General features: G+C 40.2%; 1 protein-coding gene across 2 annotated transcripts; it reads left to right on the forward strand.

The window, feature by feature from the left end:
• Positions 1–44,258: 44,258 nt before the first annotated feature.
• LOC132816771 (probable ribonuclease ZC3H12C) lies at positions 44,259–121,464 on the forward strand. Of its 2 annotated transcripts, none has more exons than XM_060826701.1 (6): positions 44,259–44,654; positions 94,507–95,261; positions 98,429–98,568; positions 103,692–103,926; positions 116,081–116,187; positions 119,911–121,464. In XM_060826701.1, the coding sequence occupies exons 2-6, from the start codon at positions 94,576–94,578 to the stop codon at positions 121,272–121,274; spliced, it is 2,532 nt and encodes an 843-aa protein (XP_060682684.1). In that variant the 5' UTR covers positions 44,259–44,654; positions 94,507–94,575; the 3' UTR covers positions 121,275–121,464. The 2 variants fall into 2 exon arrangements, with proteins under 2 accessions (XP_060682684.1, XP_060682685.1); XM_060826702.1 differs by lacking the exon at positions 44,259–44,654 and adding an exon at positions 90,094–90,133.
• The last annotated feature ends 432 nt before the right edge of the window (positions 121,465–121,896 follow it).

The following is a 121,896-nucleotide window of genomic DNA, read 5'->3' on the forward strand; positions in this document are numbered from 1 at the left end:
TAGGCTCAGAATTGTGAGAGGGCGTAGAATTGCAGCAGCAATTCTCACAAGGCTGCTTGACTGGAACAATGTGAGCATCTAAATTCAGTTGCCAATGTGGAGACAGCAAAATGCTTTTAAAATTATATAAATTATTTCACTATAGATTCAACCTTTCCAACAGCCCCATAGCAGAAGATGTTTGTAAAGGGATTTGCAAGCTTATTGAAGAAACAATGTTTGGTGTAACTCCTTATGCAAGTGCCAGGAGAGGTGTGGTGCTGAGCAATTGACAACTTCTAGGTTGATTTGCTCGAAAACACAACAAAATAATATGGCTGGGCTTGTGCAGATGAAGTGTCCTCTTGGTGACCCTGCAAACTTTGGCACCATTACTACCCAACGCTATTCTGGTTCAACAATTTTAAACAGGAGGAATTCTTCAAAACAACTAGTGCTTTATTGTTTTGTTGTGTGTGGAAAGACTGCCCTCTAGCAACATTTTAGTACATGATTCGAATTGGCCTAAAGAAATTAAATAACATTATGGTTATTTAATTATAGCTAATACAATTAGCAATCTATTTTAGCTCAAAGGATTATCAGACACTCTGATCTAAATTATTTTAGAGACCTTATATTGACTCACATAGGCTTGAAAGGAAAAAGTTTTTCTGTGGAACTACTAAGTAGTGAGCTGATAGAGGTCTTTAAGATAACAAGAGTATTTAGTATTGAAGGCTTAAAGAAATGTTTCCATTTGCACGGATAGCCAGAACTCAGGGTGGTGATGGCATAGTAGTGTTAGCATTGGACTCAGCGACTCAGGTAATGGCCTGGGGATTCAGGCTCAAATCCTGCTTTGGCAGATGGTAGAATTTGAATACAATGTAAATTAAGAGACTAATGATGACCATGAATCAATTGTCAGGGGGAAAGAAGCCATCATAAAGGCACTCTCTCCAAATGGATATACTATCGCTTCAAAGACCTCCAGCAGCTTTAATCTTTTCCTGATAGGTCTCAAATGCATAAATTGTGTTTTGGATAGCCCACTAGTAAAAATTAGATCTAACATCATACAAACAATCAGGCAATTGTCATTGTATTCTATTTTCTTCTTCAAAGCATTATTCATCTATTGATGATTTATACATGACATTAACACACACTTTCAGATGTTTTTCAATAATCACACCATAGAATTTGTTAACAGGAGGGGTCTTGAGGGAAATTTATACCCAGGGTATTCAATTATAAATTCATTGACATACTGAAAAAAATGTCAATTCCATTATTACATAACTTTTGAACAATGCAGAAATGGCAAGTTAAAATAGGCATTTTGAAAAGGCAAATTACCAATGACCAGTAGGCTTTGCTAATGTTGCCCAGGTCAGTGATGTAAGAACTGCTGCATATATTTGTGCTAAAATGATCTGATCTTAAGCCATGTGAAGGCAGCTTGTTTACAGAATCTCACAGCACTTCAGATATAGAACAAATGATGCACTGTTAGTATAGGCTTGGCGGGCGGGGAAGAATGTTGTAGATTATAGAATTTAGTAGCTCATCAGGAACTGCTACATGTCCTTAAGGTCATCCTGGTGAATAAATAGCTTGGGCAATGTATAAATCTTGTAATGAACCTTGTTTAAAGTTGCTGCTACAGAGGGTCTAGGAGGAGGAACCTGAGGCTAGTTCATGGCCTGTTCTTCATTTTTTAAAAATCCTTCATGGGATGAAGGTGTCACTGGTTAGGCCAGTGCAGTGATGCCTATTGGCATTACAAATCATTATTACAGTTAAGTGTAATAATTAAATGTGAACATTGTAACATTGGAATTCCCACGGAAATTATTCCCATCGTAAGTTTCATTGATACAGTAAGTGTAACAGAGGTTGGTTATCAGCGTGTGCACTTTCACATGAGCTAACTTGCCTGCTGGTGGCACGTATCAACAACAAAATGAATGGGAGTAAACCTATAGCAGTGTGTGTCCAATGCTCTACCAAGCAGACAAAACCAACCAGCAGTACAAAATTACAAAATTACTTTCTAGAGAGCGTTCTGAATATGTTAAACTAAGTGTTATCTGTATTAAGATGATGAATTACATTATGACTTCTGTTATTCTGTGACTTATGAATTTCAATTAAGAATAAGTTATTTATCATTTTCATCTGCTGCCATTCTACCTATGATGTAATGAATTGAACAATGAGTCATACAATGTGAAACTTGAAATGTATTTACTGACCACCCTACAAAAGAACTAATTAAAAAATCAATTAATTTTATTCTACACTTGAGTTTAGTAATTCAGTTAACATATTAATGGCACAGTCATAAAAGTTACACAAGTGGGCATGACTTATTAAAGTCTTTCCAAATTTAACAGCATCAACTCTGGGAATTTCAGCATCAATGATGTCCACTCTGTACCTCTGAAATGTACATTTTTAAACATATATATTACTTATTACAAGCCAACCAATTAATTTATGTTTGATGTTATTATATTAGATAATCATAGATCAATTTTACAAGAAATAAAATAAACAACAAAATGGGAAATTTGTGTATTATGTTGAAACCTGCTATCTATGAAAATGGGAGTTGGTTAGTTCAGTTGGCTGGACTGCTGGTTTGTGATGTAGAGTGACAACAATAGCATGGGTTCAAGTCCCATACCAACTGAGGTTACCATGAAGCACTCTCCTTCTCAACTTCTCCCCTCACCTGGGGTGGGGTGGTTCTCAAGACAAACAACCACCATTTGTGTGTCTCTTTAATGAGACAACAGTCCTAGAAAATTATAGCACAGGAACAGGCCCTTCAGCTTTCCAAGCCTGCACTGATGCAGATCCTCTATCTAAACCTGCCACGTATTTTCTAACAATCTGTATCCCTTTGCTCCCTGTCCATTCATATATCTGTCCAGATATATCTTAAATAACGCTATTGATCCCGCCTCTACCATCTCCACAGGTAACACATTCCAGGCACCCACCACCCTCTGTGTAAAGAACTTTCCATGTATATCTCCCTTAAACATTTCCTCTCTTACTTTGAACTCATGACCCCTAGTAATTGAATTCCCCACTCTGGGGAAAAAGCCTCTTGCTATCCACCCTGTCTATACCTCTCATGATTTTGTAGACCTTAATCAGATCCCCCCTCAAGCTGTCTTTCTAATGAAAATAATCCTAATCTATTCAACCTCACTTCATAGTTAGTGCCCTCCATCCCAGGCAATGTCCTGGTGAACCTCCTCTGCACCTTCTCCAAAGCATCCATATCCTTTTGGTAATGTGACGACCAGAACAGTACACAGTATTCCAAATGTAGCCGAACCAAATTCCTATACAACTGTAACATGACATGCCAACTCTTGTACTCAATACTCCGTCGGATGAAGGAAAGTATGCTGTATGCCTTCTTGACCACTCTACTGACCTGTGTTGCCACCTTCAGGGAACATTGGACTTGAACACTCAGATCTTTCCCCAGGACTTTTCCATTTACTGTATAGTTCGCTCTTGAATTGGATCTTCCAAAATGCATCACATTGCATTTGCCCAGACTGAATTCCATCTGCCATTTCTCTGCCCATCTCTCCAATCTATCTACATTCTGCTATATTATCTGACAGTCCCCTTCGCTATCTACAATCCACCAATCTCTGTGTCATCTGCAAACTTGCTAATCAGGCAACCGATACCATACTCCAAATCATTTATATATATCACTAGCAACAATGGACCCAGCATGGATCCCTGTGGAACACCACGGGTCACAGGTCTCTATTTTGAGAAACTCCCTTCCACTACTACTCTTTGTCTCCTGTTGCACAGCCAGTTCTCTATCCATCTAGTTAGAACACCCTGGACCCCATGCAACTTCACCTTCTCCATCAGCCTGCCATGTGAAACCTTATCAAAGGCCTTATGAAAGTCCATGTTTATATGACATCTACAGCTCTTCCCCAACTTTGTCACTTCCTCACAGAAATTCTATTAGGTTTGTAAGACATGACCTTCTCTGCACAAAACCATGCTGCCCATTACTGATAAGACCATTTTCTTCTTCCTATCCCTCAATATCTTCTCCAGAAGCTTCCCTACCACTGATGTCAGACTTACTGGTCTATAATTGCCTAGGGTATCCCTGCTACCCTTCTTAAACAAGGGGACAACATTAGCAATTCTCCAGTCCTCCGGGACTTCATCCATGTTCAAGGATGCTACAAAGATAAAGCCCCAGCTATTTCCTCTCTCGCTTCCCTCAGTCGCATGGGGTACATCCCGTCCGGACCTGGGGACGTGTCTACCTTAATGCCTTTTTGAATACCCAAAACTTCCTTCCTCCTTATGCTGACTTGACCTAGAGTACTCAAAGATCTATCCCATACCTCATCATCCATCATGTCCCTCTCCTTGGTGAATACCGAGTCAAAGTACTCATTTAGAATCTCACCCATTTTCTCTGACTCCACACATAACTTTCCTCCTTTGTCCTTGAGTGGGCCAACCCTTTCCCTAGTTACCCTCTTGCTCCTTATATATGAAAAAAAGGTTTTGGGATTTTCCTTAACCCTGTTTGCTAAAGATATTTCATGATCCCTTTTAGCCCTCTTAATTCCTCATTTCAGATTGATCCTACATTCCCAATATTCTTCCAAAGCTTTGTCTGTCTTCAGTAGCCTAGACCTTACGTACTCATTCTTTTTCCTCTTAGCAAGTCTCACAATTTCACCTGTCATCCATGATTTCCTAACTTTGCCATTTCGATCCCTCATTTTCACAAGAACATACCTCTGCTGAACTCTAATCATCCTCTCTTTAAAAACCTCCCACACATTGAATGTGGATTTACAATTGCTCCCAATCTACATTCCCCAGCTCCTGCCGAATTTTGGTATGATTGGCTTCCCCCAATTTAGCACTCTTCCTTTAGGACCACTCTTGTCTTTGTCCATGAGCATTCTAAAACTTATGGAATTGTGATCACTATCCCCAAAGTAATCCACGATTGAAACATCAACCACCTGACTGGACTCATTTCCCAACACCAGGTCCAGTATGGTTCCTTCCGAAGTTGGGTAAAAAATGAGGTCTGCAGATGCTGGAGATCACAGTTGAAAATGTGTTGCTGGTTAAAGCACAGCAGGTTAGGCAGCATCCAAGGAATAGGAAATTCGACGTTTCGGGCATAAGCCCTTCATCAGGAAAGATGTTTCCTGATGAAGGGCTTATGCCCGAAACGTCGAATTTCCTATTCCTTGGATGCTGCCTAACCTGCTGTGCTTTAACCAGCAACACATTTTCAACTCCTTCCAAAGTTGGACTACTTACATACTGCTCAAGAAAATTCTCCTGGATGCTGCTTACAAATTCTGCTTCATACAGACTTCTAACACTAAGTGAATCCCAGTCAATGTTGGAAAAATTAAAATCTCTCATCACCACCACCCTGTTTCTCCTACATCTTTCCATGATCTGTTTACATATTTGCACCTCTATCTCACATTCGCTGTTGGGAGGCCTGTAGTACAGCCCAAATATTGATACCACACTCTTCCTAATTCTGAGCTCTACCCATATTGCCTCACTACTCGAAAGTCCTCCATTGTGCCCTCCTTTAGCACAGCTGTAATATCCTCTTTGACCAGTAATGCAACTCCTCTACCCCTTTTACCTCCCACTCTATCCCGCCTGAAGCATCAATATCCTGGGATGTTTAGTTGCCAGTCATGCCCTTCCCTCAACCAAGTCTCAGTAATAGCAATAACACCATGCTCCCAGGTAGTAATCCAAGTCCTAAGTTCATCCGTCTTACCTTCTATACTTCTTGCATTAAAACAAATGCACCTCAGACCACCAGTCCTTATGCATTCATCATCTGCTCCCTGCCTCCTCTTCCCCTTGGTCATACTGACTTCATTATCTAGTTCCTTATAGGCTTTAGTTACTGCTTTTGTACTGGCCTCTGTGCTCATTTGGTTCCCAAGCCTCTGCCACATTAGTTTAAACCCTCCCCAACAGTATTAGTAAGAGCGCCCCCAACATCATTGGTTCCAGTCTGGCCTAGGTGGAGTCCGTCCAATTTGTAATAGTCCTACCTCCCCCAGAACCAGGCCCAATGTACCAAAAATCTGAACCCACTCCCTCCTGCACCATCTCTCAAGCTAGACATTCATCCTGCTTATTCTATCATTCCTACTCTGACTAGCATGTAGCACTGTCTGCAATCCTGAGATTATCCCTCTGAGGTCCTACTTTTTAACTTCGCTCCAACTCCCTACATTCTGCTTGAAGGACCTCATCCCATTTTTTACCTATATTATTGGTGCCTATATGCACCATGACAACTGGCTGTTCACCCTCCCCCTTGAGAATGTTCTGCAGCTGATCCAAAACATCCCTGACTCATGCACCTGGGAGGCAACATACCATTCAGGAGTCTCATTTTTGGCCACAGAACTGCCTATCTACTCCCCTTACAATTGAATCCCCTCTGACTATAGCCCTTCCATTCTTTTTCCCGCCCTTCTATTCAGTAGAGCCAGCCATGGTGCCATGAACCTGGCTACTGCTGCTGTGAAGTGATTCATTTTGAAAGGTCAGGATTCCTGATGAAGGGCTTCTGCCCAAAACGTTGATTCTCCTGCTTCTCAGATGCAACCTGACCTGCTGTGCTTTTCTAGCACCACACGCTCGACTGAGATGTCTCGTACCTCCCATCCATGACATTCATTCCAGTAAATCCCAGGATTAACTGTGCTCCACCCCTGACTGACTTGGACAAACAGTCCAAGCAATGTCTGACCATTCTTGTTTCTCAGATAACATAATCATTGCTTTTAAATATTTTACTTATGGTAGCCATGAAGGAAATGAAGAACGAACTTAGGAGAACTAGAAGGGGTATGAAAAAATATTGGCTGTCAGGATGAAGGAAAGTCCCAGGGCATTCTACACTTATGTGAGGAACAAGAGAATGGCCAGATTGAGGATAGGGATAGTGGAGGGAACTTGTGCCTGGAGTCAGAGGTAGTAGGAGAGGTCCTTAATGAATACTTCGCTTCAGTGTTCACTAGCAAGAGGGACCTTGTCGTTTGTGAGGACAATGTGAAACAGCTGATATGCTCAAACATGTTAGGAAGGAGGATGTGTTGGAAATTTTGAAAAACATGAGGGCAGATAAGTTGCCTGAGCCAAATGGGACAAACCCAAGGTTACTACGGGAAGCAAGAAAGAGATTGCTGTGTCTTTGGTGATAATCTTTGCATCCTCACTGTCCACTGGAGTAGTGCCAGATGATTGGAGGCAAATATTATTCCCTTGTTCAAGAAAGGGAATAGGGGTAATCCTGAGAATTACAGACCAGTCAGTTTTACATTGGTGGTGAGCAAATTATTGGAGAGGATTCTGTGAGACAGGATCTATGATTATTTGGAAAAGCATAGCTTGAATAGTCAGCATAGCTTTGTGAGGGGCAGGTCATGCCTCACAAGCCATATTGTATTCTTTGAGGTTGTGATAAAACATATGAATGAAGGTAGAGCGGTGATGTATATGAATTTTAGCAAGGCGTTTGATAAGGTTTCCTATGGTAGGCTCATTCGGAAAGTAAGGAGTCATGGGATACAGGGAGATTTGCCTGTCTGGATACAGAATTGGCTGGCCCATAGAGGACAGAGGGTGGTAGTAGATTCAGCCTAGAGCTCGATGACCAGTGGTGTTCCGCTGGGGTCTGTTCTGGGACCTCCGCTCTTTGTGATTTTTATAAATGACTTGCAAGTGGAAAGTTGGGTTAATAAGTTTGCCGATGACACTAAGGTTGGTGGAGTTGTGGATAATGTGGAGGGCTGTTGCAATGGGACATTGACAGGATGCAGAGTTGGGCTGAAAAGTGGCACATGGAGTTCAACCTGGAAAAGTGTGAAGTGATGTATTTTGGAAGTGATTAAATTTGAATGCAGATTACAGGGTTAAAGGCAGGAATCTTGGCAGTGTGGAGGAACAGAGGGATCTTGGAGTCCACATCCAAAGATCCTTCAAAGTTGCAACCTAAGTTGATTGAATTGTTAAGAAGGCATATGGTGTGTTGGCTTTCAGTAGCAGGTGGGGTTGGGTTTAAGAGCTGCGAGGTTATGCTGCAGCTCTATAAATGTCTGGTTAGACCACACTTGGAATATGGTGTTCAGTTCTGGTCACCTCATTATTAGGAAGCATATGGAAGCATTAGAAAGGATGCAGAGGAGATTTATTAGGATGCTGCCTAGACTGGAGGGCATGTCTTATGAAGAAAGGTTGAGGGAGATAAGGCTTTTCTCACTGGAGCAAAGAAGGATGAGAAGTGGCTTAATAGAGGTGAACAAGATGATGACAGGGCATAGATAGAGTGGATAGCCAGAGACCTTTTTTCCCAGGGTAGAAATGGTCATCATGAGGGGTCAGAATTTTAAGGTGATTGGAGGAGGGTTTAGGGGAGATGTCAGAGGTTGATTCTTTACACAAAGAGTGGTGGGTGCATGTAATGCACTGCTAGCAGTATTAGTAGAGTCAGAGACATTAGAGATATCTCAGCGAATCTTGGATAGGCACATAGATGATAGTAAAATGAAGGGTGTATAGGTTAGTTTGATCTTAGAGTAGGATAAAAGGTCGGCACAACATCGAGGACTGAAGGGCCTGTACTGTGCTGTACTGTTCTATGTTCTTAAACTTACTTCTGCCATAGTCTCTGACAGTGCATTCCAAACCTTAAGCACTCACATCACTTTTTCTTCTTTTCCCGTTATTTTAAATCAATGCCCTTCCATTCTCGATCACTTCATGAACAGTTTCTCTCTATCTACTATATCCAGACCCTACATGATTCTGTATCCTTCTATCAAATCTCCTTTCACCCTCTTTCCTCCAAAGAAAACATTCCCAACTTCTTCTGACTTCTTTCATTACTAGTTCCAAATGAGGAAATTCATTAGTTTCTGCATTCACTCCAATACCTCATATCCCCCCTAAAGCATAGCATCTAGAATTGGATGTCATATTCAAGTTGACCCTAGAATAGTGTTTTATACAAGATCAACATAACCTCCTTAATCCTGATTTGGAGATGTCAGTGTTGGACTGGGGTGTACAAAGTTACAAATCACACATTTAATTGGAAGCACTAGCTTTCACAACCAACTGATGAAGGAGCAGCGCTCCAAAAGCTAGTGCTTCCAATTAAACCTGTTGGACTATAACCTGGTGTTGTGTGATTTGTAACTTTGTAAATGTATTCTATACTCCATTGCCAAATTATTAGAATACTATATGCTTTATTACTTGGTTTCTCAACTTGTTCTGCCACCTTTAATGGCTTGTGACAGAAGTAATCATCCATATTGGCACAAACGACACAGGTAGGAAGTGTGACAAGGTCCTCCAATTACAATATGGAGAGTTAAGTAGTAAACTAAAAAAGCAGGACTTCTAAGGTAGTAATCTCAGGATTATTCTCTGTGCCACATGCTACTGAGGCTAGGTACAGAGATATAGTACAGTTGAAAATGTGGTTAAACAGCTGGTATGGTGGGGCGGGCTTCAGATATTTGGATCATTGGGATATCTTCCAGGGAAGGTCAGACCTGTATAGGAAGGATGGGAGTCTTTTAAAAACCAGTTGATTAGGGTGCAGGACAGGCACATTTCTGTGAAAATGAGGGATAGAAATGTCAGGATTTGGGAACTTTAGGTGACAAGGGAAATTATCTACCTAGTCCAAAACAAAAGTTGTATATTTAAGGTCTAGGTAACTAAATACAGATGAAGGCTGAAGAATATAGACAAAGTAGAATGGAACTCAAATGGGGCATTAGGATGGCTAAAAGGGGACACGAAATGTCCTTGGCCAACAGGGTTATGGAGAATCCCAAGGCATTTTATACATATATTAGGAGCAAGAGGGTGGCTCGGGAAAGAGTAGGCCCACTCAAGGAGAGCTAAGGGAGGTGTTTGTGAAGCCAGAGGGAGAGTGTGAGATCTTTAATGAATACTTTCCATTGATATTCACAAAAGAGAGGGACATAAGGGGTGTGGAGGTGAAGTAATTAAAGGTCAGTGAGCCTGACATCAGTGGAGGGGATGCTATTGGAGAAGATACCAAGAGACAGGATTTATTCACATTTGGAAGGGAATGGACTTGTTAGTGATAGGCAGCATGGGTTTGTGCAGGTAAGGTCATGTCTCACCAACGTAATTGAGTTTTTTGAGGAGGTGATGAGAATGATTGAGGGAAGGGCAGTGGATGTTGAGTACATTGATTTTTGTAAGGCATTTGATAAAGTACAGTAAGGTTGGTACAAAATGTAGAGTGTCATGGGATCCAAGGCTAGATGGATACACAACAGGCTTGGTCATAAAAGACAATAGCCGGGGAAGGGTACTTTTAAGAATGGAGATCACTAACTAGTGGTATTCCACAGGGATCAGTGCCAGGACCTTTATTGTTTGTAATATATATAAATAATCTGGAGGAAAATGTAGGTGGTCTGATTAGCAATTTTGCAGATGCGACCAAAATTGGCAGTGTTGCAGGTCGTGAGGAGAATAAAGGATACAGAAGGATGTAGATAGATTACAAATTTGAGCAGAGAAACGGCAGATGGAGTTTAATCCAAACAAATACGAGGTGACACATTTGAAGATCAAATTCAAGGGTGAATTATACAATTAATGACAGAACCCTTTGGAGCATTGACATAGAGGGATCTGGGTGTGCAGGTTCACAGATCTCTGAAAGTGGCAATACAGATGAATAAGGTGGTCAAGAAGGCATATAGCATGCTTGCCTTCATTGGCTGGAGCATTGAACATAAAGTTAGCAAGTTATGTTACAGCTGAATAAAACTTTAGTTAGGCCATATTTGGAATATAGCATGTGATTCTGCTCACCACACTACCAGAAGGATGTGGATGCTTTGGAAAAGGTGCAAAAGTTTACCAGGATATCTGGAGGATTTTAGTTATGAGGAGAATTTAAATAAACTCTGATAGTTTTCACTGGAAGGACAGAGACTGAGGGACAACCTGACTGAGGTTTACAAAATTATGAGAGGCATACATAGGGTGGATAGTCAGAGGTTTTTTCCCGAGGGTGGAAAGGTCAACTACAAGAGAGCACAGATTCAAAAGGGAGGAAGTTTAGGGCAGAAGTGCAGGGAAAACATTTCACATAGAGGGTGGTGGATGTCTGTAATGCACTGCCTGTGGAGATGGTGGAAGTAGGCACATTAGCACTGTTTAAGGTGTTTCTTGATAGACACATGAACATAAGACAAACAGAAAGACAGAAACCACGTATGGACAATTAATAGCAGGCCTAATTAAGGATTAGGAATTGGGGCAGGCTTGGTGGGATAAAGAGCCTGTTCCTGTGCTGTATTATACTATGCACATGTATACCTCCGTCCCTCTACTCCTGCACACCCTTTAGGGTTGGAGTACCCTTTATTTTATATAATCTGCCCCTATGATTCTTACTAAAATAAATAATTTCACACTTATCCATACTGAACTTCATCTGCCACTTGTCTACTTGACTTGTCAGTATCTTTTTGAAGTTCAATATCATTCTTCTCATGGTACACAATGCTTCTATCTTTTGTATCCTCTACAACTTTGAAATTGCATTTTGCACATCAAGGCCTAGATTATTGATCAGTGATATATCAGGAAAAGCTGCTTCATAGGGGACAATGAGATACTTTTAATCCACATGTTCAGACATATTATGACTTGTGTGGAGCAAGTGGGGCTTGAAGCTGGACCTCCTGGTCCAAATGCAGGGACACTATCTGCGGACTATAGAGGCCCCTGGGGGATTTTGCAAGGCAACAAGAACATCCATCTTTTGCCACTTTAGCATCAATCTTCTCACCATCACAAAGTCAGAAGTGGGAATGTTTTTTGATGTCAGCATTATGTTCAGTATAATTCATGGTTCCTCAGATGCTGAAGCTGTCTATATCCAAATGCAGGAAAACTTGGACAGTGTTCAGGTTTGGGCTGACAAGTGGCAAGTAACATTCATGCTACATACATACCAAGCCATGGCCATCTCCAGTAAGAGAGAATCTAACCATCATCCTTTAACATTCAATGGTATTACCCTTACTAATCCTTCATTATCAACATCCTGAGGGTTACCATTGATCAGAAACTGAGCAGTGGTTCAAGAAGGCATCACACCTTCTCAAAGGCAATTAGGGATTGTTAGTGACACCCACATCCCATTAAGGATAAATAAGCAACACAAACAGGACAGAAATTTTTTTTAAATGGCTAACTCTTGATACAAATACCAACGTAACATCAAAAGTAACACTGTACTAGGTGAAAGGATAAATCAAAGCTGTGTAGTTCTACTTGTTCACCAATAGGTGCTACTATTGCTCTTTGATTTAAAATTTACAGACAGATTTCATTAACATTTTCAGGGTTACACACATTCTCCTTTCCAATTAACAGTGAAACTTGACATACAAGAGAACAGCAGCTTAGGAACCCAACCTAACTTTTCAGCGATCACTTGCCTTTACAGTAACAACTCCGATTGCACCAATTATTACAGTTTAAAATGTGAAAGTTAAAGCAACTATCCCATAAAAGGGACAGAGGACTTGCTGTGTATGTGGAAAAACTCACATATGGAATTGCTAATTAGCAGATTCAGCAAGAATACCTAATGTAGACAATTAGTTTGCATTTAGTAGGCCCGAGATTAAGTATTGCTGAAAAAAGACACATTTAGTTGAAGCTTTTCATCTTGTAGTTATCAGGACAATTCACAATAAATACCAAAGGGGAAACAACATTTATACTGTATGTAAGGAGAGTGTTGGTTAGTTGCTAAGAGGACTCTTATTAATATGTGTTCCTTGCATACTTCCAATCATATTAAGAAATGCAATGACTGAAATTAGGCAAGAATGCATAAACTATTAAAAATGATTTTTAATATTTTAAGTGAGCTGCTGTAAATGCGGCCCTCCCACATTGAACTTGCCCAGGTCAAGCCATCCTATTTTGACCAACACCATGAAGCAGTCAAGAAAGATCAAGAGTGGGGTGTGATTGTGGGGTCACATCCCATTACTGTTTTGAAGCGATATTCGCTGCACGTGAAACAAATCTAAATGGGAATGTATGTTGTGAGCAAAATGTAAAGCAACTTCAGGAAGACTTGGACAGGGTTAGTGAATGGGCAAGAACATGGCAGATGGAATATAATGTGAAAAATGTGTGGTTATCCATTTTGGTGGAATAGAGCTGAAAAGTATTTCTTAAATGCTAACAAGTTAAAAAGTGTAGATTAACAAAGGGAGCGGGTTTTGAGATTTGTAGCTCAGTTTGATGTTCTGAATGTAGGTTAGTTCACCAAGCTGGAAGGTTTGGTTTCAGATATTTTGTCACCATACTAGGTAACATCATCAGTGAGCCTCTGGATGAAGCACTGGTGGTATGGCCAGCTTTTTATTTATGTGTTTAGGTTTCCTTGGATTGGTGTTGCCATTTCCTGTGATGATGTCATTTCCTGTTCTTTTCTTCAGATGATGGTAAATAGGATCCAAATCAATGTGTTTGTTGATAGAGTTCCTGTTGGAATGCCATGCTTCTAGGAATTCTTGCACATATCTCTGTTTAGCTTGTCTTAGGATGGATGTGTTGTCCCAGTAAAAGTGGTATCCTTCCTCATCTGTATGTAAAGATTCCAGTGAAAGTGGGTTGTGTCTTTTTGTGTCTAACTGATGTACATGTATCCTGGTGGCTAGTTTTCTGCCTGTTTGTCCAATATAGTGTCGTTACAGTTCTTGCAAGGTATTTTCTAAATGACATTAGGTTTGCTTGTTGTCTGCGTAGGGTCCTTCAAGTTCATGAGCTGCTGTTTTAGTCTGTTGATGGGTTTGTGGGCTACCATGATGCCAAGGGGTCTGAGTAGTCTGGCAGTCATTTCTGAGATGTCTTTGAGTTAAGAGAGAGTGGCTAAGGTTTCTGGACATGTTTTGTCTACATGTTTGGGTTTGTTGCTGAGAAATCGGCGGACTGTGTTCGTTGGGTACCTATTCTTTTTGAGTACACTGTATACGTGATTTTCCTCTGCTCTTCGTATTTCCTCTATGCTGCAGTGTGTGGTGGCTCATTGAAATAATTTTCTAATGCAGCTTTATTTGTGGATGTTGGGATGATTGCTTCTGTATTTTAATATTTGGTCCGTATGTGTAGTTTTCCTGTAGACACTGAATTGAAGTTTCCCAATGGTTGTTCGCTCTACTGCGACACCTAGGAATGGCAGTTTGTTGTTGTCTTCCTCCTCTTTAGTGAATTTTATGCCAGTAAGGGGATTATTGGTGGTCTTAAAGGATTCCTCTAATTTGTTTTGTTTAGTGATGACAAAGGTGTCACGCACATAATGGACCAAGAGTTTGAGTTGGATGGTTGGCAGAGCTGTTTGTTCGATTCTCTGCATTACTGTCTCTGCTAAGAACCTTGATATCGGAGATCCCATGGGTGTTCCATTGGTTTGTCAGTAGGTTTTATTGTTGAAGGTGAAGTGGGTGGTAAGTCATAGGTCCATGTGCTTGATGATACTGTCCTTGTTCATGAAATTAGTCGTGTTTGGTGCATGTGTCTTTGGATCTTCTAATAGTGTAGCCAGTATTTCCTTGGCCAGATTGATGTTGATGTGAACAGGGCTGTTACATCAAAGGAGACCATTATTTCATCCTCTTCTATCTTCATGTCTTTGATAATCTTCAGGAATTCATGGGGAGAGTGGATGGAGTGGCGTGAATCTTCTATTAAGTGTTTTAGTCTTTGGTATCGCTCCTTGGCCAATCTGTAAGTTGGTTTCCAGGTAGCAAGACTATGGGTTTGAGGGAGGCTCCTGGTTTGTGAATTTTGGGTAATCCGTGGAAGCTTGATGTGTTGGATCCGACTGGTTTCATTTTTATTTGTTTCTCCAGATTTCTGAAGTTTTTTTGAGTAGGGATGTAATTAACAAAGGGATCCAGATGTCCATGTCAATAAGGCCCTAAAGGCCAACATACAGATGCAGCAAGATATTAGGAAGGCTAATTGAATGTTTATTGTAAGAAGAGTTGAGTACAGGATTAATGAAGTTTTTCTTTAATTTTATTAGAGCTTGGTTATACTTCACCTGGAGTACTATGTACGATTTTGGTTGCTTTACCTCAAGAAAAATGCTATTGAATTAGAGGGAGTGCAATGAAAGGACACGAGCCATGTTTCTGGGATGGCAGGACTGTCCTAGGAAAGGATTGGGAAATTTGGCGTGTATTCTCCTGAGCCTTGAAGAATGAAAGGCGGCCTCATTGAAATTTACAAAATATTTAACAGGGTAGAAAAGGTTGATGCAGATATTTTCCTTGCTTGGGGAATGTAGAACAATTTAAAAATAAGGGATGCCACTTAGGTCTAACATGAGGAGTTTTTTTTTTCACTAAGAAGTTCTTTTAGGCAAATATCTGCTGAGAGGCAAGTTGTTGTGGGAACAGATTGCAGTAAACTGGAGTTAGAATTGAAAATGAGGGATATCATTGGAGCAGAGTAGATAATTAATCAGCATGTTTGGTAAGATACTTCTCTATGTACTTCTGTTCTTTTTTACTCATGCACGGGATGTGGATGTCACTAGCCAGGTCAGTACTACTTGTGCACCCCTGGTTACCCAGACGGCAACTGAGAGTCAACCACATATCTGTGCGTCTCCAGTTACAATTAGGCCAAACTAGGTAAGAATGGCAGATTTCCTTCCCACAAAAACAGTAGTGAACAAGAGGATTTTTCTTTCTGAAAATTGACAACAGTTCCATGGTTATCATTAGACTCTTAATCCCATTTTTAAAAAATTATTGAATTTCACCATCTGCCATGTCAGGATTTGAACCTGGATCCCCAGAACATAACCTGTATCTCTTGATTAATAGTCCAGTGTATAATACACTAGGCAATCATCTTCCCTACAACTCATTTCTAACGCTGCATTCTGGTGTTTCTCCCTGTCAAACTAACGTTATTCTTCTCCATCAGCCTCTTCAGCTAGAAGTGACAAGTGCATGATCCATCGCAGCCTCCTCCAGTAGTCCCCAGCATTACCTATACCAGTCTTCAGTCAATTCAACTCACTCCACATGATATAAAGGAAAGTTTCAAAGCACTGAACACTGCAAAAGCTATGGGTCCTGACAACATTCCAGCAATAGAACATAAAACAAATAACATTACAGCACAGTACAGGCCCTTCGGTCCTCCAAGTTGCGCCGACCTGTGGAACCAATCTGAAGCCCATCTAACCTACACTATTCCATTCTCATCCATATGCCTATATAATGACCATTTAAATGCCCTTAAGGTGGCAAGTCTGCTACTAAAGAAACTAGCTCTGACATTTGTCCTATTTCTATCACCCCTCAATTTACAGCTATGTCCCCTCGTGCTAGCCACCACCATCTGAGGGAAAAAACTCTCACTGTCCAACCCTATCTAACCCTCTGATTATTTTATATATCTCAATTAAGTCACTTCTCAACCTTCTTCTCTCTAACGAAAACAGCCTCAAATCCCTCAGCCTTTCCTTGTAAGACCTTCCCTCCAACCAGGCAACATCCAAATAAATCTCCTCCAAACCCTTTCCAAATCTTCCACATCTTTCCTATAATACGGTGACCAGAACTATACACAATATTCCAAATGTGGTCGCCCCAGAGTTTAGTACAACTGCAGCATGACATCATGGTTCCGAAACTCAATCCCTCTACCAATAAAAGCTAACACACTGTATGCCTTCTAAACAACCCTATCAACCTAGGTGGCAAATTTCAAGGACCTATGTACCTGGACAAGGAGATTTCTTTGCTCATCGACATGACCAAGAATCTTACCATTTGCCCAGTGCTCTGCATTCCCATTGCTCCTTCCAAAGTGAATCATCTCACACTTTTCTGCATTAAATTCCATTTGCCACCTTTCCTCCAGCTCTGCTGCTTATCTATGACTCTCTGTAACCTGCAACATTCCTCATCACTTTCCACAACTCTACCAACCTTAGAGTCATCTGCAAGTTTATTGACCCATCCTTCTATGCCCTCATCCAGGTCATTTATATAAATGACAAATAACAGTGGACCCCAAAACAGATCTTTGCGGTAAACCACTAGTAACAGTGATGTTGAAGACTTGTGTTCCAGAATCTGCCGCTATCCTAGCCAATCTTTTCCATACAGTTACAATACTGGCATCTATCCGTGTTATGGACCAGGCCAAACCCCCTCAAAGCACTTCAAGTAGCTCAGACCCTAACTTTGCTCGTTGTTTTAAGAAGTGTAGAGCGGAAATTCCAGAAGCAATGCAGCTGGGCCTACCACTGAGTTTTAAACAAATCAACTTATTTGCAAGATTACTGAATGAAATACCAACAAAAGAGAACGAATATGAAATAACTTAATCTCTGAAAACCCAGTAGACTATCCCAACTTAATGATGCTGTTTGAAATTCTTGCAACAATCCCCATAAATGCCCCTTGCCAAAAAGGGTAAAAATCAAACACAGGGTTTTACATAAGAGAGAGATGGCAGAGATGTTCAGCATGGAACACCTTCTTCCATGTAGCTGTTTCTTTTAGATTCCCAGCTAACAACTAACCAGCAGCTCTGAACATCCAGACTTCTAAAAACTGAACTACCCGAAGAAAAGCTGAGCTGGGACAACTGGCCACTCCCCTTTCATTGGGCAAGTTTTGTTTAAATCTTGAAAGATAGACTCAAATGTCTTGGCAATTCTGCCTTGTACACCACTTTTGAAAAACAACTAAGGACAACACAACTCTGTTAAAGGGGTAGCACCGTCACATCCGATAATGTGGAAAATAGCCCAGGCATGTCCTGTTTACGAATGCAGGTCAAATCCAACCCAGTCAATTCCCACCCCTTCGGAATACTCTCAATCATCAGTAAAGTGATGGAACTGTTATCGGCAGTGCTATCAAGCAGCACCTGCTCAGCAATAACCTGCTTAGTGATACCCAGTTTGGGTTCTGCCAGGGCCACTCAGCTCCTAGTCTCATTGTAACCTTGGGTCAAACATGATCAAAAGAGCTGAATTCCAGAGGAGAAGTAAAAGTGACAGCCTTCGACATCAATGCCACATTTGACCGAGTGTGGCCTCAAGGAGCCCAAGTAAAATTGGAATCATTGGCAATTGGGGATTAAACTCTCCAGTCATAGGAAGATAGTGTGGTTTTTGGAGGTCAGTCATCTCTGCTCCAGTATATCTCTGCAGGAGTTCTTCAAGGTAATGTCTGAGACCCAACCATCTTCAACTGCTTTACTAATGACCTTCCCTTCATCATAAGATCAGAAGTGGGATGTTGGCCAATGTTCTGCACCATTTGTGACTCTGCAAATACTGAAGTAGTCCATGTTCAAATGCAACAAGATCTGGACAGTATCCGGGCTTAGGCTGAAAGTGGCAAGTATCATTTGCACCACACAAATGCCAGGCAATGACCATCACCAATAATAGACAATCCAAATGACACCTTGACAGTCAATGGTATTACCATCACTGAAATTTGACTATCAACATCCTGGAGGTTACCATTGATCAGAAACTCAACTGGATTCACCAGATAAACACATTGGCTGCAAGGGCAGGTCAGAGGCTAGGAGTACTGCAGCAAAAGCCTCACCTCCTGACTCCCAAAAGCCTGTCCATCGTCTACTAGGCATAAGTCAGGAGTGTGATGGAATACTCACCACTTGCCTGAACGTGTGCAGCTCCAACAGCACTCAAGAAGCTTGACTCTATCCAGGATAAAGCAGTCCTCTTGATTGACACCACATTGACCATCTACACCACAGCAGTGTGTACCATCTATAAGATGACCTGCAGATATTGTTAGACAACACCAATCAAACTCACAACCACTTCCATTTGGAAGGACATGGATAGACATGAACAACACAGAAACACTGCCACCTGTAAATTGCCCTCCAAGCCACTCACCTTCCTCACTTGGAATTATGTTGTGGTACCTTCAAACTCCTGGAATTCCCTCCCTAAGAGTACTATGGATCTACCTATAGTACATGGACTGCAGTGATTCAAAATGGCAGCTTGCCCACCATCTTTGCAAGTGCAATTAGGGACAGGTAATAAATGTTGCCCATATCTCATGAATGAATTAAAAAAAAACTAGTTAACTACATGGAGTTCAGTCAAACTCCTGTCAAGGTGAAACTGGCCCATCTTATACAGGTCCTTCACAATGCCTCCAGAATCTGGAGTCCTCTCTCCTCAACATTTCTCCAGCCACACATCAGCCTGTTTTATTATTCTATTTGGTTGCACATTGGACTAGTTGTAATTCAGAGATTATTACCATTGAGGTACTGGCTTTTAACTTTCTTCCTACCTTGTGAAATTCTGTCAGTGGGTAAGGGTTCAGCACCTGTGTAACAAATGCCAAAATGGACCTTATCTTTTGGATTTTCCCTTTAGCCATACAAATGTTTAGTATTTGTTCAGATATTCATTTAACTTGCCCTCTCTCTCTCAGTGGACAGGTACTTAACCTCCATCTAACAAAATGCAAACAGTATACCAGAATTTCCTTATTTGGCACTGATAGATGGCATTCTGGCAAGATTAAAGTAGTAGAAATTAATTAATTACAAGCTTCTCAATATCCCAAAGGCATGAAGATAAAATTCTGATCCAGTATAATTCACTGGAATGTAATTATGCTAAATAATGCTAAGCATCAAAAGTAAAGCATTCAGTGGTTAGAGGCAGAAATATTGCCGGGAATTATTTAAAGACAGTGGATAAAAGGCATGTAAATTATTTGAATTCCATTTATTCTTACTCATCATTGTCAAATAATTTTGACCCACATCCCCAGATGTAACAATTTGGAACACACATGTTTACATCAGGTTCTGTTTATCATTTAACATTTTTAATTTTTATTTAATGTTTGTATTTCCAATTTTCCATCATTATTTCTATGTTCCAACTCTTTGTTTCATGGCCTCCAACTGTTGGTGAATTCAGACAATTTGTGAACCAGCTGTTCTTTGCAGAATATGCTACAGGTTATTCTGCTATAACACAACAGTTGTGTTCCTCTGCAACCTCATGCTATAGAAAATATGAAAAACCACTTAAGAAAATCACACCTTAGAAGATCGTTATAGAACATTGCTATACCTGATCAGTAAAACGTTTGCGCTATCCAAAGTGTCCATAATTCGTCATTCGTGTCATAGCCAATTCACAGTGATGAAACATGTGTTATTATGAGAACAACCTGTAGTCATTAACAAATCCAATTGGACTGTCACTTAGACTGTTTAAAGCAGATAAAATTGATGTATTTGGGGAAGACATAGTGCATTCATGGAGAAATAAAGAATGCACAAAATTCCTATTTGATGCTACATCTTTCAGTTTCATTATATCGAATGAAGAGACTGGCATGTGTACGCAGCATTGGGACTTCTGCTTTAGTGTTGTTTTGTGCTGGGGCTATGTAGCATGACCTGGTTAGCACCATCTTAGAATAAAAGTGAGTAGAAACCACTTCTTGCACTCAAAGCAAAAAGTCATAAAAAAATCTCTGCAGTACAGTTATGCATCAAGAATATCTAGGCCAATGGTATTTTTTTTCTTTACCCCTTCATGAGATGTGGGCTTCACTGGCAAGGCCAGTATTTGTTTTCCATTGCTAATTGTCCTAATTGAATAGCTTGTTAGGCCATTTCAGACGGTAGTCAAAAGATAACCGCATTGCTACAGAACCAAGGTTTAATGGATACATAAATGAGCCTCTGAGATAAGCTGTTGTTTAAATCATCTCAGTAGTTACGTGTTATCTGTGAGCAGGTTGGAGCATGTACAGTACCATCACTTACAATCTACTAATCAATTGTAAAATGACCTAGACATTTGGCCAAAGGACTCATGCTGGAACAATTACTGTAGATCCAGAGCCACATGTAGGCCAAAACAGGTGGAATGGCAGATTTCCTAAAGGATATTAGTGAACCAGTTATGGACCAGACCAATCCCCCTCAAAATATATTAAGAAGATAGCCTAGACTCTAATTTTTCTTATTTTAAAGACAATTGTGAAGTGTTGAGTTCCAGTTATAATTCAATTGGTCAAACTACCAGTCTTGAAGCACAACACACTTTATTCATACACTATAGTTAAAAGACAACAAAAGAAAGAAGAAATTGGCATAACTTAACTCTACTGTAAAACTTAACAAAACAATAGATTAGTTAACCACTGAACAGTAACTGTTCCAATATAGTAGCATCCCATGCATACACCCTTGGCAAATGCATATTTTAAAAAATAGATTGTCTCACGTGCAATTCTCCAGTCCAGGAGAAAAACATAATGAGAAAACTCAGTGAGAGAGAGAGAGACCATAGTAGGAAGAGGTGTCCTGAGGCTTCCAAACTAAGTTTCAAGACTCCAGCAACTGCTACTGAAAAACTAAAGGCACTGCAGTAGCTTGACCCCACCCACTCAGGCTGCTTCTATTGTTCCAACTTTTAGAGAAAAAAACCAAGGCCTTACAAACTGCTTATTGGTTTCAAATAGACAGCTCTTAACCTGTCTTAAAACTTCTTTTCAAAAAAGAACCAAGACAAACTACACATCTTAAAGCCATATTATCATCACAGTGGTTTCAACACTAAGCTGTGGTGGTTTCATGGTATCATTACTGAGACTAGCTTTTCATTGCAGATTTATAAATTCCATCAACTGTGCTCATAAGACATGAACCCACATCTCTGGAGTATTAGCCTGAGCCTCTCCAGTGACATTACAACTATCCCACAAAAATCCCCAAATCTTTTTTAGATTAGATTAGATTAGATTAGACTTACAGTGTGGAAACAGGCCCTTCGGCCCAACAAGTCCACACCGACCCGCCGAAGCGCAACCCACCCATACCCCTACATTTACCCCTTACCTAACACTACGGGCAATTTAGCTTGGCCAATTCACCTGACCCGCACATCTTTGGACTGTGGGAGGAAACCGGAGCACCCGGAGGAAACCCACGCAGACACGGGGAGAACGTGCAAACTCCACACAGTCAGTCGCCTGAGTCGGGAATTGAACCCGGGTCTACAGGCGCTGTGAGGCAGCAGTGCTAACCACTGTGCCACCGTGCCGCCCATCTTGGCAGCCAACACCTTCCCATGGACTGCCTCTTTCCCATTCACTGCCCATCTCCCTTCTGCTCTCTACCACTTGTCATTTTTCTTCCTCCGTCTGTTCGCTAACCCTCTAACTTGCCACTTCATTCCTTCCCATTCTCCGACCAGCCTACACCCAATCCTGTCCACACTTGCCATCTTTCCAGTTCATGTCTTCCCTCGCATCATTCCAATTTGGAGCCCTTCTCACTTCCTTATTCACATTCTCACTCTTGTGTCCTAATGTTGAGCCCTCACTCAGGGACAGTTCAAAAAAGGGAAGCAGCAAGTGAAAGAGTGAGTGCAAAATGGAAGTGGTCAGTAAGAGAGGCATTGAGTATGCGCACTGGGGAGAGAAATGAGTGAGTAGCACAGGTACACAGTAAAGAGTAGGGAAGTGAGGAGGAATAGGTTAGCAAGTGGATGGGCAAGCAACAGGATTGGCTAACAGGTAGGTTGGCCAATAGGAGGGTCAAAGAGAGGGATGGTCGGAGATGGCAGGAGTGAATGGGAGAGATGGGAAGGAAATTGACAAGCAGGAAGGCCAGGGAGGTTGGTGGTGAGTGGGAGGCTCTACGAGGGAGCTAGCAAGTGGGGATTATCAGGGAGCAGTACAAGCAAGTTTATGAGAGTTAGTTTTTAAAAATATTTTTAATTCTTTTTGTTTTAAAAGTTACTCATTTTAAGAATATAGGAATTGAAGAAGATTGTACAGCATTTCAATTTACTGCATATAATGTTTTAATGTTTCTTTCCAACGAGAAAGGTCATAACCTACCTATGGATTTTACAACAGCTATAATGGGAAAATCTGATTTGCTCAATTTTGTTTTGTTTAAAGCTGTGGTTTTGAGAAATGTAACAAACAAATTCAAGCAAGGAATGCTGTATGGCGTCAGATTGGGAGAAAATAAGAGCAATGGAAGGAGGTTTTGCTGAGTTGGACCAAATGGGCTGATTCTGTGCTATGTGTTGTATAGTTATAAGTAATCATAAAAATTATAAAATTCTGTAACAGTCATGTCATCCTCTCTCCCTACATTTATTTTGTGTGCAGCATCCAGCCATTCTCTATGGCCCATGCATTAAAAGAAAATTCTGCCATTTTGCTGCCACCCTAAATTTCAGAATCTGCTGGAGCTGCAAGGATCAGAGACACCTAATACTTTCCTAAATGCGGCCAGTTTCCAGACTAAAGATGCTGACACAACAATATTGTGGGTTTTATTGCTTTAAATATTCAAACGCCTTACTCAAGTCCTATGGTCCAGTTACTAGGGAGTCAGAGAGGCTTTGGGGTTTTGTTACCCCACTTGTGACATTGTCAAGATCTTTTCCATTTCTCTTCAATAATGTATCAAGAATTGATAAATTTTCATTGAGAAATTGAAGATGCAAATCCACAAACTATTACACGACATGATTTATTGTGTGAACTTTTTAAAAATGTAGTTATTATTATCCTAGAATTCAATGGCAAAGTACATTGGAGTATCATTCAACAACACAATTCTGTTGTCTGATATTGAAACAATATTAATGAGAACAAATGCATGTGTAATTCCCAAAAAGGAATGGGTTTGGGTCTGATGGAAAGCAGAAATGCAAAATTTCTAAATCAGTAGAATTCAAAGGCAAGCAAGGTGGAATGTAAATTTTGCAAGATCTATGTACTGTAACTTTGGACGTCAAGTAACTTTTGTGATAGAGGAAGCCAGCTGCTGTCTTTGTTTTAGTGGGGGAGGGGATTGTGATCAGGTTACAAAATGCAGACAGTTTATAATTTGTAACAATTTTCAGATGGGTTTTTGAGCTTTAAGAAGCGTCAGTTTAAATATAATATGTTACTGAATTAAACAATAAAACATCTACAACATTTTCTATTATAACCTTGTTGAGTTCAATGTTTCCAGAAATAAGAAGTTTATGTTCTTGAAAGGAATGAAAACTCACTTTCAAATAGAGGTGCACAAGGGAACAATGATTATCCAACGTTATGAGTAGCTGTCCCATAGTTGTTGGCCAAAAGGATTCAGACAATTGATTGATACAGCATAAGTTACCATCCCTAGAAATGGGGGACACTAACACATGTTTCCTCATTCTCTCTTGCAGGCAGCAGTGCGTGTCAGAGAGCTGTCTTCTCCAGATGGAAGATGGACCAGAAGAGAAGGAGGATGATCCAGGGAAGATTCCCCGAACACTTCACCTGGAAAGCAGGATGCTGCTTTCACAACTTTAATGAAAATGATACATACCACACCAACATCCTGTGTGTCATCTCATATCAGTGAGCCATCCTCAACTAGTGCAGTTATATATCTTCTTTCTCTAATTAACAAACATAATTTCAAAGCTTCTGTTTTTGACAAACTCAATAAACTAGTTTTAAAAAACTATACATTATTGACTGCCTGTATTCGGTAACTATGATCACAAACCCCCAAAATGGACAATGGTATCAGGAGTGGAATATCACGGAACATAGAACATAGACAAGTACAGATCAGAACAGGCCCTTTGGCCCACGATGTTGTGCTGAGATTTAATCCTAATGTAAAATATAGTAACTTAACTTATGCACCCCTCAATTCACTGCTATCCATGTGCATGTCCAGCAGCTGCTTAAATATCCCCAATGACTCTGCTTCCACCACCACAGCTGGCAACGCATTCCATGCATTCATGACTCTACGTAAAGAACCTACCTCTGAAGTTGAGGTTCAAATGGTTTTAAATTTGAGAAGCTGGGAAGCAGACATCTTAGATTGTAGTTAGACACATGTTGAGTAAACCAAGAAGTCACAATGGAATATTTTAATATGTGACTGATGGCTTAATGGGACAGTTAGGATCATCCATAGCAGGAGCTGTACTGGAAATTGTAGAAATATGTGATGGTAATTACATGTGTCCCTGACAGACTTACAAAATAGGTCATGAAATGAACAATAGAGTTAACCTGTGTGCAGATCTGTGTGCTTGACAGCTGGATAAGAAAAATAAGGAGCTGTAAGAGTTGCTATAAAAAGTTTCAGGATAAAACTGGCACCAGGAAAGCAATGTCTCACACATTGCAATGCATAGCACAAGGAAAAGGCTGTGGGTAGATCCAATGCTATGACTGGATTAATTGGCTATTGATTTGGAGACAGATCGTGAAAAGGACTTCTCCCCTGATTTAGCCAAAATCAAAACACGTCAAGCAGAAAACTGTGAACAGGCAAAGACTGCAATCTCGCAAAACAAGGCAGGTAATCTTCAAAACTTAGTTGAGAACATTTCCTTCATTTCTCTATGCTGTGAGACAAAGAACACCATGCAATATGACCCAGGACATGGAATACAGCAGGGACAAAGTATCAGACAGGATAGACAATATACAATAGACAATAGATGCAGGAGTAGGTCATTCTGCTCTTCGAGCCTACACCACCATTCATTATGATCATGGCTGATCATCCTCAATCAGTATCCTCTTCCTGCCTTATCTCCATAACCCTTGATTTCACTATCCTTGAGAGCTCTATCCAACTCTTTCTTAAACGAATCCAGAGACTGGGCCTCCACTGCCCTCTGGGGCAGAGCATTCCACTCAGCCACCACACTCTGGGTGAAGAAGTTTCTCCTCATCTCTGTCCTAAATGGTCTACCCTGTATTTTTAAGCTGTGTCCTCTGTTCAGGACTCACCTATCAGCGAAAACATGTTTCCTGCCTCCAGAGTGTCCAATCCTTTAATAATCTTATATGTCTCAATCAGATCCCCTCTCTGTCTTCTAAACTCAAGGATATACAAGCCCAGTTGATCCAATCTTTCGACATAAGGTAGTCCCGCCATTCCAGGAATTGACCTCGTGAACCTACGCTGCACTCCCTCAATAGCCAGAATGTCTTTCCTCAAATTTGGAGACCAGAACTGCACACAATATTCCAGTTGCAGTCTCACCAGGGCTCTGTACAGCTGCAGAAGAACCTCTTTGCTTCTATACTCAATCCCTCTTGTTATGAAGGCCAGCATGCTATTAGCTTTCTTCACTACCTGCTGTACCTGCATGCTTACCTTCATTGACTGGTGTACAAGAACACCCAGATCTCTTTGTACTTGCCCCTTTACCTAAATTGACTCCATTTAGGTAGAAATCTGCCTTCCTGTTCTTGCCACCAAAGTGGATAACCATACATTTATCCACATTAAACTGCATTTGCCATGCATTGTCCACTCACCTAAACTGTCCAAGTCACCCTGTAACCTCCTAACATCCTCCTCACATTTCACCCTACCACCCAGCTTAGTATCATCAGCAAATTTGCTAATGTTACTATTAATACCATATTCTATATCATTAATATATATTGTAAAAAGCTGCGGTCCCAGCACTGATCCCTGCGGTACCCCACTGGTCACTGCCTGCCATTCCGAAAGGGAGCCGTTTATCACTACTCTTTGTTTCCTGTCAGCCAACGAATTTTCAGTCCAAGTCAGTACTTTGCCCCCAATACCATGCACCCTAATTTTGCTCACTAACCTCCTATGTGGGACTTTATCAAAGGCTTTTTCAAAGTCCAGGTACACTACATCCACTTGATCTCCCTTGTCCATCTTCAGAGTTACATCCTCAAAAAATTCCAGAAGATTAGTCAAGCATGATTTTCCCTTCATAAATCCATGCTGACTCTGACCTATCCTGTTATTGCTATCCAGATGTGTCGTAATTTCATCCTTTATAATTGACTCCAGCATCTTTCCCACCACTGAGGTCAGACTAACTGGTCTATTATTTCCTGCTTTCTCTCTTGCTCCTTTCTTAAACAGTGGTACAACATTAGCCACTCTCCAATCCACAGGAATTGATCCCGAAACTATCGAACTCTGGAAAATGATCACCAACACATCCACGATTTCTGGAGCCACCTCCTTCAGTACCCTGGGATGTAGACCATCAGGCCCCGGGGACTTATCAACCTTCAGACCTAACAGTCTCTCCAACATCAATTCCTGGCAAATATAAATTCCCTTCAGTTCAGGTCCTTCAGCCACTGTTACCTCAGGGAGATTGCTTGTGTCTTCCCCAGTGAACACAGATCTGAAGTACCAATTCAATTCTTCTGCCAATTCTTTGTTCACCGTAATATATTCCCCTGTTTCTGTCTTCAAGGGCCCAATTTTAGTCTTAACCATTTTTTTGCCTTTCACATACCTAAAACAGCTTTTACTATCCTCCATTATATTTTTGGCCAGTTTACCTTCGTACCTTATTTTTTTGTCTGCATATTTCCTTCTTAGTAATCCTCTGTTGTTCTTTAAAAGTTTCCCAGTCCTCCGTTTTCCCACTCATCTTTGCCATGTTATACTTTTTCTCTTTTGATTTTATATGTTTCTTAACTTCCCTCGTCAGTCACGGCCACCCCTGCCTCCTCATAGGATGCTGTTTAGTCAGTCCAAGACTTCAATTAAACATGAAGTTAACCTGCATATCTGATTCCTCCTGTGTTTTGTGTTGGAGAGAAAACCGTAACACAACCATTTATAAGGTGGAAGTTTGTTCAGTGCTTGCAACTAGCCAAGAACCCAACCAGCAGAACCTAGCTACGTAATACGGAATGATTCTTACATACCCTTTTCCCCAACCCTGTTATTAAGACAAAGCAAATATGAGTAGACTAAAAATATCTTTCACTCTTTAAAAGCAAAATAAGAGAAAAATCATAGCCCACTCTCTTTAATACTAAATTTAAAAGGATAATGCAAATATTTTGAAAATTTCTGCCGACAGTGAAGTAATTTGGAATTTACATTTTTTTTCATCATTTAAGAAAGTATTAATAGAAAGTAGAATGTCGTACATGAAGACAGGAAGAGGATTGTACAGACCAACTCTTAGCAAATTAATTCTAAAAATAATCTGCATGAACAAGCTGTCAAATTCATTGAGATCTCTTTATTTGTATGTAATAATCCATCAGGTAGTAACTTGTACTAATTTGGAACATATTTGAATAAACAACAGAAGGAATTGCATTGCCTTAGCATTTTTTTCCAAACTGCCCAAATCACATCACAATAATTTACACTCACTTAACAAGTTTCACTTGAGACAGAATAATGCACTAGGAATGCTAAATGACAAAGCATGTGTTTTCCTTGCATATATCACATTAGTTTCAAAACTGTCTGCAATCTACTCATCAAAATTCTGTGCAGAAATGGTATACAATATACTTCAATTTGTAAATATATCTGAATCTATATAAGACTAGAGGGTTGACTTTTCAATTTCTGGAGTAGGTCAGCAGCATATATTCAGAAATATATGCATGATATTAGCATCAGTACCACCACAGGTCCTGCTGGTGCCCAAAATAGCATCCCTGGTTCACTTGCACATGCATTTGCTTTTAAGGGAGTGATTTACTAAGGTGGTAGATAGGGTGCCTATCAAGAGGACTGCTTTGTCCTGGATGATGTTGAGCTTCTTGAGTTTTGTTGGAGCAACGCTCATTCAGGTAAGCGAAGACTATCCCTAATTTGTGTCATGAGTGCAAAACTCTTACTGACCACCTACTTTAAACCGACAGGACTATAATTGCCAGGTTTATCCTTTCCCTTTATTTCAGTAAGGATGTAAATTGTTTTCAGATATCTTTCCAAAAATAATGACTTGGGTATGGAAGCACTAATATGCAATGCTTCTTAATTCAGCCTTGTGATAACGCACTTTTTTTTAGCAAGCTTTAAAAGACTGCTTCATCTTTCAATAAGATCTGGCTGGTCTCCTGTCTTAGTTCCATCTTCCCACCCTTTCTCAATATCTCTAAATTCCTTCTGTGTCATAAAATCTATTGCTCGCTAAATTGAATGTAGTCTAACACAGAGTATCTACTATTCCCTCAAGTGAATAATTCTGAAGATTCACAACTCTTTCAATGAAGTAATTTCTCTTAATCTTAGCCAATTCTTAACCAAGGCCAGTACACTCCTCTGAATCTCATGAGCCCTCATTATGTGTAAAAGCCTCTTGTGTGGAACTTCAGCAATGTTTTTTTTTGAGAATGCAAATATATTACATTCAAGATTTCTCTCTTAATTGCCCTGTTGGGTATGAACTCAGAAGAGATCTTTCAAGTACAATTTTTGTTTAGTATATTTGAATTCCCCTTTATAGTCATATGATTTTTTCACTACCCTGTATCATAGATTCTAGCATCATTGCTAAGGATGGTGATGCTGGACCAACAAACCTACCAGTCATCCGAATAACTGAAGGTCTCTAAAATGGAACTTCCTCTCAAGACAGGGCCAGCAGTTTGGTTTGATTTGATTTGATTTATTGCAGTCACATGTACCTAGGTACAGCAAAAAGCTTTGTTTTTTGAACAGTACTGGCAGATCATAGCAAACAGATCATGGCTTTTAGACTGAGGCATACAAGCTTACAGATGCACAAGAGACACACAAAATAAGATCAAAATTATTTGAAATTAGGTCCATTTGGCAATTTAATTACAGCACAGAAGAAGCTATTCTTGAACCTGTTGGTGCATGTGCTCAAGCCTCTATATCTTCTGTGTGGCAAAATAGATGAAGAAAGAATTACTTTTGCTGATGTTGGCTGCCTTTCCAAGGCAACGAGAAGTGTAAATGGAGTCCATGGATAGGAAGTTGGTTTCCGTGATGGTCTGGGCTGTGCACACAACTTTTTGTAGTTTCTTACGGTCCTAGGCAGAGCAGTTGCTGTACCAGGCCACTAAGCACCCGGATAGTATGCTTTCTGTGGTGCTTCTGTAAATCTTGGTGAAGGTCCTTATGAACATGCTAAATTTCCTAAGCTTCCTGAGGAAGAAGAGGTGTTGTTGTGCCTTCCTGACAATGACATCTACATGGGAGGTTCAGGATAGATTGTTGGCTATTGTCTCTCTGAGGAACTTGACACTCTCGACCCCCTCCACACCAGCTCCACCTCACCAACAAGGTGACGCTGTCAGCAAACTTGTAGATGGCATTCATACAGAATTTGGCTACACAGTCATGGGTGTACAGGGAGTCCAGTGGGGTGCTGAGAACACAACCTTGCAGGTGTTGAGGATCATTGTGGAAGAGATGCTGTTATCTATCTTCACTAATTGTGGTCTGTGGGTTAGGAAATTGTTGCAGAGGATCCAGTTGCAGAGGACGGAGCTGAAACCTAGGTCTTGGAGTTTTGAGATTAGTCTGGTAGGGATTATATTATTGAAGGCGGAATTGTACTTAATGAGTAGGAACCTAGCGTAGCTGCTCTTGTTATCCAGATGTTCCAGGGTTCATGTAGGGTGTCCACTGTGGATATGTTTTGCCAGTCAGTAAATTGTAGGGGGTCGAGGCAGGCTGGGAGACTTGGGTTGATGTGGGCTATGACCAGCCTCTCGAAGCACTTCAAGATTAGAAGTCAGAACCACTCGGCAGTAGCTGTTAAGGCACATTGCATGTGTTTTCTTTGGTACTGGGATGATGGTGGCCTTCTTGAATCAAGAGGGGACTTCGGATTGTAGCAAGGAGAGCAAGTATCTCTGCAGAGCCGGGGACTATATCATGTTGGAGAGAAGCATCTGATTTCTGTCATTGAGACTATGTGTAAGCCTACCCCAATCTTCACCAACACGCAGAAGGAGAAGTCACATACAGAAAGAGACAGTGGGAAAGGAAATTCAATGATGAGAGAAAAGACAAAGAAAATGTAAGACATTTTAAAATGTTAATTTTTAGGAAGTTCTATCTACAATTTGCCATCAGTAAGAATGATGCTGTTATTTCAGCTTTTCCCATTCTGTGCTGGAAAGGTTCAGTAGTATTACAGGAAAATAAATTTCATTTTTAATAAGGACTTAATACCGTTAAGAACCAACCCTATCTTTCTGCAGCAAGTAATTAATATAGGCATTCAATAATTACTCAAAATTCACAAGCAAGTTGAGGGTGAGCTGCCATTTTGATTGAGTTACTTGCAGAATAGTGCAAATTATTCAGCAATTTATGTTGATTTGCATTGATGTACAAATGTCTCCTTTGTCACACTTTAAATGATTTACATACTGATTGCAATATACATGTTAAACTAGCTATTATTTTGCCAGCAACTTTTGACACATTGCTTTCATGTTGTTCTACAATGTTCACACTGAAGTGAAATGAAAAGAAGGAATACATTAAGTATATTTTATTTTTCCATGACACCCTTGTTTTACCTTGCAATTTAAAGGTATGTGCTCCCCAAGTGATAACAGTCTGTGATGTCAGATTATTGTTGAATTTTATTATTTGATTGGTTTTGCAATTGCTTCAATCCTTTCAGTAGGAAACTATAAAATATCCTAGTAACAATGGAAGCCGTACCTAAAAATAAAATACTTACTCGTTTCTGCCCCCTCTGGCATTTGAAAAGATGTAACTGGAATTGGTTGATTTCTGATTCTTTTTAGAATAGCAGGTTTATCTAGCACTTCCCCTGGGATGCATCCCACTAATTTGCTTGAGACCAGTCTGTATCATCTTCCTGATGTGATTAGGTTTGCTTTCATTATTCTTTCTAAGCAATCACTCAATTTGTCAACCACAATGCCAACAAACTCATGCAATGAATAATGTCAATGGCAACATTCATAGTGAAAGAAGGCCGTACAGTACGTCTTATAGGAATGTTGCCAATGATTTGTTACTTAAATGGGGAACCTTTGGCACTGACCAAATTACACACAATGTACTAATTCTGTTTCTCCTTTCAGCCCCTCTAACAGAACAATTGAGAGCAGCTCTGGTGTGAGTTGTTGGTTCGTTTGATTTTGTGAACTGGAGCCAACCAGCTTTCAGGCTAGATTTCCTGTGGATAGGCAGCTAGTCAAAGGGAGGGGTAGCACTTTACTGAAAATTTGACCATGGTGACCTTATCTGTGATATATGATGGTATAAGTGGCAATTGCAAATTTAATGTGGTGATTCTTAATTGCCCTCTGAAATGGCTTAAGATAATCAATTCAAGGGCAATTAGGAATGGGAAATAAATTCTGGACTTAGCAGTGACACCCACATCCCAAGAATTAAAAAAAGTTAAATTTGTGATTACAGTATGTAACTGATTCACCTTCATTACTCAAGTCATCCAGATATTGATGCATAGCAGTTTTATGATGTTATTTTAATTGTAGAGTCATAGAGATGTACAGCATGGAAACAGACTCTTCAGTCCAACCCGTCCATGCCGACCAGATATCCCAATCCAATCTAGTCCCACCTGCCAGCACCCGACCCATATCCCTCCAAACCCTTCCTATTCATATACCCATCTGAATGCCTCTTAAATGTTGCAAATGTACCAGCCTCCACCACTTCCTCTGGCAGCTCATTCCATACATGTACCACCCTCTGTGTGAAAAAGTTGCCCTGTAGATCTCTTTTATATCTTTCCCCTTTCAGCCTAAACCTATGGCCTCTTGTTCTGGATCCCCCGACCCCAGGGAAAAGACTTTGCCTATTTACCCTATCCATGCCCCTCATAATTTTGTAAATCTCTATAAGGTCACCTCTCAGCCTCCAACACTCCAGGGAAAACAGCCCCAGCTTGTTCAGATTCTCCCTGTAGCTCAAATCCTCCAACCCTGGCAACATCCTTGTAAATCTTTTCTGAACCCTTTCAAGTTTCACAACATCTTTCCGATAGGAAGGAGACCAGAATTGCATGCAATATTTCAACAGTGGCCTGACCAATGTCCTGTACAGCCACAACATGACCTCCCGACTCCTGTACTCAATACTCTGACCAATAAAGAAAAGCATACCAAATGCCTTCTTCACTATCCTATCTACCTGCGACTCCATTTTCAAGGAGCTATGAACCTGCACTCTAAGGTCTCTTTGTTCAGCAACACTCCCTAGGACCTTACCATTAAGTGTATAAGCCCTGCTAAGATTTGCTTTCCCAAAATGCAACACCTCACATTTATCGGAATTAATTACTTATTCTTAATACAGATTGATGATAAAACAATGTTGTAAGTAACCTATGATAGATAATAAATGGATTGAAACTTTATATAATACACAAATGATGCTCAACCATGTTATACATCTCATTTATTGGAGGTATTAATTGTTCCATTACATTTCCTACACAGCTGCTGATGTATATGCAAATTGTTTGAAGTTACTTTACAAATGGTTGTATTTTTGTAAAATATTTATAAATATAGAAATTATGAAGACATCTGCAGTATCAAGATATGGTATAATCCAGTGCAACCAGAAACAACTGCTGTTTTCTAGTTATTATGCTGTACTGTAGTATACATTTATAGATATGGTCCCATACTCCTTTTTATTCTACATTCTGGGTGATGATCCTCCAGAATGAGTGAAATAAACTAAATCACTTAAATTATCACTAATATTTGTGATGCACAATACCAGAAGAACAAGTTAGACACTTTGTTACCAGTGCATACTTGAATTCTGAAACGTTGAGCATTTATCCTTCAAGCAATCATTTCAATTCATTTAGCATATGGCATATACTTTGTGCATAGAGATTAATAATTAAAGATATGCTGCAGAAAGTAGACAATAACTACATTTCTATCTCTAAAATATGCCATTATTTTGTTGCAAAATCTGTCACTTCATAGAAGGCAATGGTCACAACGGCACCTTGGAATACATGTCAGGACCAAGACCAATCCATTTAAAGAACCATAAAATTCAGACTAGAAAGAAAGGACTTCTCTAAGCCAAGCATTCACACAGACGTCCAGGTCACTGTCAGAGAGATGTTCAGCACGGAAGCAGACCTTTTGGTCCAACTCATCCATGTCAACTAGATATCTCAACCCAATCTAGTCCCATCTGCCAGCACCCGGCCCATAGCCCTCCAAACCTTTCCTATTCATATACCCATCCAGATGCCGTTTAAATATTGCAATTGTGCCAGCCTCCACCACTTCCTCTGGCAGCTCATTCCACACATGCACCATCTGCGTGAAAACATTGCCCCTTAGATATCTTTTACATCTTTCCCCTCTCGCCCTAAATCTATGCCCTCCAGTTCTGGACTTGTCCACCCCAGCAAAAAGACCTTGTCTTTTTATCCTATCCATGCCCCTCATGATTTTATAAACTTCTATAAGGTCAACCCTCAGCCTCCGATGCTCCAGGGAAAACAGCCCTAACCTATTCAACCTTTCCCTTTCGCTCAAATCCTCCAACCCTGGCAAATGCTTCTAAATCTTTTCTGAAGCCTTTCAAGTTTCACAACATCCTTCCGATAGGAAGGAGACCATAATTGCATGCAATATTCCAAAAGTGGCCTAACCAACGTCATGTACGGCTGCAACATGACCTCCCAACTCCTGAACTCAATGCTCTGACCAATGAAAGCATACCAAACATCTCCTTCACTATCCTACCTATCTGCGGCTCTACATTCAAGGAGCTATGAACCTGCACTCCAAGGTCTCTTTGTTCAGCAACACTCCCTAGAACCTTACCATTACGTGTATAAGACCTGATAAGATTTGCTTTCCAAAAATGCAGCACCTCATATTTATCTAAATTAAACTCCATTTGCCACTTCTCAGCACATTGGTCCATCTGGTCAAGATCCTGTTGTAATCTGAGGTAATCTTCTTCGCTGTCCACTGCACCTCCAATTTTGGTGTCATCTGCAAACTTACTAACTGTACCTCTTATGCTCACATCCAAATCATTTATATAAATTACAAGAAGTAGTGGACCCACCACTGATCCTTGTGGCACACCACTGGTCACAAGCCTCCAGCATGAAAAACAACCCTCCACCACCATCCTCTGTCTTCTGTGTTTGTGCCAGTTCTGTATCCAAATGGCTATTCTCCTTGTATTCCGTGAGATCAAACTTTGCTAACCAGTCCACCATGGGGATCCTTGTTGAACACCTTACTGAGGTCCATATAGATCACATCTACCACTCTGCCCTCAATCCTCTTTGCTAGGGAGAATTGCTAGCGCTGCTCGCGCAGATTGAAACTAGTAAGGTGGTGGGGGTGGGGGGGTCATTGGGATCTACAGATATAATGAGGAAAGAGATCAATTGGAGACTGCTACAGTGTGAAAAGAAGTGGGTCAAACAGGGCAGGCAGGAACAAAGCAGAGAACAAGGAAGGACTGATAAATTAAACTATATTTATTTCAATGCAAGTTCCAGGATACAAATGCTACAGGAGGGACAGAAAGGGAGACAAGCAAAGAGTGGGAGTGGCATTTTTGATAAGGGATAGCTTTACAGCTGTACGGAGGGAGGATATTCCCAGAAATACATCCAGAGAAGTTAGTTGGGTGGAACTGAGAAATAAAAAAAGGGATGATCACCTTATTGGGATTGTATTATAGATCCCCTAACAGTCAGAGGCAAATTGAAGAATAAATTTGTCAGGAGATCTCAGTTATCTGTAAGAATAATAGGATGGTTATGATAGGGGATTTTAACCTTCCAAACATAGATTGGGACTGCCATACTGTTAAGTGTTTAGATGGAAAGGAATTTGTTAAGTATGTACAAGAAAATTTTCTGATTCAGTATGTGGATGTATCTTCTAGAGAAGGTACAAAACTTGTCCTACACTTGGGAAATAAGGCAGAACAAGTAACTGGGGGGCAAGTCAGTGGGAGAGCACTTTGGGACAAGCTACCATATTTCTATTGGTTTTAAAATAGTGATGGAAAAGGATAGACCCTGTCTTGAAGCAGAATGCCAACTTGCCTCTCTTAGCACATCATTTGGAATTGCATAGCATGCTAAAGGCACTTGCTGTCTTGCAGCATTTGAAATGGGGTTTAAATATGGCACCCATAGTATGACTGCCAGAAGGTCATGGTACTGGCAAGCACTTCTGCCTGTGTTGGTTGTATGATTGCATCTAGTGGTGCCATGGACACTAGATGCATCATTAATGAAGTGAGCAGTTAAGAACAGTGTGAGAGAAGTTGTCATGGAGGGAAACCCCCCATGAAACTCTCTGAAATTGACACAGCCAAAATAGGGGAACATTCAACCCCAAGTCTTCTCATTCCATTTAATTAAATGGTAATCTTCATAGTTCATCTGCTGTTCTTTGGGACTTTGTTTGTACTTAGTCAATAACTGAATCATACCTCTCAAGTCTTAAGCTGAACTGCTAGATTCTGGGAGGTAAGTCAACAATTCTTTTTGTGTTCAGGATAATGACCAATGGCTTATGGTCAGTTTCAATTTGGAAAGATAATCCCCATCACATAATTTGAATTTTTCACACATTGATGTAACTGCTAAAGTTCATTTTTCAATTACAGCAAAATATTATTTTGTCTCTTGGTGATCTGAAGTTATAGTAGACTTGTCTACAATTTCTGTCTTTCTGCACTTGATAAACACAGCATTAAATCCTGTAGACAACGCATGCATCAGTCAGTAAAGTTGAGGCATAGTTCCTTAACATTTCTGAAGAGATAAGGAGTTATTTGAAATCTTGTCATGCATAAGCATGATGTTTCAACACCATGGCTGGGTCTGTCTTAAAAGTTGTCACAAAAGCTCTTTAACCTCTGCCAAATTCAATAGAAACTTACTCACTTGATTGGCCGTACTAAGGAATCTTTGACATTCTATGACATTCTTAGGCCATTGAAATGATCATATAACTTTCATTTTTGTGGATTATTTGTGATTCCAGTGGCTTAAATGATACATCCAATAAATTGGGATCATACATTTTGCAAGTTCACACTTCTCACTTTGCTTCTTATTAAATGGTAGACTTGCATTCTTTGGAAGCCAGCACTTTGGTCATGTCAGTTTTTGTGGATCCATGTATTAGCACAGTCTTGCATGAGACGTATTATCATTATCAATGCTTTCTAATGTGTTGGACATCATTCTTTGAACAAGCTCTGGAACTGAAGCTATTTCAAAAGGAAGATGGAATAAATGTAGTTAGAACATTGGTGATTTCATATTGAGATAATTGTCCAGTTAGCATCTAGTTTGATAAATATTGTATTCTCAGCTAGCTTTGTTTGTTTGTCATCCACTAAAGCCATTATGTGGATCTCATATTTCACTGCTTTGATTAACTGACCTAAATCCATAGTTTCTAATAGAACAATTTGGTTCTGGGACCATAACCAAACCTGAACACCATTCAGTTTTGAAGAAGTCTTATCAAACCCAAAATGCTAACTCTGTTTCTATCTCCACAGTAGCTACCATACCTGCTAGGTTTCTCCAGCACTTTATGATTTTATTTCAGATTTCCAATATCCACAGTAATTTAGCTTTCCCTGAACACCACCCTGTTGACATGATATTCGGTGAGATCACATTTTATTGTAGCATGCTTTTTCTTTTTTCTTTAACGTTGTTCAAGGATTTTTCTTGGCATGTATAAGCAAATTGATTTAGTATCATCTTATTGAGAGATCTGGTATTTATTCTTTAAGTTGCCTCATCCTGAGAACAATTTTGGGAATACACTTTGAATGTCAGCTATTTGCTGAACAACAGCAATCTCACCGAGGATCAATATTGGTTTTTAGCGTATCTTTCTGTTTAGAGAAATTACTTTTGTATCTGAGTTTTGCCATGAATTAGCTTTGTTCTTTACTGGTGCTTCCTCAAGGTTTTGCAATTTTTACAGATGATATTTGCAATTTAATTTGTTTTAGCCATTTAAGTTGATCTGGTAATATTAAAACACTTGGCTCTACTTTTTGTTTAAAGTCTGAAAATGTCCATTTACTTATAGTTTAACACTCCAACATTTGTTTTCAGTTTTATAAAAGTTTTCTTCACTATTCTTGTGGCTTTAAGAATTTCTCCTTTTGCTACTTACCAGCATTTTCGAATAATAGTCTTCAGGTCGTTCTGTTTTATTGTGCATCTCGTTAACACAAATTCGCTGTAACACAATTGACGAATTGGGGACATTATTTCTAAAGCGTGAACTTTTAAAACGTGTGTTGGCTGTAATGTGATTACATCGCCAACACTTTAAGCGCTGTTTCTAAAGCATGATTTTTCTATAATGAGGGGTTGCACAAGAATGCAGCCATCACGTAATAGAAGAACTACCTGTTTTTTAAAATTATCTATTTTTCCACAACTGTGGGACTCCACTACCCAGCTTGACATTTTTCACATTTGTGTACTCGATCTTGTCACACCAGAAATACTTAATAGTTCTTGACACATTTTCCCCTATTTTGGTGGCCTGAGTTCTCATGTGCAATTTATTAACTGCCTCGTTTGAATTTTTCCAGCTTCCCCTCAAGTGTTCTGTTTCTTTAGTTCCATTTGCCTTAATGATTTCTTCTGCTTTATCTGAGGTTAAATATTTTCTAGCTTGTAAGGGGACTGATAAGATCTCATCTGTCACCCCAACCACAATCTGGAGCTGAAACACTTCATAAGTGCAACTCGTGGTCAGCTTATAATGATAATTAATTAATCTTTTCCCCTGGTTGTTGTTTCATTTTATAAAATTCACATATTTAAAAGTTCAGTTTCAACAAATACCCATACTACCTCTTCAAATGATGCTGCATTCTCAATACTGCACTGTCTTTCAGATACATCATTAGCAACGGTGCCCACTACAAAAAGTAATGAACTGACCTGATTGTTCAGGTTTTTCTTATCTATTCCAGAAGCAGCTGTGTACCTGATTATAGTTTTCTTCCAGCTTTCCCACTACTGGATCTGATATGGTCCCTCAATGCCCTGGAATGTTTGTGGAATTGGCAGGTTGCCTTCCGTATTTCTCCTGAGCCCTACAGCTGGTTCTTCATTTGCTATTGTTGCTCGGAGTCATTGCCTACTGAATCCATTGCCTGGTCTTTATCTAGTTTCCAGCTTTCTGCAACTCCTGCAATGTCCCAACTTCCTGGCAAGTCTTTAATTATTTTTCTTTTCTTCTTAATCTTGAGGTCTATTTCAGTAGCTGATTTTATTGCTTCTCTTTGCTTTTTCTGCTGTTATTGTGTTTTGTTGCATGTTTGGATTTAGGACTACTTAACTTCCTGAAGTATATTGCTTGAGTCCACAGACTGTATGAAAGCACTTTTTTTTAACAGCTTGTCTTTAAACGAGGTGAGAGATTCTATTTCCTCTAAATCTCACTACTTAAACATGTTACTCTGATACTACTATCTGATCATATGTATTTCTGATGTCAATACTACTATGCATAAAGTGGTGGGTGTTCATACAGGGTTTGTAATGGAGGGAAGGGTTGGTGGACACGGTGTTTGGGTGCAGGGAGTGCTGTGGAGAGAAATTGGAGAGAGGATGGTGCCATGATGCAGGAAAGGAAGAATCTAGCATCCTGGGTGTAGTATTCAATAAGGTCAGATAATTGTTCAAAACAAGGATTGAAACAAGGATGATGGGCTTAAAGGATAGGAGTGGTGTTATTTTTGTAGGCATCCTGATGGTTAAATGCTGGAGGGTAGAGGGAACAGTCACAATTCATAGAAATTCACAAATTTGTAGAAATCTAGTGACACACAGGAGGCCATTAAGCCTGTTGTATCTGTATTGGCTGACAGATAATAAAAGGAAAAAAAGTTTAACAACCCCACTTTGCAGACCCTCATCCACAGCACTACAGGTTAACAGGACTGAGGTGCAGATCCAAGTAAAAAACATGACGGTTTCTCACTCTCCTTATATAATGGGCAGCAAATTCCAGACAATCACCACCATTTGAGTGAAAAAGCTCATTCTAATTTCCCCTCCAAACCTTTTATCAACCACTTAAATTGGTGCCCTCTAGTAATTGACCTCTCTGCAGGGAGAATGAGTCTTTCCTGTCTACTTGGTCTGTGCCCCTCATTATTTTGTACACGTCAATTAAATCACCTCTCAGCCTCCTATATTCTAAGGAAATTGCTCCTAGTCAATCTTTCTTCATAGCTGGTAACATTCTTGTAAATCCCCTGTTGGCTCTCTCCAAAGCAATTTTGTCCTTCCTGTATTGCAATGACTAGAACTATACACAAACTTACAGATGTGACTTAATCAGTGTTTTATACAGTTCCAGTATTACATGCCTGCTTTTGAATTCTATACCTCATCCAATAAAAGAATTTAATAAGCCTTCTTCACCACTGTATCTAGCTGTCCTGCCACTAGGAGGATCTGTGAACATGCACTCCATGGTGTCTCACCTCTGTCAATATCCTCCCATTTACTGTGCATCCACTAGATATATTTGCTTTTCCTGAGAATGGGCCTCAGAATAAACATTCAGAAAACAAAGATTCTATGCCAGCATGCTCCTATCACATAACACTGGCCCAATAATCAAAATTCATGATGAGCCCCTGGACAATGTGAATCTTTTACTGTATCTCAGAAACCTCCTCTCGGTATCAGCAGATGTTGACAATGAACACTGACTCCACCCTTCAGAACACTGAGAAATACAGTGTTTGAAGTCTGAGACATCAAACCCAGCACCAAGCCCATGGTTCACACATTAGCCATGGCTCCACTCTCTTGTATGCATGGACCATGTACAGCAGACAGAACCCTGAAAGGTTATCACCAGCGCTGCCTTCACAAAGTCCCATACATCCATTGGCAGGATAGACGTACCAATGCGAGCATCCTCTCCCAGGTTCATATTTCCAGTATTGAGGTACAGCTTGTGCATGACCAGCTGCAATGTGTAGGCCACATTGCCCTCATGCCTGACACAATGCTCCCTAAATAAGTGCTCTGCTCTAAGCTCCACAGGAGCAATGGTCTTTAGGTGGGCAGAGGAAATGGTACAATGACACCCAGAAAATCTAATTAAATGAAAGCAGCAACCCTACTGCCATGGGAATCACTTGCCCTAGAATACACAAACTGGTGAAGAAGCATCCATGAAGTCTTTGTTCTTGAAAGGAGGCCTGAACAGTTCTCACCCACTAACAACCTTGTCCACCTGACATAGCTCATTCTCACTTTGAACAATTTTTCCATTAACCCATTCCACTTTCTCCATGCAAATAGTGTGGCTATGGGTACCTGAATAGGCCACAGTTACCCCTGTCTCTTTCTGGGATATATGGAGATTCCTTATTCCAATCATGCTCATTGCCTCTTCCCACAATACTTTCTCCTGAATGTCAATGACTGTATCAGTTCTGTTTCTTGTTCTTATGTCTTGTTGATTGGATCTTGTGGAGGCGTGGGAACTTGAGGGCTACTGAGGATTTCTTCCAATGATGAATGAGGTGGAAATGTTAGGGTCAATGGTGGAGGGGCTGTTAACCTTGGAGGTGTCATGCATGGAATTTCAAAAGCCAAGAGCATGAGCTCCTCCTCAATTTGGATAAGGTTGTTTTCAGGATTCAAAGAAGCTTTTAGATGAAGGTTCATTGTTTCCCTCTCATCCAGAGACTGCAAACCAAGTCCTTGGCTATTGTAATGGAATGCAACTCCAATTGAATGTTCAATCTGTCTCCCCATGGCAGTTCCCAGATTCTCCAAGGGTGAAACCATGCACTCTAATATCTGATGTATCGCTCAGATCATGATGGTATGGGCATCTCCATATCCCACCCAAAGCTGCTCTTAATCCCTGGTATGTTTGCAACATTTTCCCTGGCTCTGCTGCATGGTCAACAGGTTTCTTGTAGCCATAACCCGAGGCCTGCCATCAATGTGGGTCTTAAAAAGGTTGTGACCCCAGCTGTCCTCTGACGCCCTGGGGACCTGGTTGTTGCATCCTCCCTCAGTTGCTGTGCTCGCAAAATTATGCTCCTGAATTTACTTGTACCCTCTCTGTGGACTATGTGGGGTATAGCTGTGCTGAGGAGGTGAATCCTCTAGATAACTCACTTCTTCATTCCGAGAGGTACAGACTTTGGGCTTCTCTCCAGGCTACAAACTGGGACATGAATGATGCAGTGGAGAACTAAAGGAATCACATTTAGAATCATCATAGCTTTAGTGCATCTTATCTCAATGCATCCATTCTGCTTGCTATCATACTATCATCAGGATGTTTGCTTGTTGCTCCTTCCTTTTTACCAGTCCAGCTTTAATGTTGGTGATTGATCATGTTCCATCATCTTTTCATTGGCTGCAGTGAGGAGACTTAGGTCAGGAACTCCTCCTCTTGTGCACCTTCTCTCCCTAGTGTTATGCATCTGCTTAAGTGCAAAGTTAATAATGTATCATGTGACACCTAGCCCACTTGTTTGCATGCATTCCTATCACATATATGGACTTTCATACATTGCATCGAAATGCACACACTTCTACATGTGTTTACTTTTATTGTGATATGATACTAAGGCCAATTATGCATTCATTCTTCTGGCACTAGCACACGTCCATTATTTATGTCCATACAAGAGACTCCCATTGAAGTTGCAACACTGAACATGAAAGAATGTATTGCTGAATGCTGGGCTTGGTCAGAGTTGGAGTTCATGTATTTTTCCAAATAATGTGAAACTCTCAAGCAGAGGAGTATGCTGGCGTTGATGCACACCCCTCCCTATTTGAACAGGAAGCTCAAAAATAGACAGTCTGCAGTATCATTGACACATGGTGGTAGATTTCACCAATAAAAGCTTCTCCCACTGCTACATCATACATATTTTGCATGCACTTTGCTGGCATTTAGAATATAAATTATAACTGCATGGACAGGGCAGAAACAGAAAAAAAACCTGAAATGAAGCGCAGTTATGGTATGAAATTGGGAATGCTAAGAACTCAGCCATTGTTAATGGGCAGAAGCCCAACAGAAAAGGAGTCACAATAAATAAACTTTAAGGCCTTGCTGAGGACATCTCAGAAGCCACGGATGCAGCAAAAAGACAAATCAATGATTCCTATCAAGGTGGGCAGATGCCATCAGATCTGGAAGTCTATCATTTTATTCTTGGATAGGTCTGGAAATGCAATGTGCATTTTGAGTATCTCAGACAAATTTAGCACAGCCGGATGGAGAAAAGAAAAACTTGGATTTTCCATCTTTCCATCTTCCACATTCCTATTCTCTTTTTGTTTAAGTTGTCCACCAATTAAATACGAGGCAGATTATGAGAATGATTTTAGCATGTTAGAGCTGTTGAAATAAATTGAATTGTGTGTCTTTACAAGTTATTAACTAATAAAAACTAACTTCCAAAATTCCTGTCTGTATTTGCTGGTTGTCTGTCTTACATAATATTAAAATTGTCATCCTGTTCAACCCTTTATTCTGTCCAGTTTGAACTGTTTCCACCACTTTAATCAGTTTAATTTCATCCTGATAACAGAACTTACCGGAAATACACAGATCAAGTAGATATTAAAGGCAAAAAAGGAAGTTAATGTTTCAGATGTAAGCTTTCATCAGAACTGAGAATTAACAAATACACTTCTGGCTTGCTGAGCCTTTTTAGCATTCTCTTTTTGTTTAAGTTGTCCGCCAATTAAATACGAGGCAGATTATGAGAATGATTTTAGTATGTTAGAGCTATTGAGATAAATTGAATTATATGTCTTTACCAGTTATTAAGTAAGTAACTTCTTGCGATTTTCTGTTTTTGTTTGAACACGAATAAAGAAAACGATAAGGCAACTGTAAGAAGAGCCGTGTGGGATTGGCTAGAAACAAAAAAAACCTGGAGATGCTGGAATCCAAAGTAGAAGGTTTGCACCCGAAACGTTGACTTCTCCACGTCCTGATGCTGCCTGTCTTTCTGTGCGGGGCTGGTTAGCTTAGATTGATAGGTTGTGGTAGACATCGAGGGCCAGGAACAGTTTAATCCGTTATAAACTTGCCTCATGTTTAAGTGGATGTTGTACCACCTCATGCCAAGTAGCCAGTTCTACTTTTTTTTAATGGAAATGTGGATCGATTGTGGATTTTGGTTTAATGATGTGCCCATTCGACTTGTAGGTTAAAAATTAGTACCACAGCAATTTGTTTCGCTAAAAATATGACAAATAAAAAGAACACATAAACGATAAGTTAAGTTATTGAGTAACTAACGGAAGGGATTGCACACTGTTCCTGTCGTGGCTGCAGATGGCAGTAGCCGCGGGACACGGAGTAGATTCTTCAAATAAAGAACTGTTTAAGCACGCGCTCCGGATCTGACCGGAGCAGGCCGGGTTTGGGGCCAGGGCGGCTGCTGCCTGCATCCATCAACGGTACGGCTGCGAGGAGGAGATGGAGGAGGAGGAAAATGCTTCAGGGTCCGTCCGCTGGAAAGCCCATCGTCAGTGTCCGAAGTCGCCCTCCAGCTCGGGGCCGTCAGTGTGATTCAGCGGCCGGAGTGAAGGTGAAACACCTGCCTTGGCTCGCCCCGGTAGTTGTACCGAGTGAGTTCGTTGTGGGCACTTGGCCGACATTGTGAGTATAAAGTGTCCGCCTTTGTGTTTCTCTGTGGCCGGGTTGTTCCTGTAAGAAATGGGGGTGATATTCCGCTTACTCCAACACTAGGCCTCTGGTAGGATTAAGAGGCTCGCTGGCCATTCGCTTCAAAACATTGTGAACATTCATATAGGTGATACAATATTCCGCATTTATTCTCGAAGTGTTTGGGTGATTAACTTTTAAAAATATAATTATAGACCTCAAATGCACGAGTTTATATTTTACTGTTAATGCAGTGCCTCAGTTGGCATTTTGGGCGAGATCTACTTTTTGTTGTTGAAGGTTCACCGTTTGAGTCATAAAGCAAGGAACCAGGCCCTTCGGGTCCAACTCGTCCACACCAATCATGTTCCCAAACTAAACTAGTCTCACTTTCTACGCTTGGCCCATATCCCTCCAAACCTTTCCTGTTCATGTACTTATCCAATTGTGTTTTTAATGTTCTAACTGTACTTGCATTCACCACTTTCATTGGTAGTTCATTCCACACAAAACAATTAAGTTGACCCCTGTCCTTTTTAAACCTTTCGCCTCTCTCCTTAAAAATATACCTACTAGTTTTGAACTCCCCTCCCAAGGGGAAAAACGTTCTCGTCATTCAATTTTTTTATGCCTCTCCTGATTTTATTAACCTCAATAAGGTTACCCCTCAACCTTTTACACTCCAGTAAAACAAGTTCCAGTCTGTTTTCATATCTCATCTCATACCCTCTATTCCCAACAATATCCTGGTAAATCTTTTCTGACCCCTCACCAGCCCTTCCTATAACAGGGTGACCAGAACTGTGCACAGTACTCCGGAAGAAGTCTCGACAATGTCCTGTGCAACCTCATCTTGATATCCCAACTCCTATATTCAGAGGTCTGCACAATGAAGGCAAGCATGTTAAATACTGCCTTAAACACCCTGTGATGTGACTTTCAAAGAATTACATACCTGAACCCTTCGGTTTCTGTTCAACAACACTACTCAAGGCCCTGACATTAATTGTACGAGTCCTGTCCTTGTTTGGATTATCAAAATGCAATATCCTGTATTTATCCAAATTATACTTCATCTGTCACTCAGCCCATTGACCTAATTGATCAAGATCTCTGAAAGCTTGGGTAACCTTCTTCACTATCCACTACACCACCAATTTTGGTGTCATCTGCAAATTTACTAACCATGCCTCCTATATTCTCATCCAAATCATTTATATGAATGACCGAAGTGGACCCAGTACCAATCCCTATGGAACACCACTGGTCACAGACCTCCAGTATGAAAAACAAGCCTCCACCACCTCTGTCCTACCATAATGCCAATTTTGTATCCAATCAGCAAGCACTCTCTGAATTGCACGGGATCTAACTTTACTAATTAGTCTACCTTGTGAAACCTTTGCCAAAGGCTTTACTAAAGTCCAAGTAAACCGTATCTAATGCACTGCCCTCAATCTTTTTGGTTACTTCATTAAAAAAACCTCAATCAAACTTGAGACATGACTTTCCTCACTCATATTGACTATCCCTAATCAAATCGTTGCCTGTCCAAATGCATGTAAAAAAATTATCTTTCAGAATCATCTCCAACAACTTGTCCACCACTGACGTCAGACTCCCAGATCTATAGTTTCTAGATTCTACTTACAGCCTTCGGATGTACAGGAAATTGTTCTTGCTTTTAAGGTGTGTGTTTGGTGAATGTTTCTTAACAGGTTTACTTTGTTAAAGTAGACCTTTTGCCCTCAAATTGTAAAGAGAATTGTGTGACATGCTCCTTTTTTTTAAAGTTCACATTGCCTTCAACTCAAAAGCTATCTTAAAGTGTGAATTATTATTACTAGTTTGGAATATATATTTATTTTATGTGTGGATTTGTCAAGCACCAACATTTACAAATCTTTACTTATGAAACACCCATAGATGTATCTGTTTTCTCACCCGGTCATAGTGTGCCTTTTGTCTGTTACTCCACTTTAGAGCTTGTGAGCCTTTTGTTACAGCTTTAAGGGAGCCCAGTACTTCTTTCCATTCCTAAAGTTGTGCCTGATGCAGATGCAGAAGTGCATTATCATCAAACATTGTTGACAGTCTGGAAACTTGCTCCATGCCATCTTAAACATCAATCAAATGCATTTTTTCAAACACTGCTGCTTGAATGTCCAAAATCTGGTGCTATTGTTAGCCTGTGGTTCATAGTCTCCTTTTTTTGATTATTCTAAGCTGGCTACTGAACTAGACCGTGCTGCTATGGTTTGGCACTGACTCGACAATTGTGCTGATGCTAAACCCTGAACTAAATTGGATTCTGCCATAACATTTTGCCAAAGCTTCAGCCTTCAAAATAAGGATCTTGGATACTGCTTATCCTTCCTTGTACCAGTCCCTAATTTAAGATCATTAATCTATAAATGACTTCTGAGTACTCATTTCGATGTTATTTGAGCTCCATTTTGTCTTCCCACTATTTTTGGGCCCTGTTCAGAGAGAGAAAACAGGGAGCTATATGCCAGTCAGCCTTTCACTGGTTGTCAATAAAATTCTATAACTTATTATTAAAGAAGCCTTAATAATGCAGTTAGAAAAGTATAATAAATCATGTTGATGATGTGACTCATTATTTGAAAACGAAATACTGTAGTTAAAAATCACACAACACCAGGTTATAGTCCAACAGGTTTAATTGGAAGTACTCTGTGTCGATATGTGCAATCTTCTTGGAGATCCTCTCCACTTTAAGCCGGCAGTTAATGGTGTCGATAGTAGTCACGATTTGGAGATGCCGGTGTTGTACTGGGGTGTACAAAGTTTAAAAAAAATCACAACGCCAGGTTATAGTCTAACGGATTTAATTAAAAGCACTCTGTGGAAGCACATATCGACACAGAGTGCTTCTAATTAAACCCGTTGGACTATAACCTGGTGTTGTGTGATTTTTTTTTAACTTTGTACACCCCAGTCCAACACTGGCATCTCCAAGTACTATAGTGTTTGACATATACATTTTTTGAGGATGTAATTGGTTGATGGATAAAATGGAATTAGTAAATGCAATATACAAACTACGTTAAGAGTGCTCAGACCTGTGATATGTACATCTTGCACTATCTGGGAAATCCTAGATACAGTCTGGGTGACTGTGTGCAGGAGGTGCTTCTGGCTGGAGCAGCTTAAACACTGGTTTGTTGGAACGGTGTGGCAGCTGAGGGCACTACAGTGCATTCATGAGACTAAGAGATTTGTGAATAGCAGGTTTCAGGGTGTGGTCATCCTACCGCTTAAGGAAGTGTAGTCAGAGAGGGAACGGGTGATGGTGAGAAGCAGAGGAAGGGAACCAGGCAGGTAGGTGAGGGAATCACCAGAGTGCACCTTTCTTGCACACCATATTTCAGTCTTGGAAAACAGTGAGAGTGACAGTTCCTCTGTGGATGGCAGCCAGAACCAAAGTCATGGCACTGCAGATAGTCCAATTTCTTGAGATGGAGGAAGAAGTGTGATGAGCAATAATGGTAGGGGACTCATTAGTAAGGGGAAAATGGCCATAGACATCAGTCCAGGATGGTATGCTGCCACTCGGATGCCAGGGTCAGGATGTCACAGAACACTCTGAAGGGGAGAGGGACCCAGCCTGAGATTGTGGTCCACATTGGGATCAATTTTGTAAGGAAAAAAAGAGAAATGAGGTCCCTTTGAGGGAGTTAAGATAGGAAATTGAAAAGCAGAGCTTCAAAGATTTTCTCGGATACTCCTAGTGCCACACAGTAGTGAGTATAAGAAGGATATTGTCAATGAAGAAATGACTGGTGAAATGTTGCAAGAGGGAAGGCTTTATATTTGTGAAGCATTGGGGTCCTGATAGAGATATGTAAGATAGGGTGAATAAGAAGGTACTTTTTATTTCTATTACTATGGTGGTCAATAGCCAGGAGACACAGATTTAAAGGTAAGAAGTAGAAGGCTATGAAGGAGAGTTGAAAAGAAATTGGGAGTCTAGGATTCATTGCCTGATGGGGTGAGAGTCAGAAATGTTTGAACATTTTAAGCTGAATTTAGATATTAACATTAACTATCTAAGTGCTGTCTTTTTTTTGTCTCATCTCTCATTTATCCAAATTAAATTCCATTTGCTACTCCTCAGCCCATTTGACCAGTTGATAAACAGTTGAGCAGGATCCCTTTGTACTCTTAGTGTACAGTGGAGAAGGTTAATTATGTTGCTAATTTTGGTGTCATCCGTAAACTTACTATCCATGCTTCCCACATTCTCATCTAAATCGTTTACATAAATGATAAACAGCAGTGGACCACTCCCCACTACCACCCCCCACCACCACTACCACTACCACTGGCCGTAGGCCTCTAGTCTGGTTAACCTTCACCACCATGCCGTCTCCTACCATCAAGCCAAAATGGTATCCAATTGGCAAGCTCTCCGGAATACCAAGTGATCTGACTTTATCAACCAGTCTACCATGCGGAACCTTGTCAGAGGCTTTACTGAAGTCCATGTGAACAATTGCACTGCCTTCCCCTATATTCTTGGTCAAGTCCTCTAAAATCTCAATCAAGTTTGTGACACATGATTTCCCATACGCAAAAACATGCTGACTATCCCTAATGGGTTCTTGCCTCTCCAAATGCATGAAAATTCTCTCTCTCAAAATCCCCTCCAAAACATCACCCTGGTTCCTGGATTAATAAGTCAGTGACAATGCCTCTAGTCCTTTACATTGTGCAACTTCCCTCATGATTGTAATATTACGAAGTTCTTCTCTTGTTTCCTCTTAGAGTCATAGTCATAGAAATGTACAACATGGAAACAGACCCTTTGGTCCAATCCGTCCGTGCCGACCAGATATCCCAACCCAATCTAGTCCCACCTGCCAGCACCTGGCCCATATCCTTCCAAACCCTTCCTATTCATATACCCATCCAAATGCCTCTTAAATGTTGCAATAATACCAGCCTCCACCACATCCTCTGACAGCTCATTCCGTACACATACCACCCTCTGTGTGAAAAGGTTGCCCCTTAGGTCTCTTCTTTATCTTTCCCCTCTCACCCTAAACTGCTTTCTAGTTCTGGACTCCCTGACCCTAGGGAAAAAACTTTGTCTATTTATCCTATCCATGCCCCTCATAATTTTGTAAACCTCTATAACGTTACCTCTCAGCTTCCGACGCTCCAGGGAAAACAGCCCCAGCCTGTTCAGCTTTTCCCTGTAACTCAGATCCTCCAACCCTGGCAACATGCTTGTAAATCATTTCTGAACTCTTTCAAGTTTCACAACATCTTTCCGATAGGAAGGAGACCAGAATTGCACGCAATATTCCAACAGTAGCCTAACCAATGTCCTATACAGCCGCAACATGACCTCTCAACTCCTGTACTCAATACTCTGGCCAATAAAGGAAAGCATACCAAACGCCACCTTCACTATCCTATCTACCCGTGACTCCACTTTCAAGGAGCTATGAACCTGCACTCCAAGGTCTCTTTGTTCAGCAACACTCCCTAGGACCTTACCATTAAGTGTTTAAATCCTGGTAAGATTTGCTTTCCCAAAATGTAGCACCTCATATTTATCTAAATTAAACTCCATCTGCCACTCCTCAGCCCACTGGCCCATCTGGTCAAGATTCTGATGTAATCTAAGGTAGCCTTCCTCGCTGTCCACTACACCTCCAATTTTGGTGTCATCTGCAAACTTACTAACTGTACCTCTTATGCTCACATCCAAATCATTTATGTAAATTACAAAAAGTAGAGGGCCCAGCACCGATCCTTGTGGCACTCCACTGGTCACAGGCCTTCAGTCTGAAAACAACCCTCTACCATCACCCTCTGTTTTCTACCTTTGAGCCAGTACTGTATCCAAATGGCTAGTTCTCCCTGTATTCCATGAGATCTAACCTTGCTAATCAGTCTCCCATGGGGAACCTTGTCGAATGCCTTACTGAATTCCACATAGATCACATCTACTGCTCTGCCCTGATCAATCTTCTTTGTTACTTCTTCAAAAAACTCAATCAAGTTTGTGAGACATGATTTCCCACACACAAAGCCATGTTGACTATCCCGAATCAGTCCTTGCCTTTCCAAATACATGTACATCCTGTCCCTCAGGATTCCCTCCAACAACTTTCCCACCATGGAGGTCAGCCTCACCAGTTTATAGTTCCCTGGCTTGTATTTACAGTTGCACCACATTTGCCAACCTCCAGTCTTCCGACACCTCACCTGTGACTATCGATGATACAAATATCTCGGCAAGAGGCCCAGTAATAACTTTAGCTTCACTGATCAGGTCTTGGGAAATATCCACCTTTTAACCATTTCAAGACATCCAGCACTTCCTCCTCTGTAATCTGGACATTTTGCAAGATGTCACCATCTATTTCCATAGTAAATACTGATGCAAAATATTCATTTACTATCTCCCCTTTTTCTGTGGCTCCACACAAAGGCCACCTTGCTGATCTTTGAGGAGCCCTATTCTCTCCTTAGTTACCTTGTTGTCCTTAATATATTTGTAAAAACCCTTTGGATTCTCCTTAATTCTATTTGCCAAAGCTATCTCATGTCCCTGTTTTGCCCTCCTGATTTCCCTCTTAAGTGTACTCCTACTTACTTTAAACTCTTCTAAGGATTCACTCAATCTATCCTGGCATATGCTTGCTATTACTGGATTTGTTTTTGTATCCTGTATTGCGAAGGTGGTGGCAAAATATGTGTTGCTTCATCTGCCATTTTGTTATTTACTATTGACTCCCTTCCTTCCTCTCTCTTGGAACAGCACTTACTATATATTTTTCCTTTTAAGTACCATTCTCACTTTCCTAGCTGTTTTCTCTCATTAATTTTTTCTGATTAACCTTTTAGTTATTCTCTGCTGATCTTTATATTTTGACTAGTCATCTCACCTGCCGCTCGTTTTTGCGCAGCTATATATTGAACATTTGATGCTTTTGCTGACTTTAGTTAACCACAGATGGTGAATCCTCCCTTTTAAAATCTTTCTTTACGGTAAGACCATAAGACATAGGAGTGGAAATAAGGCCATTCGGCCCATCGAGTCCACTCCGCCATTCAATCATGGCTGATGGGCATTTCAACTCCACTTACCTGCGTTCTCCCCGTAGCCCTTAATTCCTCGAGACAACAAGAATCTATCAATCTCTGCCTTGAAGACATTTAGCGTCCCGGCCTCCACTGCACTCTGTTGCAATGTATTCCACAGGCCCACCACACTCTGGCTGAAGAAATGTCTCCGCATTTCTGTTCTGAATTGACCCCCTCTAATTCTAAGGCTGTGTCCACGGGTCCTAGTCTCCTCGCCTAATGGAAACAATTTCCTAGCGTCCACCCTTTCCAAGCCATGTATTATCTTGTACGTCTCTATTAAGTCTCCCCTTAATCTTCTAAACTCCAATGAATACAATCCTAGGATCCTCAGCCGTTCCTCATATGTTAGACCTACCATTCCAGGGATCATCTGTGTGAATCTTCGCTGGACACGTTCCAGTGCCACTATGTCCTTCCTGAGGTGTGGGGACCAAAACTGGACACAGTACTCCAAATGGGGCCTAACCAGAGCTTTATAAAGTAAGAATGTACTTTACTGAGTATTCTAATATATCCTCTGTGTCTGCCACTGTGCCTCTGATTTATCCTCTGTCCTAGGCTCCAGCTCACTGCAATGTTCATGCCCATATGGTTAACCTTATTCAAGTTTTAAAATAAGTCTCTTAGCTCTAATCATCTCACTTTCAAACTTAATGTAATATTGAACCATATTGTGGTCATTGCTACCTAGGGGCACCTTAGTTTTGAGGTCAATAATTCTGTTACATTACACAATATCAGATCTAATATTAATTGCTCAGGCTGCTCTCAAAAACATCCTATGAATTCCTCATCCAAGCTGCTGATCTGACTTTTTTCCAATTTTTATATATAGATTAAAATTACCCTTTATTATTGCTGTCCCATTATCATAAGCACAGTATTTCATCTTGGATACATTTTTTCACATTGTGGTTACTATCAATAACACTAGTGGGTTGTTTCCCCTATATTCCTCATCTGCACTCTAATTATACATGCTGATCTCCTGAAAATCATTTTTAACTATTGTGCAATGGTCATCTTTGCTTTACAGTGGTATCCCTTCACTTTTGAGACAAGGTTAATCAGTGAAAAATCTACTAGGAAAGTTGCATACATGCAGTAATGGGTTGTCTAGGGGTTAATGAAATGAGAAATTAAAGGTAACTACTGTCCGCAGAGAACAAATACCGGTAATGCACTGGAGGAACTCTAGAAATTAAAATCTGGCAAGTTCTCAGTATGTGATGACCTACATCTGAGGCTGAGTATTGTTGGAACACTTATTGATTTTGATTATTTTTAATTTTTTAAAATCAATTTTGGTTTGGAGCGGTGAACTGGAACAGAGCTAAAGATGTTTTTTTGGTTTACGGTTAACTGCTTATGTTCAAAGGAAAACAGATCAGACAAGCTAAAACAAAAAAAAACAAAACTTTGGACACTGGAAATTAGAAACAAAAACAGAAATTGGAGAAATGCATCAAATCTTGCAGAAACTGTGGAGAGAAAGCAGAGTTAACGTTTTGAGTCCAGTGACCCTTCAGAGCTGATTGGGGGAAGGAGTAAATAATAGATGCAGAGGAGCTCAGAGAGAGAGAGAAAAACAGGTGGAGAGACCAAGGAAAGGTCAGCCTGGGAGAATGAATAGCTGCTAATGGGATTGACAGTGGATTGCTTGTGGGAGTAGCCCATGTGATGACAGTGTTTAGGCCAAAAAATTATTGAACTTAATATTAAGTCCAGCAGGTTGCAGGATTCCCAAGCGGAAAGTGAGTTGTTGCTCTGCCAGCTTGCACTGAGCTTTGCTGGAACATTGCAGCAAGCCCGAGAAAGATTTGTTGGCCAGGGAGCACAGTCATATGTTGAAATGATAGGCAACAGCAAGCTCAGTAATTTTTTTGCAGACAAGATGCAGGTGTTCTGCAAAGCAGTTGCCCAGTCTACACTTCATCTCCTCAATGTAGAGGAGACCATGTTGTGAGCAGCGAGTACAATAGACTAGGTTGCGTGAAGGTTTGATTGCAGGTAAATCGCTGCTTCACCTTGAAAGTATGTCTGAGGCCCGGGAATAAGGAGAGAAGTAAACAAGCTTCTTTTATTTTTGAATTTAATCTATTTTTATAATCAACCTGTTCAGAAATGTTATTGCACTTTACTGGATCAGATGAGACTTGAACCTGGGACACTCAGTCCAAGGTTGGGCATTACCACCATGCCACAAGAGGGCCGTAACAAGTTTCTGTTTATTCGGTAGGCCAGGCCTGGAAATTAGTTGTAAGTTAGTTTCTGACCAAAATGTACTGCAGCTGCTTCACCACTGGGGAGGAGAATTATGTTTAAACAGATTGCAGAAGAAGTTAGCTATTCATGAGATCAGTGTCTGGGAATTGGTTCCAGCAAGTCTGGAAAAGACCTTATGGTCAAGCAGATGACAATTGTTGAATGGTAACTGGGGCCTTGTGGAGGAGGTGTTCAATCTGTCAGGGAGTGCTCAGTTAAAATTGGATTTTAAACTCATTCCTATGAGAAGTTATCTGACTGTTGTTGTGACTGCATGAAGATTTAAAAACTCTTTGTCTGACCTCCTTTATTCTCCGAACCTCCAGGAGTTAATAGAAAACTAAGTTATAACTATTGCTGCCTTCATCTGAGTGAACTGTAAAGGTGATCCTGACCAACATTTTCAGAAAATCAACCAAAAGTACCCATCATTTATACCTGTGGAACAATGTATTGTGAAAACAATTTAAATAATCTGGCCAGTTTTGTTACTTTCTTTTGTGTACTCCTTAACTGTGTTTGTCTGTCTTTTGTGTGAGTGGGGCTGAAAACAAAGGTTTTGGGGTTTATAACATGGATCATTTAGATTGCTTTGTTTAATTTTGCTCAATTAAAATTATTGTATTATTAATAAATTGCTGAGTCTTTTGTTTAAGTTACAAACTTACATCGACAAATGATTATTCACATCTGGGATTTGTTATTCAAAAAGTCTAGTTAAGAATCATTGGGATCAATTTCAGGGTCCTTTGAAGGACTTTAGTTTGACTGTGTTGCGATTACATTGGTAGAAATGTTGATGATTTGATGTGGCTGTCAGCAAGCCCCACTCTTCCTGTAGCCATCACAAAAGTTAAAGATTTTATGAAAGTGCACAAAGTTCTCCACCTTGACAGGAAGCATGGACCAGGTTTCTGTATATTTGCAAATAAACAATTCTGGCTAACGGAAACAGTTAGGAACTGTTGACTTATAACTGTACTAGTTAAAACTAAGCTGCTTATAAAGCTCCTCTATGGACAAATATAGACACAACCATCAGTGTCATAGACAGAGGGATGAACTAGGAAGGCAGTTCAATGGTTCCTATCCACAGTGTTCACCGAAATGATTCTTCTTGCTTGTCAGGACTTGCAGCTCCTTAATCTCCCTTTTTCTAGGTATTTTCACTTGCTTGCATGAGGCACAGAGAGACTGTCCATTCACATAAGTCTCACTCTGACGTTTTGGTTAAGAGCCACTGATGAGGGTAAATAAACTGGCTTACTTCAAACCTTTTGTTTTTTTTTAACTGCAGAGAATGGACAGTTCCCTTCTTTGCTAGAGGTGTGATGGTTTTGGTGTAATCTTTCACAACCACAAGCTGTTTAGGTTACTTGGGAGCCATCATTTTGTTATTGGCAGGCAAATGGCCTTTGTACTCGACAATGGTATGTGGATTGGTGACCCAATTGATTACTTGTTGGTGGAATCTCCTATCGTACGTGTCCCCACAGTCTAATCCATCTGTAGTAACCTTTTCCACTGCTTGAATAATTGACAGTGTAAACAGCACTTGCAATGAATATCAGGTAATGCTTTTAAAAAATGCAGTAATGCTTTCCACAGTCCTTGGTTTTTAAAGACTAGTCCTTTCCCTTTCTATTCATAATCAAGAGTACAGAAAAATAATAATAGTCTTTACAGCTTCTGGTGTTGATTTTACAAACCTTCGTCGATTCGAGAGCTCTCCCAGCAGTTTAGAAATTAACGATATAGCATGTCACTTCTCAAGAAAGGAGGGAGAGAACTTAACTTTGAGCCAGTTAGCCTGATATCAGTAATTGGGAAAGTGCTAAAATTCATTCTCGGAGGAATCTTAATAATGAAAATTGAAATGATTGGGCCAAATCAACATTATTTTATAAAAGATTTGAGTTTTTTGAAGATGTACCTTGTAGGTTAACTGATGGAGAACCAATGAATGCGGTATACCTAAATTTCCAAAAGGCGGTCAATCAATTTAAGCGTTTAGATGTGCACTTGTGATGCCAAGCCACAAAACTGAGGACCAAAAGCTGGAAAATGGAATTAGAATCAATAGGTAGTTGTCTTTGACCTGTGCGGGCAACATGGGGCCTTTTTCTGTGCTGTAGATCTCTACCGCTCTAAAATGTCAAGCGACTAATATACGAGAGAAGCTCATTGAAAGAAGATTGGTAATGGACAGGAAACAGAAGAGAAATAAATGATATATTTTTACACCCAGGCTGTGATTAGGGGAATGCTGCATGAGTCACTTGGAAGTTGTAGATATTTACAATTTATATTAATGACTTGGATGAAGACAGGGTAGTATATTTAAGTTTGCTAATTATACAAAGATGAGGACACAAGCTAGAAGGAGATATAGTTGGTTTGAGTGAACAAGCACAAGGTTGGAGCATTGAGAAGTGAGGTTATTCACGTTGGTGTAAGAATGAAAAAATCTGAAGTATTTCTAAAGACATGAACTTGTAAGTGTTGGTGCATGGAGGGATTTGGGCACATCCAAGGAAAGTTAGTGTGCAGATACATTCACAATTTAGGAAAGCAAATAGCACAGTGTTCCTTCCTTTCCAAAGGATTTGGAGGAAAATAATAAAGTCATCTTGCTATACTTATATGGGACTTTGGTGAGAAAGCACACAAAGTATTGTGTCCAATTTTAGTTTCTATATGTATGGAAAGACATTGCATTTATTGTACACTGAAGATTCACTGTATTGGTCAGCCCTCTCATGCCAGAGATCAGTGATGAACAGCTGTATAAATCGTATCTGTGTTCATGAGAGTTTCGAAGAATGAGAGGTGTTCTAAATTAAACGCTCAAGTTAATGAAGGTACTTAACATGGTAGATGCCCTTGTTTCCTCTAGATGAGAAAATCTAGAGTAAAGATGGGATATCAGGATCTTCTAGATCTGAGACAAGAAATATCTTCATGTGAAGGATTGTGAATCTTGTGGGCTTCTGTACCACTTAAGGTTGTGGATGTGTCAACATTGAATATGCTTAAGACTGACATAAACGCATCTTTGATCTCCTCAAATAGTCAAGATATGGGAGCAGATGGATTTGAAACCCAGGATCAAATTTTGATTGTACTGGTTGATGGAGCAGGCTCAAAAGGCGAAATAATCTTCTCCACTTCCTATTTCTAGTGTACCATTGCATCTGTTGTTAATGTTGTGCTAACCCTTTCTCGACCTTTCTGCAAAGTTTCATGTGGTTTACTATGCTGTTATCTCCATTGCCCATCTATGTATAACCGTGCAGGTTACCAACTATTTAAGCATTAGCTATCTAAGTGCTATTAATGACATCCTCAATGATTGATCTTTGTCTTGTCTTTGCACTGACATCTCCAATCTGGTATAAAATTGATCCTTTGTTCCCTCCTTTCCTATTTGTTATTGCTTTGCATCAGTTTCTATCCATATACTGACAACATCTAACTGTAGCTCTCCAACCCAATCTCTTTGCTCTATCTGACATTAGGTATAGTCAAGTCAAAATTTCCGGCTGCTGCATGTTCGGAGAGATTATTCCTTATTTCAGACTTCACCATGCATTTCACTACCTTTTCTGGTCAACTCCTCTCGCCACATGAAACCTTGACATACTGTTCACCAAAACCGAAATTCAAACTTCTCATGTTATTCTTGATCAAGACTGGTTTTTCCACCTTGCATGCTCCGTAAGATTGCCATCTCTGAATCCTGTTTCATCTTATTCAGTTGGACGCTGCATATCCCATCTTGCCAATTTGGGACTCAATTTCTCCAAACTTATTCCTGCTTACCTCTCATTATGTTTCCTAAATTCCTATTAAGAACTCTGCCACCTGCACCCTGTTCTGCACCAAGGCCAGTACATTTTGTGACTCATTGCTATTTGATGAAATTGCCTTTCTGATGTGATTAATTTTCTTGATTTTTGCTGCCTTAATTTCTCTATGATCTTAACCACTCCATATTTTTTCAGCACTGTATGAGCTTCTAACCCTGACTTATCTTCTATCCTCCTCCCGTTTGCCTACTAATGATGATGGTCTTGTCCAACTCTAAATTGTTAGTGGCACAATGGCTCAGTGGTTAGCACTGTTGCCTCGCTGCGCCAGGGACCCGGGTTCAATTCCTTTCTTGGGCAACTATCTGTGTGGAGTTTGCACGTACTTCCCGTGTCTCCGCGGGTTTCCTCCGTGTACTCCCACACTCCAAAGGTGTGCAGGTCAGGCAAATTGATCATGCTAAATTGCCCATAATGTTAGGTGCATGAGTCAGGGGTAAATGTAGGGTCGGGGAATGGGTCTGGGTGGGTTACTGTTCAGAGGGTTGGTGTGGACTTGTTGGGCTAAATGGCCTGTTTCCGTACTGTAGGGAATCTAATCTAATTCTTTCTCCCCAGTCTGTTTATCTCTCCTCCTTCTCAAAATCATTTTTTTGTTCAAGTCATGAGATACTTCTCTCATGGTGATTTGCAGAGCAGCCTTACCCCTCTGATGCATAATCCCTTCCGAGGGAGCTATTTCTCTGCCTGTACCCTTACTCTTCAGATGTTGTGTTTTAAAGGCACTATCTGGGTTCAAGATATCGTATCCAAAACAAACCTTGCTATATTTTCTGCGAGGTACACAATTTATCTGCATCAATATTCTTTGTTCTTCACTGGTGAACCTGACCTCTTGTTCTCTCTTATAACACTCCTGTTAAAATTTCCTTTTTTCCATAACCATATCCTTGCGCATTGTTGTCATCATCCATGACCTTACTGCTTTGGTCTGTGAATACTGCAATATTTTCAGATCTTTTCCTTGTCTTCTGTATCCATTTGTCTTTTCAAGCACGCATACTATCAACCAGATTGCATGGGTGTTAGGGGTGATGCGTGAGTGTCAGTATGAAGAAAACCTTCTGTCTGACTCCGTTTGAAAGCGTTCTTCAAAATGTTATCATCTTAGCCTTGGATTTACCATGTACTCTGATATTTCATTATTTGCTCAATCGTTGTTTCGCTTCCCCCTTTTTAGTGTTTTTGAACCCAGCCAAAATGTTACACTGTACTGTCCTGGTCAATTTCCCCTATTATGACCTTAATCTTAAATTCAAGTCTAAGGGGCATTGACTGACTGGTTTAATCACTCGTTAATAGGTGTGATTGAAACTGTCAAGCTATACTGGGTCATGTTTTTCTCTGCCAAATCCACCCACTTTTACAACATAGAACATTACAGCGCAGTACAGGCCCTTCGGCCCTCGATGTTGCGCCGTCCTGTCATACTAATCTGAAGCCCATCTAACCTACACTATTCCATGTATATCCATATGCTTGTCAAATGACAACTTAAATGTATTTAAAGTTGGCAAATCTACTCCCGTTGCAGGCAAAGCATTCTATACCCTTACTACTCTCTGAGTAAAGAAACTACCTCTGACATCTGTCCTATATCTTTCACCCCTCAATTTAAAGCTATGCCCTCTCGTGTTCACCGTCACCATACTTGGAAAAAGGTTCTCCCTGTCCACCCTATCTAACCCTCTGATTATCTTATATGTCTCTATTAAGTCACCTCTCAACCTCCATCTCTCCAACGAAAGCATCCTCAAGTCCCTCAGCCTTTCCTCGTAAGACCTTCCCTCCATACCAGGCAACAGCCTAGTAAAATCTCCTCTGCACCCTTCCCAAAGCTTCCACATCCTTCTTATAATGCGGTGACCAGAACTGTACACAATACTCTAAGTGCGGCCGCACTAGAGTTTTGTGCAGTTGCAGCATAACCTCATGGTTCCGGAACTCGATCCCTCTATTAATAAAAGCTAAAACACTATATGCCTTCTTAGCAACCCCGTCAACCTGGGTGGCAACTTTCAAGGATCTGTGTACATGGACACCGAGGTCTCTCTGCTCATCTACACGACCAAGAATCTTACCATTAGCCCAGTACTTTGCATTCCGGTTACTCCGACCAAAGTGAATCACCTCACGCTTGTCCGCATTAAACTCCATTGGCCACCTCTCAGCCCAGCTCTGCAGCTTATCTATGTCTCTCTGTAACCTACAACATCCGTCGTCACTATCCACAACTCCACAGACCTTAGCGTCATCTGCAAATTTTCTTCGAGAAAGTGAGAAACTATAAACTGGTTAATCTGACATCAGTTATTGGAGAAGTGCAGACTTGTATTGATGTCTTAACAATGCCCTTTTAAAGTATCAACATGGTTTTAACAAAAATAAATCATAGTTGTCCAATTTAAGTTTCTGAGGATGTAGTTGGTTGGAATTGAGGAAGGGAAACCAGTGAATGGATTGGATTTCTACAAGGCAGTTATAAGGTGCCCCACAAAGTTTAAGGGCTCATGGATTTGTAGAAAAGTATTAGAATGGATAAAAGATTGGTTAGTTGTTCTAAAACAGAGTAGGGATAGATGGGCATTTTCAAAGAGACAGGCTGTAACTAGTGGAATATCAGAAGAATCAGTAATGGGGCCTTGGATATTTACAAGCTATGTTCATGACTTGTCTAAAGAAACAGAGCAATGTCTCTTAGTTTGCTGACTATATGTAGCCTGCAAGGCTACAACCTGATTATGAGTCCATGCTGTCTTTAACCGATTCTCACTTACTGCTAAAAACACAACAGTCTGTCTGTATGAAATAGTTGATGTAGTTTTTTAAAATATTAAAGTATCCTGTACTTGGTGATGGATAGATTGCCGATTAAAATCACCATTTTTAAAAAAAAGGTCAAAATTGAATGGCTGCTCTTTAGCCTGAGACAGAGCAGTTTATGGCAAAGCTGGAGATGCTAAACAAAATATCACTGATTATCTAGCTGCAGGAATTGGATTTACAGGACATTCTAGGCAAGCAGTCCATCCAGCATTGAGGTATTGAAGATGGATGTTATCAATACACATAGAATCGGACCCATTCTTGCAGCTGATTTCTCAAAATGGTTTGATGTAGGCAATGTAGTGGGAGATCCAATGGATATTTCCTTTTGATAGATGTGAGAGGAGTTAAGCAATTGATATAAGTTGTTAACATCCAGGTAAGGCAACATACATATTGATTGGATGACCGTTACAATCAGCGAGTGTCAATAGCAAACATTTAAGCCATCTGGTGTTATACAATAAATGTTCTTAACCTTAACTGGCTTCATATAAATGAATACTTTTCACCTTGTTAAACTGACCTTACATACTGAATTCTTTCAATATTTTTAAATGGCTCTACATAATGAGTGCTTTTCCATTTTATTAACCCATTATCCTTGTCTCTAGTGCCCCATTGTTAACTGTAAGTTCTTATCTGATTGGAGTCGTGCTCAGCTGAACCTCCTGCTTCACAAAACTCAGAACTTTTTCCCTACTTGCTTATACCCTCTACACATTCTCATTCCTGGTACTTCAACCTGGGTCTTGCTTGCCTCATTATATCTAAGCCACACAGAATTCAAAGAAGGTCACATGGCACTCTTTACCACTCCATAGTGCCTTTAATGGTACACAGCCAAAACACAGCTATCTTCTAAACTTTGTATTCGTAGCAAAATACTCTGGCTGAGTACAGATAGGTAGAAATGGAACAGTGCAGGAGCAGTTCCACAAAGTTAGACAGAAAACCGTGTGTTTGATATGGATTTGAGTGTTTGATCACTTTGAAGAGAGTGAAGACCAACATATTGGTGTATTACTGCTGACTATGGGCTATTCAGTGCTGCAGGAAATCTCCAAGTTTTATTGATGAAATTTATGCTAGAGAATTAAAGCACTTGGGTGAGAAATAGGATATGATAGCATCGCTAAAGATGATAGAGTGAAAATTGAGATTAGAAATGAGGTAGTGGTTGTGAAGAACAAGTGAGTTGAGGGTTTTATAAAATTAACCTTTTGGATTTATTGACATCTGTTTTGAAGGGTAATGGAATAATGTATGAAGAAAAGAAAACATATTTGTGTAGTAACTTGGTTGTAAGGAAACTTTAAATGATCGAGGTGCATAGAATAGAAACATAGAAAGCAGGAGCAGAAGTTGACCTTCCAGCCTTTCAAACCTGTACCACCATTTACCATGATCATAGCTGATCAGCCAACTCTACCTTGTTCCTGCGTTCTCCCCAACCCCCTTAATCCCTTTAGTCCTAAGAATTATATCTAACTCCTTGAAAACTTTCAATGTCTTGGCCTCAATCATCTTATCGGACAGAGAATTCTACCGACTCATGATTCTGGCGTGAAAGGAGAGGATCAAAGGAGCAGAAAATTATCTTTGATTAGATGAGATTGCAGACAAGGATTGTGGAAAGCCAAGGATTTGGGTCAGAACAGACTGTTGACTGTAAAAGTGAGACCTGGGTAAAAGGAAATGACAATTGTGTGGGTATGTTCTTTGTTAAAGAATTTCTCTTTTCTGAAAAAGGAACTTAAATTTGATCCTGAACTCTAAGGGTACAAGACATGAGATACTTTAAGCAGTTCCTTTCCTCTCTCACTAATGCGATCAAGCCAAATATGGTGATCGGCAACTAATAGTAATTGATAGCTTATCTACTTGGGTGTCCACAGCAGTTCTATTTTGTCACAATAGTATCTATATGTAATCTGGTCTGAGCCAGATTAAATAATTACAGAAAAGGATAAGTAAACGGGCAAAAAATGTTGTGTTATCTGGGGAAATGTGGACTTGTCCACTTTGGCAGGAATAAAAACAAAGTCTATAATGTAAATGGAGAGAAATTGCACAACTGAGGCTGAGAGGGATCTGGGTATCTCGCAACATGAATCACAAGACGACAGATTGCAGGTAAGCATGTGATCAGGAAGGCAAATTAAATGTAATTTATTGCAAAGGGAATGGAAAAGTTCCCCTCGATTGCAGAAACCGTTGACAAGATCACATTTGGAGTGCTGTGTACAATTAGTCTTCTCATTTAAGAAAGATGTAAATTAATTATAAGCAATTTAGAGTAGGTTCATTTTACAGATACCTGGACTGAAGGTTACTTTATGAGGAAACATTGGAGAAACTGGATCTGAATCCATTGGAATTCAGTGAGAGGTGGTCTTATTGAAATATATTAGACCCCGAGAAGAGTTGATGAGATTGATGCTGAAAGGATATTTTCATTTTGTGGGAGAGACTAAAACGAAGAGTCACATAATAAGGGATCTCTCAATCAAAATGGAAGAAAGAGGGAATTTTATTAAGAGGTGAGAGAGTTTATAATTTTCTTCCCAGACAGCGTTGGACACCATTTTTTGCGATCAGGATTGGCGGAATGCATTGAATATTTTTAAGACGGAGGTAGATTCAAGTTGGGCAAGCGAATCAAAGGTAAATGGAATGCAGAATTCAAAGCACCAACATGTCTACCATGATACTATCGAGTGGTGGTACAGGTTCAAGGAGCCATTTTCTGTTTCTGGTTCAAATTTTTTACGGTCCTTTGGGAATTGCTGTGTTATATTTTGAATACTGTCATTGGTTTAAGTATTGCCCTGCTGAATATACCTGACTGCACAACAGGAATTACTCTTCTTGGATAATTGGCTTCCACTTGCCCTCCTTTCTCTCTGCTTTTGCTCACCTTCTGGCTGGCATGTTAACATGCATGAGCATCTCATCCATATTCTTGTACTAGTCAAGTTGTATCTTTTTTAATTGTTGTTTAGTTATAAACTGCTGAAAACCTGTCATCAAGTTAGACTAGGAGACTGAATCATGGTCCTAGTATGTTATCCGGGATTGGGTTTTAAATCCTAGCTATTGTTCCAGGGTAACAATTCAGATAAATTGCTGGGAAGCAAGTGTCCAATTGCATATTGCAATTTTCTTCCCCCAACTATAATCAAATACTAGGCTTTCCTCTGTTTGTATATTTCTTCGAAGTGGAATAAACAGCTTTCTCCAGTCTCTAATATTATTCCTCCAATATTGAATTCTGTAGCTGCTGCACAATTATTTGTCTGCTTTGAAATCTCACCAACTTTAATTTTGAACTGATCAATGTGTTTGGCGCTCTTTTCTGATCCTGTGTCACCATTTTTTGCGATCAGGATTGGCGGAATGCATTGTGTATCAGTGAGGAAGCAGCCTTGATGGCGTACCTCAACAGTGTCATAGAGATATTAAGCACAGAAACAGACCCTTCAATCCAACTCATCCATGCTAACTAGATATTCTAACCTAATCTAGTCCCATTTGCCCATATCCCTTTAAACCCTTCCTATTCATGTACTCATCCAGATGCCTTTTAAATGCTGTAATTTTATCAGCCTCCACCGTTTGCTCTGGCAGCTCATTCCATACATGTGTAACGCTCTGCGTGAAAAAGGTTTCGTTCCCCCCCCCACCCAAGGGAAAAGACCTTGTCTCTTTACTCTATCCATGCCCCTCATGATATTATAAACCTCTTTAAAGTCATCCTTCATCATCCGATATTCCAGGGAAAACAGCTCCAGCCTATGCAGTCTCTCCTTGTACCTCAAATCCTCTAACCATGGCAGTATCCTTGTAAATCTTTTCTGAACCCTTTCAAGTTTCACAACATTCTTCTGATAGGAAGGAGACCAGAATTGCACACAGTATTCCAAAAGCTGTCTAGCCAACGTCCTGTACAGTCACAACATGACATCCCAACTCCGATACTCAATGCTCTGACCAATAAAGGAAAGCTTATCAAATACCTTCTTCACTACCCTATCTACTTGCTACTTTACTTACAAGGAACTATGAATGTGCACTCCAAGCTCTCTTAGTTCAGCAGACCACTGTCGGATCTTACCATTAAGTGTGTAAGTCCTGTTCTGATTTGCTTTTCCAAAATGCAGCACCTCATTTGCCTAAATTAAACTCTATCTACCACTCCTTAGCCCATTGGCCCATCTGATCAAGATCCCATTGTAATCTGAGGTAACCTCCTTCGCTGTCTACTACATCTCCAATTTTGGTGTGACCTGCAAACTTACTAACTATACCTCTTATGTTCACATCCAACTCATTTATATAAATGATGAAAATCAGTGGACCCAGCACTGATCCTTGTCGTACAACATTGGTCACAGGCTTCCAGTCTGAAATGCAATCCTCCACCACCTCCCTCTGTCTTGTGTCTTTGAGGCAGTTCTGTAGCCAAATGGCTAGTTTTCCCTGTATTTTACATGTGCTGACACAAGGAGCTGAACAGTCATCTTTTGAATGAGTGAGCAGGTTTGCCTTGTGGTGAATTGGGCTTCAGCAAGTTGATGATAAATAGAAAGTGAGAGGATTTTTTGGCTACAAGTCTGAGATCGGCTTGTGCATGAAATCTATTATTGCAGAAGTCTATACAGTAATTATGTATTTACTGTTTAAGTTCAAAAGGATTTTACAAAGGGTACAATAGGTATATTGCAGCAGTTCAAGAAGGCAGCTCATCATCATCACCACCTCAACAGCAGCTAGGGACAGATAATAAATTCTGGCCAGTCAGTGACACCCACATCCCACAAATAAATTTAATTTATTTTTGAAAAACGTTTTAAATAACTGAGTAAAATGCTTTGGATAAGTTTCTGAATGCTTTGAAGAATCTGTTTTTGACAATTTTTTCTTGCATTTGCCTGACGACAGAGACTGTGCCAGAAGTTGTTCTTGAAGGTCTAAAGTCGCACTATCTTTAGGAAGGGATCTCATTGCTACACATTTGGAGGCAATTCGGGAGAATGTATGTCAAGTGTTTGGTTAGACAGATTTTAAGGGAATTGATGGCTATAGGGAAAAGGTAGGAAAATAGAATTGAAGGATTATTAGATCAACCATCAACCTTGGAAACCATGGAATGAATGGTCTGTTCCTAGATCTTATGGACAGGAGAGAAGCATCATTTGTGCAGCAAAAGTAAGTCTGCTGCAGTAGCTATTGTGAAAGTGAGGACTGCAGATGCTGGAGAGTCAGAGTTGAAAAGTGTGATGTTAGAAAAGCACAGCTGGTCAGGCAGCAGCTGAGGTAAGTCCTGATGAAGGGCTTAGGCCTGAAAAGTCAACTGTCCTGCTCCTCGGACGCTGCCTGACATGCTATGCTTTTCCAGCGCCACACTTTTTGACTCTGTACTAGTTATTGTATCTGATAGGTGAAAGCTATCTATCCTGCCAGGTGATAGAGTTATAGGGAAGTAAAGCTTGGAAACAGACCCTCTGGTCCAATTCATTGGTGCTGACCAGATATCATAATTTAATCTAGTCTCACTTTGCCAACATTTGGCCCATATTCCTCTAAACCCTTCCAATTCACCGTCTAGATGCCTTTTAAGCATTTGTAATTGTATCAGCTGCTGCCACTTCCTCTGGCAGCTCGTTCCATACACTCGCCACCTTCTCTGTAAAAGTTGCCCCTTATGTCCCCTTTTAATCTTTCCCTTCTCGCCTTAAACCGATGCCCTCTAGTTTAGGACTCCTGACCCTGGGGAAAAGACCTTGGCAGTTCACTCTATCCCTGCCCCTCATGACTTTATGAACTTCTATAAGGCCACCATTCAGCCTCCAGTGCTCCAGGGAAAATAGCCCCAGCCTAATTAACCTTTCCCAGTAGCTCAAACCCACCAACCCTGGCATCATCCTTCTAAATCTTCTCTGAAGATTCACAACATCTTTCCTATAGCTGGGAGAATGGAATTGAATGCAGTATTCCAAAAGTGGTCTAACTAATGTCCTGTACAGCTGGAAAATGACATCCAAGCTCCTACACTGTATGCACTGAGCAATAAAGGCAAGTGTATCAAATTCCCCTCCACTATCCTGGCACATTCAAGGAACTATGAACCAGCACCTGTTTGTTCAGCAACACTCCCCAGGACCTTACTATTGTGTATATGTCCTGCCCTGAATTGTCTTATCAAAATGCAGTACCTCTCATTTACCTAAAGTAACCTCCATCTGCCATTCCTGTTCTCTCAACGCTTGAATGTCCATGTCTGGAGCATGAGCCAAAGCAATACCTCCTAGACATTCTGAAGCCCTCCTTTTAGACATGGCAGCATTGACGTTAATGACCAAGGAGAGCTTGCTACCAGATGCTTGGCATGATAACATCTTGTCCATCCAATGGTAATTTGTTTAGAGTCTCAATATTTTAATGGCGAAACTGAGCAGAAGGAAAGGAAGCAAATGCTGCCACTTAGACCCCGGTACACCTCAGGATTTTCTGTCTAATGCTCAAGGATTAGAGAACCTGGACGCTCCTTGGCATGAAGACTTGTGGCAAAAACCATCATACCCTGAATTGATGTCATAATTGTACCAAAAAGTAACCACTGTCACCAATTTTAATTAGTGCTTGATAGTGGAATTGCTCAGTGATTCTATCAGGGTCTATTGTCGCAACAATTTATCCAGCACAACTAGATTGTAAGTGTCAGGAATGAGGTCAGATCAATCTTATTTTGGAGAACAGGCCCAGTGCACTTTGCGTTGCACTGAACGTCAGATTGAAGAAGAGGGTAAACAGCAGATATTAAACCGATTATTAAAGATGTAAAAAAAAAGTGGAAAAGGAAAAAGGTAGGGAGGGTAATTTGAAAAGGGGAATCGTTATGGATTGAGGACAAAAGGGGCAATGATTAAGAAGTTTTGAATTTGAGTTCTTTTTTTTTAAAAAAAAAGATTTAATAGTTGAGTTTTTCCTTCCTTTTTGAGTAGCTGCAAACTTGCATTCGCAAAATTAATTCCGGTGTTAAAATCTTCCCAATAATCTTAGTGAAAAATCAGACATGAATTTACAAAATGGCCAGGAATTTCACCCCAAGAACAAGAAAAATTATTTCTTTTGAGGTGGTTAGTGCATATATTTTCCTTGAATTCTTTGAAACAGAAAATTTCAAATTTAGACATAGACCTTTGATCATCAGTTCACCCAAGTAGTTGTTTGTGTTACTCATTTGTTCAACAATAATTTAGTGTCCTGAGATGCCTATTACCACCTCTGAGAGGAAGATTTAGTAGTTACAGTAAGTACTAGGCAAGCCTGTATTTAAGTGCTTTTCAAATTATTTGAACTTAAGGATGGCATTTACTATTTTGATTTTTTTTGTTGTTACCAGTGAATATTAGTGACTACAAAGTTCATTTCTTGTTTGATATAGTTGGTGACTCAAAGAAATATTTGCTTTTATTTCTAATGAATTGTTATAAATTCTAGTTATAGTGGAATCCTTTGGGTAGTGAGCTGTACTGTTGGTTTTAGAATAGTTTTGTTGCTTCAATTTTGGGAACAGTGAATTTTTTTTGATGAAGCATCTTTAACCATTTGGTCAGTGTTCTCTGAATACGATGTGACCTTTTGCTTTAAAACTACAATCTGATCATTCCCATCTTTAATCCTTCAAATTCAAGCTTTGTGAGCGGAATACAAAAAGACAGTTTTTAAAAAAAATATGACCGTCCAGTTTGATCCTACAACTTTTTGTAGGACTTGTATAATGACGACACAAAAGTAAAACCTGCATATTTTAAACATAAAGCAGATATTGTCTTTCAACATGTCTTGTCTCTTTACAATAGTAACAGGATTTTGGTGAGGTCCACAACTAGCCAGGTGTTTTTGCTGACAGCCTGCTGCCTAATGACTCATGCCCTCATTCAGCAGCTGCCTGCTAGTTCCCTTTGTTGTTGGCATTGTTGCTGCACACCCCTTGTTAATACACATGATGCCCAGGGCAGACCTTAGTTGACATCAGTGTACTTGTCTTAAGAGGCCCCAAGACCTGACGTGGGATAGAAGTTGGTTTGCATTTGCCTCAGAAACTAATTGTGAGCTACATGATCTCTTATTGGCTAGAAACGCGCTTTGGTAATAAGGGAAAGCATAGACATTGTTGGTCCATCTGTTCAGCTATTCATTGTTTTCATTGACTGCTTGGATGTCTGCAGCTCAAAGTGTATTTGGATTTTTTTTGTTAACTGCAACATAGAATCAAATGTCTGCCAGTTTTTCAGCTAATGTAAGTGCTAGAAATAACTTCAAAAAAGCATAATTTTTGTAATTTATTGTGCTGGGACGGTTTATACTAGTAAATATAGAATGCAAGATAAGGATTGTGAGGTTAAGTCAGTCCAGAATTTGTTTCGTGATGATTTGGCTGACTTCCTTTTCATCACTTCTGAATTACAATCCATCTTGTACTTAGAAAATTTAGTGCCAGAATCGTGCATAGTTTTACAGTTGCATTATAATCCAACATTTTAGAACCTTCAGTTAAACTCATTTTATAAAATCTGTAAACTATTTTGATGAAACAAAATCGTTGAAATGAAACAGTTAGAAAGCAGTTCCATTGTCTTTGGCATTTATGTAAACAAACTGCTGCAGAAATTCCATTTTTCACTAACCTTGGTGAAAGATTTTTCCAAAAATATTTGAAGTTTTAATGTTTTTGTGTATGAAATTAAATTATGATTTCTCAAAAATCGACAACAACTTTGTTTCAAAAGTAAATAAAAACAAGACAATTGTGCGTACTCTTTTAGAAACAGTTCCCACTCACTGATCTAGTCTAGATTTCCAACATTGTTTCTTCCAGCGTTATTGTTGTTTTTCCAGTTTCTGTACTGCTGCATTTCATTTGTTCACAACAAAGCAGTACTAAGTTACCTTCAGGATTTCTTTTTGTGTATACTGTCCTGCATTTGTAAGCTTTGCAGTAATATAATTATGCTTTTATCTGTGTTTAGTGTTTGCAATTTAGTGGTATAATGCAGTAAAGTTTATACATGCATCCAGGAATGGGTTAAAACGCATTACTATTGTGTCATATGTGCAGCGTTAGAGCAAACTTTTCAGAGACCAGACCACCAGTTGCTTGACTTCAGCCTTTGTAGACATCTGGTAGTCTTTTTGCATTAACCAGTTAATTTTATGTGAGACTCTTTTTTTTTCCTTTTCCAGACCCTGGTTCCACAAATTATTTATTATTGTTGGATTTTAAAATTAGTGAAGGGGTTCAGCTTGATGCAATAATTTGATAGCTACAAGAGTGTGTATGTTATGTACTATAACTTAAAAATGTGCCATTGCCATTCTATACAACATTTCTGCTTCAGCAGACAGAAGTGCATTAGAGAACTTGGAACTGAGAGCCTACATGATGGCATTACTAATTTATGTAACAGTTTTATTTTAGAAGTTACTAACATTTGCATTGATTTCTGTCTTAACCTTTCCATTGGGTGTAATTAGTTACTTGACCAGCTGTCCTTTTTACAAATGAACCAGGCTCAATTTAAAAAAAGATGGTTTCGTTTCTAATTTCTGATTGAAATGTAACTCTTAAAATTACATCATGGCTGGGGAAGTTTTGGGGTATTGAATAAAAGCAGATGAAAGGATGTAGAAAATTGTGTAGAATTCTTGTTGTAATAGACAAGTCAATGCAGTAACTTGAGTTAATAGTCAAGAGTCAGACCCTGTAGTCGAACTTATTTGTGCTGACTAGACATCCCAACCTGACCTAGTCCCATTTGCTAACATTTGGCCCATATCCCTCTCACCCTTTCTATTCATATATCCATCCAGGTGCCTTTAAAATGTAATTGTACACACCTCCACCACTTCCTCTCTTCTTTCCATACATGCACAAGTTAACCCTCAGATTATTTCTAAATTTTTCCCCTCTTGCCTTCAATCTATGCCCTCTAGTTTTGGACTTCCCCATCCTAGGAAAAAGATCTTGGCTGTTCATCCTATCCATGTCCCTCATGATTTTATAAACCTTTATAGAGTCACCCTTCAGCCTCTGAAGCTCCAAGGTAAAAAGCTCCAGTCTCTATAACTCAAATCCTCCAAAATGGTTTGCCTTACCAAAATTCTACACCTGTTTATCTGAATTTAAACTCCATCTGCCTCTCCATTGGCCAATTGGCTCATCTGATCAAAGTTTCATTGTACTCTGAAGTAATCTCCTTCACTTTCCACTGCACTACCTATTTTTGTGTCAAGTGCAAATTTACTAACCATGCCTCCTATATTCATATCCAAATTGTTAATATAAATGAAAAAAAGCAGTGAACCAAGCACCAATCCTTGTGGCATACCACTGGTGACAGGACTCCAGCCCGAAAAGCTGCCACCATCCTCTGACTCCTACCTTCAAGCCAATTTTGTATCCAGTTGGATAGCTCCCCTGAATCCCGTGTGATCTAACTGTACTAACCAGCCTACCATGTGGAACCTTGTCAAACACTTTTACCGAAGTCCATGTAGACAAAAGTTAACTGCTCTGCTTTTATCAATCTTTTTGGTACCTCTTAAAAAACTCATTCAGTATAATGATACATGACTTCACAAGCACAAAGCTATGTTGAATATCTCTAATCAATCCTTGCCTTTCCAAATGTATGTAAATACTGTCCCTCGGAATTCCCTCCAGCATCTTACCCACCGCTGAAGTAAGACTGACAGTTTTATAGTTCCCTAGCTTTTCCTTATAGGCTTTCTTAAATAATGGTACCATATTAGCCAACCTCTAGTCTTCCGGCACCTCACCCATGGTTGCTGATGATGCTAGTATCTCAGCAAGAGGCCCAGCAATCTTTTCCATGGGCTCTCACTAAGTTCTGGGAAATACCTGGTCGGGCCTCAAGGATTTATCTTCCTTTTTAAGACCAGCAACACCACTTCTCCTGTAATATTCTGGGGCAGCATAGTGGCTCAGTGGTTAGCACTGCAGCATCACAGCTCCAGGGATCCAGGTTCAATTCCAGCCTCGGTCCGTGCGGAGTTTGTGCACACTCCCCATGTCTGCGTGCGTTTCCTCCCACAGTCCAAAGATGTGTAGGTAAGGTGAATTGGCCAAGCTAAGTTGTCCCATAGTGTCTAGGGATGTGTAGTTTAGAGGTATTAGCCAGGGGAAATTAGAATAATAGGGTAGGGGAATGGGTTTTGGTGAAGGGTCAGTTTGGACTTGTTGGGCCAAAGGGCCTGTTTCCACATTGTAGGGATTCTATGAATTGTTCTTAAGCACTGTTTATTTCCCCAGGTTCCCTCGCTTCCATGTCCTCCTCCAACTAAATGCTGAGATGCAAAATATTTGTTTAGTATCTCACCAGCCTTTTGTGGTTCTGCATATAATGACCACGTTGATCTTTAAAGTGCCCTATTCTCTCCCTAGTTACTTGTTTGCCCTTAGTGTATTTATAAAATCTCTTTGGATTCTGTTTAACTGTATTTGCAAAGCTATCTCATGTCCCCATTTTGTTCTCCTAATTTCTCTCTTAAGTATACTCCTACAGCCTTTATACTCCCCTAGGGATTCATTTTATCCCAGCTGTCTAAACCTGACAGATGCTGTTGCCTTTATCTAGACCAGAGCCTCAATTTCTCTAGTCATGATGAGGAGACCAGAGAGAGGCAGATACCTTTAACAGGAGTTAGAGATATCACAAAGATTAAGCAAACTGTTTGAAACAAAGTTGATTTATTTGCCTTTTAATGGAGTATTGATCCCAGTAAGTGAGCTGGAATTTCTGAACATCAGCCGGAACAACCCTTATCTACATATTTCTGTCTGGGCTGTGATTAACAGCAAGATTTCAGCCACTCTAATGTTTTGTGAACTAGCTGGTGTCTCAGTAGGGTAGAAGAACAACCAAATGTCTTCCCACATTCTCAGCAGTTGGAAGGTCTCTCTTCCCAGTGCGGACATGTTGACGTTTCAGAAGGGCACATGTCTGATTTGAATCTTTTTGCACACGTGAAGCAGGTGTATGGTCTCTTTCCCCCATGTGAGAATGTCCATGCACAGTTAGATCAGATGGTTGCTTGAATCCAGCTCCACAGTGAGATTATCTGAATGGTATCTTGTCAGTGTGAACATGTTCCTTGGGACATTAGTTTCTCAAACCTTCTATAGTGGTTGCTACAGAGTTAGTAACGTTTTTAAAATATATTCCCAACTATACATAAAACATTAAATTCACGGTATAGTTTTGAACAGGTCAGCATTTGAATAATAACTTTTAAATTGTGGTTGGTAGGTACATTTTTCACTTTTTCCACCTGAAGGTTTAACACTGGATAACATTTTTTTTCTTAAGGTAATATGTTCAGAATTGATATGCAATTTTTGTTCATTTATCCTGCAATGCTAGCATCCTGTAACATTTATGCCATCTAGTTTTAGAGTTATAGAGTCATACAGAAAATATACACCATCTAGATGCCTTTTAAATGTTATTGTACCAACCTCCACCACTTCCTCGGGCAGCTTATTCCATTACATGCACCATCCTCTGTGTGAAAATATTGCCCCTTTTCCAGTAAGCTCATTTGTCCTTAATACTGTGTTATAGAGGATCTGTGTAAGATGGACACCTATTGTGCCATTTTGTTGCTTGTCATTATGGTTTGAATAATTGGTGTATGTTATCTTGATTTCTAAAGTGGAGTCTTTTAATTTGTATGATGTAAGTTTGGGGTGGCACCGTGGCTCAGTGGCTAGCACTGTTGCCTCACAGCACCAGGGACTCGTAGGTTCGATTCCCGCCTCGAGCAGCTGTCTGTAAGGAGTTTACACATCTGCATCCTGCCTGTGTGGGTTTCCTCTGGGTACTCCTGTTGTGAACTGGGAGTTACTCCAAAACTTCAGCAGCTAATCATTCTTGGGAATATATGTAGTAGTGTTACAGTCTTTAATAGTATTAAATGTGTGGCTTAAATATGATCTCACACATTTTCCCAGGGAGTGGAGCTGGGAAATTAATGTTTTATAGTTTTAATTTTTAAGGTTTTTTTAAAACCGTTATTTTGCTTTATGATCTGCCTTGGAAGATAAACTCAAACAAAAGTAGATGTCTAATTACTTTCTGATTATGAGTTGGTACATTATATATAAAATTGCCAATAAAGAGTTGAATATTACCTATTGAATAACTTCTCCATTTGTGATAGAATACTGTCTATAAGACAATGATGTCGGTGTTCCATGATTTGTTTGGCAGTTGCATTGTTCTAAAAGGGCAAACCAGACACACTCGAGCCTCTGCACTCTTTGGCCTTTGTTCATTCAAAATTGTTCATTCAGTATTGGTGCATTCATGATGGTATGTTGAAGCATTGCATCCTAGCAACTGACAGCAGTTGCTTAGCATCATGTTTTTGCAGTAGATTCATCCTTTACTGCATCTTTAAAGTGGATGCATAGAGAAAATAATTTTATTCCCAGCTAGAAAGTAAAATTAGTATATGTTTCTATGATGTACATTAGAGCATCTGCTGCACCAATTTTAATTGTTTTTTTTGTTATTGTTCAAGAAAACTTGAGAATCCAGATTATTCCTGCATCATTCAATCTCCATGTTTGAATAAGATTTTCCATTTTCTATTGAAGCAAAAGTGCACCTTGTAGTCCTATCAGTTTTGTAAGATGAGGTATACTTTGCATTTCCTAAAGGCAATTAATAAAGTGCTGCATTATGCAGGATATCATCTCATGAAGTTAGTACAACGGCATGACTGAAGGATTGTAGAAGAAACAGGTAGGTTAGACTGAACATTTTCAAATTGACTGTTACTAGTGGAAGACTGCAAGGTTCAATGCTTGACCTTCGTTATCTATAATTTATATTAATAACTTGGACAAAGAAATAGTTGTGCAGCTGCGTTTGGTGGTACAAAGTTATGTAGAAATGTAAGCTACAAGGAGGAAGCAAACAGGATCTTAGTGGGCACCCAGGTGGTAGAAATGTAATGTGGGAGGAAGAAGGTCATCCTGTTCGATCGTTAGAATAGGTGAAATGATTTCTCAAAGTATGAAACTTTTAAAATATTATTCAATGAGATTTTAATGAATGTATACAGCCATACAGCATGGAAACAGACCCTTTGGTCCAACTCATCCATACTGACCAAGTTTCCAAAACTGAACTAGTCCCACTTGTCTGCATTTGGCCCATATTTAATATTTCCCTTTCAATAGCAGGATGACAGAACTGTACACAGTACGCTAAAAGTGGCCTCACCAATGACAAATGCAGCATATCGTCCCAACTCCTATAATCAGTGATCTGAGCAATGAAGGCAATTGTGCCAAATGCCTTCTTTACCACTTTGAAAGTTGTCGCATGTAGACAGAGGAATATGTACCTGAATGCCTGGGTTTCTCTGTTCGACAGCACTACCCAAACCCTACAATGAACTGTATAAATCCTGCTCTTGTTTATTTTGCCAAAATGCAATACATCGTATTCATTCAAATTAAACTCCATCTGCCACTTCTCAACCCATTGATTCAATAGATCAAGATCTCTTTGTAAGCTTAAACAAACATCACTGTCCATTATACCACAAGTTTAGATGTAATCTGCAAACTAACTATGCCTCCTATATTCTTTTCCAAAACTTTTTATTGTAAATGATAAAAGAGGCCCCAATTCTGATCACTGTGGAACACCACTGGTTGCAGGCCTCGAGTCCGAAAAGCAGCCCTTCGCCACCACCCTGTCTCCTACCATCAAGCCAATTTTGTATCCAGTTGGCAAGCTCTCTTTGAATCCGACGTGATCTAATTTTACAAATCAATCTAACATGCACAAAGCCATGCTGACTATCCCTAATCAGTCCTTGCCTTTCCAAATACATGTACATCCTGTCCCTCAGGATTCCCTCATGTTGCGGCTGTACAGGACATTGGTTAGGCCACTGTTGGAATATTGCGTGCAATTCTGATCTCCTTCCTATCGGAAAGATGTTGTGAAACTTGAAAGGGTTCCGAAAAGATTTACAAGGATGTTGCCAGGGTTGGAGGATTTGAGCTACAGGGAGAGGCTGAACAGGCTGGGGCTGTTTTCCCTGGAGTGTCAGAGGTTGAGGGGTGACCTTATAGAGGTTTACAACATTGAGTAGTATGGATAGGTTAAATAGGCAAAGTCTTTTCCCCGGGGTCGGGGAGGGCATAGGTTTTAGAGTGAGAGGGCAAAGATATAAAAGAGATCTAAGGGGCAACTTTTTTACGCAGAGGGTGGTACATGTATGGAATGAGCTGCCAGAGGATGTGTTGGGGCTGGTACAATTACAATATTTAAGAGGCATTTGGATGGGTATGTGAATATGAAGGGTTTGGAGGGATATGGGTCTGGTGCTGGTAGGTGGGACTATATTGGGTTGGGATATCTGTCTGGCCTGGACAGGTTTCAATGCTGTACATCTCTATGACTCTATGCAGAATCTTGTCAAAGCTTTACTGAAATCCATGTAGAAAATGTCTGTGGCTGTGCCCTCCTCTCTCTCTTTTTGGTTAAGTGCTCAACAAAACTTAATCAGTCCTTCCTTCTCCAAATACATGAAAATTCTATCTCTCAACATACATTTCAACAACTTATCCACCACTGATGTCAGATTCACCAGTCTATAGTTCCCTGGCTTTTCCTTACAGCCTTTCTTAAATAAAGACACAACGTGAGCCACCCGCCAGTCCTCAGTCACCTCACCTGTGGCTGTAGACGATACAAATATCTCTGCCATAGGCCCCACAATTCTTTTCCTAGCTTCCCACAACATTCTGGGATACCATTGATCAGTTCTCGGAGATTTATTCACCTCCAGCACCACCTTTTCTGTAATGTGGACTGTTTTCAAGATAACAGTATTTATTTCTGTACATTCCCTAGCTTCCATGTCTTTCTCCACAGTAAACCTGACATGAAATATTCGTTTTAATATCTCTCCCATCTCCTGTGGCTCCACACGTAAACGTTGCTGTTTTGCTCTTAATGTACTTATAGAATCGCTTTCATAAAAGTGAAGCTAACATGGTCATTCTAACACTTGAGACACTTAACAAACAATTGAGGTATTTTTCAATGTATAATTTTAGTTACAATGTAAACTTTTGCTATAAATTCTGTGTCTTACAATTGTGTACTTCACAATCACCTGATGAAGGAGCAGTGCTTGGAAAGCTAGTGCTTCCAATTAAACCTGTTGGGCTATAACCTGGTGTTGTGCGATTTTTAAGTTAGTTCAACTGAAGCATTCAGAAAGAAATTATGTCAGGCAGTGCATTTCAGAATTTAGCCACCATGAGAGAGAACATTTTCTTGGATCACTTGTTTTGCCAATTACTTTAAATCTGTACCTCTTGGTCTGAATTATTTCACAAGTTGGTATAGTTTCTCCCATTTTTGAGTAGCTCAATCAAACCTCCTCTTGGCCTTCTCTTCAAAGAAAACAACCCTGACTTGTCCAGTTTATTTGCATAACTGAATTTCGTCAGTATTGAAGTTTACCATCGCTGGAATCATTCTCATGAATCCTTTCTGTACTTTCCCAATGCTTTCACATCTTTTTTGGCATGACACCCAGCACAGGACCCAAAGCTCCAGCTAAGACCAGATTAGTGTCTTGGACAAATTCCTTGATTTTTGAATTATACACCCTTTAATAAAGCTTAGGATACTGCTTACTTTATTAACCACCCTCTTAACTTGGTCCTGCCACCTTCAATGATTTCTGCATATGTGCACGCCGGTACCTCTTCTTTCCTGTATTGTCGTTTGAGTTGTTCAGTTTAACTTTATTTTCTTTGTGTGCTTCCTACCAAAATAAATCTCTTCATATTTCTCATCATTGCATTTCATCTTTCATTCTACCAATTTGTGAGTGCCTTTTTGACACTGTACACTATTGCCTCAAGCTTCCAAATTTTGTATTATCCAAGGTCTTGGACATTAATCAGTCAGAGCAATGGTCACAATACTGGCTCCTGGAATGCTCCATTACAACCCTCATTCCAGACTGTAAACATCCATTATACATTATTGTTTCCTGTCAAGGCATTCCCCTATCAAATCTCTGATTCTATCTCAAAGAAATTCCAGCATGTTAATTAATTACTATTTTCTGTTGACTTTTTAAGAAAACCATTTAATGCTTTTCTTCATTTCCTACAGTACAGGAAGCTTCTGTTTGCTATTTATTGGTGCTGAGTTCTGCTTCCTAAGACTAACACCTTTAGTGTAGTCAGAAATTGTATGACGACTGGTTTTGTCAAGTTCAGTCACAGGGAAGCTTCTCATAGTCCTTTGATTTGCCTCTGGCTAATTTTGTTTTTGGAGGAAGTGAAGGCTGCAGATGCTGGAGATCAGAGTCAAAACGTTTGGTTAAGGAAAAGCACAGCCGGTCAAGCAGCATCCGAGGAGGAGGAGAGTCGAAGTTTCAAGCATAAGCCCTTCATCAGTAATGTGTGAGCTTATGCTTGAACCGTCAGCTCTCCTCCTCAGATGCCTGACTGGCTGTGTTTTTCCAGCAACACACATTTTGATTTGTTTTCGGATTGAGTATTAGTTAAGAATTACGTCTGGTTTGTTTCCAATCCATTTGCCTTGCTAAGTGTTGTCCTCCACATTCAGCGTCTGGAAGCTACTCCAGTAACCTGTGTTGTTGATACATTTTGTTGATGTTGTTTCTCTTAAGTGCAAAGACTGCCATGTTACTCATTGTTGAAGAAAAGGTTCAAAGGATGTAATGTGAGTATTGTACTTTCTGTCTGGTTTGTACATCTTCTCTTTTACCTAATGAAGTACTTATTGACCGTTTCAATATATGTTGTAGGACTATTCAGCATTCTGTCTAGTTACCCAGTGCTGGATCAAGTTACGTCACTGAGAATTTCTTTCCTTTTATCAAAAAGTTTGTTTTGTCATTTTGCATACAGTATTTTTGGTTGTATCTATTGCAGATTTTGTTTCGAGCCTGTGTAATTTTAATTCTGTGCCCATTCACTTCATCATGTATAATCTTTCTTGGCTTAGGGCACAATTTGTGAAATCCTTCCAGTTTTTTTGGTATCTTCAGACCACATCTGCAGGACGTGCACCCAACTCCAGCTCCTCGAAAACCGAATTACGGAACTGGAGCTGGATGAACTGCGAATAATCTGGGAGGCTGAGGGACAAACTGAGAGGATGTACAGGGAGATGGTCACTCCTCAGACACAGGATAAGGACAGCTAGGTTACAGTCAGGGGGAGGAAAGGGAACCAGCAGATAGAGCAGGGATCACCTGTGGCCGTTTCCCTCCGCAATAAGTATACCGTTTTGGATACTGCCGGTGGGGACAGCCTACCAGGGGAAAGCCACAGTTGTCAGGTCTCTGGCAGTGAGGCTGAGAAGGAAAGTTGTTGGGGGAAGAAGAACAGAAAAGCACCTAGTGGTAGGGGACTCAATATTTAGATGGATTGACAGGAGAGTTTGTGATCAGGAATAGGACCCCTGGAAGGTATGTTGCTTCCCCAGTGCCAGGATCTGGGATGTCGCTAATCGAGTTTACAGGATTCTGAAGAGGCAGGGTGAGCACCCAGAAATTGTGGTACATATTGGCACCAATGGTATATCCAGGAAAAGGATTGAAGATCTGAAAAGCGATTACAGAGAGCTAGGTTGGAAGCTGAAGAGCAGGACGAGTAGATTTGTGATCTCGGGTTTGCTACCCGTGCCACGAGTCAGTGAGGTGAGGAACAGTCAACAAGTGCAGCTTAACACGTGGCTGCGAGGCTGGTGAAGAGGGCCGGCTTCAGATACTTAGATCATTGGGATGTCTTCTGGGGAAGGTGGGACCTGTACGTGAAGGACGGGTTGCACCTGAACTGGAGGGTCACAGATGTCCTGGGAGGGAGATTTGTTTGTGGTTTGGGAGGGTTTAAACCAGTTTAGCAAGGGGGTGGGAACCAGAGCTACATACCTGAGGCGGAGGAGGAGTAGTTGTAGATGGGCAGTGACAGGATGTAGTGAATCTATTGGGAAGGTTTTTTTTCACATGGTGAAACAAAGAGATTGGTTAAAGTGCGTCTGCTTTAACGCAATGAGTGTCAGAAATAAGAGTGACGAACTTAGAGCATGGATGAGTACTTGGAACTATGATGTTGTGGTCATAATGGTGACGTGGGTTTCACAGGGTCAGGAATGGTAGCTAGATGTTCTAGGGTTTTAGAACATTTAAAAAGAACAGGGAGGGTGGAAAAAGAGGAAGGGATGTAGCGTTGCTAATCAGAGAGTGCATCACAGCTACAGAAATGAAGATTATTGAGGAACGTTTGTCTACTGAGTCAGTATGGGTGGAAGTTAGGAACAGCATGGGAGCAACCACCTCTTTGTGGGTTTTCTACAGACACCCTAATAGCAGTAGGGAGATCGATCATTCTCTTATTCCTCACGTATGAGTAAAATGTGTTTGGGTTCTCCCTAATTCTTCCTGCCAAGCCTTTTATCGAGCCTCCTCCTGGCTCTCCTCAGTCCATTTCTGAGCTCCTTTTCAGTAAGCCTGTAATCCTCTAAAGCTGTGCTAGATCCTTGCTTCCTCCACCTTACATAAGCTGCCGCCGTCCTTTTGATGAGAAACTCCTCTGTTCTCATCATCCAAGGCTCGTTAAGGTTACCTCTTCTTTCCTGTTTAAGAGGAACAGATTTGTGCATCACTTGCAACAACTGCTCCTTAAACAGTCTCCACATGTCTGTTGTACCCTTTCTGTGGAACAAATGCTATCAATCTGTACTTCCCAACTCCTGTCTGATAGCGTCATACTTTCCTTTTCCCCAATTAAATATCTTCCCTTGGTAACTGCTCTTTTCCCTCTCCAAGGTTTTGGTAAATGAGAGGCTATTGCGGTCACTGTCACCAAAGTGTTCTCTCACAGCAAGATCTGACATCTATCCTGGCTCAGTGCCGAGCACCAAATCCAAAATGGCCTCTCCCCTTATCGGCCTGTCTATATACTGAGGGACGGATTGCACCTATACTGGCAAGGAGATTTGCTAGAGCTGCTATGGAGGATTTCAACTAGCAAGGTGGGAGTGGGTGGGTGGGAGGGAGGGGGGTGGTGGGACCCAGGGAGATGGAAAGAGATCAATCTGAGACTGGTACGGTTGAGAACAGAAGAGAGTCAAGCAGTCAGGGCAGGCAGGGACAAGTTAGGACTAATAAATTAAACTGCATTTATTTCAATGCAAGAGACTTAATTGGGAAGGCAGATGAACTCAGGGCATGGTTAGGAACACGGGACTGGGATATCATAGCAATTACAGAAACATGGCTCAGGGATGGTCAGTGCTGACAACTTAATGTTCCAGGATACAAATGCAACAGGAAGGATAGAAAGGGAGGCAAGAGAGAGGGGTGGGGGGACGGTGAGTGGTCTTTTTGATCAAGGATAACATCACAGCTGTGCTGAGGGAGGATATTCCTGGAAATACATCTAGGGAAGTTATTTGGGTGGAACTGAGAAATAAGAAAAAGCTGACCTTTATTGGGATTGTATTATAGACCCCCCCCCCCCCCCCCCCCCCCCCCCAAAAAATAGTCAGAGGGAAATTGCGAAACAAACTTGTTAGGAGATCTCAGCTATCTATAAGAATAAAAGTGTGGTTATGGTAGGGGATTTTAACTTTCCAAACATAGACTGGGACTGCCATAGTGTTCGGGGTTTAGATGGAGAGTAATTTGTTAAGTGTGGACAAGAGAATTTTCTGATTCAGTATGTGGATGTACCTACTAGAGAAGGAGCAAAACCTCATCTACTCTAGGGAAATAAGGTAGGGCAGGTGACTGAGGTGTCACTGGGGGAGCACTTTGGGGCCAGCGAACCATAACTCCATTAGATTTAAAATAGTGATGGAAAAGGATAGACCAGATCTAAAAGTTGAAGTTACAAATTGGAGAAAGGCCAATTTTGACGGTATTAGATAAGAACTTTCAAAAGCTGATTGGGGGCTGATGTTTGCGGTAAAGGGATGGCTAGAAAATGGGAAGCCTTCAGGAATGAGATAACAAGAATCCAGAGAAAGTATATTCATGTTAGAGTGAAAGGAAAGGCTGGTTGGTATAGGGAATGCTGGATGACTAAAGAAATTGAGGGTTTGGTTAAGAAAGAGAAGGAAGCAGGTATGGCCAGGATTGTTCGTGTGAATCCTTGGAGTATAAAGGAAGTAGGAGTAGACTTAAGAGGGAAATCAGGAAGGCAAAAAGGGGGACATGAGATAACTTTGACAAATAGAATTAAGGAGAATCCAAAGGGTTTTTTACAAATACATTAAGGACAAAAGGGTAACTCGGGAGAGAATAGGGCCCCTCCAATATCAGCAAGGTGGCCTTTTGAGTGGAGGCGCAGAAAATGGGGGAGATACTAAATGAGTATTTTGCATCAGTATTTAGAGTCCTAGAGATGTACAGCAAAGAAACAGATCCTTCGGTCCAACCTGTCCACGCCGTCCAGATATCCCAATCCAATCTAGTCCCACCTACCAGCAAGTGACCCATATCGCTCCAAACCCTTCCTATTCATATACCCATCCAATACCTCTTAAATGCTGCAATTGTACCAGTCTCTACCACATCCTCTGGCAGCTCATTCCGTACACATGCCACCCTCTGCGTGAAAAAGTTGCCCCTTAGGTTTCCTTTTATATCTTTCTCCTCTCTCCCTAAACTTATGCCCTCTAGTTCTGGACTCCCCGATCCCAGGGAAAAGACTTTGTCTATTTATCCTATCCGTGCCCCTCATGATTTTGTAAACCTTCATAAGGTCACCCCTCAGCCTCCGACGCTCCAGGGAAAACAGCCCCAACCTGTTCAGCCTTTCCCTATAGCTCAAATCCTCCAACCCTGGTAACATTTTCGTAAATCTTTTCTGAATCCTTTCAAGTTTCACAACATCTTTCCGATAGGAAGGAGACCAGAATTGCACGCAATATTCCAACAGTGGCCTAACCAATGTCCTGTACAGCCGCAACATGACCTCCCAACTCCTGTACTCAATACTCTGACCAATAAAGGAAAGCATACCAAATGCCTCCTTCACTATCCTATCTACCTGCGACTCCACTTTCAAGGAGCTATGAATCTGCACTCCAAGGTCTCTTTGTTCAGCAACACTCCCTAGGACCTTACCATTAAGTGTATAAGTCCTGATAAGATTTGCTTTCCCAAAATGTAGCATCTCGCGTTTATCTGAATTAAACTCCATCTGCTACTTCTCAGCCCATTGGTCCAACTGGTCCAGATCCTGTTGTAATTTGAGGTAACCCTCTTCGCTTTCCACTACACCTCCAATTTTGGTGTCATGTGCAAACTTACTGACTGTACCTCTTATGCTTGCATCCAAATCATTTATGTAAATGATAAAAAGTAGAGGATCCAGCACCGATCCTTGTGGCATTGCACTGGTCACAGGCCTCCAGTCTGAAAAACAACCTTCCACCACCACCCTCTGTCTTCTACCTTTGAGTCAGTTCTGTATCCAAATGGCTAGTTCTCCCTGTATTCCATGAGATCTAACCTTGCTAGTTAGTCTCCCATGAGGAACCTTGTTGAATGCCTTACTGAAGTCCATATATATCACATCTACTGCTCTGTCCTCATCAATCTTCTTTGTTACTTCTTCAAAAAACTCAATCAAGGTTGTGAGACATGATTTCCCATGCACAAAGCCATGTTGACTATCCCTAATCCGTCCTTGCCTTTCCAAATACATGTACATCCTGTCCCTCAGGATTCCCTCCAACTACTTGCCCATCACGGAGGTCAGGCTCACCTGTATATAGTTGCCTGTCTTGTATTTACCGCCCCTCTTAACCAGTGGCACAACATTTCCCAACCTCCAGTCTTTCAGCACCTCACCTGTGACTATTGATGATACCAATGTCTCAGCAAGAGGCTCAGCAATCACTTCTCTAGCTTCCCACAGAGTTCTTGGGTACACCTGATCAAGTCCTAGGGATTTATCCACCTTTAACTGTTTCAAGACATCCAGCACTTCCTCTTCTGTAATCTGGACATTTTGCAAGATGTCACCATCTATTTCCCTACAGTCTACATCTTCCATATTCTGTGATAAATGTGAAGAGATGCATTTTGGAAGGTCAAACTCTAATGCTGTATATTGGATTAAAGACAGGATTCTTGGCAGTGTGGAGGAACAGAGGGATCTTCGTGTTCAAGTGCATAGATTCCTCAAAGTGAATAGCGTTAAGAAAGCATATGGTGTTTTGGCTATCATTAATAGGGGGATCGAGTTTAAGAGCCCCGAGGTTTTGCTGCAGCTCTACAAGTCCCTGGTGAGACCACACTTGGAATATTGTGTCCAGTTCTGGTCGCCCTATTATAGGAAAGATTTGGAGAGGGTGCAAAGAAGGTTTACCAGGATGCTGTCTTAACTGGAGGGATAGTCTTACGAAGAAAGGTTGACTAAGCTTGGACTTTCCTCTCTGGAGAGGAGGAGGAAGAGAGGTGATCTGATTGATATATACAAGGTAATGAGAGGCATGAATAGAGTCACTAGCTGGAGACTTTTCCCCAGTGCAGGATTGACTGGCATGAGGGGTCATAGTTTTAAGATACTAGGAGGATGGCATAGAGGAGACTTCAGAGGTAGATTCTTTACGCAGAGAGTTGTGAATGCATGAAATGCATTGCCAGCAGTGGTGGTGGAAGCAGAGTTATTAGGGACATTTAAGTGACTGCTGGACATACACATGGACAGCAGTGAATTAGGGAGTGAGTAGGTTAGGTTATTTTATTTTAGGTTAGGAATAGTCCTCTGCACTGTTCTGTGCTGTACTTTTCTATGCTCTATTTAAAATCTTATTCCAAAAATGTCCTTCAAGAAGATGATTTTTTTTCTGTGTTTCTTCCTGATTTGTCAATATCAAGGCATACTTAATACCTGTACTAGGCAGACTCAGCAGGTCCGGCAGCATCTGTGAAGACAGAAACAGAGGTAACGTTTCAAATCCAGTATGATTCTTCAGAATAGAAAGACGTTAGAGAACTGTTTATTCGAGTTTAGATAGAGGCAGAGGATGGTATTTTCAGTGAGTATTTCCAGAAATATGTTTTGATTTCAAGGGAGCAGAAGGTGTAGAGGCCCAGTGCAAACGTCGATGTAAAATGTGTATAAATTTAAGGTGTGAAAGGGAGAGAATGGGTCCTTTCTACTAAGAGCAGTATGAATCGGGCAAGGATTTGAAGGGGGGAGGGCGGGAATGTTTGTAAAGTATCTAAGGAGAAAGTGGGGACTTAATTCCTTGAGCTTGTGTTGTGCTTCATTGAAACATGTAGCAACTCAAGACAGAAATGTTAACAAGACAGCAAGATGTTTTATTTGAATGACAAGCAACTGGAAGGTCGGGGTTGTTCTGCGAACAGAAGCATTCCGTTAAGTGGTCACTAAGTCTATGTTGTGAGCAATGAATGCAATAGACTAAATTGTAAGAGATACAAACAAAATGCTGCTTCACCTCCTTGGAGCTTTGGATAGTGATAAGATGAATGGTCCCTGTAGAATGCTGAGGGAAGGAGAAGTTGTTTGGAGGTGGTAGAAACCATGGATGATTGTTTGAATGTGGGGACTTATGGATGGAAAGTGAGGATAATAGAGATCGAAAGGGGTGAGAGCATAATGGGGAGAGATGGGCCAGACACAGTGGAGAGGTAGTCCTCCGTTAAAGAAGATGACTGAATTGTTAGTGAAAATGAGCTGACTCTTTCCTTCTTTCTGTCTGAAACTCACTGTTCTGTAAATTGGGTCCAGTGGGCTCCAAGAGTTTGTGTTCACTGGCACACATATATCCAGTAGTCTCTGACCTGGAGTTCTCAACCCCAAGTTAATGTTTTGATGGCATGGGTTTGAATCTCATGGCAGCTGGTAAGAATTTGAATTCAATAAATTCCCCTCCCGTGTTGCTGTTCGACCTTACCTTGTCTGGCCTGCACTTAATTACCCTCAAATGGGCCTAGGAAGCCATTTTGAATTGTGGCGTAATGGCATAATGGAGGGGATGGGCAAAAAACCTGGGCCAGGCAGTGAAGTCCATATCCTACAAACAAGTAAAAAGAAAAACAAAAAAGCATAGTGATCAGAGATTAGATGCTCAGAATTGATTGACATCTAGAATTGAGGCAGACAAGTGCTCTAAACCCTGTTTCTCTCTCATAATGTTGGCAAAAGGATTGAGCATATTTGGTGCGTGTTATGTGATGTCAAGGTGACTGGGGGTCTTCATGCTGAATCAGTTTTCTTTCAGTGAAACTTTGAAAATAGATTTTTCTTGTAAAAATTTAATGCAATTAATTTGTCAGTCTTTCAATTTCAACAGCAGTCAAATTTAGGTCTTCAGACTGACATTGAAGAGGGTTTTGGACCCAATCAAATTTTGTCATCCAAGTTAGAGGAAAAGGATGTAGCATAAACCTCCAAGTAGCTGAAATATCTGGTCGTTGACAGTGGGATACTCAAGTTTCATGATCAGGCACCAAGTTGGGTGAAAGAGTCGAAATTAACATCATACAACTCTTCAAAATGTAATTTTCTTCATGAATGCTGTACTTCTTTGAAATTAGAAAGGAGGCAAATCTGATTTTTGACACTGAGGAAAAACAATAACATCTATTTTTGTGCAGTCCATTAAAAACAAGTGGTATGCACAACAATTCAAAAAATTGTACCCTTTCTTTTGACAGCCAGTGGACCTTTTTGGGAAACAATGAAACATCATGATCAGACACCACTGTCTTCACGCAAGAAGCGAGTGAGACTTAATGCAGATCTCAATTGATGTGACCCACTGCAACTCCTCACCTTGTTCTGTTTTTAGTTCTTTGGTTTCGAGTTGTTCCCTGTGAATCATACAGAGTCCAAAGAACAGAGGGAGAAACTTTATTTCCTAAGATAAACAGGCTTATCTTGTGGCATGCTGTGGTTTGAGACCTATTAGTATAAGATCCAACTTTGCAATCAAAGGGAACACTTTCGTTCTCTACTCCTTTTGAATTGTCTTTGGTGCAAAGCTCACCTCAAAAGGTGTTCTTTCAGCTATTACAGAAACATCTCAGGTGCACTTAATATGAACCGTCCCTCTTTGTCATTGGAAACCATGAGCATTTTTCCAATATATTCCTTATAGAGTTTTTAAGTGCCACTTAGGTTAATTTGACTTCATACTTTCACTTGACAGCACTTAGAGCCAACTTAGGCACTTTGGCTGCAATTTGGATTTGGTAAAAATGCAAATTAACCCACACTTGAGGAAATCTTTGTCATACTTAAGAACTTGTTTGTGACAGTTGGGTGCACACATCGCAGCCAGAGATGAGACCTCTGAATTCATTCCCTTCTAATTCAATCTGTTCCCTGCTGCACCACGGCTAGAGGCAAAAGAATCGGGTATGTGCATATGATGAAAGCTTGAAGCCAATCCTGGCCATGACCCAAATTGCTTACCCTGCAGTCATATCCAAAGACTTTGGAACCTCTGTTCTAATCTTAATCACTTGCCTCTACACAATATACAGATTGCCTTATGGTGATCTATTTTGTTGAGAGAATTATATGTACATATTTATGGATATTCATACTTTATGATTTGAAACATGTGGTATTGCCTACAAGCCATGAGTAAATTAGAAAGTCAACTTGTTTGTGAGATTGTCTAATTGTATTCGGGGATATGGGCCAAAGGCAGATACGTGGACTTGGGCCAATCGATTAACCGTGATTCATTGAAGATGAAACAGGCACAAGGGGCTGAATGACCTGTTCCTGTTCCTAATTTCCCAGATGGATAATCATGTGTGCACTTAGACTTTTGACACCCGTGGGATGGTTTCTACATCACTTAATGTACCAGCTTTAAGTTTGATTTTGATTTAGCTGAAGTGAGAGCTTCAGTAATGTATAATACAGCAAATGGTGATGCCACGAAGATTAGCCATGATTTAATGCTTCAAAGCTACCTAAAATTGGTTGCAACTGATCTTCCAATAGTAAACGGCGTTTTAATATTAGACAGCTGGATAAGTGTTGCTGCTGGCATGGTTATGATTCATCAGTAATGTTGACAAATATGATCAGATCATAAGATGAGCATTTCAGATACAGTATGCAGTAGTGTACATCTTCAGCTTTGTGCATATTCTTTGAAAGAGCTTTTCTAATTCAACTTCAGTATAAAAATTCTATGTTGAATTCTAGTAAGTGTGGTAGACTTTGAAAGGAGTAATAATTCATCACTAAGTGAGAACTAGATGCTGAACTAAAGGTTTGACTGGTAATAAGCAGGAAGGAATGCAAGCCATTTGTGGTATTCTTTGAGTAATTCTAAGTGGGTCAATAAATGCAAGTCTTCGTAGAAATGTTCTGAATATTAACTTCAGTATTTAGTTTAAAATAATTAATTAGGAATGCTTGTACAGCTTTTTAAAAGAAACTGCTGGGAGGATTTCCACACAGAATTTTGCAGGTTACCTGACACACATTTCTATTTGAGAATTTCAGGAGACCTGTGTTGTGAGGTTTTGCTATAGAGGTTACTCATTACATTTATTGTATGACTTATTGTAATAAACTATTTATTTGAGTTAGGAGACCATAGTTTTGGAGGTAGCATGTTAGCACGGAATGTTGATTTTACCTAACTAATGGAATAGGATTACAGACATTGAGAAGGTAAAGACAATGTAGATGGGAAAAAATGGGAGAAAATGTGAAGGAAGAATAGGGGAGCAGAATTTTAAATGGAGAAAGACTGCAAAAAAGTGCAGCATGGAATGATTTGAAAGTCTTTGTGATCTTCACAGAAACCTTGAAAGTCCTTGTAAATGAATAAAAACAATATACAGGTAATAGGGAAAGAAGATACTGCCATAAGTAGGCCATTCAACCATAGACAGGAGGCTAGAAGAACACAGTAAGCCAGGCAGCGTCAGGAGCTGGAGAAGTCGACATTTTGGGTGTAACCCTTCTTCAGGACTACTTCAGTAACACATTCTCCTGAATTGTTTCCTCCTTGTAGCTGGTGTAAGCCCCTCCCAAAGACACAGTACAAAGTTACACCTTCAAGAGGAATCTCTGACATGACTTCTGTCAGGCAAATGCAAGAAAAATTTCAAGAGCACTGCGAGATTGTATAGTGCATTCACAAACATGACCGAAGCATTTGACTCTAGATTAAAAATCCCTTTGTAAAATCCATTGAAGTTTAAGCAGCAAATATCCAGTTCCCCTATATACTTGACTAACAGTAGGACTTGTGTACAAGTTGGCTGAGACTTATAGGCAAAAAAATCCTTATTCTTTCTATTTACCACCTATTTACTGATGAAGTCCATGCTCACTCTGGTGCAAACCTATTCATTCAAAAGTGGTTGTTCAGCTCCTTGTGTTTGCATACATAAAGGTATGCTATCAAGGCCCCCATATTGGTATTTGTTACAACTCTCCAGTCCTGATTTCAAGCATGGCAGCATGGTGTCAGGGAGGATCAGCAGAAATTAAAGTTAGTGAGATAAAGTTTGGAGATTGCAAAGGGCATTAATATGTTTCAATAGATTACTTCTCATTAATCTAAACAGTAGTGAACTGAGGCACAATCTCTGCACTCTTTCCAGGTATATCAGCCAAGTGAACCTTCTCTAAATCTAATAAATTCATATCTTTTCTTAACTGAGAAGACCAAAATGATATGCAGTAATCCAGGGTGACCTTGCCAATATTCCATACAACTCTAACAAAACATTATGGAGTGTGGGCCCTTATTTCAATGGGAATTAAGCTTGAAATGAGAAGTTGTCATTTTTTTTCATAAGTTTGCCAGGGTTTAGAAGCCAGTGCCAGAAAGGTAGAGGCAGAAAATCTCATTTTGGAGGTCCTGTAAACCACTAGACTTTGGACCAAGAGATAGAGGCTTTAATATGGTTGAATATGTCTGTTTGGTCAGTTTGGTTATGATGGGCCACATGGTTTCTGTTACGATGTAAATCATTGAATTTCATCACTTAAAAAAGCTGTGCAGTTTGTAATCTGCTGATTTTTTGTTTTCCCCAACCATACCAGACTCTACTTATATTTGAAGAAGCTTTAATTTGCCGCTGCTGTTGTCTCCTGTTTTGGTGTTGAAAGTACTTCTAAAGAATTTATATTAACTTGATTTAAATGTGCAAATCTTCTTGCTTTTATGTAGGTATTGCAGTTTCTTCATAGAGACAAAGTTCTACAGCATAGAAGCAGATGCTTTAGTCCAACTTGTCTGTGCTGAACAGGTATTCTAAATCAATCTATTCTCATTGGCCAGTATTTGGCCCATATCCTTTTTTTAAAAAAAACTTTTCCTATTCATGTAGCCACCCAGATGCCTTTAAAATGTTGTTATTGTACCAGGGCCCATCACTTCCTCTGGCAGCTCATTCCAGATAAGCACTATCCTGTGTGCAAAAGTTGTCCCTGAGATTGCTTTTAAATCTTTCCTCTCTCCCTTCAACCTATTCCCTCTAGTTTTGGATTCCTCTACCCTGGGAAAAATATCTTGGCTATTCATCCTATCCATGCCCCTCATGATTTTATAAACCTTTACATGGTCGACCGCTGACATTTCCAGGGAAAATAGCCCTAGCCTGTGTCTCCCTATAGCTCAAATCCTCCTGTCCCAGCAACATCCTTGTAAATTTTTTCTGAACCCTTTCGAGTTTAACAATATCTTTCCTATGGCAGGGAGACCAGAATGTCACAAGGTATTCCAAAAATGGCCTAACCAATGTCCTTTATAACTGCAACATGACATTCCTAACTCGTATGCTCTGCACTGATAATCGAGGCAAGTGTACCAAATGCTGTTTTCACTACCCTGTCTACCTGTATCTTCATTTTCAAGGAACTATGAACCTGCATCCCAAGGTCTATTTGCTCAGCAACATTCTCCAGGACTTTACTGTTAAATGTGAATGATGAATAATCCACAAGAGTAGCACTTGATGTCAATTCATGGTAGAGGCTGGAAATTGTTTTGACGTGATCGTGCTGTCATCCATTTTAATTTGATTCATGAACTTACCTTACACATGGTATGCAACTTGCCAAGAGATAGTCTTGTAGCACGTTGGCTTAAGATTTCCTTCAGTACCTGGGCTGAAGTAACGTAAAATAAATTTGTATGGACCACACTTGTTCTGGGTTAGTCTGGAGATAAAATGAACACAAACGTTAGGAATTCCAAGACTTTGTTTGTCAAGGTTGAAGGAATCAATGTGCTGCTGCAGAATATATACATCAATAGGTAGTGTACCTGGCTCTGGGCCAGAAGCTCAAACTTGAATCTTGCTCCTAGATTTGATGGTGGTTATGTTCATAACATAGCCAAACAGGTTGGTTGTCCTGCTAATATGACTGTGGCAGGGTGTGTTCTTCTGTCTTTCAGGCAGGATGTGACAATCTAATTGCACTGTTTTAGGGCATAACCTGGTCACGCCCTGTTGTTTCTGGGTGGCATGTGACTTTGGGGATGTGGCAGGGGTTTGCATCTTGCGTGCATGACTGACTGTGATGTAAAACCCTGAATAAAAGGGCAGATGGTTCCTTTGTTCAGGAAACCTCACCTGACACACTCCGCAAGCTTCACAAAGAGTGTTAAGTGACCCTCCAAAAGCTTGTACTTACTGAAATACGTCGTGGCTGTTCAGAGGTTGGCATACTACAGTTGTTGAACATGTTTTGCTGGAAAAGCGCAGCAGGTCAGGCAGCATCCAAGAAGCAGGAGAATCGATGTTTCTGGCATGAGCAAGGACTCATGCCTGAAACATCGATTCTCCTGCTACTTGGATGCTGCCTGACCTGCTGCGCTTTTCTAGCAACACATTTTCAGCTCTGATCTCCAGCATCTGAGGTCTTCACCTTTCTCCTAGAAGATACTACAGTTGCATCAACCTTATAAGAATCTCAAGAAGGGAACCTCACAAGACTGAAAGATTTAAAAAGGGTTCAGAGGGATAACTTTTATGTAGAGGATGATACCTATATGGAATGAGCTGCCAGAGGAAGTAGTAGAGGTGGAATACAATTACAACATTTTAAAAGGCATTTGGATGGGTACCTGAATAGGACAGGTTTAGAGGGATATGGGTCAAATGCTGGCAAATGGGTCTAAGTCAGATTTGGTTGTCTAGTTGGTGCAGACCATTTGGATCAAAGGGTCTGTTTCTGTGCTGTAGGGTTCTGACTCTTGTGGTCAGCCAGAACCTCCCTATGTTAAAATTCTCTACTTGCAAGCTCTTGCCATAGGCTACATTCCTTAATAAATGAGTTCCTTCCTTCACAGGCCTGTTGGTGACTTGTGTTAATCTCTTAGATGAAGTACTTTTAGTATTAAGGGCAAGAAGCAAGGGTCACTTGAAAACTGTGCTACATGAATGTGATCTTAAAATTTTGCTATGGTACATTGGTCTCATGAGAAATGGACTTTAATTGCCTTTTTGGCTCTGCTCCTTTTTAAGTATTGGGACGATTGGAAAATTATTTACCCAAAGTCTTGTAGGCTTGAGTGCATTGATTTGTGTAGATATTGAGTCTCCTCCCATTGCAGCTGTTTTCAGTGCTATTTTGATTTGCCTGTACTTATACAATATATTCAGCGGTATGATGACGCAGGTTTGATTTCAGCCTTCTGCGACTGTGTAGAGTTTGCATGTTCTCCTCGTGTCTCCCTGTGTTTCCTCCGGGTACTCTGGTTTCTTCCCATAGTCCAAAGCAGATGAGATAGATTGGCCATGCTAAAAATTATCCCTTAGTATCCAGGCATGTGCAGGTCAGGTGGGCTAACCATGGTAATAGTGCCATGTGGGGTTACGGAGCTGGAGTGGTTCTGGTGGGGTGCTGTTCGGAGGGTTGGTAAGTCTTGATGGGCTGAAATAGCTTCTTTCTGCATTGTAGGGTTTCTATGATTCGGTGATTTTCTATTTTACAGCATTAGATGTTCTTTAACATGGTATACTCTCTTTTTTCCAATTTTAAATTGATTACTGAAAGTATTGTTTGTGTTCCAATGAGGCGAGCGTTTAATTAAGGGGAGAGCTATTTAGCAAAAGAACATGGTCTTATCATTCTACACTGGCAATTTGCATTTATATTATGCAATGCTTATTAATCTTCCAGAATGCCTTGCAGAGATGTTATCACTTTTTCTTAAAACTTTGAAGTGAAAGTTGCTTGATTTTCCTTGTTTACACTCTAAATTCATTTAGCTGCTTTTGGGAAAAATATATCTTTGCATATTAGATATTACCTCTTATTTTAAATTTTATGAAATATGTAACCACTTCACAAAACTGGAAAATTCTTGATGGCCTTGACATATTACAACCAGTAACTTCAGTTTCAAGTTGATTTTTCTTAAGCTCTTAAGGTTACTTACTTGCTTGCTAATGGAATCTGAAATGTCATTTTTAATCAAAGTATACAAACTGCTTGGGGATCTCCTGTGGTACACTGTTTGTGTTCCTATTTCTGGGCCAGAAATTCCAGGTTCAGGTCCCACCGGCTCCTGAAATGTGTAATAACATGCCTGAATAGACTAATGTAGAAAATATCTCCAAATTGTTAAGGAGATCCAAAACAGAAACCTCTGTGGTAATGTTGCAGCTGCAATATAAATTTACTGCAGCCTAAAAATGAATTTTTTCACGAGGCAAAAATACTTTCTAACTGACGGCTATAATTTAAGTTACTGGTGTGTTTATGAACAAACCTTAAAAGGATTGTTTTTACAATGTTAGTTGATGATGATTGAAGTTTCAGTACACTACTAGTTTAGTTGTGTGATGAGTAAATTAATATATTTGAAATTCTGTTACTGAGTTTCACTAACATGTATACAGCCATAGGTTTTTCCCTTTCTCTATTGAAGCAAAACATCCTCTTGCTCTGATCTGAATGCCCGCTACATTTGCACAGCTCATATATTTGCACTGGTATATGCTAGCCCATTAAAAGCATCTGCTTGTTTGCATGGTGCTAGTGTATAGGAATTAAGCATCATTTGCACCAGGAGTGCAGAGGTCACTATTTTCTGGGCAGGGTCAGGAAGAAGCATTTGTGTCCGAAAATAGTGTCCGAATGACCTGTTGACGTCCATGACGTGCAGTTGCGTAGTGTGTTGCAATGAAATAGAAGACTGATCGTTTGATAAGCTACGGTACAGTGTTGACACCAAAAACAGTAACAAAAACTTCTGATCTCAATTTTCTAACTTCAACAAAGAGATAAAATGCACCGAGTTGTGTGGCTACTTCTAATTATAGTGCTCCTGTAGGTGTATGATTTGTTTCCAGCTTAAAGATGCCCCCACCAGTGGGGAAATGTATCTGAATCCTCAGAGGAATACCTACTTTCTAACAAGTTGTTCACTGCTCTGCAGTGCAAATCTCTAGACTGAAACATTCATTGAAAAGGTCAGGATCCAAACAAAAGTGGTATATACCTCTACCTTTCTTGCATCGGGGTACCTAATGCCATGAAAGAAGTGAAATAACTGTTGGAGAAAACAATCTGATCTAAATTTGTCTAATTTGAAGGATTTGGTTAACTTTACATTTTCTTGAGATAACGAAGAAGCATATTGTAATTCTTTTTATTTCCCACTGTCTAGAAACACCGCCTGTTACATATTCAAACATGCAAAACTTCAGGATTGACTACACATGCAAGCAACAAGTTCATGGGTTTAAATGATCATTCTGTGCATGAGAACAACTTTGTTCTGGGACTGCTACATCTCAATGTGGAAAGCACTGACAAACTGCTACATGTGATAACATCTTGGTCAATGGTGGAAAATACAGCAATGGATAAAGGGTACTCTACTACAGAGAATGCTGTAGAGTGGATAATGCAAGACTCTGGTAACTTGGATTCAGACAATGAATTGGAGCAACAGGGAATTGCCATATTGGAGGCTGGTCCTTTAAATAAAGCTCATCAACAGCTTTGTAGATCACCAGGCTTAGAATCAAATCTACTAAAATGCACTGATATTCTACAGGATTTCAAAATAGATGGTGAACCAAAACCAAAGCAAGATTTAAGATCAACTGATGATGATAAAGACTACAAAACCAAAATGGAGTTTGCACTGAAACTTGGATATTCTGAAGAGCAGGTACAGCTTGTCCTAAATAAATTGGGAACAGATGCTCTTCCAAATGATATGCTAGGCGAACTTGTTAAACTGGGGAATAAACTTGATTCTGATACTTCCTGTGGCACAAGTAACCCTGGAACTATGACTCCACGTGATACAACTTCAACAGATTCTCAAAGATCTGACTCTCCTATAGAAGAATTGGTGGATGATGGTGATAATCTAAAGCCTGTGGTCATTGATGGTAGTAATGTGGCAATGAGGTGAGTGGAAAGATTGTGTGCTTCTCCTTGCCTCCCAGTCTGTGGTAGCTGTAACTGTAGAATATTGAATTGCCAATCAGAACTGTTAGTTTAAAGTAAGGTTTGTCCTGACGGATGATGGTACAGCAGAAGAGGGAAGCATAGTATTCCACTACTAACAAAAAATGATATCGAGCCATTTCACAAGTGAATAATTATATTAGACCCTTTAACTAGGCTTTAACTTGTTGTTAAAGCTTGGAAGATGGATACATGAAAATTATTATTTGAATCTTGACCATCACTAACTACATTGCAGTATTATCTCTAACTGCCATATGTGGAAATTATTAGTTTTTCAAATGAATGATTTTGAATCAGCTTAACTTTGCAATTCCACTTTTCACTAAATTTTGATTTTAGTTTTGCAGTCTTTGAACTCTCCTTGACATGCATGAAGGTGCAGCATGCTTTCTTTTCCTCTATGCTGCCAGTAAGTTACATAGTTCATTGCTGTTCAAAAAAAAGTGATATTTGATTTTGAGAAGCAAATAGCATATTAGAACGTTTGTTTTTTAAAGGCTACTGTTTTTTTTAACCTATTTGTCAAAGAGTACTTAAGTGCAATTAGATTTTACAGGATCTTAAAATAGATGCTGAAAGCCAAAAGAAGATTTCAGACCAACTGATGAGGGCAGAGTACCAAACCCAAATTGAATTTTTGCTGAAATTAGGATATTCAGAATAACAGCTGCAGACTTCTAACTTGTGCCACAGTTACTCACAAAATGGACTATGGGAGCTAGAGACAGGAAAATATTTCAATAATCAATTTATAGATAATAACATGGCATGGCATAATATTTAGGTTTACAGATTTTTAAAGTCTGCACCAAGTTAATTATATTAGCACAATTAGAGATTTAAAATTGTTTCTCTTGTCTCAATAAGTTTTCCATCTGTGTATCTTGGCTATATTACTGTGATTCATTACCAATTGGTAATTGACTGTGCAGGCCTGAGGATTTTTTTCTAATCTTTTATTTTCCTCACTCCAAACCTACTTTTAATAACGACTGTAAAAGCAGCAAAGGTGGCACAACCCTTGTCAGCAGGTTTGATGACAGTCAGGGTTACATCTGGAAGTGCAGATTACAACCAGTACAGGGGGAGTTGGATGAAATTGGTTGAGGGGAATAGAGAAATTACGGCAGCTGATACCCGCTTATCAGTAAGATGCAAATCTTCCTAAACTCGCTAGTAAGAGAAGCCAGATGCGAGGGTTCCAGGTTGAGGAAGAGTATCAGAGATGCGCAAAGGAAGTGTGGAGTGGACATTTAAATGTTGTGTTTGACTGCAGCAATGGAAAATGAAATTCATCAAACCAATCATCTGGAATTGTTACTAGGTTCCATGCTCTTTCAAAGGTTAGATGTACAATGGTGATACTGTTTTTAAATGCAATGGCTTGGCTTTTAACTGAAATCAGTGGATTTAGCATGTTGCATACATGCAGATCTATGTAACTACCTAATTTGACCAATCACTTCCAAAAAAAAGGCTTGACACAGCAGACAAAAGTCATGCTAAGCTTGACGATGGTCATTTTATGACGATAAAGTAATTACATTATCTTAGTAACAAATTCTTGATATACCATAAAATTATTTTTATAAAACTATCAGAACTGAATGCTGAAACCATAAAATCACTGGTGCCTTTTTTGGGTGAAGTTTAGAGACTACCTTTTTGAATTTATATTTTTACATTTAAAAGTATGCTTTCTTAAAAAATACTCCTCAATGATTTCAACTCGTTGCCATCCCCTCTCCTGTTCTGACGAATGCTCGCAAGGAATTAAGGGATCCGAGAAAAGTGTGAATAAGTGGCATTGAAATGCCCATCAGCCATGATTGAATGGCAGAGTGGACTCAGTGGGCTGAATGACCTTCCTTCCACACCTATTTCTTATGATTCAATAGCAAAAGACTTGACCTAAAAGTCTGCAATTTCCTGGGACCTTTCCTCATTTGAATAAAAAGTTCCCAGATGTAAATTGATCCTTCTTCTGCAGGAGTCGCAGAACTCTAACTCCTGGTTAGACAAATGCACAAGGTAGGTCAGTGAGTATAGGTATCAGTGAATTGGACTTGTGACAAGTTAGGAATGGACATACAACAACAACATACCACAGTCTACTAATGCATGTGAGAATTCATTCTAAAGGTCTATATTCAAACAATTAGTATACTTAAGGAACAGAAGTGGCCCCAGAATTTAAGCCTGGGGGGTCTGTACCTATTTTCAGTCATCTGCAAGAAATCTTTCCAGGTGGCATTTTGTAGAAAAACAATTTAAAAAGAAAAATCCAAGTGTTTCTGTGATTTGTGTGTGACGTCATCGATTATAAAAGGAATGGTTGAAGAAGACATTAGTTAGGCCGCTTTTTTACTATCATGTACACACTTGCAGGCACCCTATTACAGGAAGGAGTTTTGACCTATGAGAAGGATAAGAGTGAAATTTATGGGATTAATATTAAAGAACTAGAAGTAATAGTTATGAAGAGATATTCAAAGAAGTTGAGTCCTTCTGAAACTGAATAGTTTAAGATTGAAATTTTAAGATTGTGAAAATGATTTAAAGTCATAAGTAACTGTGATTGTTCTGGATGTTTGTTGAACCACTTACTTAAAGGGATGTTAACATTGTCACGTTTCCATTATATTAAAATACTCTTGGTAGTATTGGAACATGCATTACTTGTAGCAATTGAGATCTAATATTAAGAAAGTTGAAATATAAGATTTGAGAAAGGGTAAAGAATTGAGACTAGGCTAATTTTGATTTGAAGAGCGAGAATTGGCGCAAGTACCATAAATCAAATGACCGCATTTGTGCTGTAATTCAGAATAGTTTTTTCACTCTTTTTTTAATCCTTCCCCTCCTGAACAATCAACTTTTCATGATGGTTTAAATCTGCCTTCATAATTTACATTAAAGTCCATTGTTATTTTTATCTGTGCTTCATTTTCTATGTTTATGTTTCAGTATATAAAGATGCTTTTTGACTAATTTTAATTCACTTTTTGTAGTACTAACTCTAACTTGCTGATTTTTATTTTGACATAACTGGGAAAAAATGATATTAAATATCTGGGTTTAAGATTCACTTTTATTTTTTGCAGTCATGGTAACAAGGAAGTGTTCTCCTGTCGAGGTATTAAGTTAGCAGTGGACTGGTTTTTGGAAAGAAGTCATAAAGATATCACTGTGTTTGTGCCTGCCTGGAGGAAGGAACAGTCAAGGCCTGATGCCCTCATCACGGGTAACTTTTTTTAATGACTCAATTGGTTTGAATTAGTGAATAAATATTGCCAGTAATATTGCTGCTGATGGATTAGCAGTACACAAAGTCTTATGTATTAAAATTCCACCCATGAAGTAGCAAATTATTTTCTTTCTGTATTAGATCAATTGGCTCAGTATTTTTTCTGACTGCTTTTGCAACTTTAGTTCCGTTTTGAACCAAAGTATTGCAATGCCCATGCAGGCATGAAATGCTTTTAATACCTTCCAAACTATATTCTCTTTTTTAAAAACAGACTCTGATGGAAGTTAAAAATGGCTCCTATGAGGTCAACTGACTTTTGCGGCTGCAACCATGTTCAAGCTTCTAGAAATTTCCAGTGTGAATTATAATGTGCGGCACCTTCTGTGAAATTTCATATCTGTACTTGTAAAGGGTTGCTCCAAATCCCAGATACAATAAGCAAGAATTTCTTTGTCTCAAACTCTACCTGGATATAAATGAGCGGTGGTAAATCTGGGTACCACAGTGAAATTCTAAAGACATCAATCTATCGTCTATTGCTTATCAATAACTTTTTGACTTTGTGGTTGAAACTGCACTGTTACTGTGAAAGGTTATCCATTACCTTGCATTATGTATCAGTGGCAATTCATAATGTGATCAAAACTACAGTAATTTTGATATCCTCTTTATAACAAACCTCAGTCTGCATGGAAGCAGTCTCCAAACGAACATCAACAACATCACAACTACAGAGAAAAGGCTGTGCTGTCTGGCCTTTTCAAGAACTGAGGCTTGTAATTTAAAAAAAGTCTCCTTGAACCCATTCCAAATGCTTCTGACTTTGCCCGCAAAGAATATGGACCTTCAGTAGCAAGAGCTACAGGATTTGTCCACAGCACTTGATGAATACACTTCAAAAGAACCTATGAAGCCTCCCAGATTCTGCCCTCATCCACCTGAACTTAGCTGAACTTCAAATTCAGAGTGAGGAAAGTTCCCTCCTTTATTGGACAGTCTGCAAATTAATATCAGTACGATCACAACTGCAGAGAAAAGGCTGTGTTATTTGGCCTTTTTAAAAATTGGGAGGCACCATGAGTTTGTTTGGAAACTCCTGAGTTTGCCAGCAAAGAAGTTAGATCCCAAGTTACAAGCAACTGCTGAACAGAAACCGTTAAAGGAACCTTTTATAATGTATCTGAATTCTGAACTCAGCCATCTGAACTTCAGTCCCAAAAAGGGAAGGCTCCGCCCTGCACTGGATTCTTAAAGACATATGAATTGTTAACTATTCTGTTTCATTTTTAACATTTGATGGAAATGTACTCCTTTCTTTAATTGTATCTTTCTTTGGTATCTGTTGTGTGTTTGGCATCGCAACAGATCATTGTTGGGTGAGTGTGAGATGTTAATACTTACCTAAATCTGAAAGGCTGTTTTGTAAGTTGACCATGCACTGGTGATTTGGAAGCACCTCGGTCTTAGCAAAATTACATTGTAGACAAACGGGGAGAAGTGGGGATTTCAATTCCGTCTCTGACAATAACAGTGTGCTAATTCTTCCAATTTAAGGAATGATATTTTGTATCTGAGTCTTTTTAATTTCAAAGCAAATAAGAAATCTTCTAGATATAACCGCCAACTGAGGTTTGTATTCTTTTCAGGCCTTTGATGCTTCCAAATTAGATATACACAAATTGTCTTGTCAGTTTGTTATTCCATACAGAGCAATCCCTTAGATTTGTAAGTTTACCTGCACCCAGTTTCCTTTAATTTCATTTTTGAATATTTTTGACATTATTCACATTTGATTAACTACCAAAGTGCACTTTGCTTTGAAAATATGCAAACACTGGAGAAGCATTTTGATTAGGGAGCTTAAAACTTCACTTTAAATTTCTAGAGAGTAATGCTGCAACCATTTTGCCGTAAGCACAAAATGAGCATTCTACAGTTCTTGACCTCTTAAACTTTCATCTTCATGTTGACATATATGAAATGCTAATCTAAGGACACAAAAGGCTGATAAGCTGTTAAATTGTCTGAGTAGTAAAGAGCAATATGCAATGTAGCGTTTCATTATGAAATCATCACGGGTTGACAACATTAGAAACTCTGAAGTCTGAATATATTTAGGGTCAATGACATTTCATTATAGCACTACTTAATTTCTGAAGTTAGTACAAACAAAACTCCTGTTATTCAATAACAACATTTTCCATTTTTATTTGGGGGCAGAAGTTTTGGTTGATGTTTTGAAAATGAAAGTCAGCTTGTATACGTTTTCTTTAAGAGCCGAGGAAATGGAGACAGCTGTATGCTGAATTTTCTTTTTGTATCACATAGAGACATCGAGTCATACAGCAGGAAACCAACCCTTCGGTCCAAGCAGTCCATGCTCACCATAATCCCAAACTAAACTAGTCTTGCCTGCCTGCTCCTGGCCCATGTCTCTCCAAACATTTCCTATCCATGTACTTATCCAAATGTCTTTTTAAACATTGAAATTGTACCCACATCCACCACTCCCTCAGGAAGTTAATTCCACCGCGAACTACCCTCTGTATAAAAGAAAAATTACCTCTTGTTTTTTTTTCATCTTTCTCCTCTCTTCTTTAAAAGTGTGCCCTCAGCCTTGAAATTTCTGGTCCTAGGGAAAAGACAATTACCATTTACTCCATCAGGTCATCTCTCAACTTCCTATGCCCCAGTGAAAAAAGTCCCAGCCAATCCAGCCTTTCTTTATAACTCAAACCTTCCATACCCAGCAACATCCTGGTAAATCTCTTATGAATCTTCTCCAGCTTAATGATATCCTTCCTCTCCACCTTCTCTATATATACTCTTTAATGCCTCTGGTATCCAAGACCCATTAAACCCTGTCCTGATGTGAATTGTGACTCAGTTCTCAACCACGAAGTTCCAAGTTCAGGTTTTACTTCAGAGTTTGAATGCAAAGATTAAGATAACTAGTGCAATAATTTGGGAGTACTGTACTTTTGGAGTGGCTGTCTTTTAAATGAGATTTTAAACCAATACCTATCTGCCTGCTCAGGGTTTCCAAAAAGATTAAGGGAATTATCCATTTTGGCTTAGTCAAATGCACTGCATCCAACTGTCTCTGCCCAACCCAGCCTTTTCCACCCTATTAGTTACAGCCATAAAGACTCCATTTGCAAATGGTAAATTCACTGAGCTTGGTCATATTTGTCAGGTGTCCAGTAACCGTGATGCTAATAAACATATTTTATCAAATACTGTCGTCATATTAATTAGCCTATAGTTATGTTTTCTGTCTCACTCCTTTGAATATAAGCATTACATTTGCTGTCTTCCCCATCCATGGCTAATCTAGGTAATTCTTGAAGATTAAAGCTAATGTATTCATTATCTCCAAAGCATAGAATCTTGAAGTATAGAAGAAGCCCTTCAGTCTATTTTTGTCTGTAGCATTAAAAATATATAACTACCTAAATTTATCCTACTTTCCTGCACAAGGCCCGTAGCCTTGAATATATGGCACTTCCAAGTATGCATCCAAACCCTTTTTAAAGTTGTGAAGTTTCCTGCCTTAACTACTCTCCTAGACAGTACATTCCACACCCTCCCCACCTTGTGGGTGAAAATGTTTTTCCTCTCGTTGCCTCTGAGCTCCCTGCTTTTACTTTAAAATTATGTCCCATTGTTACTGACCCTTTAATGAGAGGATAATTACTTTCTACCTACACTCATAAGATTATATATTGCTACCTCTATCAGGTCCTCCCTGAGCATTTTCTGCTCCAAAGAAAACAACTCAGGCTTATCCAATTTCTCTTCATAGCTGAAGTTCTCCATCCCAGGCAACATCCTGATGAATTGCCTTTGCATCCCCTCCAGTGCGATCACATCCCTCCTCCAATTTAGTAACGAGAAATGCACACAGTACTCCAGCTGTGGCCTAACCAAAGTTCTGTGCAGCTCCAACATAATCTGTCTAATTCTTGTAGTCTCTGCCATAATTGAGAAAAGCAAGCATGCCATTTGCCATCATAATCACCCAGTTAATCTGTCCAGCCAACTTCAGGGATCTGTGGACAAGTACCCAAAAGTCCCCTGATGCTCTGAGCTTCCTAGGGTGTTGCCGTTCTTTGAGGACTACCATGTTTTATTCCTTCTTCCAAAATGCAAAGTCTCTCACTTATCATGGTTGAATTCTCCATTGATCTACTCATCTGACCATTCCACGTACATTCTGCTATAACCTAGCATCTTCCTTCTCACTGTCGACCACCTGCCCGATCTTCTGTCATCCATAAACTAACTTAACATCCTTCCCAATTTCTCATCTGCATCATTTATGAAAATCACAAGCAATAAGAGATCCAACAATTATGCTGTGATTCACCACTTCACTTGTATCAAGTCACACAAACAGCCTTCTACCGTGACCCTCTGTCTCCTATTACTGAGTCAATCTTGGGTCCATCTTGCCAAGTTACTCTGGACTCCATGAGCTTTTAATTTCTTTATCAGTTTCTCCAGTTGAAATCCACATGAACTACATTAACGACCCTAGCCTCATTCGCACACTTGGTTATCTTCTCTAAATGTCACCAAATCTGTTAGGCATGACCACCTCCTGACAAAGTCGTGCTCACTATCCCTGATCAAATCTTGCCTCTCTCTAGATGGAGATTAATTTTCCCCTTCACTATTTTCTCTTATAGTTTCTCACCCACTGATAGATCAGGGAACTCTAGATCAGTGAGTCTATCTCTACTATCCTTCTTGTAAAATGGAACCATGTAGTCCTTTCTTGTAGTTTAATTTGTGCCATAGTTGGAACATCTCTTTCCACAGAGTTCTAATTCTTTTAACTGTAAGTATTTGTTTTGAGAATTATGATTTAAGTTCCTGCCTTTTCCTCTTTCACCTGCAAAATAGCTACAATTCCATTTTTTGAGCAGATGTTGAATTGTATTGAACTGTTTAAAAAAAAATGTTAGTTCAGTCTGCTATTGTAGGCCTAGAGACTCAATGATCCTATAGCTATCAAAATCCTAAGTTATGCCTTGAAGCAAGAAATGTAATTTTGATTTCTGAAATACTGTAATGATTCAGTAAGTGCAAGGTGTTTTGTTTTATTTTCACAGATCAAGAAATCCTGCGCAAGTTGGAAAAGGATAAAATTCTAGTCTTCACACCATCCCGGCGGGTACAAGGGCGGAGAGTGGTTTGCTATGATGATCGCTTCATAGTGAAATTGGCTTATGAATCCGATGGCATCATTGTGTCAAATGATAACTACAGGGATTTGCAGAATGAAAAGCCAGAATGGAAAAAATTCATAGATGAAAGATTGCTTATGTATTCTTTTGTTAATGACAAGTGAGTATTCACATCAAAGATTGGTATGGAGAAGCAAGTTCTAATTTATGGGGCACTAGCACTGGGAATATTTGGGTTATACAATTGGAATAGACTCGACTGAACCATACTGGGATCACTGTTCCAGCAAATCATGCTACTAGGGAAGTAAAGAGCTTTAAAAGGAAGGAAGGGTATCACATTGGGGAAGATTGATTAAATTAAAGGAAAATGATAAGGCAGTAGATCAAGATAACAATCATGATAGTGCTAATCCGCTTATGGTAAGCAGCAACTGCAAATGTGGTGTGTCAGCAGATAGAGCTGTTTACAAAAAACTGAGTTATGCATTCTGCATCTGAATACCCACCGCATTCACCGTAAAACTGATCAATTATCAGCAGAAATAGAAACTATATGTGAGCCATCTTTCTAAAATGGCTCCAAAGAAACCAAATCTATATTTGAATATCCAAGGATATGGGAGATGCAAGAAGGACAGGAAACTGGCACAACTTAGGGAAGTAGCTCTATTAACTAACACTCATTAGCACTGTAGTGACAGATTACCTTCATTCTAAAGTTCAAGATGTAGAATCAGTTTGACTGTAAGATGCAAGAGTGGTGCTAGAAAAGCACAGCAGGTCAGGCAGCATCCGAGGAGCAGGACAATCGACATTTTGGGTAGGAGAGCTTCATCAGGAATGAGGCGGGAGTCTCCACCCTGGAGATTTTCCTGCTCCTCTGATGCTGCCTGACCTGCTGTGCTTTTTCAGCATCACTCTAATCTTGACTCTGGTCTCCAGCATCTGCAGTCCTCACTTTCACCCTGCAAATAAGATGCATCAAGGGCCACAAAACATTTAGCAAATGTCATTCATAGGGCAAATAACAGTAATAAACCACTGGTCTAAATCAGGAAATTAGGTGTGCATAGCAAGATAGTAAACTTTATTAGTATTCGATTTATGGATGATGAATTCTTTGAATGATTACAAGATGGTTTTCTAGAGAAATAATAATGAAGAACCCAGATTAGGGAATGTACTATTTTAGATCTAGTATTAGGCCATGAAAGGGAACAACTTAATGGCCTTTTTACAAAGGCGATTGTGGCAAATGGTGACTATTCTGTAATAGCATTTTACATAGTTCTCTGATTCAATTACATTTATTTCAAACACAGGCCTGAATCTTTTTTTTTATTAAATCAGAGTTCCGTGCGTTTTCTGGATTGATTGATTGATTGCTGTTGTAAGCCCTAGTGAGATTTCTCACTGTTGTTAAATTCACCACGTTCTGTACCTACTGCTTCTGTCATATCCGATTCTGTCCCTGACCTTCCCAGAACAACTCACCACTCAGTTGATATCTGACAAAAAACAGCCATCTTTATAAGTCCTGTACCTGAATGAGGATAGGCATTCTGAAAGTGCACTGCTCATGGACAGAATCTGAAGATATTGGAAAAGGGGAAGATAGCATCATGAATCACTAACAAGGACTCAAGGTTATGATGGAGGGGGTCGTACAAAGGAAAGGAATAATTTTCCTGAACGCCAGCAGTGCTATAAGAAAGTGAATGACCTCCTGTACTGTGCCAGGATGCCACACTCTTCTCTCTGCAAATTCACTCTCACTATTGTTTGCAACATTTTCCCTCACTTGCTATCATCACTAGCCTTATATGAACTGTCTCTGCCCTACCTTGGAGCACCTGCATCAGGATTGCAGCTGTGCCACCCACTTGTATCTCACTCACTGAGTTCCTTTCTCATTGCAGAAGAAAGCTTGTATTAGGGCAAAGAGACTCCATATGGGTGGAGGTGTGTCAGACATTCGGCTCCTCACCCCATAAGAAGAGCAAATCCTGGCTCTTACATGAGAAGATCAGAGCTATGCCTGTGGGCATTTCCCATTCATGACCTCTTCAACTCAGTAAGTACCATTATTCGTTTCAATACAGCTCTCACATCAACCTCACTGTTTGTGTAATTCAGTACACACCATTTCTAACCAAAGGCCGTGACTGATTACTTTCTCTTGCGTCTTATAAGTACCACCAACATATCTACCACGTAAACTGAGAAGCCAGTGGCTCCACCACAAGTGACCATTTCAACCTCCTGACGGTGCAAGAACCAAGACCTTGGGAAGTAAAAGAACTAGGCTCCCTCCTGCACATACCACACCTCTTTTCCCCACCCCCAAAAATCAGCTCTCAGAAACTAACACCTCAGTGGGAACTCTAGGCTTGGAGCACAATCTGGTGAGCATTTCACTGAGACAGCTTCACAGCTGGCCATGAAGGAAGCATCCCAAGCGCCTGTCTCTCAGGACGTGCTCAGCGTCGGGTAGGAAAGCAGCCTGCAGTGTTAGCAATAAGGGACTTCATATCTGTGCAAGGAGGAACAGGAGTGGCGGACACGTTTGTGGGACACAATGACTCTCATTGTACAGAAGCTGCAGTAGTGCAGTGAGTCACACAACTGTCTGCTTTGATGGACAAATCAGCAGCAGTAGCCATGACGAGACAAGTCCAGCTGCTGTGAATCTGCAGGAGAGGCTGTTCACAGGACCCCACTCCGGATTGAGGAGATGACAACAGAGGGACAGGAAGCTTGGCATGCCCTGCAGGTATCTCTCCTCTTCACAAGAAGAAAGGGTGGTGCCAGAAGTCATCCAGCCAGAGGAGGTATCGCATACAGCATGCAAAGGATGTTCTAGCAGGGCCAGAGCCTCTACATCCAAGGGTCAGAGAGGCAGGGTGGAAGGCTACACTGAGAAGGCCCAAATTATATCTAGCAAGATGACTCCGGGCATGTCTGGCTCATCCAGACCAAAGCTGGGGATCCCCCAAACACTCTTTTAATGCCACTGGCGAGCAGGCTCCCTCCATCTCCTCTGTGGGGCCAGGGAATGCAGTCAGATGTCATGGAAAAAAAAAGGAACAAGACTTATTGAGAGTGCTTTGTCACAAATGCAAGTCTCAGCTTTCACATTGCATTTGGTGGTTTGCCTCTGTGTAGCCCCAAATGCTGTTATTATAGTACATGCCATAACTTGATTTTCCATGGCTGGATATCTGCGATGAAACCTTGCTGCGTCATCTGGAAGCAAGAGGAATAAGGTGTATAAAACGCAATGGATGCTGCTGACACCTTTTGGTCCTCCTCCTACAACGTCCCTATTCTTTCACAACTCTGTGGCCAGAACTGTTTGTGTGAATGAGTTGATCAGTGATGTCTGGGTCAGGGCAGTGCAACACTGACACTGCGTTAGCACTGGTAGTTAGTTTGCCTGCTGAGCTGGTTGGTTTGTATGCAGACATTTCATCACCCTACTAGGTAACATCATTGGAGCATCTTCCAGTTAAGCTTTGTTGAACTACTAAGCTCATTATCTATCTGACCTGGTCTGTTACAGTCCAGCTCCACAGTGGCTCATATATAGGATCCATTTCCACAGGTCAATTGATAGCCTTCTAGGTTGAGAACAAGGCACTAGAAATGCTCATGCTTGTCTTTGGTTAGCTTGACCAAAGATGGTTACATTATCCCAGTCGAACTGATGGCCCTCCTTGTTTGTGTGTATGGTGATGAATGGGAATTGTTCGTATTGTTTTACTGCCTGTTGGTGTTCGTGAATTCTGGTGTCTGGTCTCCTTCTGGTCTGTCCGACGTAGTGTTTGTGGCAATATCTGCATGGAATTTTGTATGTTATGTTGGTTCTTATGTTATGGGTATGGAGTCTTTCATCCTTGACAGCAGTTGGTGTAGTATAGCTACCCTGTGTGCTACCCTGATTCTGAGCGGTTGTGGAATCTTGACATTTCCGAGATGATGTTCTTAATGTAAGGTAGGGTGACCAGTGTATTCGGCTGTATTGTGTCTTCATGATGTCTGTTCCGTGGGCGTCCACAGGCAAGACTAATTTGGTATCCCTTGTTTTCAAAAGCTTTGTGGAGGTGGTCTTCACCTTTGCATAGTTCTGGGGTGCTGCAGAATCGTTTGAATCGTGTTCTGACACAGTGTGTTTGTGGGTGTTGGGACAGTTGCTTTTGAAATTAAGGGTTTGCTCTGGGTTGCCTTACTGTATACCTTGGTTTAGAATTCAGCATTGTGCGACTACATTAACTAGTGAAGCGAGGCAAGGCAAGGCATGGATGCTGTGAACATGCAAGTAAGCACTAAATGAGTGAGCACTAGGAGCAGCCCTGAGATGCAGCCTGCTTCATTCCATGAGCTAGGTCTTAGTTCCAGTGTGCACAATATCCTAATAGCAGTCTTTCAGTAATGTTTGGTGCACAAGTCTGTTCTTCAAGAGCACACTGCCAATGTATTAGAGAGTTGCCGTGATGGTCCTGTGGGGTCAGCATTTGCCAGTGTCCATAGAGAAGTACCTGCAGCTGGTTCCCATGAATTGTGGCCTGTGGTGTAGTTTGATTGTACGTAACACCAGATGTCCTTCACAGCAAATTGCAAGCTGCATCTGCTCTAGTTTCCAAGCTGCGTTTTAGATTAGATTAGATTAGATTACTTACAGTGTGGAAACAGGCCCTTCGGCCCAACAAGTCCACACCGACCCGCCGAAGCGCAACCCACCCATACCCCTACATTTACCCTTTACCTAACACTACGGGCAATTTAGCATGACCAATTCACCTGACCCGCACATCTTTGGACTGTGGGAGGAAACCGGAGCACCCGGAGGAAACCCACGCAAACTCCACACAGTCAGTCGCCTGAGTCGGGAATTGAACCCGGGTCTCCGGCGCTGTGAGACAGCAGTGCTAACCACTGTGCCACCGTGCCGCCGTTTTCTTTACATCTAGCTTATTTGGTGAGTTTGGTAATGTATGCAGCTGAATGTTAGTGAGCTAAGTTGATTGTTAACAAGCAATTATTCCCCTTAATTGGCAACTCACTGTTACTGAACAGGAAATCCATCACGCCACTTGTCACAAGCATAAAAGATGGATTGAGATCTTCTCAAAGTGAACATGAATCTTGTTGGACTTGTCCTCCAATTCTGCCAATGAGTCTTGTTCACATCATTCTGGCCTCTGTAAGACCTTTTGTTTCTTTTATTTCCACATAAGACTCCAAGAAAACATGAGGGGCAAATTGGACAAGGTAAGATTGGAGATCTGTGTTGAAAGGAATGATTATAGACAAACAATAGCTATTACTTATATTCTTATCCTGATTAATTCTTTATTTCTTTTAATACACAATCTAGCAAGGTAAGTGTTCCAACTATAGCTTAGGTCGAAGACAGAATCCTATAAAGTTGCCAAAACAAAAATGGTACGTCTCTGGATTCAGAATGATATTGAATTCTGCAAAGGAAGACCAAGAAAAAAGTGAACAAAAGGCAGATAGAATGTTAGAGTAAATAATGAGAAGCACAAAAAACTCAAAAGTTTCTATAAGTTCGTAAAAAGGAAAAGATTAGTAAAAGCAAATGAATCCATTACAAGCAGAGAAAAAAAATTATAATGGAGAATAAGAAAATGGCACATTACATTTGTTTCCCAGAGAAATATACCTTTAAAGTTTAAGAAATAATGGAGAATCTAAGCACTAAAGTAAATGAGGAACTGCTGGATACTAATAGTAAAGAAATCCCTGAACAGATGGTCTGCACCCTAGAATGTTGAAAGAGGTGACTACAGAGAAAGGTGCTCTGATGATGGTCCTATTTTAAAATTTCAGTAGACTCTGGAATGTTCTTGCAGAATGGAAGGTGGCAAATATAACCCAATTATTTATGAAAGGAGGGAGAAAAAAATGGGGGAACTACTGACCTTTTGAGTCTAACATCAGTCAAAGGAAATGTGCTTAAGTTACAATAGGGAAGGTGATAACAATACGCTCAGTATTGGGAAGTATGAACAGAGATTAAAAAAGGGAAAGCACATTTGCCAAGCTTGTTGGAGTTTTTTTTAAAGAAAGTAACCAGCAGAATAAAGGGGATGCTATTGGTCCATTTTATCTGTTTAGGTTTTCAGAAGGCTTTGATAAGATCCCACATAATTAGGTGTATAAAATTCAAGCAAATAAGGATGCAGGAATACACTGGCATGGATTGTTAACTGGTTAATTATCAGAAAACAGTTTCAAAATACAGGTAATTTTCAGGTTGGCAGGCTGATTATTGGGGTGCCACAAAGATCAGTGCTTGCTGTCCCAGCCATTTACAGTCTATGTCAGTGATTTAGATCTGGGAATTAAATGTAACCATTCCAGATTTTCAGATGATATAACTAGATTGGAGTGGGAGTTGAGGATCATCTCAAGACACTTGAGAATTTTGGAGAAGCTAAGTGAGTGGTCAGAATTTGCAGATGGAATGCGAAGTAGAGAAAATTGAAGTCATCCATAGGAAAAGCAGAAGAATAGACTATTTCTTAAATAGAGGGAGGCTGGAACCTCAAAGGGAAAGTTACCATGCAGGTACAGCAAATAATTTAGGTGGTGAATGGTATGTTGACCTTTATTACAAGAGGATTTTAGTATACTATTAAAAATATTATTGTGTAATTATACGGAACAGCGTTGAGACCACACTTCGGAGAATTATGTGCAGTTATGGTCTCCTCACCTAAAGAAATATGCACTTGCCATAGATGGGGTGAAAAGAACTAATTTCTGGAATGGAGGACTGTCTGATGAAGAAATATTGAATAGACATGACCCATGTTTACTGAAGTTTAAAAGAATAAGCTACTATCAGCCTGATCCCTAAGAAAAATCATTCAACATACCTCAATGACCACTATCCAGTGGCTCAGACATCTATAATTAAGAAGTGTTTCAAAGATTGGTCATGGCTCTCATCAACTCCAACATCCCAGATTGGCTTGATGCCTGGCAATTTGCCTACCAGTGAAACAGGTCCACAGCAAACGCCATCTCTCTGGCCCTACATTCATCCATGGAACATCAAGTCAAGAATGATACTTAGGTCAGGCTCCCACTTATTGACTTCACTTCTGCTTTCAACACCATAATTCCAAACGAACTCAGTGGGACGTAAGTCTCTGCTTTCCCCTCCCCTGGATTCTCAACTTCCTGACCAACAGATTGCAGTTAGTAGAAGTGATAACAACACCGCCACTATTGTCTTCCACACTGGTGCTCTACAAGGCAGCATACTCAGCCCCTACTGTACTCCTTATACATGCACGACTGTGTGGCCAGATTCTACACCAATTCCGCTTACAAATTTGTTGATGGCACCACTGTTGTAGGTTCAATCTCAAATAATGTCAAGATTGAGTACGAAGGAGAGAGTGCTTAACAGCATGGTGTAAGGTCTACAAACTCTCCATCAATGTCAGCAAAATGAAGGAGCTAGTCATTCCATTCAGGAAGTGGAATAGAGGGTTTGCCCTTGTCTGCATCAGTGGTGCTGAGGTGAAGATGGTCGACAGCGTCGAGTTCCTGGGATTCACAATCATAAATACAGAACAAACATGATTATCCGAACAACACTAGTGGGGAGTATTTTGTTCAGATAACATTTTTACAGGACCTTGTTTAGATAATCTGAAATTTGGATAATTGATGTTCCAATAACTGAGGTTGTTCTATAATCTGGCCTAGTGCACTCATGTTGACACCAAGGTGAAGAAAGCACAGCAATGCCTCGACATCTGCAGGAATCTAAGGAAATTCCACAAAAACTCATAACAATTTGTATAGATGCACCATAGAAAGCATCCAATCTGGATGTATAACAGTGTAATATTAACGTTGATCTCTTTTCTGCACCTTCTCGGCAGCTATAATATTGTATCCTGAACCCTGATGCACTTATATAGAATGATCTGCCTATAAAGCATGTAAGACAGCACTTCACTGTACCTTGGTATGGTCAGTAATACAGAGGAACCTCGATTATCCGAACAAGATGGGTTTGCAGTATTTTGTTTGGATAATTTGATTATTTGGTTATTTAATTCAATGCCTCTCTTCTGGGGCTCGGAGTTTTCTGAAGTTTCCTTTTTTCCTCACTCTGCCTGCCTTGCTCCCTCTCTCTGTCTCAGGGTTTGTTTCTGAGCAGACACACGTCTGTGTAAGGGACCTGCAGCATTGCTGAAGCCTCCAGCCTCCACCCTGCACCCCACCCCGGAGCAGCCAGACTGGACATCAACAGCAAGAGTGCTGCTGCCTTTTGGGGAGTGAGTCTCAAAATAGCACTCTCACCCAACTTCTTACTGCAACGTTTTGACAAGTTCCACCTTTACATTATGCAGGACAATGTTGGAGAGATTATCTGGGATAAGGGGGTGGGGCTGTGGTTTAGGGTACACTCCTATGTAGAACTCCAGAGAAAGTGTCGGAGGTGGAGGGGAGCAGAGAGAGAGAGAACACGGGTGGTCAGTCATTTGAAGACGGTGCCTGGACTCTCATCGATGCCCAGGCCTGTTCTCAGCAACATTTCAGTAAGCAGAATTAACTTTTAATCATTGTAAACAAAAGACACAATCAGTGTTGAAAACATCTATTTGATGTAATGTTTCTATCAGGACCTTGAGATCTTCTGATCATCTGAAATTCAGATAATTGATATTTGAATATTTAAGGTTCCTCTATAATTCAAATCCAATTCAATTCAGAGTATTACAGGGCAGGAAAAAGCCCTTTGGCCCATAATATCTATGCTGATTATCAAACATCCATCTATTCTAATCTTATTTTCCAGCACTTGCCCCATAGCTTTATATGCCATGGTATTTCAAATGCACATCTAAATATTTCTTAGATGTCTTGAGTGTTCCTACCTCTACCACTCTTTCTGCAGTGAGTTCTATCTCAATCATCAAATCATCTCTAAACCTTCTGCACTTTACCGAAATATTGACCCCTCTATTAAAGGGAAAGATTTTTAGAAACATTGAAATAGCGACAGGAGTAGGCCATTCAGCCCTTTAAGCCTGCTTTGCCTTTTACTATGATCATGGCAGATCACCCAACTGACTAGCCTGTTCCTGCTTTTCACCACGTCCTTTGATCCCTTTAGGCCCAAGTGCAATATCCAACTCCTCCTTGAAATCATACCATGTTTGGGCCCTGACCGCTTCCTGTTATAGCAAATTCTACAGGCTCACCACTCTCTGGATGACGAAATTTCTTCTTGTCTCAATCCTAACTGATTTACCATGTATTTTTAGACTGTGACCCCTAGCTCTGGACTCCTGAGGAAATAGAACAACGTTCCTACAGTGATTCCTTCTAATCCTGCTAGTTTTGTCGGTTTCTATGAGATTCTTCCAAACTCCCGTGACTATCATCCAAATTGATTCAATCTCTGCATATGTGTCAATCCTGCTATCCCAGGAATCCCTCCATAGCAAGAACTTCTCTTATTGGATAAAGAGTCCACACCTGCATACAATATTCCAGTTATGGTCTCACCAAGGCCATAAATGTGGCAACATCCCTGCTTCTCTCGTTGAATCCTCTCACAATAAAGGCCAACATACCATTTACTGCCTGCTGCAGCTGCAATGACTTTTGAACAAGGATAGACAGGCCTCATTGCACATGCCCGCTCAATTTATAGCCATTCAGATAATAAACGGCTGCCTTGTTTTTTGCTCCCAAAGTGTATAACCTCCCATTAATCCACATTCGAACTGTGCTTGCTATACGTTTGCCTGCTTGCTATATGTTTGCCCACTTGCTTAGCTTGTCTAAATCACTTTGGCCTCCTAATCACAGCTCACCCGCCCACCCAACTCTGCGTCAGCTGCAAATTTGGAGGTATTACTTAGTTCTCTTATAAATGATTTAGATATATTGTGACTAGCTCAGGTCCAAGCACTGATTCCTAGTTGTCAATAATGACTGCTGCCACTTTGAAAAAAACTGTTCATTCATTCCTACCTAATTTCCTGTCTGCCAACTTGTTTTTGCACCCATTTCAATAACCTGACCCGCTCCCTCCCCAACCCCAAAACAACTTGTGCTGCAATTTTACGTTAATTTCTTGCATGGGACTTGTGAAAAGCCTTTTGAAACAGACATTAGCTGCTTCTCCTCAACTGTACGAATTACGTCCTTGAACAATTCCAGTAGGTTTGTTAAGCATGGCTTCACTTGTATAAATCATTGCTGACTCTACCTGATCCAGCCACTGTTTTCCTGCCAGTTGTTAAACTCTTTGTATCACAGACTCAAGCATTTTCTCCACTACTGATGTTAGGGTGACTGATCTAGAATTCCTGGTTTTCTGTCTGTCTCCCTTTTTTTTAAATAGAGACATTTCCTACAGATTGGAAGGTAGCTACTGTTTATGTCTATAGAATCCTGGGAGATGACCACCAATGCATCCACTATTTCTAGGGTCTCTTCAGTTCCTCTCTCTCAATAAACCCGGTGTTTCCCAACATTTTCTAGTATGTTACTTGTGTCCTGCTTTGTGAACACAATCAAAGTGGGTATTTAGTTGGTCAGTCGTTTGTTTGTTCCCCGTTATAATTCCCTTGCTTCTGACTCTGAAATTCATATTTGTTTTCATAAATCTTTTTCCCTTTGTATACTTTTAAAATGTTTGGTCAGTTTTTATGTACCCTGCCAGCTTGGTCAAATTCTACTGGCCCCTTCTTAATTATTTCCTTTTATCTTTCTTGCTGAATTCTAAAACGCCTTCCATTCCTCAGATCTGTTGGTTTTTTTCTGGCCAATTTGTGTACTTCCTTGGATCTAATACTATCTGAAATTTCCTTCGTAAATCCCTTCATCCACACGGCATCAACACCGACTTCACCAGTTTCCTTATCTCTCCTCCTCCCCCCCACCTCATTCCAGATCCAACCTTCCAACTCAACACTGCTCTGTTGAGCTGTCCTATCTGTCTATCATCCTTCCCACCTATTTGCTCCACCCTCCCCTCTGAACTATTCCTATCCCCCCACCCCCCACCAACCTGCATCTACCTATCATCTTCCCAGTTAGCTCCCTCACCTGTTCTATTTATATCTCAGCACACCCCACCCCACCCCTCATCCTTGATGAAGGACTTATGCCCAAACATCGATTCTCCTGCTCCACAGATGCTGCCTGACCAATTGTGCTTTTCCGGTGCCACACCTTTTGACTCTGATCTCCAGCATCTGCAGTCCTCACTTTGTCTCTTTGTAAGCCTTGGTTTGGCTACCTTTTCCATTTTATTTTTGTGCCCTCCCAGAATAAATAGTTGTTGCAATTCATCCATACACACTTTGAATCTTAGCCATTGACTTTCCACCATCATCCCTCTAACATTCCCCAATCTGTTATGACCAGTTCTTGGCTCATGCCATCGTATTTTCTCCATTTAGATCTAGGACCCTAGTCTCAGAAACAACTGCATCATTCCCTATCTTTCACCATATTATGGTCACTTGTCCCCAAGGGACGTTGCACAATTGTCTTGCCAGGTTATTCCTTATCTAAGCTGTATTCCCCTCAGAACATTGTACGTCTGCAATCAAATTCACCGCCCATCTTCAGTGCTCTGAGGAAAATAACACACGCCTATCTAGTCTTTCTTCACAGCTAAATCACTCCAGCCCAGGCAACATCCTGGTGAATCTCATCTACACACTGTCTAGGGTAATTTCTGTAGTGTGGCAAACAGAGCTGCACACAGTACTCCAGCTGTGACCTAACTGATGTCATATCTAGCTCCATCCTACCTCCTTGCTCTTCTTTCAGTGCCTTAATGAAAAGAAACAAGGATCCCATGTGCCTTAACCACTACCTTCAACCTATCCTATTGCCTTAAAGGATCTATGGATGTGTCCACCAAGATCCCTCTAATGTTTGCCCTGGCTGAGTTGTCTAGAACTGGTGGGGGTGAAGTCCTTCGGAATTGTGATCCAGAGGATTGTGAGGTCCACTCATCGACTATGTTAGAGACTATGATTGATAGATTTCTACATATTAAAACGTGAAGGGTTGCAAAAAACAATGTTGGCCACGATCTCGCTGAATTGTTGGAGTGGATTGGTTTGACTGAGTGGCTGACTTCTTTAAGTTTTCATTTTCCTATATGGTATTTCAATCGAACTCCGTCTAGAACCTGTCATATTAGTAGACATCCAAATTTTTACTGATTGGTTGGTGGTAATATCACTTTGTGTGGTGTATATAGTTCTCACGTGCATTTGATTTAATTTCAGATTCATGCCACCTGATGATCCTTTGGGTCGCCATGGGCCCAGCTTGGATAACTTTCTGAGGAAGCGGCCTGTTGTTCCTGAACATAAGAAGCAGCCATGTCCATATGGTATATTGATTTTCAGATATATATTGGTGCTACGTCAGAATTTCACAATGGCATTTGGGTAGTATTCTCCAAAGGAGAGAAATTAAATCCTTTTCGTAACGAAAAATCAACAAGATAGTATGTATTTGTAGTTTGGCTACTGCCTGAATATGTGTAGAAACAAAATATACTTTGATTTGAGGAGTCTTGAATATAAACTTTTTTACTTGGGGGGATAATTCCTACGGTACAGATATTTATCAGCTGAAACTTGTACTTTAAATGAATGTTAAAATAACTCATAGGCAAAAGGAGTACATCCTGTCATTAAATTTTACCTAACCAACAAGTCAAAAATTAATTTTATCAAATCTAAGTTTGGACTTACCTATATCCACATGAGGTAAAACTTAATTCATGTGATGAGGGCTTGCCTGCTGGCTGGAGAATTGGTAAAGCCTTCTACAACTTCCATTGGGAAAGATCTGTTGTATAAAATGCTTAATATTCCCAAGGTGTGTGGCTACATTGGGAACAGTGTACTCGAAGACCTAGGATAACCAAGGGGTCAGGCCACAAGTGAATGAGGGCATGATATGGGTTGCAGGACAGGGTTGCTGGCTGTGCGATCTGAACAAAATATGGGCGAGAAGCCCTCAGCAGGCTACCTTTCCCCAGGTCAGATTTTTCAATCAAGCACTGTGAAGGAGGGGCACATCAGGAACCCAGGGTTTACTTTTCGTTCTTCCTGCAAGTGATTCCTCCTGCTTGTACATATCTGAGACAGAAGGATTATTCTCCACAGTGGGCATTAATTGCCAGCTTCAGCCCCTCAATTAGTATCTGGGTAGAAAGGCTGCCCATGAGCCAACCTGCTCCTGACTCAGTCAGGCAGAGCTGAAAAGACAAGGTATTCCACGCACTACCATTCAGTTTAATGTCCAACCTTGCCTCCAGTAGGAGTATCGGCATTAAATTCTGCTTGTGGCGTCCGCTGTGGTTCAGTTGATAGGTGAAACATGAAACCGAAGTGCTATCTGTCCACCATACTCTGAGGTAGTGAATTCTACAGATTCGTATCCCTTTGAAAGAAATTATTTCTGCCTATCTTTCTATTTTAAATCTGCTGTCCCTCATCCTAAGTCTGACCTTTCATTCTGGATTGCCCTGTATGAGGAAACATCCTTGCTGCATTTACTTTGTTAATCCCCTTCACCTTATACCTCAATTAGAGCTCCTTTCAAACCGCTAAATTCCAGAGAGTATAGGCCAAAACTGCTCAGTCTTTTTTCATAAGGCAAACTTCACATCTCTCATGAATTTAGTGAACTACCTCCGATGAAACTACATCCCTCTTCAGGCAAGGAGACCAAAATGGTTATGCAAAACTCGAGGTCTTGTTTTGCCTGTAAAACCGCAGCAATACTTATCTATTTTTACACTTCCTTTCGCAGTAAATGTTAAAACTCCACTTGTCTTCCCACCTGCTGCACCTAATAATATGTGATTCATGCACAAGGGCACCCAGATCCTCTGCACAGAAGCGCTCTGATTCTTTTTTGATAATAGGTTGCCTTTTTATTCCTTTGACCAAAATGGATCCCGTCTCTCTTATTCATGCTAAACTTGGTCTGCCACATTTTGGTCCATTCAACTAACCTGTCCAAATCCATTTGTAAATGTATTTCTTCACTGCAACTGACTAATACCTATTTTAGTGTAATTTGGCTATAGCACTTTCTGTCCCCATATCCAAGTCATTAATATAGATTGTAACTCGTTGGAGCCTGAGGATTAAACCTGTGGCACCCCACTAGTTCCATCTTGCCAACCAGAAATCCATTTATCCCAACTGTCTACTTTTTGTTGGTTAGCTAATCCTCTCTCCAAGCTAAGAAACTAACCCCATGTGATCTTAACTTTTGCATTAAATTTTTGTGTGGTACCTTATCAAATGCTTTCTGGAAGTCTGAATATACAGTAACTAAGGGATCCCATTATCCGCCTTGTTCCATCTTCAAAGAACTTTAGCAAATTAGTCAAACAGAACTTACCCTTTGTAAAGCCGTGCTGCTTCTGATGGATTGCTTTGTAGCTTTCTAAATATCCTGTTATTACTTCCTAAGTAATGGATTCTAACAATTTCCTAATGACTCATGATAATCTAACAGGTCTGTAGCTTCCTACTTTGTGTCTCTCCCTTTTGAATAAACCGCTGGAACCTTTCCCACATCCAGGGAATGTTGGAATACTATTACTAAAGGAACCACCATCTGTTTCTGCTCCCTTTATGACCCTAGGATGTAGACCATTAGGCCCTGGGGACTTGTCTGCTTTCATCCCAATAGTTTACTCAGCACGTTTCCCTAGTATTAATTGTTCTAATTTTCTCAGTTTCTATAACCTGTGTGTTTTCTAATTTGGGATGGTACTAGTGTTGTCCAGTATGAAAACTGATGCAAAATATTGATTTAGTGACTCCACCATTTGTGTTCCACGCTATTAACTTGTAGAAGTGTTTTTTTTTTGCTGTCTGGTTTTAGATTTTATGGAAGTTTTCTTTCATAATTTATCTTTGCTATTTTTATGGCTTTTTTTTGTACCCCTTTGATCTTTAGAAGTTTCCCAATCTTCCTGCCACTCACCTGTGCAATATGGTTATACCGTGGTTTTTGTTTTTATATTACTTTTGACTTCCTTGCTTTGCCATGGGTGTCTTTCCCCACAGGAGAAAGTGAGGACTGCAGATGCTGGAGATCAGAGCAGAAAATGTGTTATTGACTCCTGAAGAAGGGCTCATGCCCGAAACGTCGATTCTCCTGCTCCTTGGATGCTGCCTGACCTGTTGCGCTTTTCCAGCAACACATTTTTAGCTCTGTCTTTCCCCACAGTCTAGATTAGATTAGATTACTTAGTGTGGGAGCAGGACCTTCAGCCCAACAAGACCACACTGACCCGCCGAAGCGCAACCCACCCATACCCCTACCTTTACCCCTTCACCTAACACTACAGGCAATTTAGCCTGGCCAACTCACCTAACCTGCACAGTTTTGGACTGTGGGAGGAAACCGGAGCACCTGGAGGAAACCCACGCAGACAGGGGGAGAATATGCAAACTCCACATAGTCGCCTGAGTCGGAAATTGAACCCGGGTCTCTGACGCTGTGAGGCAGCAGTGCTAGCCACCGTGCCACCCGGTGGAATATATTCCCAATGGAAGCATTTAAGTATCTCCTTAAGGATACTTAAATGTACAGTTAACATCAAATTTGCCAGTACTGGAGTGTAAAATAATTTATACCTGATGCAGTTATGCCCTTTTTTACTTTTGTATGTGTGTTCTTCTATATTGAAGACATGGAATGTATTGCAAATTAGGATCTCTTTAGATGAATATTCTCTCAAAATGGAGAAAACCGAAAGTGACAACTAGAGCACTGCAGAAGAGTGATTAACCAGGAGTTGATCTAATTCTCAGTCCAATAATTGCTGAACTGTCATGTCGCATGAATAATTTGAATGTTTTTATGTATCCAAACTCTTATTTGTAATTGTCTGACTAGCCCCCAAGTACATCCAAGTTTTCTTTGGTTGCGTCTGCAATAGGTTCCTTTTTATAGAAGGATGATATTTTGTAATAAGCTAGGTAGAATAACAATTTTTTTTAACTCCTTTTTTTTAATAATTAAATGGCACATTTATTTGGCAGCATTTATATAAAACCCACTTTTGTGTTTTCAACAGGAAAAAAGTGCACTTACGGCCACAAATGTAAATACTACCACCCAGAACGAGGTACACAGCCTCAACGTTCTGTGGCTGACGAACTTCGTGCTAGTGCAAAGAACTCGATAATGAAAACCACTAATGACGGAGGTTTGGTGAAGAGCAACAGTGTTCCAACTAATACCAAGACCGAAGGCATGTTTGATGTCAAGTGTACAGCTCCAAAAAGACAGTCTGACCCAAGTATACAAGCCCCTCTTTATAATGAGGTTGAAGAAAAACTCAGCAATAAAACCAGATTGGAAACCAGGTCTGTGCCTTCTCTTGTTGGAGCTGCAAAAGTCCAAGGTTGTACAGTATCAGGTTCTGGAATGCACGTTTTGACACAAGAACCAGGAGTGCCAGCACAGTACTCAACAATTCTGGTGAACAATAGCCATGGAGCGCACACAACCTATAATCAACATCCAAAATCTGACTCTCCTGTTGATGGAGGATATCATTCCATGATGAATCCATATCATAATCTTGGTGTATCTGGTACACGTAGCCCTGATCAGTTTTCTGTGGATAAAGAATACAGACTCGACCATGTAGGTTCTGATTGTAGTAGTGAAGGTAGTATTAGCTGTGGCAGCAGCGATTCATATGTTGGCTATAATGAACGAGCCTACCTAAGTTCTCCAGTTACAGTGCTTGAGGAAAATCTTAAATGTCACCAATATCATAATCGACATCAGCCCTTTCTTTGTGGTTATCATGATCCTGTAACAAGAGTACAAAGTTATGGCCAAGAAGAGCAAAAACCACTACACAAAACTTCAGCTTCTTGTATGGCATCACATTTACAACACCCGGTAATTGGAGCCCGCTCCAGTTGTCCGAGTGAATATTGCCCAGTACCACTCAATGCCCAGCATCCACAAAACATGCATATGGGGAGAGCTCTAGGAACTACAAGAGTAGAAAGTTTTTCAGATTCACGTTTGTATAAAAACCTGCCAGTGAGACACAGAAAACCTTACACAGGTCAGGAAACATTTGCCAGTTGGAACAGGCTTGGCTATGGTTTGGATTCTTATGGTTATGCACAAGGATATTCATTACCAAACAATCCAACTCAGCCATGTTATGATCAGTTCACATTCCAAAGTTTACCTGAGAAAAGGGAGCAGACTTGGAGGATGCCATGGAGTGGCTTACCTTCTGAACCTCTAAATCCACAAAGGTTACAGGATGTACGTGATAAGATCTTTATAGATCTGTGCAACATATTTCCAGCTGACCTTGTGCGGGTGGTAATGAAAAGAAATCCTCACATGGTTGATGCCCAGCAACTTGCTGCAGTGATTCTAGTGGAAAAGTCAAAACTGGGTTATTGAATTGAAATGCATCATTTTGATGTTTTTATTTCTCAGCACAGAGGCTGAGTTTGCTCGCATTTGAGATTCTTCAAACAAGGAGATAAAATTAGAGTATATAGAACAAAGCAGTACCCTCTGCAAAGGGAATTCTTCATGTGTTTTTATCAACAACTTTTAGAATTATTGTGTTATTTAAAGCTAGTTTGCTACAGGAAACATAAAATGTATATGCTGAAGCACCTTTTTAAAAAGTTAAATACTGGCAATTTGATCTATTGTCTCCATAATATATTGCAGCTTTAATATGAAGATATAAGTAGGAAGTCTGATATTTTACTCAAAACAATACATTTAGTAGCTTATGGCACTTTTCCTTTTAGCATTTTGAGAATGTGTTGGTGGTAAAGACTTGTATTGGCAGGTTTCAGCCTTATCACTAACTGAATACTATAGTATAATGCAAAATGTTTGCTGACCTTTAATTAATGGTCATTCCTAGTTGGGCAGGCGTAGCAGTTATTATTTGATATTAATAGATGCTAAGTTTTGAGGTTGCAATAAAATAATTAAATTAGTTTAAGCATTTTAAGATTTATCTTATACTGATTTTTATTAATGGACTCAGGCTGTGATATTATGA

This window comes from Hemiscyllium ocellatum, chromosome 6 (genome assembly GCF_020745735.1).
Source record: "Hemiscyllium ocellatum isolate sHemOce1 chromosome 6, sHemOce1.pat.X.cur, whole genome shotgun sequence".
In the NCBI taxonomy this organism is placed as follows: Eukaryota; Metazoa; Chordata; class Chondrichthyes; order Orectolobiformes; family Hemiscylliidae; genus Hemiscyllium; species Hemiscyllium ocellatum.

Excerpts from the sequence above, each read along its gene's own strand:
- LOC132816771 (XM_060826701.1), top strand. The coding sequence starts at position 94,576 with ATGGGTTTAAATGATCATTCTGTGCATGAGAACAACTTTGTTCTGGGA. Across the intron at positions 98,569-103,691 it reads GCCTGATGCCCTCATCACGG|ATCAAGAAATCCTGCGCAAG; the intron begins GTAACTTTTTTT and ends TTATTTTCACAG. Across the intron at positions 116,188-119,910 it reads GAAGCAGCCATGTCCATATG|GAAAAAAGTGCACTTACGGC; the intron begins GTATATTGATTT and ends TGTTTTCAACAG.